The 144179-nt window shown below is 44.8% G+C and overlaps 1 protein-coding gene across 1 annotated transcript; it reads left to right on the forward strand.

Annotated features, from left to right (window-relative positions):
- Positions 1 to 32392: 32392 nt before the first annotated feature.
- Positions 32393 to 117880, forward strand: LOC126176669 (homeobox even-skipped homolog protein 2-like). Its single transcript, XM_049923828.1, has 4 exons — positions 32393 to 32412; positions 39107 to 39260; positions 110233 to 110598; positions 117641 to 117880. Exons 1-4 carry the CDS (start codon positions 32393 to 32395, stop codon positions 117878 to 117880), a joined length of 780 nt encoding a protein of 259 aa, XP_049779785.1.
- Positions 117881 to 144179: the final 26299 nt, after the last annotated feature.

Below are 144179 nucleotides of genomic sequence, written 5' to 3' on the forward strand. Positions count from 1 at the left end.
CGCGTCGGCCTCCCGAACACAATTTAGTCGGTCGTTAGGGCGACGGCCAAACTGCCAGCCAGAGAGACGGAATAAGAGAGGCGAGTGCCGCCGCGTGCCTGGGCGCAGCTGGGGGCCGTGGGGAGGCGGGAAAGGGCGAGGCGGTCCGGGCAAAGGGCGGCGCCGAGCCCGCTGCGCCCTTATTACCCTGTCAGCCGGCAGTGTGCGCCGCTTCCGTAAAGACGCGCGGCGGCCGACACCGCCAGCCAGCTCCTGCCAACCGTCACTTCCCCGGCGACGTTTCCGGTCACACCGGTAATTCTTCCACTAAATTTATTTTTGACTACTTTGTCATAAAAATGTGATTTACACCGATGAGCGAAAACATTATGACCACACGTTTAATAGCCTCTTGAACCATTCCTCAAACACAGTTCATCAACATCTACATCTACATACATACTCCGCAATCCACCATACGGTGTGTGGCGGAGGGTACTTCGTACCACAACTAGCATCTTCTCTCCCTGTTCCACTCCCAAACAGAACGAGGGAAAAATGACTGCCTATATGCCTCTGTACGAGCACTAATCTCTCTTATCTTTGTGGTCTTTCCAAGAAATATAAGTTGGCGGCAGTAAAATTGTACTGCAGTCAGCCTCAAATGCTGGTTCTCTAAATTTCCTAAGTAGCGATTCACGAAAAGAACGCCTCCTTTCCTCTAGAGACTCCCACCCGAGTTCCTGAAGCATTTCCGTAACACTCGCGTGATGATCAAACGTACCAGTAACAAATCTAGCAGCCCGCCTCTGAATTGCTTCTATGTCCTCCCTCAATCTGACCTGATAGGGATCCCAAATGCTCGAGCAGTACTCAAGAATAGCTCATATTAATGTTTTATAAGCGGTCTCCTTTACAGATGAACCACATCTTCCCAAAATTCTACCAATGAACCGAAGACGACTATCCGCCTTCCCCACGACTGCCATTACATGCTTGTCCCACTTCATATCGCTCTGCAATGTTACGCCCAAATATTTAATCGACGTGACTGTGTCAAGCGCTACACTACTAATGGAGTATTCAAACATTACAGGACTGTTTTCCCTATTCATCTGCATTTATTTACATTTATGTATATTTAGATTTAGCTGCCATTTTTTACACCAATCACAAATCCTGTCCAAGTCATCTTGTATCCTCCTACAGTCACTCAACGACGACACCTTCCCGTACACAACAGCATCATCAGCAAACAGCCGCACATTGCTATCCACCCTATCCAAAAGTTCATTTATGTAGATAGAAAACAACAGCGAACCTACCACACTTCCCTGGGGCACTCCAGATGATACCCTCACCTCCGATGAACACTCAACATCGGGGAGAAGGTACTGGGTTTTGTTACTTAAGAAGTCTTCGAGCCACTCACATATTTGGGAACCAATGCTCGTACCGTACTTAGGAGTCTGCAGTGGGGCACCGAGCCAACCGCTCCTTCAACCACTGTCCATAGGGACTCACGACCAGCTTCGCCGTTTAGGAGATTCTCGTTCCCAGCCGCAGTGCCACAGCACTCTCACTTTCGTCTTTCTTCGAATTACTCTCAGTCCATATTCTGTACTCACTAGACTGTTCATTCCATTCAGCAGATCATATAATTCTTCTTCACTTTTGCTCAGAATAGCAACATCATCAGTGAATCACCTCATTGATATCCTTTCGCCTTGAATTTTAATACCACGGCTGAACCTTCCTTTTATTCCCACCATTGCTTCTTCGATGTACTAGGGGCGAAAGACTACATCCCTGTCTTACACCCTTTTTAATCCTAGCGCTTTGTTCTTGGTCGTCCGCTCTATTTATTCCCTCTTGGCTTATGTACACATGTATTACCCGTCTCTCCCTGTAATTTACCCCTATTTTCCTCAGAATTTCGACCATCTTGCACCATTTTACATTGCCGAACTCTTTTTCCAGAGTCGATAGTTCCTATGAATGTGTCTAGATTTTTCTTTATTTTTGCTTCCATTATCAACTGCAACGTCAAAATGGCTTCTCTCGTGCCTTTACCTTTTCTAAATCCAAACTGGTCATCTTCTAACACATCCTCAATTTTCTTTACCATTCTTCTCTGTATTATGCTTGTCAGCAACTTGGATACATGAGCTGTTAAACTCACTGTGCGATAATTCTCGCACTTGTCAGCTCTTGCAGTCTTCGGAATCTTATGGATGATATTTGTCTGAAAGTCAGATGATATGTCGCCGGATTCATAAATCCTACACGCCTATGAGAACAGTCGTTTTGTTTCCACTCCCCCTAGTGGTTCTAGAAATTCTAATGTAATGTTATCTATCCTTTCTGCCTTATTTGATCTTAAGTCCTGTATCAGTCAATTTCCGCGTTTGTGGCTCGTATCTCCCCTATAGTAACAGTCCACTCGTCTCTCCTACGCTAACGTTCTTTCCTTACTGCGTCACGTGCCCGCAACAGCACCATGAGGCATTCAGCGTTGCGGTGGGCAGTGGTCACAATGATTGACTCATTAGTGTGTATGTTATTGCATGAGAGAGACGCGATGAACCGACAGCAAGACGGAATGCACCTCGAGGCGCGTTGACGGAAGTGTGCAGGTGGGGCAGGGACGAAAGGAAGGAATACCAAATGGGCAGACCGACACTCATGAGCGATTGTGACAAATGGCGGACACAGAGGGTGGTCACAACATAACATCCAGCCGGCCGGAGTGCCCAAACGGTTCTAGGCGCTATAGTCTGGAACCGCGAGACCGCTACGGTCGCAGGTTCGAATCCTGCCTCGGGCATGGATGTGTGTGCTGTCCTTAGGTTAGTTAGGTTTAAGTAGTTCTAAGTTCTAGGGGACTGATGACCTCAGATGTTAAGTCCCATAGTGCTCAGAGCCATGTTTTGAACCATAACACCCAACCACGCCAAATATTGTGTATTTAAACCGTGGAACTTAAAATGGTTTCCACTCGTCTCGGAATGGACAAATACATGTCCCATGTGCTTTTCAAAGGAATCCCACACCATTCTTCCCGCAAAAAAATGACACGTTCCTGTACTGATGGCCGACGTGGATAGCGATTACGCACACTTCTCTCCAACGTAGACAACAAAGGCTGAAAATTATTGGCCTCTTGTGACTTTGGTGCGATGGGAGATGTGCCAGTTCGTCCTCGCGCTCACAAAACCAGTTCTGGACGAGTGGAGCTGTGTCAGCACGGGCGCTGTCGTCTTGCAGCGCAGCATCACCATGGAGGAACAAAAGCCGTATCACTGGATAGACCTCATCAGGCAAAATGGTCAAATCATTCTTGGAAAGAATGCGACTTTGTCCAGCAACCGAGTGGGCCGTGGAGTACCCCACTATGGCTGCCCAAATCACGTCAGAGCCCCTCCATGTTCCACTCTTGAGACGAAACTCGGGCAGAAGTTGGAAACCTTGTGAAAAAGACTCATCCGGCCAAAAGACTTTATTTAATTACTCCATAATCGAAGTTTTATGGCTTCGGTGCCACGTTTCCTTGTTATCGGCATTTACATCATTGCTGACTTGATTTGGAATTCCAACGCGCCGTGCAATTCCCGGCGTGTGGAGCTCCTTTCCTGTCGCTCTGGTCACGACAGGACACACGAGTGCGACGTACAGTTCTGCAGTGACTTTTGTGGCTGACACCCTCTTATTTTTCGTCGCAGTTCTCTTCAGTGACTGTTTGCCACGAAAGCTCAACACCCGCTCTCGTCCGCGTTGAGATTTATCACTCGACGTTTTTTTCACTTTCCCTGTACTCGGTATAAATGTTGCATGCGGTGCCTCTCGAAGCACCGAACACTGTGGCTACCTTGATTACGGAAGCACCCACCATACGATTACCAATGATTTTCCCACAACAGAACTCACTTAGCTCCGACGTAACACACTCACAACAACGCAGAATACTGTTCTCATCAAAACTGACACCTGAAAAATACTTAGGACATCTGCACAGGTGCCGTTGGCAATTAAATACAACAGCGCAACCTGCAGGCTTCTCTAGCATCTGCACTTGTGCTGAAGCAAGCATTTCTCACGGGATTTTCATGTTTTCTCCCAACCGTTGTAGTAATGGCCCGTCGGAAAGGGTACCTCAGAATCGGTGGACTGGTACCAGGCCCCCACAACCGCACGAGTGGTCGACTGTGAAGAGCGGACAAATTGAATAGCCGGCCGGCGGCCATTAGAGAGGTAAACTGACGCGCGGATTTCGAATGTTTATACATCGCTTTTGGTTACAAAATGCCTTCCCTAGAGTTAGGTCCTCATTTAAATACGTTACTACAATATAGTTTTTAATTTATGAACAAACAGCAACTAGTCACTGTTTATGAATTTATGTACATACATGGAATCTGCCGTAGCTAAAAGTTATGCACTGGACCCCTAGCATTTTTCGTAGTTCATTTACGATAGATGTACGCAAAATGCATCAAAATACTCGAAGATTTGCCCACTATGTTAATAGATATTTTCTGACTCTACCTTGCTTTAGATTTTATGACGAAAAGTGCGTTATATATGGCGTAGTGCTTTGGCAACTCACGACCAAATTATCAAGTTTCAACCTAACCTAGACCATGAAAACACTACCGATCAGCCAGTTACAACAAAAAAGACTTCAGGCAGGCATCCAGTATCGCATTAGTCACAATATTTACTTTCGAAGATGTACACTTCAGTTTATAAGTGTGGTTTTTTCATATAATAAATAAAACTCAACAACTGTTCCATCGAGAGAAGTTGTGAAATCAGATTACAATTACACACATTCAGTTGCATTTTATAACGATAAAAAGCCTGCTAACTCAAATTTCGTGTTGCTTGCAACTCAACTTTTATAGTTAAAATAAAATGTGGTTCACAAAGAAAAATTTATCTTCTGCTGTAAATGGTCTGGAAAACGAAAGATGGATGGAACAGTATCATCTTTCAGCTTTGTGCGATTTACGTAATTTTTAAGGAAACAACTTCCTTCAAAATGATCGGAACATATAAAATGGTATTCTGTCGGTCGGAAATCTTGCCTCCTGACAGCGTGTAACCATTTTGGTGACAGCTGTGGTTTTGAGAAAGGAAACCTGCAAATATATGCACAGACATTATGCTAATACCGTGTTACAAAAACATTTACTAAGCAAGTGCACTGACATACAAAACAACTTAAAATATCCACATACCTGTGAAATGTAATATTCGTTCCTTTCTCGAATTTATTTTTACAATTAATCGCTGCACAACTCTTCACCATTGTACTTCTTTTGATTGGAATGTACAGACAGTAGAATTACGAGTAACAAATACTGTATGTACGCCCCAACAAATATACAACGTTGAACCAGGGTCTTCATAAACAACAGTACTACACAACACATCAGACTACAACCACTATAATGGCGTCCAGCCGAAGGTTCAAATTATCCCGCGACTGCAGCGCCATCAGTGAGTCTAGTTATTTTTTTACAAGGTCTTTGACTGGTACACTGTTCGCTTGCTACTGTCGTGGACATCTATTGAAGTGCCCGCATCTCGTGGTCGTGCGGTAGCGTTCTCCCTTCCCACGCCCGGGTTCCCGGGTTCGATTCCCGGCGGGGTCAGGGATTTTCTCTGCCTCGTGATGGCTGGGTGTTGTGTGCTGTCCTTAGGTTAGTTAGGTTTCGGTAGTTCTAAGTTCTAGGGGACTGATGACCATAGATGTTAAGTCCCATAGTGCTCAGAGTCATTTGAACCAACCATCTATTGAAGTACTTGAATAACCGTGAAATCGCAAACAGATAACATGTTGGGCGTCCACGTCTATGAAACAACCTGAAGTTCGGAGGCTTGTGCGCTCTATAAAACAGGATAGTTTGTGTGATGTGTGGCGTGCCTGATAACAGAGCACAGTGCTGGTGAAGACACAAGTCTTTCAGTGCACGCGGTTCAGCGGACTCACCCAACGACATCGTATATTACGACTGCAGTCGGGCACAGGGTCACCGAGGTTGGACAGTGGATCAATCTCAGTGTGTCACCTGCTCGAGCGAATCAGTTTTTTGTTACAAGACGTCGATTCTCCTACCGGGGTATAACGTGATGCTGGCGAAAGGATGCTATTAAAATGCATCGATTGATGCAGTATTACGCTGCAGGGACCATTAACCTGAACATTCACGATGCTTGTAGTAGTAATCCAACACTTCGTAAGGATTACTGTTTTTGTGACCAGGCGGAACTAGTTTCCTCTGGAAGAAAGCTCATCAAACCACAACACCTGTTATATTAGCTCACTTTATTACATAGATTAATAGGATATTTACTTAACTCTGATACACTTCTCTGCCTCACAAGTACTGGATAATTTACAGGTGTCATGGACTAGCAAAGCGTCACTTGATGCACTGATCAACAAACAGTTCTCTTGAGGTACGATGTTCAATATTAACATCACTAAACGTTCATGTGAAACTTTAACTACTCGTTGGCCCTAGACGACGATGTTGACTGCTGAAGCTGAGGTCTCGAAGCAAGGTGAGCTCTTCTATACTCGCAATACATTGCCCTCAATGTGAGGGCGCTGCTGTTGCCTAGGAGGAGATTTTCTCCTGGAGAGCCTCCCATACATCCTTGCGGACATCCTTGGCATCGACTAGCGTTGCCGACTTCTCGCACTCGTCAACTCTTGCAGTCTTCGGAATCTTAATGATGATATTTGTCTGAAAGTCAGATGATATGTCGCTGGATTCATAAATCCTACACACCACTGAGAACAGCCGTTTTGTTTCCACTCCCCCCAATGGTTTTAGAAATTCTAATGGAATGTTATCTATCCTTTCTGCCTTATTTGATCTTAAGTCCTCCAAAGCTCTCTTAAACTCTGTCTCTAATACTGGATCGCGTACCTCTTCTAAATCGACTCCTGTTTCTTCTTTTATCACGTCGTCAGACAAATCCTCCCCCTCGTAAAGGCCTTCAGTGCACTCTTTCCACCTATATGCTCTCTCCTCTGCATTTGACAGTGGAATTCCCGTCTCACTTTTAATGTTACCATCCTTGCTTTCAATTTCACGTAAGGTTATTTTGATCTTCCGGTATGCTGAGACAGTCCCACTGGTAATCATTTCTTTTCAGATTTCTTTACATTCTTCATGCAGCCATTTCGTCTTAGCTTCCATGCACCTATTTATTTCACTCCGCATAGATTTGTGTTTCTGTATTCCTTAATCTCCCTGAACATTTTTGTATTTCCTTCTTTCATCGACCAGCTGAAGTATTTCTTCTATTACCCATGGTCTCTTTGCAGTTACCTTCTTTGCGGCTATGTTTTCCTTTGAAACTACTGTGAGTCACCTTTTTAGAGTTGTTCATTCCTCTTCAACTGTACTGCCTACTGCCTTTTGCTGTATCTGTAGCGTCAGAGAACTTCAAGTATATCTTGTCATTCCTTCGTACTTCCGTATCCCACTTTTTTGCGTGTTGATTCTTCCTGACTAATGTCTTAACCTCAGCCCACTCTTCATCACTACTATATTTTGATTTGAGTCTACATCTGCTCCTGGGTACGCCTTACAATCCAGTATTTGATTTCCGAATCTCTGTCTGACCACGATGTATTACTAGCTGAAATTTATGACAGAACTCAATTAGTCTTTCTCCTCTCTCATTCATTTTCTCCTGTAACCTTTTCTTCTGCTCCTTCCCCTACAACTACGCTCCAGTCTCCCATGAATATTATATTTTCATCTCCCTTTAAGTATTGTATTACCCTTTCAATATGTCATATACTTTCTCTGTCTTTTTATCTTCAGCTTGCGACGGTGGACATGTATACCTGAACTACGGCACTACTGCTAACAACCAAAGATTATATTACTTGTATTCAGAATCTCTGTGGCGTAACATGTCGACCATGAAAGACATTCTGAGAGTAAGTATCCACTGTAGAAGTATGACTCATCCAATAAAAAGAGAACTGACATCACTCTCATCGAGCATCAAAAATGAGCTAGAAATTTTACATTCCCCGCCATTGTCAGCGATAAAGACCAGTGAGTGCCACGCTCTCTGATTATAATATCATTTCTTGATTAGAATGTTAGAGAGGCCAATTACGCAGTTCCTTTCACTATCAGAATGGATATTAGCAGTGAATCAAGTTTTTAATGCATGATAAATTTGCACTGGAGCGACTGAAGGACAAAAACTTTCTGAAGAATCTGTATGAAGTTGGAAAAGAGGAAGTGTGATTGCAAACGATTAAAATTGTTGACTTTCTGCAAGCGATTTATGAGCGCAGAGACACTGATCCTTTAGCTATATTTCTGACGGAATAATTTGGCTTTTACTGAATGAGCATGAGCAACGACTAGTCACTAAACTGGTTTCTTGCAAAAGCATAGTACTTCTAACTTCTTTGTATGTGGTTTCGGTGTAAGTAGACTTACTCTGCCCGCGGCTTTTGCGGTTCCCGTGATGAATGTTGGGAACCGAACGCGACGAATCATGAGTAGGATGTCAGCAGACAATAAAACTGCCCGTTTGTAATTTTTATGCTTCTCCAATGGAGTTAGCTGTTCACTCGCAGCAATTTAAGCTGGTTACAAGGTAAACGCAGCCTCAGAAATGACGACATGATTTGAGAAAAAAAGTAAAATTATTTGTGATAACCAAGGCTACAGGGACGAGAGAGTTTCATTGGTTCCGTACACCATCACCCGATCCGCTGCGGTCAACGACAACGAACTGCCAACAACAGAGGGCAACGGAAGAACCGCGTTCGTATTAAGTCCACGTCAGCCGCTTTTCTGCTTAATAAAGGATCGCGCCCTTATATATAGGGCTCTACAATCAGTTGTGACGGAAATTCGGCGATTTCGAGTAAATTGAAGATCTTGATTGCACCTGGATGTACTGTTTCGAATTTATTTGAACCTTTTAGAAAAGCTGTTTCAGTCCAATTTTACGGACAGTAACATCAGTAATTGTTTTTGTTCACAATGGCATAATGTTCAGGGATGGTGGGCAGCATCTTAGCCAGAAGTGCGAAGACGCATCGAATACACCGACGGAAAAGAGTTAACTAAACCAACAGCATCATGTGTATAGAGCAAGAACCGAAATACAATTTGAAAACTTTTCGCTCATATTTAACGAAACAATTTGGTTTAGACGCATTATCACTGCGAGGATACAGCTGTTATATTTACTTACAAGGGAACCTCCCCATCGCACCCCCTTCAGATTTAGTTATAAGTTGGCACAGTGGATAGGCCTTGAAAAACTGAACACAGATCAATCGAGAAAACAGAAAGACGTTGTGTGAAACTATGAAAAAAATAAGCAAAACATACAAACTGAGTAGTCCATGCGCAAGATAAGCAACATCAAGGATATTGTGAGCTCAGGAGCTCCGTGGTCCCGTGGTTAGCGTGAGCAGCTGCGGAATTAGAAGTCCTCGGATCAAGTCTTCCCTCGAGTGAGAAGTTTACTTTCTTTATTTTCACATAGCGATGATCTGTCCATTCGTTCATTGACGTCTCTGTTAATTGTAATAAGTTTAATGTCTGTGTTTTTCCACCGCACAGCAAAACCGTGCGATTAGTAGACGAAATGACGTGCCTCTCCAATGGGAACCGAAAACATTTGATCGCAAGGTCATAGGTCAACCAATTCCTCCGCAGGAAAACACGTCTGATATATTCTATACGACACTGGTGACGGCATGTGCGTCACATGACAGGAATATGTTGTCGACCCACCTAACTTGTTCACTTGGCAAATGGGTAAAAAGATTCTTCTACCTTGCCCGATTTAGGTTTTCTTGTGGATGTGATAATCACTCCCAAAAAAGTGATGAAAACATAACAGTTTGTCACATAAACTGAAAATAAAAAATTAAACTTTTCACTCGAGGGAAGACTTGAACCAAGGATCTCTCGTTCCGCAGCTGCTCACGATAACCACGGGACCACGGCGCTGCTGAGCTTCGGCTTTCCTTGATGTTGCCTATCTCCCACATGGACTACATAGTTTGTATATTTTGCTAATTTTTTTTCATAGTCCCACACAACTTCTTCCTGTTTTCTCGATTGATCTGTGTTCAGTTTACCAAAGCCTATCCACTGTGCGAACTTATAACTAAACCTGAAGGGGGTGCGATGGGGAGCTTCCCTTGTTAGTGTTTCAGTAGCGCACTACGCCAGACGCAGGCAGACATATATGACGTACATACATACACGGTCTTAGACACATCAAGTTTTAATGTATCTATGGAATAATCGGTAAAGTTTTGCCAGGAAGAAATTAAAATAGAGTGAACGCCACGTTCCGACTAAGATTTTTGGTGGCCAGGCTTTTGCAGCAACTGCAATTGCCGTCCTGAATGTTCCCTATGGACTGACAAGAACCGCCTCTCCATAAAGGGCTGAATGTCAAACAGCCCGGTCTGTAGGTCGGAGTACAGTATGCACTTAAAACGGTGACAATCTGGAATCGAAAAGAACTACCTGCGGTCTTGTTAGTGGCTGTACGTTAATTGCAAAAATTTTGTTAGCTGCAAAAAATTTTCTTCCTGAATAATAATGACTACGAATTTCTTATGTGAAAACTCTTAAATCTTTTTAAATGCAACAGTTTTTCTTAACATTCTACGTCTTAATTCTTCATATCTATATATTTCTTAACAAAGTCACCCTGTCGAAGAAGACATTTCTCCCAACGAGACATTTTGTTAATACCGTCACTGTAGAATGTCTGAGTTTGTGGACGGAGGTAAAACCTCACTCTTGGTGGCACCACTTCGTCATTGTCGAAGTGAAATCCTCGAAGGCGTTCTCTGAGTTTTGGAAACAGATGAAAATCAGGTGGGACCAAGCTGGGGTTAGCACGAACGTTTCCTCCACTACGAGCGTGAACAAACCCACAACTTACGTCACTGAGACAATCAATGCCGCACACGGCTCTCGTTGCTTTATGGATTTCAGTTGGAGGCACGTTTCCTGCGGTCAGAACGTCGAGTGCAGCACGCTGTTTCTCACGCATAGACATACAGAGGAGTCAAAAAAATGTATCCACTGTTTGAAAGTCCATAACTTGCAAACTGATTGACAGAGTTGTCTCATTTTTGGTGAAAGTGTAGCTTAACGTCCAACTTAAAGATATCACTGTAGGTGTTCGAAATGGTCACCATTAACATCCACACACAAGCGATGCCGCCGAACTGCAGCACGAACTACTGACTGCAACGTGTTCATTGGGATATTTGCACATGAATGTACCATGGATTCTCGAATTTCATCCAATGTGCGTGGCTTTTGTCGACAAACGACGTCCTTTAGTGTTCCCCACAGCTGAAAGTCCAGAGGAGTTAGCTCTGGGGAACGTGACGGATACTCAAGCCCTGACATAATCAGTATGGGCTGGTCACGTAGCTCGAATGGATGGGGGCAGGGCAGCGCGCGGGGTACTGTTAGGGCACTTAGAGGGAAAACGTCCTGTGGGGAGACCGAGGCGTAGACGGGAGGGCAATGTGAAGGCTCATTTGAAGAGCCTAGGTATTGAAGGTGAATGGAAGGAAATAGCCCAAGACAGGGACAGAATGCGAAAATACGTTGCTGCGGTAATGGACTCTCGAGTCCGGTATGACCAGTGTGTGTGTGTGTGTGTGTGTGAGAGAGAGAGAGAGAGAGAGAGAGAGAGAGAGAGAGAGAGAAAGAGAGAGAGAGAGAGGGAGAGAGAGTTTTGCCACAGAATGAAATTTCAATAGTGGCAGGATACAAATGAGAAAATAATATTAAAGGGAGACCAATAATGTGAAGATTAGAGAGAGGAATTATACAGCAACCTACGTTCTTAGAGAAGATATCAGCAATAACTGAAGTATTTCCAAGCACCCAGTGTGGTTGCCGTTGTCATGAAGTTTTCCCGTAACTAACTGAACCGCAGCGAACCCGTTTCACAATACGTCTTGCGGCCTGCGTTCTCCTGTATAGAGCGATGTAGCTGCGACGATAGTGAAATATTCTATCCAGTCACAATACACTGTGTTACGCTGTCTTTGTAAGCTCTCGAAGCGCCGCCGGTGGGCCGCAGTTAGCCAGCCGGTACCCCGGGCCCCTGGCCAACACACACGCTGTTGGTGTAGGTGACGCTGACAATGGTTCAGTCCTTCGCATACCGCTTAACAGGCTCCTAAATCATGCCGCTGATTTACATAAACATGAACCGTTCAATAGACCCTACACGCACCCACCATCACCAAACCTGATTTCCATACAAATGTCCCTAAAAAGTTGTTTCCGTTATCCAGGTAAAAGCACTCGTAAAGCTTTATTATAAGTGAAGCGTGTCGGATAATCACTGCTGCCTGGGGGAAAGAGAAGGGTAGCTCTTATTAGTAGAGCTGTAACGTTGCAGCTCTTGCAAACCGAACTGACTGGTAAATTTTGTAGATTGTTCAGACATCACCTCATACGAATTGAATAAATAAATGGCTTCATGAGTTTGCTGCCACAGTCGGCGTTTAACTCGGTAACAATTTTAATCAAATTTTCTTAATAATATACGTGCAGAGGTATTCCTGTTCAATCGACTATCATTTCTCTTGGGTTTCTGGATTATTCTATTTCTAAAATATCCCACTTCCGTATTCGGGAGTTGATGAAGAACTCTTCCACGCTAAGGCAAATTAATTTCACTTTTACCTAGTTCCAACAATCCTGGATTATCGCCGATTATAAACGTTTCACGTCGTGCGTTGTTGGCTTCTAAACGTTTGCGCTCGATACCAGTTGTTAGAAATTCTATTCCTGCGTTGGCTGTGAATCTATTATATAACAAAGATGTCTTTCCACTTGCAAAATCTGCGTTGAACCCTTGGGATTAGAACTAGACTTACGGTTTCGAAACGCTTTTTCCCATTGCGTTACACGCTGTACGATTAAATGGTTCAAATGGCTCTAAGCACTATGGGACTTAACATCTGAGGTCATCAGTCCCCTACACTTAGAGCTACTTAAACCTAATTAATCTAAGGACATCACACACATCCATGCCCGAGGCAGGATTCGAACCTGCGACCGTAGCAGCTGCGCGGTTCCGGACTGAAGCGCCTAGAACCGCTCTGTCACAGAGGCCGGCGCTGTATGATAAAACTGGTCCAAATTTTTATTGGTGTGATTAATGAACCGGATTATATTTTGGAACATTTACATTTCAATATCTGTCATGCAGCTTTGTTTCCAATTGATAACGAGATATCATGTTGATATTAATTACAGTTATCCATTTTAAAAGAGCCATCGCTTTCTTTACATTTTGTGCCAATGTGAACAATGTTATTTATAGATACAATCTTTAAAGTAATGGTTGGAGAAGTCTTCTGTTCACGATAAGAAATATTATCTCAGAAGTTTATGGAGTTCCTCGCATATAGGTGATGGATTGTCGTAACTGCAATAAATTTGAAGATGCTACGATGATAGCTAGGGTTAGTAAATGTTTCGCAACTACTTGTTATCAGTGTGATCAAAAAGTCAGAATAAATTTGAAAACTTAATAAACCACGGAATAAAGTAGATAGAGAGGTAAAAATTGACACACATGCTAGGAATGACGTGGGGTTTTATTAGAACAAAAAAAAACACCCCATATTGCTAGACCCGTGAAAGATCTCTTGCGCGCGACGCTCGGTGATGATCGTGTGCTCTGCCGCCACTTTCGTCATGCTTGGCCTCCCAGGTCCCCAGACCTCAGTCGATTAATGGATTTGGGGTTACCTGAAGTCGCAAGTGTATCGTGATCGACCGACATCCCTAGGGATGCTGAAAAACAACATCTGACGTCAATGCCTCACCATAACTCCGGACATGCTTTACAGTGCTGTTCACAACATTATTCCTCAACTACAGCTATTGTTGAGGAGTGATGGTGGACATATTGAGCATTTCCTTAAAGAACATCATTTTTGCTTTGTCTTACTTTGTTATGCTAATTATTGCTATTCTGATCAGATGAAGCGCCATCTGTCGGACAGTTTTTTAACTTTTGTATTTTTTTGTTCTAATAAAACCCCATGTCATTCCAAGCATGTGTGTCAATTTTTACCTCTGTATCTACATTATTCCGTGATTTATTCAGTTTTCAAATTTATACTGACTTTTTTATCACCCGGTAAATCACTTTCAGGTACGATTCAAATGGTAATTGTTATGTTGTCATTGTGGTATCATAGTGAAGTTTGATTTGTTGCAACTGCCTACGCTGAAAACTCGTATGCGAGCTTTTTAATCTCTACACAACTATGAAACCAATTTGAACCTGTTTACTGTAGTAAATCGCAGCTCTCCCTTTAAAATTTTTGTTCCCTTCACAAAATATCCCACTATTACCAAATTACGGTAACTTGATGCCTCATGAAGTCTCCTATCAACTGATCATTTCTTTCACGGATGTGCCACACGTTTCTTTGATCCCTAGAACGATTGAAAACTTCTTAGTTACCATCGCAACTAATTTTGAGCATTCATCTGCAACACCGCATTTCAAGTGCTTCTTTCCTCCTCTTGTCTGAACTGTTTGTCATGACGTTTCACTTCCATAAATGCTACAATCCGTACCAATACGATTATAATGACTTCCTAATCCCTTAATGTATATTAGGCGTAAAGAATTTTTCTTTTGCGAAGCACTTTCCTTGCTTTTGCAAATCTGCATTTTATATCTTTTCAATTTCGGCCATCGTCAGATATTTTGCTGCCCAGATAAGAAAATCTTTGTGCTACATTTAGTGCCTCATTTCCTAATCTAATTTTCTCAGAATCGTCTGACTTAACCCTGCTAGCTCCTATTATTCTTTGTTTCATGTTGATTGCACCTTATAGGCCATTTTCAAGACACTTTCCATTCCACTCAACTATGAGTAGAAAAATAGTGTACATTTCCGTAAGAAAAGATCTTGGAGGTTTATTATTAGAGCATCTAGATCTAAGATATATTTTGTTGCCCCATTATGATTTTCCAACAAGCGTGTGACATTCTTCAGTGAGCATAGCCAACCGTTCCGACTTACGGTGGTTTTGATACACCCATCGAGCGAACTAATTGGTACAGGTTCAAAAATGATTATTCGTTTTTGCGCTAAACTGAGTGAGATTGGTGCAGTGTCAGTATTCCACCTGAACGTGCAAATGAAGAGTGTATTTGAACTAAAAGACATTATTCCGATGGTAGAACGTGGTCCTTCAAGAGTTATACGTAGAATTTTTACACGTATCGGTGTTCCATTTACAAGAATATAGCTGACATTACGTATCCACCGTCAGGTGTGCCGTTGACACCACATTTTCTTCGAGGTGAAGATGAAGGGAGGAGACTGAAATTTTGTCGTTGGCCAGTTGCAAATCACTAATTATTTTCGTCGGCAGTATGTACTGATGAAGCCGTTTTCACACGTTACGGTGTCAATAGCACTCGTAAAGCACACATATTGTCCGACGGAAATCCACATGCGTTTGTGGAGACACATTTCAAGAACGTCTCTCTCTAACTGTGTGGTTTGTCGTCACAGACAATCAATTAATTGACCCTGTTATGTTAACGCTTCGTCTCACACGGCACCGTCGTCTAGGCATTCTTGAAAACTAGCTTCCAGCACTGTTGGAAGAGGGTCGCTTGGATGGGTATGTTCTACCAGGGTGGAGGAGCCCTGCGCATTCAGATAGTCAGCTGATACAACATCTGAGCCTGCTGCTCATGCTCCACCGTGCTGTCCTCAGACCTCATAAAAGAATGCCCAGACGGCCTCAGAAAGGCTACACATAGCGTTCTCAGAAGAATTACAATTCCCATTATAGTCAGAAGTGGTATTTATGAAAGTCAACTGTGAAAAAAAATGGGCACATGTTACACGGAATGTGTGTTTCGAATTACCATGTACTACTACCTCCTGAAGCGTTTATTATTTCTCTTGTAACGCCAAGTATAACACGAACAGAAGTCGTTCGATCAGTTTTTTCTAAGGTCCTCCCGATAAGGATAAACAGCTGCATTCTGCCTACCAAGAATTCTTAAATCGGACAGCAATTCTGACTAAATATTCCCCAGGGACGCATCTAATTTACCAGGTATCAGTTACATATCGATTCTTAAGCTTTTAGAAAGCTTAATGATTCTGCCGTCGCTTCATGTTAGAACAACCTCAGAATTACAAATTAAATCCACAAAACTATAGATGCTCCACGGTATTCATTTAATTTTTTAACCCCTTTTGGTTTAGTAGACCGTCATCAGACTTTTACTGACTGTCAACATCGAACGGAATACAGTATTCGTGAACAGCATAGAGTAAGATGTTACACATCGAAAGTGAGCAACAAACACAGAGTGAATGGCATCTTTGCAGTGCAGTGGTGACGTTGTTGTCTGTGTAAAAATTAAGAATGCAGAAACAGCGTAAAAGATACGACTGACAATTGTAACACGAAATATGCAAACTAAATTATACACTCCTGGAAATTGAAATAAGAACACCGTGAATTCATTGTCCCAGGAAGGGGAAACTTTATTGACACATTCCTGGGGTCAGATACATCACATGATCACACTGACAGAACCACAGGCACATAGACACAGGCAACAGAGCATACACAATGTCGGCACTAGTACAGTGTATATCCACCTTTCGCAGCAATGCAGGCTGCTATTCTCCCATGGAGACGATCGTAGAGATGCTGGATGTAGTCCTGTGGAACGGCTTGCCATGCCATTTCCACCTGGCGCCTCAGTTGGACCAGCGTTCGTGCTGGACGTGCAGACCGCGTGAGACGACGCTTCATCCAGTCCCAAACATGCTCAATGGGGGACAGATCCGGAGATCTTGCTGGCCAGGGTAGTTGACTTACACCTTCTAGAGCACGTTGGGTGGCACGGAATACATGCGGACGTGCATTGTCCTGTTGGAACAGCAAGTTCCCTTGCCGGTCTAGGAATGGTAGAACGATGGGTTCGATGACGGTTTGGATGTACCGTGCACTATTCAGTGTCCCCTCGACGATCACCAGTGGTGTACGGCCAGTGTAGGAGATCGCTCCCCACACCATGATGACGGGTGTTGGCCCTGTGTGCCTCGGTCGTATGCAGTCCTGATTGTGGCGCTCACCTGCACGGCGCCAAACACGCATACGACCATCATTGGCACCAAGGCAGAAGCGACTCTCATCGCTGAAGACGACACGTCTCCATTCGTCCCTCCATTCACGCCTGTCGCGACACCACTGGAGGCGGGCTGCACGATGTTGGGGCGTGAGCGGAAGACGGCCTAACGGTGTGCGGGACCGTAGCCCAGCTTCATGGAGACGGTTGCGAATGGTCCTCGCCGATACCCCAGGAGCAACAGTGTCCCTAATTTGCTGGGAAGTGGCGGTGCGGTCCCCTACGGCACTGCGTAAGATCCTACGGTCTTGGCGTGCATCCGTGCGTCGCTGCGGTCCGGTCCCAGGTCGACGGGCACGTGCACCTTCCGCCGACCACTGGCGACAACATCGATGTACTGTGGAGACCTCACGCCCCACGTGTTGAGCAATTCGGCGGTACGTCCACCCGGCCTCCCGCATGCCCACTATACGCCCTCGCTCAAAGTCCGTCAACTGCACATACGGTTCACGTCCACGCTGTCGCGGCATGCTACCAGTGTTAAAGACTGCGATGGAGCTCCGTATGCCACGGCAAACTGGCTGACACTGACGGCGGCGGTGCACAAATGCTGCGCAGCTAGCGCCATTCGACGGCCAACACCGCGGTTCCTGGTGTGTCCGCTGTGCCGTGCGTGTGATCATTGCTTGTACAGCCCTCTCGCAGTGTCCGGAGCAAGTATGGTGGGTCTGACACACCGGTGTCAATGTGTTCTTTTTTCCATTTCCAGGAGTGTATATTGGTGGTCTTAAGACTTTTCTTACTGCAAGAACATGGACAACGACAATAACGTAAATAAATATACAAGGAATGGGGGAACAGAATGCAGCAGACAATGTGAGGAGAACTGGAAAAATGTGAAGATTAGGGGAAGTTCAGAAGAGGGAACGTAGAGGGCTGTGTTTGGTCATTTAATGTTCAGTGAGTGCAATATTAAATAATCAAACACAGCTCAATAATTCCCCTTTCTAAACTTAATCCTCACATTTTTCCAATACCCATTCCATAAGTAATACCTGTTCAAGCAATTCTCCAGTAGTTTTATTTCACTGCCATTCGTAGTTTAATTTCAAATGTTGCGTAGGCTACTAGATAGTATTACCGTATCTACAGCCTTTTCCTCTCTCGAATGCAATATTTTTCTAAGTTTTTCGAAAGGCAGAAGACTCGCCGAATCTACGTACAGAAAACGTAGGATGTCATGTGTGAAGAACGCGAGTGTGTTTTGCTAAACTCGTTGTTGGTGCTGTGCAACATTAATCTTTTTGCTCGCTGTTGTTTACTACTTCCGGACTCTTTAGTTTACAGTAGAATGCTACTACGGGTACAGGTGAGTAATGAAAGGTGATAAGCGTGCATATTTGAGAAGAGTTACAAGGATGTCAACAGTTCTCTCTAGAAGTCGGTTAGGACTGTTGTCTGTTCAAGGAATCTGCGAGAAATTGTCGTTCCGAAAGAAGATAATATCACCAGTATGTTCTGACGAGTATCTAGTAAGAATTTAGAAGCATTCCGAGTGGGACTTGCTTCGGGCGCTTTCATCTGTTTTGTAACAACGGTAGTATTGATATATGCACCACTTGTCTGTTTTCAGAGTAGACGAAAGAAACGTGTGTTATTTTATTGCGGCAACTTTGCACGAATTTTCCCAATGGGTTTTTATGAAATTAGGATAGTAAGGCGTTGAAGATATTTGGCAGTAACAGGCAGCAGCGGTTGCTCCATTTCTGAGCAGTGTATTCCGGAGTTCAACGTTATTGCTCTTCCACAAAATGCTTAAGACCGCGCTCTGTTAGGGGATATTAGATTGTTTCCTGGAGAATTACTTCCGGAAGAGGCCTGAGCATTCGTTTTCTTTCTCTGCATTTCGTTACGCCGACTACTTCGCTATACCAGTAACAACCCCTCCACGTGAGTTCAATGGCTCACTTATAAAGGAAAGCAAGTAAGAAGCAAAAATTACATTCGTATTTTACGCTGTTTACGCTAAAGTCTACTGAAGTAACTCACGCACTATCTACGCTCTCTTTGCTTGCACTGGTAGTGTGACGTGTTTGCTCCTTGCTGTTAAACCGTAAAATTCATCGCAGCTGCTCATGTTGCACATGAAGTATAGCTTATAAGCACGCTAACTTATTCAGATCTGCAAAGTTCAGGATACATGTAACGCCATTAACCTGCATCGCTGACGATAACGTAGAAGCTACATCTTCGCAGGTGTGATGATGCTAGGACGGAAAGTAATGTCATCATCTTTCTTGCGAGGTCCACATAAGAGCAAACAGCTAGCACACACTGAAAAACCAAAACATTACGACCACTGCTCACCGCGAGGTTGAATACCTCCTGGTGGTGTTGGCGACAAGTGACAGGATCTTTTAAACGGTGAAGCTGGTCTGCGGTTTGAATACTACTGTCGTGAGCACCTTTGGAAAATGGTTGAAGGCTGTTGGAATAACGCACAGGTCGTATGGTACTGGATGTCCGCGACTCATCACGAAACGTAGTGGTCGGAGCATCCCCCACGTGTAATCCAGTATAAGCAGCGGTCTACGGCGGATCTGACGACAGAGTACAGTACTTGTGGAGGCACAAGTGTTTCGGAGCACAGCGTTCAAAGGCCATTGTTGAACATTGAGCTTAACATCACACGACTTCTGAGTGCTCCTGTCTTGAGGCAACGACATCTTCAGGGATGATTGCAGTGGGCACAGCATCACTGGGTCTGCAACGCGGGTCAATAGGAACGTGTCACCTGTCCAATAAATCGCGTTTCTTCTTACTCCAGGTCGATCAGTGGGTTCTTACACGCCGTTCTCCAGGCGAATTGCTGCTTTGAACTTGCACCGCGCTACAGATTCAGGCCGGTGAGTGCAGAATTATGCTGTGGGTACACTGAGTTGGACTTCCATGGGATCTGTGGTGGTAGTCGACGGCATCATGCCAGGCAGTGAATTACGTGAACATTATTGCAGACCACCTGCATCGCTTCACGCTTGAAGTCTCCCCCTGCGGCGCTGGCATCTTCCAGCAGGAAACTGTCCGTGTTGCTAGGTGAGATTGGTGCTACAGTGGTTTGACAGGCATTATAGTGAACTCACACTGGTGTCTTGGCTAGCAAATGTACTTGATCTGTACCTATTGGAACACTATGCCGTGATTAGCTGGAATGTAGTGAGCTGTCAGTAGACATCTGGTGCCACATCGTTCAGTAAACATATGACGCACTTATAGAACCCATGGCAAGCAGACTCGCTGCTGCACTGTGTTTGAAAAGTGGAAAAACACGCTATTAAACAGGTCATCATAATGCTTTGGCTCATTGCTGTATGTTGGATTTCCTGAAAACATAAGTGCAGACTGCGTTTCTCTTGGTAGCGGACCTCCTCAGCTTGTTCCAGATATCCCTGTCCCGTGTATTGGTTGGTTGGTTTGTGGGACTGAAGGGACCAGACTAGAAGGGCCATCGGTCCCTTTTTCCACGAACTTTAAACACCCACACAGAATAAAAACAAACAACGGAGATGACAAGGGACGACACAGGCCAAGAAAGGCACAGACAGATACCAGACAAAAGGAATTAAAATCACACAGAGTGTGACAGTGGTTGGCAGACGATGAAAGCAAAAAGGAAAAGCCAACCACCAAGTGACACACTAAAAACCACTATCTAAAACCTTAGACTAAAGGCCAGACTCAACACAAAAAAAGGATAAACACTTAGATCAAGCGATAAAAACCCCATGCACGAAAAAACTCAAAACTAAACCTGCCATTGTAATTTTATCCGACAAAAGTGCGTATCAGGCAGCGCAAACGCCTGCCTGAGCGGAGCTAAAAGCGGGCAGTCCAACAAGATGTGGACCACAGTCAAGCTGACCCGCAGCGACATAAAGGTGGCTCCTCGCGGCGCAATTAATAACTGTGCGTCATCCAGGTGTGTCCAATGCGCAGCCGGCAGACAACAACAGAGTCCTTGCGAGAGACCGGCAAGGAGGAGCGCCACGCACTGGTAGCCTCCTTGATGGCTCTAAGTTTGTTGGGTGAACGCAGCGTGCGCCATTCATCACCCCAGGTACCAAGTACATTCTGCCGCAAAACCGACCTGAGATCACCCTCCGAAACGCCAATGTCCAAGGCCGCTGCACCGACAGCCTGTTTGGCCAGCGTGTCAACACGTTCATTACCCGGGATGCCGACATGACCCGGGGTCCACAGAAAAACGACGGAGCGGCTACAACGGGCAAGAGTATGGAGGGACTCCCGGATAGCCATCAACAGACGAGAGCGAGGAAAACACTGGTCGATAGCCCGTAAACCGCTCAGGGATTCACTACAGATAACGAAGGACTCACCGGAGCAGGAGCGGATATGCTCTAGGACGCGAGAGATGGAGACCAGCTCTGTAGTGAAAACACTGCAGCCAGCCGGCAATGAGCGTTGTTCATAATGATCCCCCAGAGTAAGAGAATAACCGACGCAACCAGATCTTTTCCAGTGTCTTCAGCTCAGAAACATTTTCGTTACCGGAGGTAAAGAAAATGTTAAAAAGCAGACTTGGTTTTCCGATATGCATTCATAATGACTTGCAGCACTGTACTGTGAGGTAGTTTGTTGAGGAAGACAATGTCTTCTGCATACGAGCACATAGACCGGACTTCAAAGATACGGTCATACAGCCTCTCAGAACGTTTTACTTCCTTATGCCTTATGTTGCGAAAAATTGCTGCCAATTGCAAAATAACAGTTACATTTATAAACATAACACTACACTGAGGACTGACGTACACTGTCCACAACTTCGTCTTACTGTGACACAAGTAAAAGAGTAAAGATCCGCGCTACGGCCTTAGACGGGCCAGTCGAGTCCCACCGACCGCCGTGTCGTCCTCTGCCAGTGACGTCAGTGGATGCGGTACGGAGGGACACGTGCGCGGTCAGCACACCGTTCTGTCGGTCGTTTTCGGTTTTCTTGACGTGGAAGCGCTACTGATCGCTCTAGCAGCTTCTCAGTTGGCCTCAGGAGACTGATTGGACACCGTACTAGTCCTCCCTCCAGGGAAACGTCCGTGGCAGTACCGGCCGGGAATCGAAGCCGGGTCCTCCTCGTGGCATTAGTGATGTGAAAAATCTAACAGATGGTAGTATTATCTAAACACAATCAAATCTGCTTAACAACTCCTTCTTCTGCTCCACAGAAGAATTTCTGAATGTATACCGTTACTGTGTGTGTGTGTGTGTGTGTGTGAGAGAGAGAGAGAGAGAGAGAGAGAGAGAGAGGGAGAGGGAGAGACAGAGAGAAAAAGAGAGAGAGAGAGACAGAGACAGAGACAGAAAAGTCAATGACCTTTCGTGACCAGCATAACTGGCATAAAAAAGAGACTTTACCGAACAATTACGATTGGTGAAAGAATTTTTTTTTCTCATATTTGCTTCAAAACGTTCAAATGTGGGTGAATTCCTAAGGTACCAAACTGCTAAGGTCATCGGTCCCTACACTTAACACACTACGTAAACTAACTTATGATATGAACAGCGCACACACCCATGCCCGAGGGAGCACTCGAACCTCCGGCGGGAGGGGCCAATATTTGCTTCCCCAACATTATATTTCGTAGCGTTATACATTAATTTATTACAGTTAAAACAATAAATACAATAATGAAGTTGAGATTAATTAATTAATTAGCTATTTTGTGTTATATTTTTGAGATAAATAGTAAATACCATTTTATGTGATTTTCCGTTCTTTTTTTTTTTTTTTTTCCAAGTATAGACGCCAGCAAAGCTTCCCTTATTCCTATGCAGCCGAATTACACACGTGTCATTCTTTTCGAGCGGTGGAACCAAATTATGGATAGCACAAAGGAAAATTGTAACTCGAAAAATGGGAACAACCCTAATGTACACCATGTAATCAAAAGTATCCGGACACCTGCCAGTGTTAAGTCAGGCGTGGGCGAGTGCCGCGTCGCCAGTAGAGAAACAGTGACAGCACAGAGTGTCTGCCACGAGGGATCAGTGACGCAGAACGTGGACAAGTCACTGGAAGTCACCCGAGTAACACATCCTTCAGGAACATTTTAATCCTTCTAGTGCTGCCGAAGTCGACTGCTGCTAATGTGAGTGTGAAATGGAAACATGAAACAACAACGACAGCTAAACAAAGACCAGGTGAACAGGGACGTCCAGCGTTGGGGAAAGTGGCTGTCAGAAACAGCATGAAATCAGCGCAAGGAATCACTTGTGACTTCCAAAGAACTAGCTGCGGTCCACCTAGAACAGTTACTTTGCGCAGGAAGTTGAAGAAATGATGCAAGCTTGCTACTCTCTTTTAGAATATGGACTTTAATAAAAATGGCAAGGTATTGTTAATCAGAACACAGGGGAAAGTTGCGATCTAAATGACAATAGATTTATTCTTTCTTAACATCACAAGACAAAAATACTAAAGAAACGTTACACAACCAATTTCATTTCACAAACGCTTTCACTAATATGCGGTCTATGGTGGACAAAGTGATCAGCTGGGGATCGAAACACGACACTAACCAGAACACTAATCGCTCTATCTGACTTCACACACGTGAATCTGGTCTATGGCGCAAAAACTACACCACCATCAAGCATCTATACTATTCCATATATATATATATATATATATATATATATATATGGTTCGAAAGAACAGGGTGCTGAGAAATATAAATCGGAGCCCTACGCTATAGCAGCAAATACTTTACGCTTCTAACGGTCAGGGCGTCACACCACGATACGTTCAGTGACTGAAGTCATGGGTGGCCGCAATCTGTTATTAATGGTGCGCGCCCGAAGAATGCAAGTATGTGGTCTCGTGTTTGGTTAATTCAGAACGCAGGTACTTCCCCAAGGAGCCTCTGCCACCCCGGTGAATTCCAGTGTGCAGGTGAACCCATTTGCTGGTCTGCGAAACCAATCTGACTCCATGTAACGACTGTGTGTGACGGAACTTGTCAAATGTTTAAATGGCCAACTCAAGACGAATAAGTACACCCACGAATCACTCATTGTATGTGTGATGCTAGAAGCAGTACCTCTGACAGTTCAGAAAGTGACTGGCACAGACTCTAAGTGGCACACTAGCAAAGGACGAAAGTCTCACCGTTTAGGTATAGACCTGCTGTTCTTTACTAGCGAAGTGCCAGTACAAGAGTAATCTTCTCTTTCTGTCCGCTTTCCTCCTCAGCTCGGTAGCAAAAGCCTATTTACATCTTAGACTTCCCCCACTTCAGCACAAGCCAATCATGAGCTGGGACGTGGCATTCGAAGCTTGGAGAGCGTCCCTTGCTCTGCATACACCGATTTGACCAATCAGAGAGTTTAAAGTTAATTGGCAGAAAAGGAAAAAAGATTCAGCTTCGTTCCCTCTTTCCCACGCATTTACGCCGTGTCTTTTGCTAACAACATGACCCCTCCATAAAAAGTTTATTATCTCCCCTGCTGTGTCCATTCCGAAGTTTCCAAAGAACGGTTATAAACTCGCTAAAAGCCTCGTGCTTTCACAAATATGTTTTGTAACAGACTCTAGACATCTGGGCGCCAGAGACCTGTCCCACGGAAATTCGCAGAACGCTCACAGTTGTCTCGTCGGCTTCCTACCTAACAAAGGCACATCCTCTGCTTTACGAGGTGCATTCAAGTTCTAAGGCCTCCGATTTTTTTTCTCCGGACTGGAAAGACATATAAACATGCACATTGTTTTAAAATGAGGCCGTGTTCATTGTCAGTACGTCCCAGAGATGGCAGCACCGTACAGCAGATGGAATTTTACCGCCAGCGGCGAGAATGAAAACTGTTTTACATACTTAAAATGGCGACGTTATCCTTACTTGAACAGCGTGCAATCATTCGTTTTCTGAATTTGCATGATGTGAAACCAATTGAAATTCATCGACAGTTGAAGGAGACATGTGGTGCTGGAGTTATGGATGTGTCGAAAGTGCGTTCATGGGTGCGACAGTTTAATGAAGGCCAAACATCGTGTGACAACAAACCGAAACAACCTCGGGCTCGCACAAGCCGGTCTGACGACATGATCGAGAAAGTGGAGAGAATTGTTTTGGGGGATCGCCGAATGACTGTTGAACAGATCGCCTCCAGAGTTGGCATTTCTGTGGGTTCTGTGCACACAATCCTGCATGACGACCTGAAAATGGGAAAAGTGTCATCCAGGTGGGCGCCACGAATGCTGACGGACGACCACATGGCTGCCCATGTGGCATGTTTCCAAGCAATGTTGACGCGCAACGACAGCATGAATGAGACTTTCTTTTCGTCGGTTGTGACAATGGATGAGACGTGGATGCCATTTTTCAATCCAGAAACGAAGCGCCAGTCAGCTCAATGGAAGCACACAGATTCACCGCCACCAAAAAAATTTCGAGTAACCGCCAGTGCTGAAAAAATGATGGTGTCCATGTTCTGGGACAGCGAGAGTGAAATCCTCACCCACTGCGTTCCAAAGGGCACTACAGTAACAGGTGCATCCTACGAAAACGTTTTGAAGAACAAATTCCTCCCTGCACTGCAACAAAAACGTCCGGGAAGGGCTGCGCGTGTGCTGTTTCACCAAGACAACCCACCCGCACATCGAGCTAACGTTACGCAACAGTTTCTTCATGATAACAACTTTGAAGTGATTCCTCATGCTCCCTACTCACCTGACCTGGCTCCTAGTGACTTTTGGCTTTTTCCAACAATGAAAGACACTCTCCGTGACCGCACATTCACCAGCCGTGCTGCTATTGCCTCAGCGATTTTCCAGTGGTCAAAAGAGACTCCTAAAGAAGCCTTCGCCGCTGCCATGGAATCATGGCGTCAGCGTTGTGAAAAATGTGTACGTCTGCAGGGCGATTACGTCGAGAAGTAACGCCAGTTTCATCGATTTCGGGTGAGTAGTTAATTAGAAAAAAACTCGGAGGCCTTAGAACTTGAATGCAGATCGCATTGCTGGTCTACAACGCGATGGCCATTGCAGCGGCGACTTCTCGGCGCTAGTCAGTCTACCTGGATGCAAATGCCAACCGACCGGGGCCAAACAAGATGTTTGCACAATGAGACTGCGGAACTCGGCCACCCAGAAATGCATCTTCCTAGGTTCCATGGAAATGCATCTACCTAGGTTCCATAGAAAAAACGCGTTTTCCTCGGCCAACAGTCGCCGCGCTTTTACTGCAGTCGTTTAAATCGGCATCCTGTTTCTTTAAACGCAGGTGAATGGTTCAAATGGCTCTGAGCACTATGGGTCTTAACTGCTGTGGTGATGAGTCCCCTAGAACTGAGAACTACTTAAACCTATCTAACCTAAGGACATCACACACATCCATGCCCGAAGCAGGATTCGAATCTGCGACCGTAGCGGTCGCGCGGCTCCAGACTGTAGCGCCTAGAACCGCTTGGCCACTTCGGCCGGCAAACGCAGGTAAAGCTTACCGTTATTCCTTCCCTAGAGCATGCAAGCAAGAGCATTAACTACTGCCCACGATTTCATCATGATGTATGAAGTCAAATCGCAATAAAGATCATCTTCCCTAAGAACATGAAGTGGCATAACGCCGAATCAGAAGTAAGAGTGCCCTGGAATCTCTCAATGGAATGAGGTGGTTATTAGCTTTCCATAATCCACACTTATATTTAGTAAATGCTAAGCGATGTTTGAGGTTATGTGAAGAGCAATTCCACTGGACGGTGATTACTGGAAACGAGTGATTTGCAGTAATGAGTCACGTTATGCCTTGTGGAAAGGGAAGTGTTGGGTTTGGCGAATTCCTGAACGTTACCTGTCATCGTTTGTTGTGCTAAGAGCAAAGTACAGAGGAACTGGCATTACGGTATGGGAGTGTTCGCGGTTAGAGCGTGGTCCGCTTATTGCGCTTAAGAAAATGCTAAATACGGTAGGATATAAACACATTTTACAGTATTGTCTTTCGCATATGGCAGAGGAACAGTTTGTAGACAGCGACTACTTTTTTGTCAACATGACAACGCACCACGCCGTAAAGGAGCGTCTGTATGACAATGATTTGTCGACAATAACGTTCCTGAAATAGTCTGGCCTACCAAGTGAGCCTACCGGAACCCCAATTGAAAGTATTCTCGATGAATTGGAATGTCGATCTAGATCCAGACCGCAGCGTCCAACGTCACTACCTTCTCCGGTGTCGGCTATTCTGCAATTCCTTTACAGTCTTTCAGACATCTTACCAATAGTCTTGAAAGTCTCTTCGGGTTTGCTACCGGATCCTAAAATCAACTTGACTCGATATTTCGGCGATCCAACTGGTCGCCATCTTCAGGAAAATGCTTCTTTTCCTGATGAGTCCCGCTGAGAACTGACGCCAGGTTGCAAATCGACGTCCTGTATAGGCCACCGTTCAGTACACGGCGCATGCGCCGCCCATCACGGTTTCTGCCTTCCAAAACAGGGAGGTGGTGGCGCCGCCCTTAGTGAAACACTGCCGGCAACGATATATCGCAATCAAGGCCGCACCGAAGAACGTTCAGTTTTGATCCGAGATAATACAGGATTCCAGGTCTTGCTAAGAGGAAACGCATTGTCTCTGTTGATTAAATTATCAGCCAACCTAATTTCAGTCGCCTCTTTATAGACACTGGAACAGGGGCCCGGGGCCCGGAGCTCAGTCCTGTTCCGATTGCGCTTACGTGTCGTTACTTGCACGCAGCGTTGCTTGCTTCCAGATACTGCAACGTCTAGGCTGTTGATCAGGTTTACACTCAAGACTTGTCATTCTCTCATGTTGTCTTGTCGTTCAAAATGTTCAAATGTGTGTGAAATCTTATGGGACTTAACTGCTAAGGTCATCAGTCCCTAAGCTTACACACTACTTAACCTAAATTATCCTAAGGACAAACACACACACCGACGCTCGAGGGAGGACTCGAACCTCCGCCGGGACCAGCCGCACAGTCCATGACTGCAGCGCCCCAGACCGCTCGGCTAATCCCGGACGGCTCTTGTCGTTCATCTACCGCTGTTGCTGCCTTTCGTAGTTTTCGGCGACTCACCGTTGACGCCTTGGGCCTGTCGGCCACTGTCTCCTCGCTGTGTCCGGTTCCAGTTCTTCGATCCCCAGCGGCGTTCAGGCAGTTATAAAGACGAATAATGCACGCACCCCATATCAATGTTCACTAATACAGTGGCCAATATAAGCGTTGGAGTATAAACACATGGTATACTAATTCTATTATTTCTGTAGTTATGCAGAAATAGTGGGCTTAAAACAATAAAGTTTAGTCTTCCACTATCCATGTACCCTTACGAAAAGCGATCGAACCATATTTCCGCTAGCTGTGAGAACGATAATAGCTTGTTTATATCTGGACGTAAGTATCCGAACAGAAAACAGCTAATATTTCGGTATCATCTCCTTTCTACGAAGGTTGTCCAAGATCAAAGAAAGCTCATTAGGTTAGGATAAATGTCAAAGCCATGCTGGTGAATTCGTGCCACAGGGACACAGTGTTAATCGATCGTACTATTGGGACGCCTGCGAGAAAATGTCAGAAGAAAAGAGCATGAAATTTGGCGAGACACTTCCTGGCTCTTGCCTCACGATAACGCACCCCCATATTCATCCCTGTTGGTGCGCGACTATTGTAAAAAAACCGAAACCACTCTGCTGCCTCGTCCTCTGTACTCTCCAGACCTGGCTCCGGTGGGCATTTTTTTAATTTACAAAGCTTGAAACCCCGTTGAAAGGACGAAAATTTGCAACAGTAGGCGAGATAAAAGAAACTTCGCAGACGGCTCTTCGCACGATCCAGTAAGAGGCGTACCGAGACTGCTTCCGGAAGAGAGGACGGCGTTGGAAGCGGTGTACCAAATGTGGAGGAGGATATTTCGAAGGAGCACATGCACAATAAGTAAAAGGTATCATCATCATCATTTAAGACTGATTATGCCTTTCAGCGTTCAGTCTGGAGCATAGTCCCCCTTATAAAATTCCTCCATGATCCCCTATTCAGTGCTAACATTGGTGCCTCTTCTGATGTTAAGCCAATTACTTCAAAATCATTCTTAACCGAATCCAGGTACCTTCTCCTCGGTCTGCCCCGACTCCTCCTACCCTCTACTGCTGAATCCATGAGTCTCTTGGGTAACCTTGCTTCTCCCATGCGTGTAACATGACCCCACCATCGAAGCCTGCTCGCCCTGACTGCTACATCTATAGAATTCATTCCCAGTTTTTCTTTGATTTCCTCATTGTGGACACCCTCCTGTCATTGTTTCCATAACTTAGTCTTGGTACTGACTTCCTTCTTGCAGAAGAGAGTAGATCGTAACTGAGCGCTCACTGCATTAGCTTTGCTACACCTCGCTTCCAGTTCTTTCACTATGTTGCCATCCTGTGAGAATATGCATCCTAAGTACTTGAAACCGACCACTTGTTCTAACTTTGTTCCTCTTATTTGGCACTCAATCCGTTTATATCTCTTTCCCACTGACATTACTTTCGTTTTGGAGATGCTAATCTTCATACCATGGTCCTTACATTTCTGATCTAGCTCTGAAATATTACTTTGCAAACTTTCAATAGAATCTGCCATCATAACTAAGTCATCCGCATACGCGAGACTGCTTATTTTGTGTTCACCTATCTTAATCTCACCCAGCCAGTCTATTGTTTTCAACATATGATCCACAAAAAATATGAAAAACAGTGGAGACAGGTTGCAGCCTTGTCTTACCCCTAAAACTACTCTGAACCATGGACTCAATTTACCGTCAACTCTAACTGCTGCCTGACTATCCATGTAAAGAACTTTAATTGCTTGCAAAATTTTGCCTCCTATTCCATAATCACATAGAACAGACAATAGCTTCCTCCTAGGAACCCGGTCATATGCCTTTTCTAGATCTATAAAACATAGATACAATTCCCTCTTCTACTCGTAACACTTCTCCATTGTTTGCCGTAAGCTAAAGATCTGGTCCTGACAACCTCTAAGAGGCCTAAACCCGCACTGATTTTCATCCAATTTGTCCTCAACTAATACTCGCACTTTCCTTTCAACAATACCTGAGAAGATTTTACCCACAACGCTGATCAAAGAGCTACCTCTGTAGTTGTTACAATCTTTTCTGTGTCCATGTTTCAAAATTGGTGTGATTACTGCTTTCGTCCAGTCTGATGGAACCTGTCCCGACTCCCAGGCCATTTCAATTATCCTGTGTAGTCATTTAAGACCTGACATTCCACTGTATTTGATGAATTCCGACTTAATTTCATCCACCCCAGCCACTTTATTGCACTGCAATTTATTGACCATTTTCTCCACTTCCTCAAATGTGATCCTATTTCCATCATCTTTCCTGTCCCATTGTACATCGAAATCTGAAACATTACTGATCGTATTTTCACCTACATTGAGCAACTCTTCAAATTATTCCTTCCATCTGCCCAAGGCTTCAACAGGATTCACCAGCAGTTTTCCTGACCTGTCCAAAATACTTGTCGTTTCCTTCTTACCTCCATTTCGAAGACTGCTAATTACACTCCAGAATGGTTTTCCAGCAGCTTGACCCAAGGTCTCCAACCTGTTTCCAAAGTCTTCTTGGATGCTGTAATTATCTGTTTGCCTATGTTTCTTTCTTCAACATAACTTTCTCTGTCTACCTGAGTTCTAGTATGTAGCCATTTTTGGTATGCCTTCTTTTTCCTTTTGCAGGCTGCCTTGACTGTGTCATTCCACCAAGCTGTTTGCTTCATCCTACCTTTGCACACTACTGTTCCAAGACGTTCTTTGGCCACTTCTAGTACTGTGTCCCTGTACCTTGTCCATTCCTTTTCCAGCCGGCCGGTGTGGCCGTGCGGTTCTAGGCGCTACAGTCTGGAACCGAGCGAGCGCTACGGTCGCAGGTTCGAATCCTGCCTAAGGCATGGATGTGTGTGATGTCCTTAGGTTAGTTAGGTTTAATTAGTTCTAAGTTCTAGGCGACTGATGACCTCAGAAGTTAAGTCGCATAGTGCTCCGAGTCATTTGAACCATTTGAACCATTCCTTTTCCAGTGACTGCAATTGACTACATTCAGCTAACTGGTACCTTTCTGAGATCACTGTTATGTACTTGTGTCTGATTTCCTTATCCTGAAGTTTCTCCACTCTTATCCTCCTACACATGGACCTGACCTCCTGCACTTTCGGCCTCACACTACCAATTTCACTGCAGATTAAATAGTGATCAGTGTCATCAAAGAATCCCCTGAATACCCGTGTGTCCCTCACAGCCTTCCTGAATTCCTGATCTGTTATTATATAATCAATGAAAGACCTAGTTCCCCTGCCTTCCCAAGTATACCGGTGAATGTTCTTATGTTTAAAAAAGGAGTTTGTGATTACTAAGCCCATACTGGCACAGAAATCCAAGAGTTGTTTCCCGTTCCTGTTGGCCTCCATATCCTCTCCAAATTTACCCATAACCTTTTCATACCCTTCTGTTCGATTTCCAATCCTGGCGTTAAAATCACCCATGAGCAGAACACTGTCCTTGTCCTTTACTCTAACAACTACATCACTGAGTGCGTCATAAAAACTATCCATCTTATATTGATCTGTCCCTTCAAAATGCGAATATACTGACACAATCGTAATTTTCTTGCTAGACACTGTCAAAGCTATCCACATCAGTCGTTCGTTTACATACCTTATTGCAACTACGCTGGGTTCCATTTCTTTCCTGATGAAAAGCCCTACACCCCATTGTGCTATTCCTGCTTTGACTCCTGACAGGTAGACCTTGTATCCTCCCACTTCCTCTTCTTTCTCACCCCTTACCTGAATGTCACTAACAGCTAAAACGTCCAGCCCCATCTTACTTGCAGCCTCTGCCAGCTCTGTCTTCTTCCAAGAGTAGCCCCCCGTCTCGTTACCATTCTTTTGCCGAGTCGTATCTTAGGAGTCCCTGGTTTGTCAATTAGAGGTGAGACTGCGTCACCTCCAAAGGTCCGAGGCATTTTGCTCTGATTGTTGCCAGCATCATATTTAAAGTGCCAGGGAAGCAGGTTGCTAGCCTTACTTGCCCCGGGTCCCATTGAGTTTTACCCTTAACAGTTGAGGGACTAAGCGGTGGATTTGGTAGTCTTTGCCGTCTGAGCACAAAGGTGGCCACGACTCGGAATATGTCCGAGATGCCCAGCCTTATTCCAAAGTAACTGGTATCCCGACTGTCAGGACCACTTACTTGGCCACTCATACGCTGCCCGTGGTTCATGAACTAGGACATGATACCAGGAACCAACACCATGAACCACAAGTAAAAGGTAAGCGTAGAAAAATTTTGTGGAGAAAATTCCGGAATTCTTTGAACAAACCTTGTACTAGTTAATACATTCTAAACCCGTTTTGTGATTCACGCGGCTTGCCAGTGTGGCCGAGCGGTTCTAGGTGCTTCAGTCTGGAAACGCGCGACCACTACGGTCGCAGGTTCGAATCCTGCCTCGGTTATGCAAGTGTGTGATGTCCTTAGGTTAGTTAGGTTTAAGTAGTTCTGAGTTCTAGGGGACTGATGACCTGAGATGTTAAGTCCAATACTGCTCAGAGCCATTTGAACTATTTTGATTCACACGGTTGACGTATGGTTTCCTGCTAGTAATATGGGCGTTGTAATCGGCGCTCTTCAAAACCGGTTCAACTTTCCTTGTGTGAACCACAGTGGCAGAATGTTGCTCAAGATTTCCTTTAGTCTCTGAAGCCGCCACCATTGGATTATCGTTTGCCATTTTTATTTTTGCCTCCTGCCTCTAGTAGTAAGTTTAGAAGCAGCGCCACATCTGGGCTTATTCATGACACTATTAGCCTGTTTAAAGCGCTGAATGATGGAGAACGCCGTAATTTTGCTTTTGTTGGTTGCACAATGCACCGGCGATTACGGAGATGGATTTCTGTTCTTTCTACGGACTAATTACGTCTCTCATCTACCGTTGTCTCCTTATCTTTAGGCGCCATTTCACTTGTGAACGCTCACGAGTACACCACAGCTGCAAGCGACTTGCGAGGGACGTTACGAATACAACGGTTCTGTGGGGAGGTCGAAAAACATGCGTCCAAACATGTGTATCTCTACTCGGTCGGGTACTTACGAAAATTTATGTCGTCCTGTAAGTGGGATCACAGGATAAATATAGCATAGATTGTGTGACAGATTACGAAATTTTGAATATAGTTTCTGACGCACACAACGCTAATGTTAATACGTTTACAAATTCAACGCTACTGAACACATACTACGTTGTAGAATGAAGGCTTTCACGACCGGGTGACATGGCTGTTGATATACTTTCCGGGATGTGAGGTCGTGGTCCAAGAACTTTTCTGCTCCTTACGTTTCGTCCAGAACTGCGCTGGACTTCCTCAGAGGCGCTGCTCCGCTGAGTCTTGCCGACTGACTCAGTCGAAGTCCAGCGCAGTTCTGGACGAAACGTAAGGAGCAGAAACGTTCTTGGACCACGACCTCACATCCCGGAAAGTATATCAACAGCCACATACTACGTTATTTGTTACCCAGATAGTCTCAAATGTTGCGTTACTTGAATGCTTGTGTCGGTCTCTCTAGGCGTCCGGATACCCTCGATCAGCTAGTGCACATTCCTCCTCGCTCAGTCTTCTCCTCCAAGTGTGGCTCTTTTTACATCCGCTCTTCCTCTGTACGCACACCGTATCTGACAGGTAAAAGCTGCTACTATTTCTCCTTCATTCCATAATTTCTACACTGGTGTCCAAAACTAAAGAAACAAACGAGAATTTTATAAGCTTGCGTTTATTTCGTCACAAACAGTATAAACAGGTGATAGCAAAGTAGAAACAATGTAAAGAATACAGAGCGTATTCAACTGAAACATGTATAACAGTAGACGAAAGTGTTCTTCGTCTTCTCGAACATAACGGATTTGCACAAACATTCCGACAACTGGTTAATGTGCTCACTATGGAGTTTGACGGTCCCTGGCAGGAATACAGACCTGACACCGACGGAGTATGCTGCGAAACTCATGTTGAGGCAATAACGCCCATTCTTCCAATGGCGCCGCACGCAAGTCTTGGAGGGTGGTTGGTGGATGCTGACGTGATGCAACCCGTCTCCCAAGTGCATCCCAAACATGCTCTATGGGATTCAAATTGGGAGAGCCACCCCACGCCTGTATTACATTTCGTTTCCAAGAAAACGTCACCCACTCGTGGTGTATGAGTCCGAACATTATCGCCTATCAGTACGAAGTCTGAGTGCACAGCACCTCGCAACAACCTTACCTGAGGTCGCAAGACAGCAGTTAAACCTTTCCGATTCGCCCGCATAATTTCGTGAAGAGGTGTCCGTGTGGTTAACATAGTCGGCCTCTCCCCAAAATGTTCGGGTCCCGAAATCATGTTCTAGATTCCCTCCAGAAGCGAAACCGTCGAGACTCACTCTCCGTACCAAATCGGGACTCATCTGTGAAAAGAACATGTGGCCCACTGTTCGACTATCCAGCTGGCATATTGACGACTTTCCCTTTTGTGAAAACGCGTCAGAGGCACACATGCAACAGCTCTCGGACAATAGAGGGCATCCTTTCGAAGCCTTCTCTACACTGTTTATCTCGACACAGCACGTGCTGTGGATGCTGCTAGGTCAGACGGCAGCAGGCGTGCAGTGCTAATGCGTTACCGCCGCGCCCTTACAGCCAAATAACGGTCTTCTCTTTCTGATGTTAAACGTGGTCGGCCCTGTCGTGGACTTTCTGATACAGTTTCCATCTCTTTAAGTGCCGCCACATCCGCGAAACAACAGAACGATTCAGATTAAACCATCAGGTCATAGGAATTTTCGACTGATACGGCAAGAAAGGAAGAATGAATTGATTGTAGGTGTTAATAACGATCATCCTCCTTTACCTCCTCTGCATTACTGCAGATGACGTGGCACTGAGCACATTTGTTCTGTGCATGCAGTATGCGTGAGGCGCCTAGTGTTTCCACTGCACTGTGTGGAATACGAATGTTCTGTTACAGTTCACTAACCTGCTGTCTTCAAGTTGATGTCCCCAGCGCAGAAAACAGCTCGCAGGTCGTAGGTTCTGTATCTTGAGGCTGAAACTGACTTTTAGCGGCCGGCCGCGGTGGCCGAGCGGTTCTAGGCGCTTCAGTCCGGAACTGCGCGACTGCTACGGTCGCAGGTTCGAATCCTGCCTCGGACATGGGTGTGTGTAATGTCCTTAGGTTAGTTAGGTTTAAGTAGTTCTAAGTTCTAGGGGACTGATGACCTGAGATGTTAAGTCCCATAGTGCTCAGAGCCATTTGAACCATTTTGACTTTTAGCGAGATGCTGTTCTGAAACAATGTATCACTTCTTTGGGATGCCACTTGCGTATTTTAATATAGCCACACAAGAAGACTACGTGATCTTAATACAACACCTTCTAATACAGCAAAGTACATGATCAAACACAATGTTTACGAAAATGTATCTTTACACTATTTGCGGCACGTGACTGTGCCTCATGACTACCGGAGCGAATCTTTTAATACTGAATACTGGCAAACACATCCTGCCACAGACAACATGACTGTATATCTCGACTGCCTCATCCAGAGTGACGAACAGGAACTTAAATAAAAATTGGAAACACATCCTACAACAGACAACAAGTCTGTTCTTCTCGACTGCCTAATCCAGAGTGACGAACGGCCCGAAACACTTCGCGCGCCATACCAGAAAAGTCGTCACCCGAACGCTTCCGAAGTGCTTCGTCTGCAGTTTCGTCAGTCTTTTGTTTTTGATTTAAATTTTTTTAAATAATTCTAAAATGACTGATAGTCGGCTGTTGAAAAATATTTATATTAAAAAGTGAAGTCATTCCAATGAGTAGTTTAACTAATAATAATAACTATACTTAAAATTTTTGTCGCCCTTGCTCCGAACACAGCAGCCAATCACAGAGCAGTAGCATTATGCAGGCGGTCTTTCCCACGTGAATGGTACCGAATCTAACATCTGTCACAGGTACCTCACACCACATTTCGCCCTCTACACTCCTGGAAATTGAAATAAGAACACCGTGAATTCATTGTCCCAGGAAGGGGAAACTTTATTGACACATTCCTGGGGTCAGATACATCACATGATCACACTGACAGAACCACAGGCACATAGACATAGGCAACAGAGCATGCACAATGTCGGCACTAGTACAGTGTATATCCACCTTTCGCAGCAATGCAGGCTGCTATTCTCCCATGGAGACGATCGTAGAGATGCTGGATATAGTCCTGTGGAACGGCTTGCCATGCCATTTCCACCTGGCGCCTCAGTTGGACCAGCGTTCGTGCTGGACGTGCAGACCGCGTGAGACGACGCTTCATCCAGTCCCAAACATGCTCAATGGGAGACAGATCCGGAGATCTTGCTGGCCAGGGTAGTTGACTTACACCTTCTAGAGCACGTTGGGTGGCACGGGATACATGCAGACGTGCATTGTCCTGTTGGAACAGCAAGTTCCCTTGCCGGTCTAGGAATGGTAGAACGATGGGTTCGATGACGGTTTGGATGTACCGTGCACTATTCAGTGTCCCCTCGACGATCACCAGTGGTGTACGGCCAGTGTAGGAGATCGCTCCCCACACCATGATGCCGGGTGTTGGCCCTGTGTGCCTCGGTCGTATGCAGTCCTGATTGTGGCGCTCACCTGCACGGCGCCAAACACGCATACGACCATCATTGGCACCAAGGCAGAAGCAACTCTCATCGCTGAAGACGACACGTCTCCATTCGTCCCTCCATTCACGCCTGTCGCGACACCACTGGAGGCGGTTTGCACGATGTTGGGGCGTGAGCGGAAGACGGCCTAACGGGGTGCGGGACCGTAGCCCAGCTTCATGGAGACGGTTGCGAATGGTCCTCGCCGATACCCCAGGAGCAACAGTGTCCCTAATTTGCTGGGAAGTGGCGGTGCGGTCCCCTACGGCACTGCGTAGGATCCTACGGTCTTGGCGTGCATCCGTGCGTCGCTGCGGTCCGGTCCCAGGTCGACGGGCACGTGCACCTTCCGCCGACCACTGGCGACAACATCGATGTACTGTGGAGACCTCACGCCCCACGTGTTGAGCAATTCGGCGGTACGTCCACCCGGCCTCCCGCATGCCCATTATACGCCCTCGCTCAAAGTCCGTCAACAGCACATACGGTTCACGTCCACGCTGTCGCGGCATGCTACCAGTGTTAAAGACTGCGATGGAGCTCCGTATGGCACGGCAAACTGGCTGACGCTGACGGCGGCGGTGCACAAATGCTGCGCAGCTAGCGCCATTCGACGGCCAACACCGCGGTTCCTGGTGTGTCCGCTGTGCCGTGCGTGTGATCATTGCTTGTACAGCCCTCTCGCAGTGTCCGGAGCAAGTATGGTGGGTCTGACACACCGGTGTCAATGTGTTCTTTTTTCCATTTCCAGGAGTGTATATACTTCTTGCATCTCCACTACTCTGGAACAGCTTCTTGGAGCCTAATATGATGGCTGACTAAGCCACAAATATTACACTGTCCTGGTTCCATTCTTCCTGTGGCCGTCGACCACAGAGAGTCTGGTAGCCGTCTTCTCTGTGCCATACTGCACCGTCCGTGACTGTACACAGCGATTGTGGATGTGCGACCACCCGACAGACACCACTCCGTGTGACACGTGCCCTGACATCATCGTAGGCGTTGTTTTCCGTTGACCGAAATGCCGTCTATCATGCAGAACGCAATCGCACGGATATCTGTTGAGAGTTTGTATGATTATATCGTGATTCATACACAGGATGGGGAGATTATGGTTTGTTGCTTTTAGGGGGGTAGGACGTGAAAGGGGCCGTCTTGGAGCAGGAGAGACACCACAGGACATTTTAATTTCCACTGTCTACACTTTTACGAATAAATTCATAAAACTTTGTCACCATGACCAGGAAGGATTCAGGTTTCACAATCATAGCAGTGGAAGCTCAAAAACATAACAAAATAATATATTTTTTACGTGTGAAAGTTCATCATTTTTTCACTTCTATTGGCTGCGTTTGTTGTTATAGGTACACGTTTCTTCATAAGTAAGAGAGATTCTTCGAAGAATTTTGCACAGCATACAAACCATACTTACAGCTGTATGAAACTCTAGAAATTATTTAATTTATGAAAAAATGAATGTGCTGTTATATTTTAAACTTCATGTTTAGAAAAAACTCAAATTTTTTACTTAATTATCTCAATTTTTACCACAGTTTTTAATAGATTTGGAAAATTCTAGAGTTTCATACACCTGTAAGTATGGTTTGTATTCTGTGCAAAATTCGTAGAAGAATCTCCCTTACTTATGAAGAAAAGTGTATCTACAGCAACAAATGCAGCCAACGGTAAGTGAAAAAAAGATGAAATACAAATGTAAAAAAAAAATATTATTTTCTTATATTTTTGAACTTCCACCACTATAAGTGTAAATCCTGAATCCTTTCTGGTCATTCTGACAAAGTTTTATGTATTTATTTTTAAAAGTATAGACAGTGGAAATTAAAATGTCCTGTGGTGTCTCCTCTGCTCCAAGCCGTCCCGTTTGACGTCCTACCCCCCTTAAATTCGAACGACACTGTACATCCGTTCGCGCTTCAGGTGCCTGTGTGCTGTGCATCTTCCTCCATTTTGCGATTAGATGATAAAATGATTGCTTAAAAAACGTGTCGCTGTTTCTAAAATGTATCAACAGTAGTCACGCGTTCACACCTGAATGCGAGAAATGCAGTAGTTGTCGAGACCGTGTGCCCCGGCTGCGAGGTGAGAAACCGCCGGCGTGTTGGCTCGAGCCGTGCAATATGTAGGCAGCAGGCAGCACGGCACTGTGCAGACACGGCGCCAGCCGGCGGGCTAATTGCGGCCACTGTTGTCCGCCGCGGCGTGGCGCGGCGCAGCCCCTGCTGTTGGCTCAGCAGCGCCGCCCGCGGCTGTCGGCAGACACGCGGCCGGCTGCCTTTTCACTGCCCTCGCCCCAGAGCGCTCTGGTACTAGAGATGGGCAAAACTGTTCTTTTCAGAGATTGGATCAGAACTGTTCACTCCCTGAAATGAATTAGCTCTTTTTCATGACTCACCACTCATTTACAATAGAAAATAAATGGAAGGCACATTGCCCTTTAAACTTGGTTTATTCCAGTACTATACCTGTATTTTGATCTTATTTGATCCTATTTTGAAGTAACACAGATAATGAGTAAGAATTTTGTATTGTTTATTGAAATTTCCACGATATGACAAAGTTTTTGATTATTGATTTATTTTGCACTATCGTGGTTTTTTGGGTGATCAGAAAATGTTGTAACTTGAGATTTACATTAACAATATATTTGGCTATAATGTATTAAAATTTCATTAACCTCATACAAATACATCGCAAGCCATATATTTTTAAAGTGAACATTTCCTTCCGAAGACGCCTAAAATCGCAAAATCCGTACCAGAATAAGAAAAAAAAATATAAATTTGACTGTAAAACGAAAGTGCTGCATATAGCCTTACGCAGAATAAGACAAGGAAAATATTGGTGTATCACATTTTGCGATACGTTTATCAGTTCGCTCGTAATTAAAGCGTAAATTCGAGTGTCCATAATAAAAATCCTATAGTAAGAGGAGTCATCAGGAACCTAATCTAATTAGTTTAAACAAATAAAAATAAAATAAAAACAATTGATGTATACATAACATAATAATGTAATACACATAGCGGTATTACTACGAAGAACAATATCCAGTAGGGACGAACTCCGATGCAGAGGCGCTGAGTCGAGCAGGTCGAGCTGCGAGCTGTATTACTGCGTGAGCTGAGACCGCAGAGACCACAGTGACACCTGAGTCGCTTTGCTCAGCGCTCTGGCTAGAGTCGAGACAGAGGGGTGAGCGTTGAGCGGGCGAGTTCCGAGGGTGGGAGGAGCGGTGAACTCACCCGCTCCGAGACAAATCGTCCGTTCCCTTGCGAGCAGGTTGTTGCAAGTAGTTCCTATGTTATCCGCTAGGTGGCTCTCTGTCCTGTTGCTCGCATCAACTGCCCAGAGGGCAGGACGTGCGACTGAAACGATCGCCGACAGAGTGCGATGCGAAGTTAAGCTGCGCCAGACACTGCACGCGGCAGACAACGCACAGAGACGGCACGGCATATGTGAAACACAAAATCCAATGGGGCACTGCGCAATGCAGGCAGCCAAGGTAGAAGCAGGGCAGAGGCCGGCGCTGGCTGTGTTGTGTGGCGTGCACTGTGCTCTGACCAGCAGAGGCGCTGCTGATATGCTCCGTCTCTCTCTCTCTCTCTCTCTCTCTCTCTCTCTCTCTGCCGTGGGAAACGTTTGGAGCTACCATTCTTTTTTTCTGAATCACTGATTGTTCACTCCTTTGAAAGATTCAACTCTATGAATTAGTTCAAGGGCGGATCCCCCATCCCTATACGAAATCCTTCTGTCTTTCACCTTTATGCATTCAACGAGCGCTGTCTTCATCATTGTCTTGACCGTCTTTACTCCTGGTGTGTCGCCAATGGCTTCCGTTTTTCTGCCCTGATGACAGTCTGTATCAGCTTCTGGTGCTACAAAGAGTTTCTCCCACCGCCCTTACATCTCGGTCCCGTTGCTCTCCCATTCGTGGAGACAACAAAATGTTTAGGTCTTACATTTGACAGGAAACTTATCTGGTCTCCACGTGTGTCATATTTGGCTTCCCGTTGTACCTGTTCCCTAAATGTCCTCCGTGTTCTCAGCAGTACGTCGTGGGGAGCGGATCGAACCGTCCTACTTCGCCTATATCGGTCCATTGTCCACTGACAGCTGGATTATGGGAGCTTTGTATACTCTTCTGCACGGCCGTCCATCTTACGCCGCCTCAACTCTATACAACATCGGGGTTTACGTCTTGCGATCGGAGCGTTCTATACGAGTCCCGTCGAGAGTCTTCATGCTGAAGCCGGTGAATTGCCACTAACCTACCGGCGCGATATACTGCTTTGTCGGTATTCCTGTCGGCTATTGTCAATGCCCGACCACCCGTCTTATCGTTCCTTTTTTGACGACTGTCTCGACCGTCAATACGGGTTGTATGTATCTGCCCTGCTCCCCCTGGAGTTCGCTTTCGTCGCCTCCTTCAGCAACTTGATTTTCCACTCCCTGCAACCTTTAGAGTGGGCGAGAGCCAAACGCCAACTAGGCCCAGGCTCAGGTTCGAGTTCACCTTGACCTCAGCTCGCTCCCAAAGGAGGTTACCCCAGCTTCGGTATACCTCTCGTGGTTTGTCGAACTTCGTTCGAAATTCATTAATACGATCTTCATTTATACAGATGGCTCTAAGGCCAATGACGGTGTCGGGTGTTCTTTTATTGTCGGGGCACACAGTTTCAAATACCGGAGCCATGGCCATTGTTCGGTCTTCACAGCTGAGCCATTTGCCCTCTACCAGGCTGTTCTTTACATCCGCCGCCGCCGACATTCTGCTTATGTCATCTGCTCTGATTCCCTGAGCGCCATCCAGAGCCTCAGTGATCCGTATCCGGTTCACCCTTTCGTGCACCGGATCCAACGCTCTCTTCAGCAGCTGGCGGACGACGGTTCTCCGGTTACCTTTATGTGGGTTCCTGGCCATGTCGGTATCCCTGGGAACAAAGCTGCAGATGCCGCGGCCAAGGCTGCAGTCCTCCAGCTTCGGACACCTTCTTGTTGTGTGCCTTCATCTGATTTTAGCATGGTCATGTGTCAGCGCATTTTATCGCTGTGGCAATGCGATTGGTCGTTTTGGCTCGGTTACGGATTGCACACTGCCGGTTTAGCCAACGCCATCTGCTGACGGCTACGCCGGCGCCGTTCTGCCCATGTGGGCAATTGCTGACGGTACGCCACATTTTAACGTCCTGTCCGAATTTTAATACACTGCGCATTGATCTTCTCCTGCCATGTACTCTGGATGAAATTTTAGCGGACGACCCAGGAGCAGCTGCTCGCGTTCTTCGTTTTATTCACTTGACACACCTGTCTAAGGACATCTGATTATACTGTTTTCTTTTAATCCCTTGCCTGTTAATGTGCCTTTTATAGTGTTGTCCTTTTTAGTTGCTGTTTTAACATTGTGCCTCGCAGTACATTCATAATTTAGTCTGGACGCTAATGACCATTGTAGTTGTGCTCCCTAAAACAAAAAACAAAAAAAAAAACAAAAAATAAAAGAAAAACAAAAAAAAACCCAACGTGGCTCAATAGTCCACTTAGCTGACAAACGAGAAATGTAGACCTTAGTACATGGTGATTACAAATGATTCATCGCGTTTTGACGTCTTACGGCTTCAAATATAAAGGGTGACAGTTATTCAACTACATCAAATGAAATCATGACTTCTCCAATAGTTTGCGTTAGGACGTTGAAACCGCACGGGCACGGCGGGTATTGGTGTGCGCATGCGCACGCGGCTTGTTCTTGTCGGCCATTTGCACGTGAGAAGATCGCGGTACAGCGTTAGTGAAGCAATAACAGCCCAATTGCGCCTCAAAGGAAGTTTGCGACCGAGTTCAAGCTGAAGACAACCGGTCCAGGTGTGTTGACAATCAAGAATTTCATTCGCAAATTTGAGAGAACCGGGTAGTTTCGTGATGACAGTGTTGGCAATGTCGGTCGTCCAAAAAGAGTAAAACGCATGAAAACATCGAGAAGACAAGCGCTGTGTTTCAAATCAGCCCTAGGAAACCGATCGGACGAGCTGCACAAGAGGTGGGAATCAACCGGGAGACACTGCGACAAATTGTTGTTGAAGACCTGCGTCTCTTCCCATACAAAATTCAAACCCATCGGCCAATAAGCCCCAGGGACACGAAACAGCGGTTTTGTTCCGCCAACACTCTTGTCCACATAATTAACGAACAGGACTTTGATGTGAATATGGTTTGGTTCAAAAACGGTTCAAATGACTCTGAGCACTATGGGACTTAACTTCCGAGGTCATCAGTCCCCTAGAACTTAGAACTACTTAAACCTAACTAACCTAAGGACATCACACACACCCATGCCCGAGGCAGGATTCGAAACTGCGACCGTAGCGGTCGCGCGGTTCCAGACTGTAGCGCCTAGAACCGCTCGGCCACCCTGGCTGAATATGATTCATTCCTATTACCCAAATTGACCCTGATTTCGACAAGATGTGGTTCTTGCAAGACGGAACACGACTCCATCGAAGCAGAAGAGTGTTTTATGTCCTGGAGGAGCACTTTGTCGACTGGGGTACCCAGAGGCCACTAGCATGGGCCTCCATTGGCCGAGATATTCTCCTTATCTAAACACGTGCGTCTCCTTTTCGTTGGGCTACATTAAAGACAAGGTGTACAGCAATAACCCAGAAGCCAATGCTGAGCTGCTGGAACCAGCCATTCTGGAGGTCATCGACAGTATCGATGTTCCGAGACTTCGGCGGGTAATGCAGAATTTCGCTATTTGTCTTCGCCACATCATGGCCATTGATGGCAGGCATACCGAACATGTCAGAACCTAAATCCGAATTTGCATGTTGAATGAAGTGTGTGCACGCCGGAGTTTGTAACTAATTAGGTTTTTTCGTATAGTAGAATAATTGTTATCCTCTACCTAAGTCAATATTGTCGGATAAAAGTGATATAGAAAAGGATAATTGGCAAAGAATATCAAAGTGCTAAGCAGGTGTACTACAGTGTAAACCCTCTACACATGTAACGTATTGCATCTCACGAAAGCAAGACACAACTATACGTGTCACTAGTGCGACCGTTTACATTGTGTTATTGTGAGACATGAGAAAGTACACACAGACAGTGGAAAGCGCATCCGTACATTTGGGAGGGGGGGATATTTTAAGGAATGTATGAAATACAGAAACTGGAAGATGGGAAATAAGGCACAAAGAAGATCTGTATCGGAAGTTTAAAAAGCTGACCCTGGGAGAATGGCGGGAAGAAGAAAACTGTAGGACAAGTTTTCGTAGCGGAGGGTACTCTACCTAACTATTAGTACATCAACCCGCTGGAAGATGTCGAAGAGACCGTCCACCAAAAAGGCTGGAAAGACGAAACATGGATGAGCTTGGGAGAAGTAGATCCAATAGCCAGCACTGAGAATGCCCGTGATAGAAGTAAAAGGGCAAACACATACTTTGTGTTGTTACAATTTTGTTTAGTCACGATTCGTGGACTGCATGTGTTGATCATGTCGTTCTCTTGTGTTTGTGTTTTTGTATACTTACGTCTTCGACGATGGGCCTAAATGGCTGTTCGTGTTTAACGATAATAATAAAAAGATGAAGGTCGTTCAGTGCTCTTGTGTTTAATGATGATAATGAAATGATGAAGGTCCTTCAGTGCTCTGCGAGCTTCTTCTCGCAGTGTTGTATCTCCCAAGATTTGCTCCGAAGATCTCTCTACTTTTCGTATAGGTTCGATGCATCATTCCCAGAATGACACTGAAAGACAGTGCGTTGATAACGGCTCTAGCGTTCATGGACTAATGTCTCAGTTCGGCGACCACGAGAGTTTACAAGTTTACTGAAGTATGTGAGATCCAGCCATAAGCCACTTATCGACGGCTGTTGTTATCTTGGAAGACGGGAGTTTACTCAGTATACTCATCATGGAAATGTAGACTAGGTTACGTGAAATGTTGACATTAACATCCTCGAATGAGATTTTCACTCTGCAGCGGAGTGTGCGCTGATATGAAACTTCCTGGCAGATTAAAACTGTGCGCCCGACCGAGACTCGAACTCGGGACCTTTGACTTTCGCGGGCAAGTGCTCTACCATCTGCGCTACCGAAGCACGACTCACTCCCCGGTACTCACAGCTTTACTTCTGCCAGTATCTCGTCTCCTAGCTTCCAAAGTTTACAGAAGCTCTCCTGCGAACCTTGCAGAACTAGCACTCCTGAAAGAAAGGATATTGCGGAGACATGGCTTAGCCACAGCCTGGGGGAGGTTTCCAGAATGAGATTTTCACTCTGCAGCGGAGTGTGCGCTGATATGAAACTTCCTGGCAGATTAAAACTGTGTGCCCGGCCGAGACTCGAACTCGGGACCTTTGCCTTTCGCGGGCAAGTGCTTTACCATCAGAGCTACCGAAGCACGACTCACGCCCGGTACACACAGCTTTACGTGCTTCGCAATATCCTTTCTTTCAGGAGTGCTGGTTCTGCAAGGTTCGTAGGAGAGCTTCTGTAAAGTTTGGAAGGTAGGAGACGAGGTACTGGCAGAAGTAAAGCTGCGAGGACGAGGCGTGAGTCGTGCTTGGGTAGCTCAGTTGGTAGAGCACTTGCCCGCGAAAAGGCAAAGGTCCCGAGTTCGAGTCTCGGTCGGGCACACAGTTTTAATCTGCCAGGAAGTTTCATTAATATCCTCGTTCATCCTCAATAACTTGAATGAGTCAGTGACGTTACGAAAAACACTCCCGAAACGATAGAGATCTACCCACCACACAGCTGCGCGTCGTACGGAAAGAGACGGAGACGGACCGCTACTCGGCTGTGAGGCCGCTGTCAGGTACGGCTCACTCGACGTGTCGTCCGCGCCTTCAATTACGCACAGATTCGTGTGCCGCTGTCAGCGCCCACACTTCGTGAGGTACCCGTCTGCACTGCGTGCAGTTCAGTTCGCAATATCCGCCCAGTAACTTGTTGAAATAGACCTACATTCACGGATAGCAACAATTTTTGTCGAATTTGAAACCGTTTGTCGTTGACAAGGCGTGGTATACGGGTCCGGCCCGCAGCAGTTTGAATTTTTTGACGATCATCGCTCTTATGCCGAGTTAGCGGCTGCGTGAAGTACACAGTTCAACCAAAACATTGTGACCACGCGCTTAGTAGCTTGTTTGTCCTTCTTACGAACGATATACAGGGTGAGTCACCTAACATTACCGCTGGATATATTTCGTAAACCACATGAAATACTGACGAATCGATTCCACAGACCGAACATGAGGAGAGGGGCTAGTATAATTGGTTAATACAAACCATAAAAAATTGCACGGAAGTATGTTTTTTAACACAAATATACGTTTTTTTTAAATGGAACTCCGTTAGTTTTGTTAGCACATCTGAACATATAAAGAAATACGTAATCAGTGCCGTTTGTTGCATTGTAAAATGTTAATTACATCCGGAGATATTGTGACCTAAAGTTGACGCTTGAGTACCACTCCTCTGCTGTTCGATCGTGTGTATCGGAGAGCACCGGATTACGTAGGGATCCAAAGGGAACGGTGATGGACCTTAGGTACAGAAGAGACTGGAACAGCACATTACGTCCACATGCTAACACCTTTTTATTGGTCTTTTTCACTGACGCACATGTACATTACCATGAGGGGTGAAGTACACGTACACACGTGGTTTCCGTTTGCAATTACGGAGTGGAATAGTGTGTGTCTCGACATGTCAGGCCAATAGATGTTCAATTTGGTGGCCATCATTTGCTGCACACATTTGCAATCTCCGGCGTAATGAATGTCATACACGCAGCAGTACATCTGGTGTAATGTCGCCGCAGGCTGCCACAATAAGTTGTTTCATATCCTCTGGGGTTGTAGGCACATCCCGGTACACATTCTCCTTTAACGTACCCCACAGAAAGAAGTCCAGAGGTGTAAGATCAGGAGAACGGGCTGGGTAATTTATGCATCGTCCACGTTCTATGGTAATGTACATGTGCGTCAGTGAAATGACGACCAATGAAATGAAAGACCAATAAAAGGGTGTTAGCATGTGGAAGTAATGTGCTGTTCCAGTCTCTTCTGTACCTAAGGTCCATCACCGTTCCATTTGAATCCCTACGTAATTCGGTGCTCTCCGATACACACGATCGAACAGCAGAGGAGTGGTACTCAAGCGTTAACTTTAGGTTACAATATCTCCGGATGTAATTAACATTTTACAATGCAACAAACGGCACTAATTGCGCATTTGTTTATATGTTCAGATGTGCTAACAAAACTAACGGGGTTCCATTTAAAAAAACGTAGGTTTGTGTTAAAAAACATACTTCCGTGCATTTTTTTATAGTTTGTATTAACCAATTACACTAGCCCCTCTCCTCACGTTCGGTCTGTGGAATAGATTCGTCAGTGTTTAATGTGGTTTACGAAATACACTCCTGGAAATTGAAATAAGAACACCGTGAATTCATTGTCCCAGGAAGGGGAAACTGTATTGACACATTCCTGGGGTCAGATACATCACATGATCACACTGACAGAACCACAGGCACATAGACACAGGCAACAGAGCATGCACAATGTCGGCACTAGTACAGTGTATATCCACCTTTCGCAGCAATGCAGGCTGCTATTCTCCCATGGAGACGATCGTAGAGATGCTGAATGTAGTCCTGTGGAACGGCTTGCCATGCCATTTCCACCTGGCGCCTCAGTTGGACCAGCGTTCGTGCTGGACGTGCAGACCGCGTGAGACGACGCTTCATCCAGTCCCAAACATGCTCAATGGGGGACAGATCCGGAGATCTTGCTGGCCAGGGTACGTTGGTAGAGCACGTTGGGTGGCACGGGATACATGCGGACGTGCATTGTCCTGTTGGAACAGCAAGTTCCCTTGCCGGTCTAGGAATGGTAGAACGATGGGTTCGATGACGGTTTCGATGTACCGTGCACTATTCAGTGTCCCCTCGACGATAACCAGTGGTGTACGGCCAGTGTAGGAGATCGCTCCCCACACCATGATGCCGGGTGTTGGCCCTGTGTGCCTCGGTCGTATGCAGTCCTGATTGTGGCGCTCACCTGCACTTCGCCAAATACGCATACGACCATCATTGGCACCAAGGCAGAAGCGACTCTCATCGCTGAAGACGACACGTCTCCATTCGTCCCTCCATGCACGCCTGTCGCGACACCACTGGAGGCGGGCTGCACGATGTTGGGGCGTGAGCGGAAGACGGCCTAACGGTGTGCGGGACCGTAGCCCAGCTTCATGGAGACGGTTGCGAATGGTCCTCGCCGATACCCCAGGAGCAACAGTGTCCCTAATTTACTGGGAAGTGGCGGTGCGGTCCCCTACGGCACTGCGTAGGATCCTACGGTCTTGGCGTGCATCCGTGCGTCGCTGCGGTCCGGTCCCAGGTCGACGGGCACGTGCACCTTCCGCCGACCACTGGCGACAACATCGATGTACTGTGGAGACCTCACGCCCCACGTGTTGAGCAATTAGGCGGTACGTCCACCCGGCCTCCCGCATGCCCACTATACGCCCTCGCTCAAAGTCCGTCAACTGCACATACGGTTCACGTCCACGCTGTCGCGGCATGCTACCAGTGTTAAAGACTGCGATGGAGCTCCGTATGCCACGGCAAACTGGCTGACACTGACGGCGGCGGTGCACAAATGCTGCGCAGCTAGCGCCATTCGATGGCCAACACCGCGGTTCCTGGTGTGTCTGCTGTGCCGTGCGTGTGATCATTGCTTGTACAGCCCTCTCGCAGTGTCCGGAGCAAGTATGGTGGGTCTGACACACCGGTGTCAATGTGTTCTTTTTTCCATTTCCAGGAGTGTATATGCAGCGGTAATGTTAGGTGACTCACCCTGTATATCACTGATTCTTCATATGGAAGTATGTGACACTACATGTCTATCCACAGGTCATATAATTCGCATAAATAACGGGCTGCTGATATGCGTACGCGATGATGCGCCTGATAGCGACCCAGATTAGTTCCATACGAATTTAGTCGCCGAGACATCAACGCAAGCTCATTGTGATGCTCCTCAAACCACTGTAGCACGGTTCTGGCTCCGAGATACGTGTAATCGTACTGCGGAAAGACGACGTCGCTGTCGAGGAAGACATCAAGTATGAAGGGCTGCAGGTGGTTCGCAGCTGTCAGTGTGTCTTCGATTGTTACCACAGATACCATGAAAGCGCAGGAGAACGTCTCCCATAGTAGAATAGTACTGCCACCAGCCTGCGTCCGTGTCGAGCAGTACCTTACGAGCCGCCGTTCACCTACGTGGCGACGTTTCTGTTGCGTCGACATGTGAACACGTCTGCTGCGGAGCCGCTTCTTCAAGAGTGTAGGAGGAGCGGTGAACTCCAAAACACCTGTGCACGCACCAGCATTGTGCTCTTTCGGGAGAAATGCCACAGATCATCGTCTATCCAACTGTGCAGAGCAGACAAGCCTCCGAACTCCAACTTCTGTGACGAGTCTTGGACTTCCAACCATTTAGCGCCTGGTTTCGGTTTCACTGTCCTTTCATCCCTTTCCGTGGATGCTCACGACAATAGCACACGAACATTCGGTCACCTCCGCCGCTTTCGAGATTCCCGTTCACAGGCTCTTTGTAATAATAATCTGGGCTATGTCAGAGTCGCTTATCTTATTGAATATCTCCATTTGCAGCCCATTTCTTCGATAGGGTGATCCCCCGTCCGTCTCTGCTTGGCGTACATACTTTTGCTACAGCGTCACGTGCCCAGATCGCCATCAAGCCGCATCCATCGTCGCGGTAGGCAGTGGTCGTAAAATTTTGGCTGATGGGTGTACAGCGTTCCTGGTAGATAACGTCGGGCAGCCCCCCCCCCCCCCCCCAATCAGTGCACCAAGAAATACGGTAACTCCATCCACTGTGCAGTCATCAGCACGCCCAGACAAGACAGTTCCTTTCTGATATTCTGACAAGCCTCTACGTCGACCCATCCTACGGGGCAGATTCCATATAGCCGTCTGACACACACACACACACACACACACACACACACACACACACAAATATGCCAGTTGTTTATAACTGGAAAGTAAGCACAGGCAGAAAGTTAGCGGACAGTGCGATCAATGTGAAAACGATGGTGAAATTACTGCCAACAGGATGTCTTGTAATAGATATTCTATCCCTTTCTTCCTTACAAAACTTCACTGAAAATTTTAATAAGCGTCTTATGGCAATGCTATCCTTTTCCACAGCTATTTAATATTACTACAGGGAACTGGTGGCATACAACGTACGTCTACGCGAGGATAAACCACTATATCATTTATTCAGTCTTCAATCATTTGCTCCAGTACGTAATGACAATCCAGTTACAACTGTCTAAATGGTTCAAAAGGCTCTGAGCACTATGGGACTTAACATCTGAGGTCATCAGTCCCCTAGAACATAGAATACTTAAACCTAACTAACCTAAGGGCAGCACACAAATCCATGCCCGAAACAGGATTTGAACCTGCGATCGTTGCGGTCGTGCGGTTCCAGACTGAAGCGCCTAGAACCGTTCGGCCACACCGGGCGGCTACAAATGTCTCTTTCACTGACTTCAAATGATGCAGTGGTGTAATTACAGAACCTACATTTTCAGCAAACATTCGTAAGCAAACTGAAGTGTAAGATGCAGCTGGACCGCTGACAAATCAGCTGAATTTTGTGAACGTGTATGTTGCGCTTTCTGATCAAGTCCTCAGACTGAGGAGTTGTCTGCTGAAACTCCCCAAGATGGTCGATCTTGTGGAAGCCCCTTCACTTGTACGTAGTCACCGCACCTGAACGTGCTTGCTGTAATTACGCCTTGAAAACCGTCTACAAATTTTGCCTTACACACTTTCCGCACTAACCAAGGCGGAACTACGGTTCGTCTGGGGACATCCATTAATTCGACTTTTCTTTTTTTCCAGAATTTAGAATTAAAGAATTATTAATATACGGCTACGTAATCTACTGGTGCTGTGACGAACAAAGATAAGTAATATTGGGGAGCATTGGGAATGTTTTGTTCTGTGGTATATGGACTTTTAATGTTTTACCGGAATGTTCAAATGTGCAAATGTGTGCGAAATCTTATGGGACTTAACTGCTTAGGTCATCAGTCCCTAAGCTTACACACTACTTAACGTGAATGATCCTCAAGGACAAACACACACACCCATGCCCGAGGGAGGACTCGAACCTCCGCCGGGACTAGCCGTACAGTCCATGACTGCAGCGCCCAGACCGCTCGGCTAATCCCGCGCGGCTTTCCGGAATGTTAGCATACTATCTTCAACTACAATGTGATAAATATTTGCCCTCACACTTGTCGAAACACGCTTTTGCTTTGCGTCTAATAACGCTCATGTCGACGAGACTCAAAACTCAGACCTTCTTGCTTCTCTAGCATACTTGAGGCACGATGTACAAGGGGAGACGAGGTCGTTTCTGCAGCATATGTGCAACGTACGCGACACGAACACAGGTATACGGAGTGAATCCCCTAAAACTTTCACCGCAGATATTGCGGAAATGGAAAGTACTACTCATGTGTGAATGGATTGTTGTCAGGGGTTCGTACTGTTAGCCAATAAACAGATTGTAATACTAAATAGAAAGTGTTTATTTCCTGGAAACATCCTTTTTTAAAAAAATGGAACAATCTACATCTACATCTACATGGATACTCTACAAATCACATTAAGTGCCTGGCAGAGGGTTCATCGAACCACCTTCACAATTCTCTATTATTCCAATCTCGTTAGCGCGCGGAAAGAACGAACACCTACATCTTTCCGCACGAGCTCTGATTTCCTTATTTTATGACGGTGATCGTTTCTTCCTATGTAGGTCAGTGTCAACAAAATATTTTCGCATTCGGAGGAAGAAGTTGATGATTGGAATGTCGTGAAAAGGTTCCCCCGCAACGAAAAACACCTTTCTTTTAATGATGTCCACCCCAATTCCTGTATCATTTCAGTGACACTCTCTCCCCTGTTTCCCGATAATACAATCCTAGGTATTTAGTTGAATTTACGGCCTTTAGATTTGACTGATTTATCGTGTAACCGAAGTTTAACGGATTCCTTTTAGCACTGATGTCGGTGACCTCACACTTTTCGTTATTTAGGGTCAATTGCCAATTTTCGCACCATACAGATATCTTTTCTATATTGTTTTGCAGTTTGTTTTGATCTTCTGATGGCTTTATTAGTCGATAAACGACAGCGTCATCTGCAAACAACCTAAGACGGCTGCTCAGATTATCTGCCAAATCGTTTATATAGATAAGGAACAGCTATTGAATTGGCATTAACAGACTAAAAGAAGGGTAAATTAGAATGGCAGTGGTGTTTGTTGCTCGACTGTAGAGCGAGTCGCTTCCGAGATATCGTATTTTGAAAAGTTTCAACGCCGACACTTGTTTGTGCCATTCAACCTGCGTATGTGCTAGGTGCGATTTTGTTATGTTTGCTTACAGTGTTCTTATAGTGTTTCTTGAGTATATTGCGCCTTGTTAATCAGTTACTGTGTGACATTCCAAGCAGTAGGTCGCGAATGGACGATGGAATTTACCAGTGCAGAGAACGTCTACAAGCTCACTGTGTGTGGAGACTGTAGGAAGGATCCAGTCTCTTATTGTACGAAGTATGAGACAACATATCCAAGCAGACGTCAATCATCTCGGCAAATATCTATCAGCCTTTTCAAGTGGTTATGTGAAAGTCGTAGTGTAACACCTGGACAATCTAGCAGAAGGAAACAAGTGGCGATAGAGGACAGGGAAATTAATGTTCTTGCTACCGTTGCAGTTGATCCGCACGTTAGCTCCCGCGGAATCGCTCGAGGAAGTGGCATGAGTGAGGAAAGTGTAATTCGTGTTCTCCATCAACGTACGTTACATCGCTCTCGATCCAGAGCTGCATTGAAACGGTTATGAGAATCGTGGTAACTTCTCTACATTTTCATTAAGAGAGGATACTCCCTCTTGCATCATGTATCTTGTTTAGTGATCACGGCCAGGTAAACCGCCGAAATATGCGCTGTTGACAATAGCCGTTGGCTTCGTCAGGTGAGACGTCGGCGTCCAAGGAGTGTAAACCTGTGGTGTTGGATATTTAACCATCAGCTCATACGCCCATGTTTCACAGACAGAGCACTGAACACGCACAACTGTCGCAGCCTCCTAACAGATCCTCTTCCACGGATGCTGGAAGACGTTCCTGTGCAGAGCAGGAGGAACTTGTGGCACCAACATGATGGTTGTCTCGCCAGTAGTGCACGGGGTACTACAGAATATCATCACGAAGTGCTTACAAATCATTGGATTGGACACAGAGGACCTACCTCGGTCGGCCCATTCCCTCATTTGACGCCTGTAGATTTTTTCTGTGGGAAAAGCTGAAAGACGCTGTCTACAAGGACATACCGACTACACCTGATGTGCAACGACGTATTACTGTAACCTGCTCGGACGTATCCGCTGAAATACTAGCATGTGTGCACCAGTCGTTCCATCTCAGACTGGAAGCATGTATGGCCGCTGGCGGTGGCCATGGCCATTTTGAACACAAGCGGTAATGGCCAGTTGTCTTGTTATTGGTGAGAATCCACATAAGTAGTGTAAGCACTTGTGTTGTTCGTTACTGTGTGCTGTATCCAGCAACAAACACCACTGACATTCTAATTTACCCTACTTTCAGTCTTTTAGTGTCAGTAAGCCTTGTTCCATTTACAAGAGTGTACGTTTGCACAAAAAATACACTTGCTAAGTATTATTACAATCAGTTGAAATTTCCGGTGAAATATTGTGGTGATTCGACATGTACAAGCCGGCCGGAGTGACCGTGCGGTTCTAGGCGCTACAGTCTGGAACCGAGCGACCGCTACGGTCGCAGGTTCGAATCCTGCTTCGGGCATGGATGTGTGTGACGTCTTTAGGTTAGTTAGGTTTAAGTAGTCCTAATCTAGGGGACTGATGACCTCAGATGTTAAGTCGCATAGTGCTTAGAGCCATTTGAACCAATGAAGAATGTGTATGGGGCAGAATGTCTGTAGAAAACCAGCCACGGCAAGGGATGCTGCTGCTGTATGATAAAGCACGTCCCCATATCGCAAATGTCGTAACGCAAAAGTTACTCTTATGTTAGCTGAAGTGGGAGAGCCTCGTGCACCGGCCATATGGTCCTGATCTCTCTCCACGTGTCACGCCTTGGATCCCTTAAAGAAGGTCTCGAAGAGTCGTCGATTCCATTAGGATGAGGAATTGGGAGGAGGCAGCTACGGATTTCTTCGTGCAAAAGGACACGTGCTTCACCCGACGGGTATCTTCAGCCTTGTACGTCGATGGATGACTTCCTCAGTGCTCTCGACGATTCAGCCTGTCTGGCATACCGGTTCTCGAAACAGTTTGATCGTCCCTTATGTAATAAGGAAATTAGGCATGATTTCACAGAGTGAATAGCTCGTTTCGTCTTATGGTTTGAAAATAAATTATGAGATGACTGTAATCAACAGTAGCGGACAGAAAGATAAAACTCTTCACAACATGTGTGCAGTTGAAAGGAGTGTGTTTAATACGTCATGACAATTTTCGAGTAGCTTTGGCCATAAAAGTGAATGAAATTATTAATTTTATTAATTACTGAAAATCCATAGTATCGATATAACTACATTGTTTGCAAGTCTGTCCCTGAGAGCACAGATCTTGGTCAGAGAGGTTAGTCTTACTTTGTCAGAGTAGCAGTCAGTAAGCGTGCGTTAGTCTGCCTATGTACTTGCTTTGAGAAAGATGGAAACTGGCCAGCCGCCTAGTGAAGGCAGCATTATCTGAAAATGATTTTGTATTAATTTATTCTGAGAGAAACATTTGAGGAAATGAGATGATATGAATGCAAGAATGACGGAAGGAAAGTTTTCTAAGATGATCTAGGTTCCTTTTCTTTTTTTTTTTATATGTATTCGCAATTTTGTAGTTAAAACATCGGGTATGGTTAAAGTTTACTGTAGAAATTTTATAGCCAAGCAAATCGATTTGCCTTATAATTGAAATAAGTGTTAAGGAAAGCAATTGTACACAGGAAAATTATTACAAAGGAGTGTTGCTAACTTTTCAAGTTGTCAGAACTTTATGGGACGGTGTATTGTTATGGCCTAGTAAAGCATAGTTACACTTGGGGTCGTTGTTGTCATTTATCATTCAGTACGTTAGTTCCACATTTTTGAGTCTTTACCTTTATGAGTGGGTTCGTATTCGCACAGTTCGTATTCGCGCATTGCACATCACAGTATTTTAAATAAACTTTGATTCTGACAGTTTCCTTGTTATCTTAATAGTTACAGGTTGCAGAATAGACGAGTGTTCCGTGCACACGTTTATCTGTCAGCAGATTTCATGTTCGCTATAAGGTAAAGAGATTGTCTGATTGTATTTGTGAAAATATCATACCCGTTCAGAGGTTTCACATCAGTAAAACGTTTCAGAAAAGTGCTATCCTGTTACTTTTGAAGCATTATTTTAAAGTCAGATGCCTTAAATTTTATGTTCATTTGCTATGTAATGAGATTTACAGTTCTTTGCAAGGCTACATATAAAGATTAACAATATTCAGGGCCAAAAGGTTGAAATGGTCCTAGGCCCCAATCCCAATCAACCAAAGGACATTATGCCCGCGGCAGGACTCCAACCTGCGAATGCAACAAAACTAGAATCATCCAAACCCAACTAGACCGAAGCGTATAGAACCGCTTGGCCGACTCACATAATTCAGTATCAGAATAAGCTCTTTACATATTTATCAGCCACCAACCACATACAAATACGCGTTTAAAAGTTTGAGCATTATACTTTCACAGTGTGATCGCTTATACAGCGTGTGTAACACGCCAATGGGGGACAATGACACGAGCAAATAATTCTAATAAACACGGGTCTGGAAACCAACGGTTTCCCCAATAGGACGTATACACAGGCACAGTCACGCCAGTGTTATTATCCAGCTCTTCCTTATGCTGAAACGATGTATATGTGCTACATGCATGCTGGTGCACCGTCATACTATCATGTGGCAGTTCAGGCATACGTAGCACGAATTTTCGACAAAAGGTATATTTTTCGTCGGACGCCAGTACCATAGCGTCCCAGGTCCCACGACTTGGAACTCTTTTTTTTTGGGGGGGGGGGGGATGGGGGGCATTTTGGAAAGTTTTGGTGTATTCCAACCCTGTTGCTAGTGAAAGTGAACTCCAGGAGATATTTTCAGTGCATTCGGAACAGTACTTATTTTTCAAAATATATGAGTATCGATGAAGAGAGGCGCTGAAGCCTACCTTCACATGAACAGAAGCCACGTTGTAATACGTTTGTCCTCAAGTGAGTATCTGCAGCTTGGATCCTCGGGGACTCGTATCGGGGAAACCTCTGGCTGCGAATCTATTTTTATCAGGATTATTTGCTTGTTTTATTGTACTCCACCCGCCCATTCCCTTTGTACCTATAACAGTCAAACACTCTGCACTCGTTCCGTACGAGGGATGGCAGTTTTGTACGGACGCAGTGTTGATAAGCTGCTCGCTCGATGTATGGAGGCAAACAGTACACCACGACCGCCCATTTGCGTACATTATGTATGCCAACGACACTGATTTCCACGTCATAGCAGGTTTCAGCTTGGGAATTTCTTTATCGCGTAGCGCTCTACGACAAAGTAAAAAAAAAACAAAAAAAAAACAGCCGTATGAATGTAGGAACACCTGTCAAGTGTCTTCGATCCCACGCGAGCCTCGACCGTTTCACTGCATTGTGTGCCTGGCGAGGAATAAAACGGAATCGATCGACCGGACACCCAAACGCAACAGGCGCAGGGCGTGAACTGCTGTCTCGTCAGACGCACTTCCTGTCAGCAGAAGAAAAGCACGCAGTAGCCTGCAACAGAGCTGGCAGAGAGCAGAGCTGCAGAAAGTGCGGCCGGCAGGGAGTACCAGCTCCGGCACAAAACAAGAGATGCCAGCCAGTAGAAACGTACAGCAAAGCAGCGGTGAACTATACTTGAATCAGAGCTTTGAATACCGAGCATGTAATAATAATTAGTCTATGTAGTTGATCGTTACAATGAGGATATACGAGGGTCGTTCAACAAGTAATGCCCCACATCTTTTTTCCTCAGGACGTATTTATTGTTAATAGTCAGAATTTGGTGACAATATACATCAACATGTCTTGGCCATGTGCTATTTTTCTAAGTACTCTCTATCACGTTCTACGGCCGTACGCCAACACTGTGGAAGAGCATCTTTTCCCCGCCGGTAAAAGCTCTTGTCCTGTAGGCGTAGCCATGTTTTCACTGCATGACTGACACTCCCGTCCTCTTCAAAGTTTGTTCCTCGCAGAGAGTACTTAAGCGGACCAAAGAGATGGAAGTCTGAGGGTACCAGATCTGGACTGTCGGGTAGATGAGGCAATGATGTCCAACCCAACTCGGCGATTTGTTTACCGGTTCTCAGACTTGTGTGTGGGCATGCATTATCTTGCTGAAGCAAGATTTCTGCTGGATTCTTGTCCGATCGAACACGTCGGAAGCAGTTCTTGAGTTCCTTCAGAGTGACTGTGAGAGGACATCCCGAGCGTGGCTGATCATGGAGCTCTCTTTCTGCATTTCCTGAGGCTGAAACTTTCTCTACCCATCGCCCAACTGTACTCCGATCAACTGCAGCATCGCCATACACTGCACGCAAAAGTTTACGGATATTCATCACGGTTTCTTTTTCTGCACACAGGAATTCAATAACAGCAGTCTGCTTGTAACGTGAGTCGTGTGTAGACAACATTTAGACGCTGTACTACGGCTCTGCCATCTGCCACAATGATTCGAAACTTCACCGGCGCACAGAGCAAATACTAAATGTGAAGTACCAACAAGAACGTTTGTCTATGTATATTAACGGATTTTTTAAACAAATAGCTTATTTAACGAAGCTCGTATCAGTGGACGAGTGTCGGCTGCGTCTTTGTTGGCGCAGTCCATATAAACCGATTTGTGCCTTCCTAAAATGTAATGCTTCACTCCACAACAAACTGGAAATCAAATTCACTCATTTTGGTTAAACAGCCACAAGGAACCATTCCTCCAGACATTAGAGAATTGTTATAAAAACTCGGTACTCACAAAAATTCGTCTCGTTCGACTGAGACAGCACGCTGTTGAAGACACTTCACTTGTATTCTGCTACAAGAGGAACCTAATCATAGTCATGCCATCCAAATTTTGATTTTCCGCGACTTACCACTATTACGTGAAGCGATTACTGCTGATGTTTCTTTTGAACAGGCCAGGGAAGATTTACATGCCTTCATTAACTAACGGTGATTGTATCACGATACTGTATACGGTAACCCCGATGGCAGGGCGTCTCTCGTTTCCGTTCTCTCTACCTTTAGTTTTTACCTGTGACAACGGAAAACATTTTCAAAATAAATTTTAATTAGGCTCGTGTTTTTAAAATTCTGGTGCAAACCTTCAGAAACCTGAAACAATCGTGCGAAAGTGCTACCAGTTACCTTGTTGCTGAGTAAATGACTGTCGACAGTACAAGTAATTAATACCTTTGGTGTGGGCAAATGATCGTGGTAGACACCGTACTGTGGTTAAATTTGTGAAGTCTGTGAGCATATGGAATAGTAAGTAGAACAATGAAATTTCAACTATCACCTCAGAAATGGCAAGGCGCATAAATAAATTCAGAGAGATACTTCCCAAACTGTTGACCATTTCAAGTGAACCATAGCCGACAGCGCACGGAAGAACACAGGTGCTTCGGCTCGAACCATGCGGAAGTCTATATCACTGCAAAACAAAAAAATGTACACAGAAGATATTCAAAAGTCATACGAAAATGTCAATAAATGAGGAAGCTATTTATGAAGTTTACCTATGATTCGGAAGTGACATTTAGACAAAGCGAATTATGATCCAAGTGAATGAAGACTGCATATCACACAACACAGAGCATATTGAATCCTATGTTACTCGTAATAGCTCAGTACAGATGTCAATTCTTTGCTCTGAAATTATATGCCAATCTGCACTTTCCATTGCGTAACCTCGTAATTCGTTACCAGTGAATACAGAAAGCAAATGTCATTGGAAGTTTGCGCAAGCAAACCCAAGCAGAAACCGCCAGCCAACCTGTCCGTCTACATACGCCAGACTAAGCACAAATTAACAACAAGACTAGGCTCTTCGTTCCCGTTTGAACGCCGACCACAGCATCCTGTCCCACGTCGTGCTCATCCCTCATTGGTAGACTCACTGTTCACCAGAGAATGTCGCCCAAACTTCCCGTCCAGACTATCTTCATCTCAAGCATCGACTAGTGCACACAGAACAATTTCAACTAAAGTGCTCGCGTGTTAGTAGACGTGAAAAGTAGTAAAAGCTCAATGTTGACCTATCTGACAGCAACCTTCAAAGTAAACTAAAATCGTTCCAATCCCCTGTTCCAGGTCAAGATTTTTGAGAGGCTTTCCTTGGTTGTCAGATGAACTGGTGATACCCTACCGTTTATTTATTCGAAACTAGCAAGAAATGATTGCCGGAAGGACAGACTCAGCATACAATAAGGTCAAAACAACCTTCGGTGACATTTAAAGCAAGGGTGGTAACATTAAGAGTGCAACGCCAATTCCACTGTTAAATGACGAGGAGAGAGCGCATAGGTGGAAAGAATTCATTGAAAGCCCCCATGAGGGGGGGAAGATTTGTCTGATATGACAGAAGAAGGAGTCGAAATAGGGCATCCAGTATTGGAATCAGAATTTAAAAAAGCTTTAGGGGACTAAAGATCAAATAAGGCAGAAGGGATGGATAACATTCCATCCGAATTTCTAAAATCATTGGGACAAGTGGCAATAAAATGATTACTCACGTTAGTGTGTAGAATGTATGAGTCTGGCGACATACCATCTAACTTTCGGGAAAATATGATTCACAGAATTACGAAGACTGTGAGAGCTGATAAGTGCGATAAATATCGCACAATCAGCTTAACAGCTCATGCATCCAAATTCCTGACAAGAATAATATGCAGAAGAATGGAGAAGAAAATTGAGTATGTGCTAGATGACGATCAGTGTGGCTTTAGAAAAGGTAAAGGCACGAGAGAGGCAATTATGACGTTGCGGTTAGTAATGGAAGCAAGACTAAAGAAAAATCAAGACACGTTCATAGGATTTGTCGATCTGGGAAAAGCGTTCGACAATGTAAAATGGTGCAAGATGTTCGAAATTCTGAGAAAAATAGGGGTAAGCTATAGGAAGAGACGGGTCATATACAATATGGACAACAGCCAAGAGCAGGTCGCAGTGGCCGAGCGGTTCTAGGCGCTTCAGTCTGGAACCGCGTGACTGCTACGGTCGCAGGTTCGAATCCTGCCTCGGGCATGGATGCGTGTGGTCTCCTTAGGCTAGTTAGGTTTAAGTAGTTCTAAGTTCTAGGGGGCTGATGAACTCAGACGGTAAGTCTCATAGTGCTCAGAGCCATTTGAACCAATTGAACAGACAAGAGGGAATAATAAGAGTGGACGACCAAGAACGAAGTGGTCGTATTAAAAGAGGTGTAAGAGAAGGATGTAGACTTTCGCCCCTACTGTTTAATCTGTCCATCGAGTAAGCAATGATGGAAATAAAAGAAAGGTTCAGGAGTGGAATTAAAATTCAAAGTGAAAGGATCTCAATGATACGATTATCTGATGGCATTGCTATCCTGAGTGAAAGTGAAGAAGAATTACGTGATCTGTTGAATGGAATGAACTGTCTAATGAGTACAGAGTATGGACTGAGAGTAAATCGAAGAAAGACGAAGGTAATGAGAAGCAGTAGATATGAGAATAGCAAGAAAATTAATATCAGGTTCGATGGTCACGAAGTAAATGAAGTTAAGAAATTCTGTTACCTAGGCAGTAAAAAAACGAGTGACGGACGGAGCAAGGAGGACATCAATAGGAGACTAGCACTGGCAAAGACGGCATTCCTGTCCAAGAGAAGTCTACTTATATCAAACATAGGCCTTAAACTGAAGAAGAAATTTCTGAGTACAGCAATGTATGCTTGTGAAACATGGACCGTGGGGAAACCGGAACGGAAGAGAATCGAAGCATTTCAGATGTAGTGTCTTGAAAAGTAGGTGGACTGATAAGGTAAAGCATGAGGAGGTTCCGCAGAGAGTCGCAGAGGAAAGGAATATGTGGAAAACACTGATAAGGAGAAGGGACAGGACGATAGGATATCTGTTACGACATGAGGGAATGACTTCCATGTTACTAGAGGTTGCTGTTGAGGGCAAAAACTGTAGAGGAAGACAGGGATTGGAATACATCCAGCAAATAATTGAGAACGTAGGTTGCAAGTGCTGCTCTTGAGATGAAGAGGTTGGCCGCATCAAACCAGTCAGAAGACTGATGCCACCCCTCCCCCCAAAAAGAAAAAAAAAATGCAAAAGAAACTAGCAAACGCATCCATCCCACGACAAGGTCGGCCGATAATTGTCTGAAAAGAACCACAACTATTAAGTAACAAATTTCCCAGTGGAGTTCGTCGATGAACATGGCGGGACTGAAGAGAAAGTAAGTGCGAACAGGGTCGATGCACTAAAAAATGTATATAAAAGTGACCGAGGGTGTGGTGGGATGTGTACGATTCACTTGGAAAATCGTGAAACAGTGTAAGATTCTCAGCATATAAATTAGCTCTATTGAGAAGGAGTTCCATGGGTGGGTCATTCATCAGCACCTGTATACTCAGCATTCACCAACAAGTAACTGCAATTTTATCGGAGTAGGAATAAAGCGAAGCGTTTTTTCATTCAGAAGCACTCGACCTGCATACCTTCGTAGTTACATCTGAAGACCTCTGAACGGAGCAGGTGATACAGTGGGACGCCTTTCCGAATGGATAGTTTTCCATAGGAAAATAAACCTACGTCCCTACGATTAATAAAGAACTGGAGCTTTTATTGACTGTTAACTCGTTTTTTGCACTGCGCACTGACGAATTACAAGTTGTCTCGCCTAACGTGGCTCACTGGTACAGTGGTCGGAGATATGCAAGAAAATAGAAAACTATGATGCACCTGTACACTCACAAAACAAGTGTACATTGTAAACGTATATGTTGTTCTTGCTGACCTGATCTTCACTACGATGATTGGTCTCATGGTGCTCACCACACAACTTCATCCTGTACAAGTCTTTTCATCTCTCCATACCTTCTGCAACCTTTATCAATTTGGACGTGCTCACTGTAGCTTAAGCTTCAGCTCTTACCATTTTTACCCCCTACACATCCCTCATTATGCAAACTATCCACTCGATGATCACTCTGGATATGTCCCACAGTCAGCTTGTGCCACACCTCCACATCAGATTTCCGTGTAGTGGTGTTCGATAGTTACCAGATGATTTTTCGGTATTCTTGTGTGTCATCATATTCCCTCCTTATCTGAACTGTTTATTATCCTCGTTTCACTTCTGTGCAAGGCTACATGCCAGATAAATGTTTGCAGGGGAGACGTACTATCGTGTAATTTTAAATTAAATTTTCAAGTATTTATCCCCTTCGGAAACGATTTTGTTGTTAGTGCAAGTCCGAAACATATATAGCTCCTACAAAATAAGAACATGAGTGAAAGTTCTTCGCCCTAGCCACTTCAAAGAGTTCGCAGAATAATTATGATGCGGTGACACGTACGTCACACGAAATGGTATTGTTTGGCTAAATGTACTGGGTTATTACAAATGATTGAAGCGATTTCACAGGTCTACAATAACTTTATTATTTGAGATATTTTCACAATGCTTTGCACACACATACAAAAACTCAAAAAGTTTTTTTAGGCATTCACAAATGTTCGATATGTGCCCCTTTAGTGATTCGGCAGACATCAAGCCGATAATCAAGTTCCTCCCACACTCGGCGCAGCAAGTCCCCATCAATGAGTTCGAAAGCATCGTTGATGCGAGCTCGCAGTTCTGGCATGTATCTTGGTAGAGGAGGTTTAAACACTGATTATTTCACATAACCCCACAGAAACAAATCGCATGGGGTTAAGTCGGGAGAGCGTGGAGGCCATGACATGAATTGCTGATCATGATCTCCACCACGACCGATCCATCGGTTTTCCAATCTCCTGTTTAAGAAATGCCGAACATCATGATGGAAGTGCAGTGGAGCACCATCCTGTTGAAAGATGAAGTCGGCGCTGTCGGTCTCCAGTTGTGGCATGAGCCAATTTTCTAGCATGTCCAGATACACGTGTCCTGTAACGTTTTTTTCGCAGAAGAAAAAGGGGCCGTAAACTTTAAACCGTGAGATTGCACAAAACACGTTTACTTTTGGTGAAATGCGAATTTGCTGCACGAATGCGTGAGGATTCTCCACCGCCCAGATTCGCACATTGTGTCTGTTCACTTCACCATTAAGAAAAAATGTTGCTTCATCACTGAAAACAAGTTTTGCACTGAACGCATCCTCTTCCATGAGCTGTTGCAACCACGCCGAAAATTCAAAGCGTTTGACTTTGTCATCGGGTGTGAGGGCTTGTAGCAATTGTAAACGGTAAGGCTTCTGCTTTAGCCTTTTCCGTAAGATTTTCCAAACCGTCGTCTGTGGTACGTTTAGCTCCCTGCTTGCTTTGTTCGTCGACTTCCGCGGGCTACGCGTGAAACTTGCCCGCACGCGTTCAACCGTTCCTTCGCTCACTGCAGGCCGACCCGTTGATTTCCTCTTACAGAGGCATCCAGAAGCTTTTAACTGCGCATACCATCGCCGAATGGAGTTAGCAGTAGGTGGATCTTTGTTGAACTTCGTCCTGAAGTGTCGTTGCATTGTTATGACTGAGGCCGGCCGAAGTGGACGTGCGGTTAAAGGCGCTGCAGTCTGGAACCGCAAGACCGCTACGGTCGCAGGTTCGAATCCTGCCTCGGGCATGGATGTTTGTGATGTCCTTAGGTTAGTTAGGTTTAACTAGTTGTAAGTTCTAGGGGACTAATGACCTCAGCAGTTGAGTCCCATAGTGCTCAGAGCCATTTTTTGTTATGACTGAGTGATGTGAGTGCATTTCAAGCACGACATACGCTTTCTCGCCTCCTGTCGCCATTTTGTCTCACTGCGCTCTCGAGCGCTCTGGCGGCAGAAACCTGAAGTGCGGCTTCAGCCAAACAAAACTTTATGAGTTTTTCTACGTATCTGTAGTGTGTCGTGACCATATGTCAATGAATGGAGCTACAGTGAATTTATGAAATCGCTTCAATCATTTGTAATAGCCCTGTATATTTCAAGGGAGTGCTAGCAAAATCAGAGTTCTCTGGTCCATCTTTCTTATGTTCCAGCAATTTGCTGTCGTTAATTGGGCGATTTAAACGCTACTAGCCATTGTCTTGCAAACTAACATGATTTAGGTTGCCTCAAAACATATGTCACAGAAATCCTATCACAGACTCTGAATTAAACTTCATAAGAAATGAAAGATTATATGTTTGGTCGCAGAAAGTATAGCTATTATCTTTCTTTTTAAATATTGCAATCTTAGGAATGATGTAATAGATTTAGAGGCAAGTAAACTGTGATTACATTTCTGGACACAGTCGCACATCCACGTGCATTGGTGTTGGAAATTTGCCACATTATTTATTACACTTATACGAGCAGAGTCTGATCGGAAACATTAGTTTCGGTTCGGTTGACATGAGCTATTTACCAGGGGCGCTACATCGTAATTTGTGCCTAAGTGGCCTTCAGTCGTCCGGAAACAAACCTGTATTTCAGTATCCTGTGAAGCTGTCGAGAGAGCGCGGAAAGATCTGAACTTGCGAAAAGCAATTACTGCCGGTCACGAAACGTAATTTGCTATACAAGGTCGCAGCTCTTTCTAACTTTGGAAACCTTTAAAGATAAGTTCTACGCGAACTTGACCCGAGATATGTAACATTGCACAACGCATGAAATGTGCAATGAAATAAATCAAACTCGGTTAATTTGATGTCACTGAACCGAGATAATATTTGCGTATTTGCTCTTGTTTTCGAATGGAAGGTGTAATAACACGATTTTCCACAAAAATCAGTCCCCACGTGTAAGCTGTTGGCAGGACGCTGTAACTGTCACAGCACGGTATCACCACTGCTGCATCCTCTGGAAGTCTTCTTCCCGTGACAAATGACTCCGGTCCAGATGGTTTTCAATTCTTAGGAATTGTTTGCAATATGTGGCAGTGTCTGACAGTACTCTGGTCTTTCGTGAGAATTATGTTGAGCTACTCTCCAGTACATTCCTGCAAGTACAACACGGTGTCTTTAATAGTCCAGACAACTGCTATTACATTTTCTGTGAAGTGACATTTGCTTCGAGGAAGAGTCAAATTGTGCCGGGGTCCACCAACTACAGTGATGTACATTATTTCTGAGTGGACATCTTCTTTTACACTTGAAGCGCTATGCATTTTCCTGTTGCTATACCTACATTTTCCTCGCTCTTCCTTGATTTCTTCTCCCATTAAGTCTGTATGATTCTATGAGGAAACGTTTACCCACTCATCATCTTGAAGTGTTCATTCCAGTTTGTTCTATTATCATGAATTTTATTTAACAGTTTATTAACCTTCAATCCATTTGTAATGTCGTCATTCTTAATTCTGTCTAATCTGTTACATAATTTTAATGCTCTCAGAAACTTTATTTCTGCTGGCTATATTCAGCTTTTCTGATGATGTTTATATAAGACCCATGGAGCAGCCAGAGTTTCATTAAATTTCAATAGTACTTCAGTATTTTGCTTTTCAGTGGCCTGGTTGTATTCTCTTTTAATTTAGTCCCCTTGTTAAAAAACAATGTTCCCGTAAAGAAATGAATCCATGATTGCAGAGCTTAACGAACGCTCTGCAATTGGTTCTGTACCTCACGACAAAAGAATTTCTGTTCGTAAAGTTTCTGGAAAAGGGTGCTGTATTCTCTGAGGTATCCTCAGCTGAAGGCGGATACGGTAACGATTCAGTTCGAGAGACGCAGTCTTCTCACGCAGCACATCCTTCCTGATTCACAAAATCACGCAAGGATCTCACTGACCTCATCACGGATATGAAATTCCCCCTCCAGAAAAAAAATAAATAAAAAATGAGGCGGAACTTTTGGTATCTCATTTAAAAAAGTGTTCTGATCAGTGAACATTGTAAATGCTTTCACCAAGATACTTTACTGAAGGAGTAAAGTCACACAGGTGAATGCAATTAAGTGCTCATAGCCGGATGGTGACGAAGGTATTCAGCACAGTAACAGAGACAAGATATTTTTCTTTTTTGTCGTATTTTGTTGCAATTTACGTACAATAAACACCCTTGGCTGAGAAATGAAAAGAGGATCTAAGCTTCATAATCGGATTTTAAACTTCACAGAAAATTACAAAACTGTGTAATTAGGAAGAAGTTCTAGAAATTGACATTTGGTGAAAAAAAATCGGAAAAGGCATTTCATTTGAACACCCACTTCGATATTCGTTATGTATCACTTTTTAATGTTTATAGAACCTTACCTGAATTACTGTTTTGGGCTCACTCTAACTTGCGACTAGAGGTCGCACAGCAGTCCTGCCACTATTACGTGAATAAGTGAGAACATCTCTATCACTGCTTTTTGGCTGTTAATAACAAGAGTTCACCTATAGCTAAAATTTTATTTATTTTACGCGCTTTCGGCATACCCTGTCATCAGCTAAAAGAACCTAAAAACGAACTGTCGTTTGAGCTGATTTCCGCCTTAGCATTTTGAATAGCGCACCAATGTTCAGGTCGAAAATTTTTGACGCTGTGTTCTGAGCTAATTTCTTTTATCCGGTATCCAGACCGTGTACTGGACCTCAAATGCGTAAAAAATAAGCTTTTAACATGAAACGCTCTGTTAATAGTAGCGGCCAAAATCAGTGATAGAGAGATGTTCAAAGTTTTTTGGCAGTATGAAGGATGTATTTCAGTAACCGCTGGGCATGGGAATGGAATATCTACAAAATCACTTGTAACACTAGTAATGCTTTGAACGTCATTTCATCCGTGTGGACAAAAGCATGTAGCAAAATTTGTAGAGAAACACGAATTAACCAACTATTTTCCCGAACCAGTCTGAGACCAGTACGTCTATTATGATCCTCTTCTGCCTCTAACTAGTTCACTCCATTGATTAAATTAATGTTCCTCATCATTGTCTACAGCAATGCCCCATAACATATAATGCTTTCAATAACACACCTCTACAGTAGTTACTTTGTTTCTCTGGCAATATTGTCATTCCACAATACTGGATGTAGCTGTTTAGGTATGACTTTATATTTCTCTATTTTATTCCGTACGTCTTGGACATTCCATTCATTTGCTGTCGGTATGAAGCCCAGGATGTTATGCGACTTTCTGTTTTTAAGAAATCCCTACTGGCTTCTTCTGCCACACACTTACGCTCCTATTTTGTTTTACGAATTGTGAGAAATGATCTGACTATAGAAGTAGCTTAAATTTCGTTATAAATTGAAATATACGAGCAAGGAGACTGCTCTCACTCTTCATAGCCAATTTGGTCCACATTTGTTGTGTATGCAGGGCTTGGCCAGAAACGAAAGCGCCTCGAGTGGGAGCTCCGGATGGCCAAGCGTTTGGAGAAAACAGCATTTTCGTCACGGCTCGGACTAGACGCGAGCCATTTCTGCTAGCGTGTTTTCCACTCAGCGGTTTGCGTACTGGAAAGATTACAGGAGGTACATCCGAGGGTCGTGGGGTGGAGAACGAAGGCGGAAAGTGTATTATTTTCTGTTTTCAGTTTTTACGTTACTTAGAGTGCAAATAAACCGAAATAATGCTCAGTTTGTTGTATTTCTTAATATTTTCATAAAACTTATGAAAACGAAATGTACCGAAAAATCTGAGGTTGCAAATAAATTTCGAACAAAGCATTGTACTTAGAGCGACTGAACCGTGAATTTATTTTCGAGAATATACTTAAGAATTTATTTACTAGCGATTCATCAAGAACATTAACACATTTAATCACACTATGTGAGCGTGGAAGTAGTTGCCAGTGGGTAACTGATGAAAACAAATCAAATTTCTTTCCACAAATGGAAACTTTATTCCTAAAAGCCCTTTTTTTTAAAACAGATTTAAAATTATAATCAGAAAGTACCCTCTAAACATCAAGTTACAATTTATTCAGAGGCAGAAAGAACGAATTTTTTACTGTATGAGCTTTCGGGCAGGGAACCTTGCCGTTCCCTTTTGACACGCCGTAATCACGACCGCTCACAACAACCTCTGAAAGACTACACTGGTGCAAATCTGCAACACATCAGATTACTTTAAACTAAAAATTTTAACAACTCACACAAGCACATAAACTATGCACCCCGTAGGAGGGATGGAAATGGTACAAGACACTAACATTAAAAGATTGACTTGCCACCGAAGGTGCAACTTGATAAAAAAAAACTCTTACGGTGGAAAGATGACAACTTTATATACTAAAATGACCATTTAAATAAAAACCCATGAAATGCAGTGTTACATAAAATATACAAGTTTGGCCAAACATGCTCTACAGTACACATATACCGCCTCTCAAGATGATAGGCAAGATAAAAACATATTTCAGGAATTTGGTCGTTACACTTCAAGCAATAAATCCGTTAACACCGAATCCGCCAAACATGGCAGAGGCAGCTCCGAACGACAGACAGACACTAACTGCCTAACAAATACGGACGAGAGACACACGAGCAAGCTGGGGACGAGAGACTGACCAAGGAAACAAGTAGAATTTAACAAGTAAATGAAACAACATATCAGAAATCATTTAACTTCTAATAAACTGCGACTTCTGGCGAAGACCTGGCGCAGCACCACCCAAATCGCTCTCCCGAACCGTCCGCTGCCAGCCGCTTCAACGGACGAAGGAAGGCGCGCCGATCTCCCGTCTCACGGCGTCGCAGCTCGCACCGGCCAGACCGATGTCGTGGGTTGACTCCTGTTGCTCTCGTGTCCGCCGCGAAGCCACTACCCCTTTCTATACGGCGCGGCCCACTGGACTCACGTGGCGACCTCACATGTGCCGACGCTCAAGACGGACAAGTCATCTCGCGTCTCAGTGCGCGACCGACCAACCGATCGATCCAACCGCCAATGACCGTTGCCTGAGCAACTCGAGCAGACTGGCGGCCTAACGCGCAGAGTCGGATGCAGGAACTGAGCCCCCGACCGGGCGACCACTCGTTGAGTTCTCTCACTGCGCCACAAACTCGGACGAGAGACAGACCAGCCAGCTGGGGACTGACCCCAGACTGACTCCAGACTCACCTAGACTGACCCACTGGCGAGCTCATAGCGCCCCTTAAATGCACGTGAACAGGCAACCTTTCCCCTTTCCCACCAGAGGGAGACACCAAAGCTGCGACTGCCACAGCGGCGCCACCGCCAGAAACGGAGGGCGACTGCTTCACACTACGCGCTGCGGCGCGCTCTTCAAAACAGAAATTTTTTACCACGGCCCAGCGTCCACGAGGACTCTGCAAATAACATTTCAAAAAGCGATTGTGTGGAAGACTTTGTAATTGATTTAGACCTTGGAGACTAGTGCATCGAAATACATTCCGTTGTACATCACTAGCTATCCTAGCAAATATTTGGAAAAATTTTGCGTTGTGCGTGGTTGTCTACCAAATTGTGCGATCATATAGTACCTTTCATGAATCTAAACTACCCTTGTTTTTTTTATAGACAATTTAAAAAACCGTGTAAATGTAAAAATACGGCATTCGTAACTCGTGCAAGATGCCGAAAAAATTATTGATTCCAATGTTCTTACGATGAATGTCACCCCAAAATGCGGAAATAAAGTGTAAAGTAATATCCACAGAAATTTATTTACGATCGTATATTTTACTTTGCCTTTACTTTTGTTGCCTTTTATGTAAATATTAACAAATACAATATACTGAGCATTATTTCGGTTTACTTGCTGTGTAGGTAACGTGAAAATTGAAAACAAAAAGTTTTCTGCATAAGGATTCGTCCCCACACGACCAAAAGATTACAGAAAGATAATCTTTTCGCTGCCCCAACAGCTGCCTCGAAATTATGATAATATAAACGACTCGCACCTCGCGCGACCTACGCTATAAAAGCAATTTTCTTCTACACGCTTCACGATATGGAACTCCCACCTCTGTCGCAGGCCCTGCGTGTAGCACAAATGTAGACCAAATCGGCAATGCCGAATAGGCGCCGTTCCCTAGTAAGCAGTCTAGACGATTTTAGTCGCTACTTCCACAACGACTGTAATTTAAGAAATTTAATCTCCCTTATTAATGAAGTGTTGCAACAGGTCTACTTCTTCGCCTCGTTCCTTTAACATATTAATGTCGTACGGACACTGACGGGACGTGCGAACCAGGCAGGTGAACCCAGTTGAAAGTGAAGAGAAAAGACCGCTGGTACTGCCCGTTTGAGTTGCTGAAAGCGCACGTAAGAAGAGACCGGGAGAGTGGGAATGCTCTGCCTGTAGCAGCGTTTTATGGTGGCTCCACCCTCGAGAGCGCGCTGATGTTGTCCGTGAGGGCGGTGCTGTCGCACATGGGGCCATCATCTACGAGGTGCATTCTAGTTCTCCGAGTTTTTCTCTAATTAACTACTCACCCGAAATCGATGAAACTGGCGTTACTTCTCGACGTAATCGCCCAGCAGACGTACACATTTTTCACAACGCTGACGCCATGATTCCATGGCAGCGGCGAAGGCTTCTTTAGGACTCTCTTTTGACCACTGGAAAATCGCTGAGGCAATAGCAGCACGGCTGGTGAATGTGCGGCCACGGAGAGTCTCTTTCATTGTTGGAAAAAGCCAAAAGTCACTAGGAGCCAGGTCAGGTGAGTAGGGAGCATGAGGAATCACTTCAAAGTTGTTATCATGAAGAAACTGTTACGTAACGTTAGCTCGATGTGCGGGTGCGTTGTCTTGGTGAAACAGCACACGCGCAGACCTTCCCGGGCGTTTTTGTTGCAGTGCAGGAAGGAATTTGTTCTTCAAAATATTTTCGCAGGATGCACCTGTTACCGTAGTGCCCTTTGGAACGCAATGGGTAAGGATTACGCTCTCGCTGTCCCAGAACATGGACACCATCATTTTTTCAGCACTAGCGGTTACCCGAAATTTTTTTGGTGGCGGTGAATCTGTGTGCTTCCATTGAGCTGACTGGCGCTTTGTTTCTGGATTGAAAAATGGCACCCACGTCTCATCCATTGTCACAACCGACGAAAAGAACGTCCCATTCATGCTGTCGTTGCGCGTCAACATTGCTCGGCAACATGCCACACGGGCAGCCGTGTGGTCGTCCGTCAGCATTCGTGGCACCCACCTGGATGACACTTTTCGCATTTTCAGGTCGTCATGCAGGATTGTGTGCACAGAACCCACAGAAATGCCAACTCTGGAGGCGATCTGTTCAACAGTCATTCGGCGATCCCCCAAAACAATTCTTTCCACTTTCTCGATCATGTCGTCAGACCGGCCTGTGTGAGCCCGAGGTTGTTTCGGTTTGTTGTCACACGATGTTCTGCCTTCATGAAAATGTCGCACCCACGAACGCACTTTCGACACATCCATAACTCCATCACCACATGTCTCCTTCAACTGTTGATCCATTTCAATTGGTTTCACACCACGACAATTCAGAAAACGAATGATGGCACGCTGTCCAAGTAAGGAAAACGTCGCCATTTTAAGTATTTAAAACAGTTCTCATTCTCGCCGCTGGCGGTAAAATTCCATCTGCCGTACGGTGCTGTCATCTCTGGGACGTATTGACAATGAACGCGGCCTCATTTTAAAACAATGTGCATGTTTCTATCTCTTTCCAGTCCGGAGAAAAAAAATTGAGACCTTAGAGCTTGAATGCACCTCGTATTACAGGCCCTCAGGAGTGTAGAGCTAACCAACCAGTACAGACAGAACGTCCCCACTTGCCTGGTATGTTCTAATGCTTGCTTCCAGTTAATGAAACCTGCACTATTAAAGACCTTTTCTCTCCAGTTTCAAGTTGACTTTACCTCCCTCGGATCGCATTTCCGGACATCTGCCCAAATGAGGTACTCACTTCCCGCATCTTGCTTCCCGAAGACTTTAAACGGCTCGCGGCCACAAACGCTGTTAAAATCAATAAATATGACATATATCTGCTTGCTGTAACAATTACTAATTTGCGAGCTGTATGAGGCATATTGTATTGTCTACACCTGATATTCAAAATCGTCGTCTACCCGCTCTTCTGGTGTACCCTCACTGGATACAACACTCATTACAATTTTATGTATTTCCTTTCTTTACGTTTCGAAAATGTCTCTGAGTCCACGAGGTCCAGAGCACCACAGCCGTCGTCGGCCAGGTTGATGCCGTGTCCCTCGATTTCACCGTGTCGTTTAGTGAAGATAGTAGGAGCTTACTGAGTGTCGTACCAGAGGTGTGACTCCGTGCAGGACTTCCTTGCAGACAGTACTCAACACATCAGAGTTAACGGAACAAAGTCGCCAGGTGTAAGAGTAATCGTGTGAATAAATCTAGTTGATGAAGCCGGAAAATCTATGGTGCTGTTCGCACGGTGCGGTTGTCTATAAGAAGGGAGTTACGCAAGAAGAATCAGCGAATTGCAGGAAGGCCTGTAGAGGGCCGATAATTGCTGCACGGAGTGGAACTTGACTCTTAACCTAAATAAATGTAACGTATTGCGCACAGATAGGCGAAGGAGTCCACTACTGTGCAAGTACAGTGTTGGCGAGAAGAGCCTGGAAACAGTAACTACCAGCACCCTAAAATACCCAGCAATAAACGTGATGAACGACCATACATTGAATGACAACATGAAACAAATTGTAGGAAAACCAAGTGCCAGGCAGAGATTTACTGAAAGCATCTTAAGAAAATTTCACTGAGCCATCAAAAAGGTAACTTACAAATCACTTGTTCCAATTTTGGGAATTGCTTCATCAGAGTGACACCGTAGGAAGAGTGGATTAATAGATAAACAAGACTCGACCAAAAGCGGCTTGTCGTATCCCAGGATCGGAGATGGTCAACAAACTCCAGTGTCATGGATTACAAGAGAGGCGTTCCGCATAGCGGAAGGATTTATTTATTGTTCAGATTCCGAGGTAATATATGTCCGAAAGAATCAGGCAACATATTTCCTCAATCCACATAGCACTCGCGAAATGACTACGAAAGAAAATCTGAGAAATTCGAGGTAATACGAAGGTGTATCGATGATTATTCTTCCCATACTCTGTCCTCGAGTGGAATCCCGGGAGAAACAGATGGATCAAATATCACATCCATTCATACAGCTGTTAAAGTCGTATTCTCATCATTACTAGCTACTGAAGACCTGCACAAGAAATTCTGATTCAGCACATTTCATACAATCTGACACGTTGCTGACGGGACTCTGCGAACTCCAGACAGCCACACAGAAAGCTCTGCGGGCAGTTTGTGACGCGGCAACGGCAGCGCGCGCGCCATCTGGCGGAGGCCGTGCCACTCAGCGCGGGGAAGACCCGCGAACACCGCTCCCGGCGCGCCAAGTGTTTTAATATGGCTGCCGCCTGCAAGGAGCGATAATTAACTTACCTGTAATCGAGTTCCAGCCCAAAGGGCGGCACGCGCTTGTTTCCACCCTCCTCCCTTCCCCCCCCCCCCCCCCATCCAACCCCGCAGCCTCCCGAGACACTGTGCGGCCGAGCTCTGCTGGAGGAACATTCCACTCCACTCCTCCAGGGGACCGCCGTCTGGAGTCTTGACAGATTGCCGTCCAGCAGAGCGAGATTAATGACTGGGTAAACACGGAGCAGTTGACGCCGTAATGCGCAGCGCCTAATTCTCGGGCGCCAGCCGTTACAAATTGCCCGTCAACCTCCCGGCGGACAGTAATGGCGCTCAGGGACGGATTGTGAGTTACTCGGACCACTTTAGAGAAGGAAATGTATCGCAAGGTATCTACCGGCGTAGGCCGGTTTGTTTACATAGCGCGGCTGCCAGAAGGAAGGTCAGAGAGGAGAGAGACTTACGGGAGTCGGCCTACCGAGACGGCTGTGGACCACGTCCATTCACCGTCCATCCTTCCATCATTACGGAAAAAACTGTACTGAGTTCCTACGATAGTGTGTGCACAAATACACGCTGCAACTATTGAATCACATTCTTTAGTCACTTAGTTAGAAGTTCCGCGAATGATTATTTATCGAAATTAGGTGGAACGAGCAGCGTGCAGAGTATGGATGCGTGACTGGTTTCACAATATGCCTATCTGTTGGCCGTTTACTTGCTCCTAAATGGTACACGGGCCTGAATTTAGCATTAATGAATAAATTCTTCTCTAGAGTACAAAGAGATGTGCGGACAGATGATTTTAGATCATATTTAAAATTTTCTCTTCTATCAGTTACATATTTTATGTTATTGCGCAAACGGTCAAAAATTGTTGCTGATACCTGTTGTACTGCATTCTGCCTCACTGAGAGCTGTAATGAAGGTCATAGATATGAGCACAGATATTTTTTTTAAAAGTTGTGCTGTGTCATTTATGAAGAATTTCATTAACAAACATATATCAATACATCGTAAAGGTCAAGATGTACGTACGAGAGGACTGTGGCTGAAAGTCACACATCATTCTTACAACGGCGTTTGTGCACTCAGTACGCCAGTAAAATATTGTGTGAGATGTTATTGATTGGATGTATGCAAACTATATTTCGAGAGTCGCAAGACAATCAATTATATAAAGAGAAAAAGCAGCTAAACGTAGTTCTTTGAGCAGTTCAGGTTTCTTCCATCAAGTTTCCATCAATATATACACCGAAAATGTAGAACTCCCTCAATTGTTTACTGACTCTTCTTCACGTGGTACGTAACTTGTTGGTATGAATATCTGAGTCGTAGAGAAATCAATAAGATGTCTTTTTTTTCTAAAAATTGAGGAAGAGCCCATTTTTATAGAACAACTTAATAATTGTTTTAAAAGATCATTAAGGATTTCTCTGCTGATTTGCCTCTACTGTCAATTTTTATGACACTAGTATCATGTACGCCCATTACACTCGATGAATGTAAAGTAGAACGTCGTTCTCACGTGTAACGAATATGAGTGCATCCAAAATTGAAGCTCCGTTTGGCCAAGAAGCTGCGAACCTAGCCTACATAGTGAAACGTCCCCTTACAAAAAATTATCAATTACTGTGCTGGTTAACCCCTTACGTTATTTGATTTTCAAACAACTGACCAGAAATGAACGTACTCAGACATTTCGCTCTTCACTTATTCAAAATGGTTCAAATGGCTCTGAGCACTATGGGACTTAACATCTTTGGTTATCAGTCCCCTAGAACTTAGAACTACTTAAACCTAACTAACCTAATGACATCACACAAGACCCAGTCATCACGAGGCAGAGAAAATCCCTGACCCCGCTTCACTTATTCTGATTAACACTAAACTGACACACAATATTTTTAGAGCAACACAATCTGACTTTCAATAATCCCTACAAAAGAATGGCCCTGACTAACAATAACCTGTACCTTTCATGAATTGCTTACCTCACACACATCTTCCTTACTCGAACTACTGCAATACAGCGAGCGCCAATGCTGTCGGCTAAATAAAAGATTCTAACTACTGAAGGCACTAACTACTGATAGGTAGTGATAGATTTTGATAGATTTTGATAGAGAACAAGCAATGTATTTACCTTCATAATGTTCAAATGTCATCATATATATGTCAGTTCATGACATCCAGTATTACAAATTTACTCTTTCTGATGGACACACGTCCAGATCGTCCGCTCTCAAAATTCTGCCATCTCTCTCCCCACATCCACCACTGCTGGCGGCTCACCTCCAACTGTGCAACGCTACGCGCTGTTCTCATCCAACTGCCAGACACTACAATAGCAAATATTCCAAGAATGCAACCTGCTTTCTCAGATCGCTAGACAACAATTCAAGCAAATCGTATTGATGAGTTTCATTACAAAAGAGTGCAAGATAATACTTAACTTTGGGAATTACATAGATGTGTCGCAGCCAGACGCCGACATAAACAATAAGCAGGTTTCTTCAGTATGGACAATGCTATACAGGGTGTTACAAAAAGGTACGGCCAAAGTTTCAGGAAACATTCCTCCCACACAAATAAAGCAAACATGTTACGTGGACATGTGTCGGGAAAAGCTTAATTTCCATGTTAGAGCTCATTTTAGTTTCGTCAGTATATACTGTGCTTTCCCGATTCACCGCCAGTTGGCCCAATTGAAGGAAGGTAATGTTGACTTCGATGCTTGTGTTGACATGCGACTCATTGCTCTACAGTACTAGCATCAAGCACATCAGTACGTAGCATCAACAGGTTAGTGTTCATCACGAATGTTTTGCAAATGTGGTTTTGCAAATGCGGAGTTGGCAGATGCCCATTTGATGTATGGAATAGCACGGGGCAATAGCCGTGGCGCGGTACGTTTGTATCGAGACAGATTTCCAGAACGAAGGTGTCCCGACAGGAAGACGTTCGAAGCAATTAATCGGCGCCTTAGGGAGCACGGAACATTCCAGCCTATAACTCGCGACTGGGGAAGACCTAGAACGACGCGGACACCTGCAATGGACGAGGCAATTCTTCGTGCAGTTGACGATAACCCTAATGTCAGCGTCAGAGAAGTTGCTGCTGTACAAGGTAACGTTGACCACGTCACTGTATGGAGAGTGCTACGGGAGAACCAGTTGTTTCCGCACCATGTACAGCGTGTGCAGGCACTATCAGCAGCTGATTGGCCTCCACGGGTACACTTCTGCGAATGGTTCATCCAACAATGTGCCAATCCTCATTTCAGTGCAAATGTTCTCTTTACGGACGAGGCTTCATTCCAACGTGATCAAATTGTAAATTTTCACAATCAACATGTATGGGCTGACGAGAATCCGCACGCAATTGTGCAATCACGTCATCAACACAGATTTTCTGTGAACGTTTGGTCAGCCATTGTTGGTGATTTCTTGATTGGGCCCCATGTTCTTCCACCTACGCTCAATGGAGCACGTTATCATGATTTCATACGGGATACTCTACCTGTGCTGCTAGAACATGTGCCTTTACAAGTACGACACAACATGTGGTTCATGCACGATGGAGCTCGTGCACATTTCAGTCGAAGTGTTCGTACGCTTCTCAACAACAGATTTGGTGACCGATGGATTGGTAGAGGCGGACCAATTCCATGGCCTCCACGCTCTCCTGACCTCAACCCTCTTGACTTTCATTTATGGGGGCATTTGAAAGCTCTTGTCTACGCAATCCCGGTACCAAATGTAGAGACTCTTCGTGCTCGTATTGTGGACGGCTGTGATACAATACGCCATTCTTAAGGGCTGCATCAGCGCATCAGGGATTCCATGCGACGGAGTGTGGATGCATGTATCCTCGCTAACGGAGGACATTTTGAACATTTCCTGTAACAAAGTGTTTGAAGTCACGCTGGTACGTTCTGTTGCTCTGTGTTTCCATTCCATGATTAATGTGTTTTGAAGAGAAGTAATAAAATGAGCTCTAACATGGAAAGTATGCGTTTCCGCACACATGTCCACGTAACATATTTTCTTTCTTTGTGCGTGAGGAATGTTTCCTGAAAGTTTGGCCGCATCTTTTTGTAACACCCTGTATAGTACAAACGAAATGACTAGTCTTGAAACTGTTATTGAACTGCGGCGTGACCACTCGGGCGCGGTACTTACGTCGTGTCCTCACAGAGCCCGCTGCTGTCGCGTTGTCGTCCTGGAAAGGGATCGGTCCGCGTGCCATTACCTGACATCTTGCCACAGGCTCGCTGGCGATTGACTTTACGTCGTAACACTAACAACATAAGAGTACTCTTCATGATACGTATTTTAAGTTTTTCATATTTCCCAATATACCATGATATAAAATCAAGGCGCATACAAGCAGGTCTGTGTTCCGGTCATGACTGTTCTGCAATGCACGCGGTGTGTGTGTGTGTGTGTGTGTGTGTGTGTGTGTGTGTGCAATTCCCCCACCGTTCCCGCTCGGTTAGGATAGGGAGGGTGGAGGAAACGTGCGCTGAGACGAGACAGAGTGGCCCACATACTAAGGGGTCGGCCCATATGCCGACTTCCTGGCCGTCCCTGGTTTACAAAGTACAGATGCAAAATTGGTACCACAGACAACAGAATATGTAAAAATGATCGCCTGGTGATACACCGAACTGTGATGCCAAACATATTCGTTCTTGGTAAAATATTCCTTCTTTCAGAGATGCCAGTAGATCATACACTGAAGACCCAAAGAAACTGGTTCGGCTACCTAATATCGTGTGGTGCCCCCGCGAGCACGCCTAAGTATCGCAACACGTCGTGGCATGGACTCGATAAATGTCAGAAGTAATGCTGGGGGGAACTGACACCATGAATCCTGCAGGGCTATCCATAAATCCTCGAGTACGAATGGGTGAAGATCTCTTCTGTACAGCACGTTGCAACGCATCCCAGATATGCTCGATAATGTTCATGTCTGGGAAGTTTGATGGTCATTAGAAGTGTTTAAACTGCTGGAGAAACGCTGTAGCAATTATGGACGTGTTTGGTGTCGCATTGTCCTGCTGGAACTGCCCACGTCCGTCGACGTACAATCGACGTGAATGGATGCACATGATCAGGCAGCATGCTTACGTACGTGTCATCTGTCACAGTCGTATCTAGACGCATTAGGGGTCCCATATCACTCCAGTTGCACAGCCCCCATACCGTTACAAGGCCTCCGCCAGCTTGAACAGTCCTCTGCTGTCACGCAAGGTCCTTGGATTCATGAAGTTGTCTCCATAGCCGTTCTCGTCCATCCACGCGATACAGTTTGAAACGAGACTCGTCCGACGAGGCAACATGTTCCCAGTGATCAACAGTCCAATGTCGGGGTTCACAGGCCCAGGCGAGGAGTAAAGCTTTGTGTCGTGCAGTCATCGAGGGTACAAGACTGGGCCTTAGGCTCCGAATGCCCATATCGATGATGATTCATATTTTTACAAATGATTTATGACATCATGACCTCTCAGACTCCTTTCTATTCCACTCTTTGCAAAGACTTTAGTATCATTCAAGTTAAAAAACATTCAGGCCATATACTTGTCATTTCTTACCCTCAGTCATATTTTAGATTAAAGTTATTTCAATGGTTTCTAACTATACACTGTAATACATCACATTAAATCGTCATCCTGTTTTATTTACCAGTAATAGTCGAAGTAATTATAAATGTTACTAGATGGTGAATCAATGACTCATGCATGTTTCATTAGGGCAATGTTTTTCAAATTAATTTTTCCTTTGCACAGAGTTCAGTTAAATTACATTAAAGAGAGAAACGAACTGGTACGATTGCCTAATATCTTGTAGGGTACCCACGAGCAGGCAGAAGTGCCGCAACACGACGTGGCATGAACTCCACTAACATCTGAAGTAGTGCTGCAGGGAGTGGACGCCTTGAATCCTGCAGGACTGTCCAGAAATCTGTAACAGTACGAGGGGGGCGCAGATCTCTTCTGAACAGCACGTTACATCGCGTCCCAGATATGCTCAATAATGTTCATGTCTGGGGAGTTTGGCGGCCAGTGGAAGTCTTTAAACACAGAAGAGTGTTCCTGCAGCCACTCTGTAGTAATTCTGGACGTGTGGCGTGTCGCATTCTCCTCCTGGAACTACCCAAGCCCGTCGGAATGCACAATGGACATGAATTGATACAGATGATCAGACAGGATGCTTACGTACGTGTCACCTGTCAGAGTCGTATCTAGACGTATCAGGGGTCCCATATCACTCTAACTGCACACGCCCCCCACCATTACACAGTCTCCAGAAGCTTCAACAGTCCCCTGCTGACATCCAGGTTCCATGGATTCATGAAGTTGTCTCCATACCCGTTCACGTTGATCCGCTCCATACAATTTGAAACGAGACTCGTCCTACTATGCAACATTTTTCCAGTCATCACCAGTCCAATGTTGGTGTTGACGGGCCCAGGCAAGGTTTAAAGCTTTGTGTCGTGCAGTCCTCAAGGTTACACGAGTGGGCCTTCGACTCCATCGATGATGTTTCGCTGAACGGTTCGCACGCTGACACTTGTTGATGGCTCAGCATTGAAATCTGCAGCTATTTGAGGAAGAGTTGCACTTCTGTCTCGTTGAGCGATTCTCTTCAGTCGTCGTTGGTCCCGTTCCTGCAGGGTCCTTTTCCGGTCACAGCGATGTCGGAGATTTGATGTTCTACCAGGTTCCTGATATTCATGGTACACGCGTGAAATGGTCGTTCCCGAAAATCCCCATTTCATTGCTGCCTCGAAGGCCAAAATCACTTACATCATGGTAACCTCCCACTGTAGCAGCAGTAACCGATCTAACAACTGCGCCAGACACTTTTCTTATGTAAGTGCTGCAGACCGCAGCTTCCTATTCAGCCCGTTTACATGTCTCTGTATTTGAATACATATGTCTTTACCAGTTTCTTTGGTGCTTCAGTGTATGAGCCTATGCAACCAGCTCACCACTAGTAATATGTACCATAATTTTCCATGCAAAAGTTATTAGAAATAAAAAGCAAGAAAACACAATGTTATGTAGAATTTAAAAAAAAATTCTAGAAAAACTGCCACCTGGAACAAAAGGAACTATTGACGGAAGTATGTTGGGAAATGCATAAATAATTGTCGGATTTCCAGATGCGTCAAATGATTAAAACTGCATGTGCTTCCGACAAAGGAATACATGGGCACCGTCAACAGAGATTCGGAGAAGCGTATAACGATACGTTTTGGTTCACTGCTGGACTGGGATGTCTCATGCTTCATTCTTAATTGATTTGATATTATTATTAGACGAATTGTGTTGCCATTAGTTAATGAAGTATTTAAAGTTTTTAACGAATAAAGGCAATAATTACAGCGATTAAATCGTCTACATGAAACTTACCCTATAAAACGTGTGTCATTTTAGGTTTTTTATTATTTTTACGAAGAAACCGACATCCTACTTTTGTGTCCCAAAATGTGTAAGTTATGTCAAGGATTGAATAACTGAGGTCAATCAGGACTCGCAGACAGTATGCCATAATTAGCAACCTCTCTGTTACACTCAGTTTTTTGTAAAACAAGCGACGTTTTACGAAGAGAGGACTTCCTCTTCTGGCTGCTTACTCTGTTTTATGAGGCCGAGATATTAGGACGTACGTGTTGCCTTTTGCGCGTAATATCCGAGTTATTGAATGATAATAATAATAAATAATTATCTATCGCATTGCATCATTTAAGCATTGTAATCTCAAGAAGTCATAACTACAGATTTATTTTTACTTCACTCTGAATTAACATTCATTTGCACTTTTTACGTTAAAGTCCAAACACTGCATTCACGGTCAACGAGCGTTCAAACAATGATGATGTTCAATAACCAGCAGGGCCCAATATATCGGAAGATGATGCAAGATGGTATAGGTACTTAGTGGCCAGTAGAAAAGTTGTACTTCCACGTGTGTCATATTGTTATAAACATCGTTCGGTCACATTTGTGGCGTGTCTTTCCCGAGGTAAACCTTTATTCCCTCATTGCATAATTTCAGCAAGATTGAGATATTTCTCTCACTTTTATCTGGTTGAAACGAAAGATATGTTACATACTTTTATATTAACTCCTTCTTTTTACCACCGACTGTTTTGCGTGTTATATTTTCTGTAGTTTAGAGGGGTCCTCGGGTTGGGAGAGAGATCCGGAGCAATGGCTTGATGTGTGGCAGCTTCGCCTTTGCTTTCAGGAAAGGAAGGGTGTAGGATGAAGGGCAGCATCCGCTAGCGGCTGCCTCATTCCGCAGCTCGAGTGCTATTCTGGTCGGACATATGAGAGCTGCGTTCCGGAGGTTTTTCGCATAGTGTGCCTTCGCAGTATGGTGTCTAAGCCTACATTCGCAGAAGTCACATAATGTAGTGCACCGAGCACCTGCGCTCATTCAGGGAGTTAGAAGTTTTTGTCTCGGCGGGGTGCCTTCCGAGAACGCAGTGCGAGGGAGATGAGGCAGAGATCTCTGCGTGCTGTAAGAAGCAACGGACCTGTATTGTGGACTGGAATCTTCTATCTCTGTAACCCGATGGACCGACTTCTGGGCTATATCTTAAGCAGGGTGAACAGCCTTTTGTCAAAAAGTTCTAAGGGACTCCTTATTCGTTAGTCTTAGAAAAACAGCAGAGAAGGGGAAGTCAGGATGACAATGAGACTGACGTATTGGCTGAAGTTTGAAACTCAGCTGAGAAACAGGAGTGCAAATCAAAATTGTTCAAGAACTACGAATGTGAATGTGAAACGATTGGTTAACGCTGTAAAATTTTGCTAGGATGAAAGACTGTTGTCTCGTTAAGAAAAATTTTATTGGCCAGCATTTGCAGAGCTTTTTTCGCTAGCACTCGCGTAGAGAGAATAAGGAACTGTATGCTGGTTGAGTGCACTGCGGCTGGAGACACACAACAGTGCGCACTTGATACGGTGACGTAGGAGTAGAAGAGAGGACGGGATCTCCAGATGTAGAGGCGGCTGAGCTACCAGTTGGCAGGTGATGTGTTGCAGTCTGCACCTGATCACGACGCTCGCGACGTTCCACTGCTGAAGGCAGACTGTTGTGAAGAACTGTAGTTAGGGAGAGCGGGGTATCTGAATCGGTGAGTGTTTGTAAGCACGTTCATAGGATCGATCTAGTTCCGCCAGTCTTGTGCTTTTCTCGAGTAACTGCAGACTCATTCATGAATTGATCAGTGCTGTTATTTGCAAGTGTTAGTTTTCCATTCTACTGGCGGGTTCAATTAATCACTGTTTGTCCACTACACATATCGTCCCCTAACTCATTATGGTTCCATTCTCTTCACCTGAACTATCCAGTCTTTGCTGGAACATTCGAATGTTAGAGTAGCACTGTCCATATCAATGACTACAAGTTTCCTTATTTTCTGCAAATTTTGAGATGGAATAGATTCAGTAATAATTCTTGTTCGTGCATATATTAGCAGGGAACTTTACAATAAACCAGAATTTATGTAGACCATTCTTTCATTCCATAGTTAGATGACAACCCTGTTGGCTACCGTTTGCGCAGTACAAGATCCATGCCTCATGTTTGCTATGTGTCCTATTGGTCAGCTGCCACACGACATCAGTCGATGCGGAGCAATCTCACTATCAGTCAGTCCAACCAATGTGGATCATTCTGACATCCACACGGATACATCAAAATATCAACTGTACTCTCACAATATAGAAAAAAAATACAATGAAGCGTCAAGAAACGGATGTAGGCACGTGCATTCAAATACAGAGACATGTAAGCAGGCAGAATATGGCGCTGCGATTGCTAAAGCCTATATAACAAAACAAGTGTCTGGCGCAGTTGTTAGCTCGATTACCTCTGCTACAATGGCAGGTTATCACGATTTAAATGAGTTTGAACGTGGCGTTACAGTCGGCGCAGGAGCGATGGGACACAGCATCTCCGAGGTAGCGATGAAGTGGGGACTTTCCCGTACGACCATTTCACGGGTGTACCGTGAATATCAGGAATCGGGTGAAACATCATATCTCCGACATCGCTGCGGCCGGAGAAAGATCCTGCAAGAACTATTCCTCAAATAGCTGCAGATTTCAATGTTGGGCCATCAACAAGTGTCTGCGTGCGAAACGTTCAACGAAACATCATCGATGGAGTCGAAGGCCGACTCGTGTAACCTTTATGACTGCACGACACAAAGCTTTAAACCTTGCCTGGGCCCGTCAACACCAACATTGGACTGTTGATGACTGGAAACATGTTGCCTAGTAGGACGAGTATCGTTTCAAATTGGATGGAGCGGATCGACGTGAATCGCTATGGAGACAACCTCATGAATCCATGGAACCTGGAGGTCAGCAGGGGACTGTTCAAGCTGCTGGACTCTGTGTAATGGTGTGGGGCGTGTGCACTTGGAGTGATACGGGACCCCTGATACGTCTAGATACGACTCTGACAGGCGACACGTACGTGAGCATCGTGTATGATCATCTGCATCAATTCATGTCCATTGTGCATTCCGACGGACTCGGGCAGTTCCAGGAGGACAATGTGAGTTTAAACACTTTCCCTGGCCACCAAACTCCCCAGACATTAACATTATTGAGCATATCTGGGATGCGTTGCAACGTGCTCTTCAGAAGAGATCTCCTCCCCCTCGTATTACTACAGATTTTTGGACAGTTCTGCAGGATTCAACGTGTCAACTCCCTGCAGCACTATTTCAGATGTTAATCGAGTTCATACCACGTCGTGTTGGGGCAACCTTGTGTGAATGCTCTGAAAGCCTAATAATTTGCGTAACACAGCATCTTCTTCCTGTCGGTTAAATTTCGGGTCTGTAGCACGTCATCTTCGTGTAGTAGCAATTTTAATGGCCAGTAGTGTATATAGCCTGAATGTTTCACTTGAATGGTACTAAATTCTTTGCACAGACTTGAATATAAGGGAGTCTGTGAAGTCGTGATGTTATAAATCATTTGTAAAAATATGAACTCGCGGTACCTCATCGGTTGTTGCGTGATTATGCCGGAAGAATGTTTCAGTAAATCATGCTACACTACCAGGTCACATCACTGTGGCCACTTGTCCAGAGGCTCAGTAAGCCCATTTCGTAGTGCGGACCGCTGCAGACAGTGGCTGCTCGTGCAAAATTTTATCAGCGTGCTGCAGAGTGGTGCCCTATAGTGTTTTGCCTCACAAGGGTAGTAATCGTGACCAAATTGAATATACTGATTTTACATATACTGTTTAAACATATTTAAATTTTATAATTAATATTTTAACATTTAGAGGAATAAAATAAAATGAAAAAGAAAATTGGTGACGACAGTATGCGAACACAAGACAACAACGAACTACTCGTCACAAAAACAGCACGTCAAAAATTCCTCGTACCCTACACTTATTCACTGTGCTACACGCAATTTAAAAAAAAAAAAATTCAGCACCAGACACTGGTTTCTAGTTACTGAGGCTGCAAAACACTTTAGTATTATTTATGACTGTATTCGAAGAGAAATTGTATGCTTTTAGTGCGACATCTTAAGTGTGTTGTTGATGATTAGCACATGAAAACCGGCCACCACTGCCGGCAGGGACGTGGCCAGCTGCGCTAGGTTTGCCGGTTGCGGATCCATGGTGCGGACAGACCGATCCAATTGGTTCAACAGATTGTCGATGTGGCTTAAATCTGCGGAGTTCAGTGGTCAGAACACTATGGTAGCCGACCGTTGTGGTCGAGCGGTTCTAGGCCCTTCAGTCTGGAACCGCGTGACCGCTATTATCGCAGGTTCGAATCCTACCGCGGGCATGGATGTGTGTGATGTCCTTAAGTTAGCTAGTTTTAAGTAGTTCTAAGTTTTAGGGGACTTGACACTATGGTAAATTGATCCTGGTGCTCTTCGTACCACGGACGAACACTGCAGGCTGTGTGACATGTTGAACTGTCCTGCTCTAGAATGCTGACGAAATACAGATTGCATGTAGGAGTGGACATGTTTTCTGATGACAGATATACAGGGTGTATCAAAAAGAATCATCCGAATTCACACGTCTCTATTTCTGTAACTAATAAACATATACAATGCATTTTGTTTTTTGATGAAAGGGAAACTCAAAAAGTTTGTTATCGTACCTTTTCATAGGTGTTCAGTAAGCCCCTCTTGAGATGCACGTCATATGCCATTGTGGCATTCAATTCAGATTGTTCCCACACTGCAGCCCGCATCTCTCGAGTTGCAGCTTCCACGGCTGCTGTTATGCGATGTCTCAGTTCATTCATTGTTGTTGGTGACGGTGGCACATAAACAGAGTCTTTTATAAACGCCCACATGAAATGACCACATAGTGTCAGGTCCGGTGATCTAAGGAGCCAGTAATGTAAGGCTGAATCATTTGGTCAGGTGCGACCGTTCCGTCGTTCAGTAATCCTTTGATTCAAAAATTCTCACACTTCCAGATGCCAGTATTGCGGTGCCGCATCCTGATGGTAAATTAAGTCGTTTCAAACAGTCTCTAACTGTGGGAGGAGAATGTTCTCAAACATATCGAGAAATGTGCTTCCTGTAAAAGTGTTCTCGGCAAAGAAAAATGGACTACACACTGTTTCTCGTGAAACTGACAAACAACACAAAATATTGGAGAGTTCCTCTCATGCTGTACAGCCTCCGTAACCAATATTCTCACTTTATGACAGTTCACCTATCCATTTAAATTGGAACGTTGCCTCATCACTAAACACTAAGCATGGAAGAAAACTGTTATCCTCCATCTTGCCGAGAATGAAATTACTGAACTGCACACGTTGTTGTTTGTCACCTTCACGAACAGATTGCAGTAGCTGAATTTTGTATGTACGTATAAACGTCGATGCAGCACGTACCAGACGGACATCAGTGTCACGTTGAGCGGTCGAGGTGCACGGCTAACGGATTTCTGTGGACTCCCTGTGAAACTGTGGCGGATGCGTTCGACGTCTGTGCCAGACACTCGGGGACGGCCCGGCGATTTACCTTTACACAAACAACTTGGTTCTCGGAATTGTTCATGACATCGTCTAACGCTCTGTGTTGTAGCAGGGTCCACACCGTACTCATTACGAAAGTCACGCTGAACAGTTATTACTGACCCGCACTGTTCAAAACATAGAACACAGAACGCTTTCTGTTGTCCCGGGGAGAACCATCTAAAACTCGAGACCCTGCGATTTCCAACCGTATGTTGTTCACGCACATGTCTCAAATAACATAATAGTTACGATTTTTTTAAAAATCGGATGATTCTTTTTTATACACCATGTATTGTGCCTTCCAGAATGTCAACATCATCCAGAAAATGCCACAAAAACATTCCCGAGAGCATAACGCACCTTCCTAGTGGAAGGTTCAAATGGCTCTGAGCACTATGGGACTTAATATCTGAGGTCATCAGTCCCCTAGAACTTAGAACTACTTAAATCTAACCAAGCTAAGGACATCACACAAATCAATGCCCGAGGCAAGATTCGAACCTGCGATTGTAGCGATCGCGCGGTCCCAGACTGAAGCGCCTAGAACCGCTCGGCCACATCGGCCGCCCATAGTGGGTGGGTGATTGCTTTTAGGCGTTCCACGCCACACATACCATCTGTCCGATAGAGCATTAAACGTCTTTCATCTGAAATGGCCACCTGTCGCTAATCAATTTACCTACAGTTACGGTTGTTGTTGTTGTGGTCTTCAGTCCTAAGACTGGTTGGGTGCAGCTCTCCATGCTACTCTATCCTGTGCAAGCTTTTTCATCTCCCAGTACCTACTGCAACCTACATCCTTCTGAATCTGCTTAGTGTATTCACCTCTTGGTCTCCCCCTACGATTTTTACCCTCCACGCTGCCCTCCAATACTAAATTGGTGATCCCTTGATGCCTCAGAACATGTCCTGCCAACCGATCCCTTCTTCTGGTCAAGTTGTGCCACAAACCTCTCTTCTCCCCAATCCTATTCAATACTTCCTCATTAGTTATGTGATCTACCCATCTAATCTTCAGCATTCTTCTGTAGCACCACATTTCGAAAGCTTCTATTCTCTTCTTGTCCAAACTATTTACCGTCCATGTTTCACTTCCATACAAATACTTTCAGAAATGACTTCCTGACACTTAAATCTATAATCGATGTTAACAAATTTCTCTTCTTCAGAAATGCTTTCTTGACATTGCCAGTCTACATTTTATATCCTCTCTACTTCGACCATCATCAGTTATTTTGCTCCCCAAATAGCAAAACTCCTTTACTACTATGTGTCTAATTTCCTAATCTAATACCCCCAACATCACCCGACTTAATTCGGCTACATTCCATTATCCTCGTTTTGCTTTTGTTGATGTTCATCTTATATCCTCCCTTCAAGACACCATCCATTCCGTTCAACTGCTCTTCCAAGTCCTGTGCTGTCTCTGAAGGAATTACAATGTCATCGGCGAACCTCAAAGTTTTTATTTCTTCCCCATGGATTTTAATACCTAACCCGAATTTTTCTTTTGTTTCCTTTACTGCTTGCTCAATATACAGATTGAATAACATCGGGGACAGGCTACAACCCTGTCTCACTCCCTTCCCAACCACTGCTTCGCTTTCACGCCCCTCGACTCTTATAACTGCCATCTGGTTTCTGTACAAATTGTAAATAGCCTTTCGCTCCCTGTATTTTACCCCTGCCACCTTTAGAATTTGAAAGAGAGTATTCCAGTCAACATTGTAAACAGCTTTCTCTAAGTCTACAAATGCTAGAAACGTAGGTTTGCCTTTCCTTAATCTTTCTTCTAAGATAAGTCGTAAGGTCAGTATTGCCTCACGTGTTCCAGTATTTCTACGGAATCCAAACTGATCTTCCCCGAGGTCGGCTTCTACTAGTTTTTCCATTCGTCTTTTCCAGTTACGGTACTGGCATGCAAATTCCAGCCTTAGTCGCCGATGAACACTAGTCAGCACGCGTCCATGAACCAGGAGCCGGCTGCTGAGGCCACGTGGGCCAACGTTCGCTGGACTCTCGCTGAGGAGGCACTGTTCGTAGCCCCCTTGATTCATCTGCTCGATCAGTTGCCCAACAGTTGTGTGTCTGTTCACCCATGTACATCACTAGAGCCCTCGTTCACCCGTGTCACCTATATCCCTTGGTTACCTTGGCGCCCGTTTTTAATAGCACCATTTTGTCATGCATGTAATACTTTAACTACGGATACAGTTAACAAAATCATCGTTTTCGAAAATGATGCAATCCTTGGCCCGAAAGCAAATGATCGTGCCCTTTTGGCCGTCAGATAAATCGCTCCGTTTTCGCATTACCGCAACGACTGCAGCGTTTTGCACGTCCCCCCCCCCCCTCGTCCCCCCCCCCCCCCAAAAAACATACATTACATACCGCTAGTGCTGCCAACTGTTATCTGCATGTGGTCGACCTCGATCATAGCTGGTGGCCACATCATCATATAAATGGAATATTCCCTCAAAAACCCCCATCAAATAACCAGATTCAAAACACTGACTCGCTTCTCTTATTTCTCCTGTACACAACTTCGATATCTCTTCGTCAAAGTCCTAATCTCACCAAACCTTGTAAGTAGATGGACGGAACCCATGCTCTGCTACTAAGAGCTGCCGGCGCAAGTCTGCTCCCTTCAGCTCCATGGTAAGAAGGCTGTCCTCGACGCTCCCCAAGTCAGAATTCGGTGGCCAACGACGGAAAAGTGAGTTCCTCTCGCTTTCCGGACTAAGTCTCGCTTCTGCGTCTCCACGGCTTTCTGTGGGCCAGTGAGACGATTTCACAATCCGCTGCCAAATCGCACGGTCGTAAATACACCAACTACTTCCGACTGTGCAGTGTTAACCTGTGGCAAGACTCAGTTTTCCGTTAGTCGTTCTGATGTCCCCACTCTGCTCTCGAGTTGTCTCTCCAGCCAATCCACTGTTTCCACGTTTTCGATTTTCAACCAGAAAGGAGTGTAGTTCCAAAATTTGCAACACTTTTCGGGGCTGTCCCACGTGAAGTGCACTGTTCACAAGTAAGGTTTCCAGACCGTGGCCTAACCTGAGGCTCACTGTTCAAGAAAGTTACAAACAGACTTGCATGTAACTACCACCAGTGCAGAAGAGAGAGAGAGAGAGAGAGAGAGAGAGAGAGAGAGAGAAAGTAAGATATTAATTGACGTTCATCAGCTATCATCGATCGAAATGAAACAAAATGAATTAACTTTGAGTATGTCAATGAAACATGAGACGTCTCAATCCAACAATAGACTACCACGTTTCAAGATTCCAATTTTTCGTGTTTTTCTATTGTTCCATCGATCACAATCCGAAGATATTTTCAGCTCCGTGTTTGGATAACTTGATCAGTTGCATATTTAATAACTCTCAGTACCCCTCTTTGTTCGCTGATTCTATCTATATGATCAAGGATTAAGCCACAATCAGCCACAGTGTGTTTGGATAACATGATCAGTTGCATATTTAATAACTCTCAGTACCCCTCTTTGTTCGCTGATTCTATCTATATGATCAAGGAATTAAGCCACAATCAGTCACAACTGTCATTAACTAAGCCGAAGGAATATAAAAATATTGGTGACGTAAGACTTAACAGCTACTTTGTTGGTTCCTTTCTCCTGCACTCCCTACACGTGTTTCCGTCTAGGCCTCGCTTACTAATGTCCTTCCCTCTGAATCTATTCCTGCTTCTTTTTTCCTAAAAACTGTCTTCCATTTTAGTTAATCGAGAGCCTTTCATCAAGCAATGAAAAATAGGTACTACTGTACGTTGGTTTTCTTTATCAACATCCTCACAAATCGAACAGCTACGCTTCCTCTCATGAGTCTTGATTATTTATTTTGTTTTCCATTCATCCCACAATTGTGTGAACAATGACTCTGGCAGTTTGCGAATCAGTCCAGCAATGCCTATGCCTTATTCGCTGCAGCTGTCGTATTGGAATGAAGGCAGTATGTATCTCCAGACAGTCCTCTGCGCATTTCGCATGTGCATGCTAGTCTAATGGTTCAAATGGCTCTGAGCACTATGGGACTCAACTGCTGAGGTCATTAGTCCCCTAGAACTTAGAACTAGTTAAACCTAACTAACCTAAGGACATCACAAACATCCATGCCCGAGGCAGGATTCGAACCTGCGACCGTAGCGGTCTTGCGGTTCCAGACTGCAGCGCCTTTAACCGCACGGCCACTTCGGCCGGCGTGCTAGTCTCTTCGCACCATCTTCTCGTAAAAGCACCAACACCCCTCATGGTCTTTCTTTCCCTGAAGTCTGGAATTGCGAAATTAAACTTCTCCTTTTTCGTGAATTGTGCCAATTCCACCTTTTCATAGTTGCTTTCTTTAACCACATATACTCACCTGTATAATTTTAGCAGGCATATGGTTTTCTCATTTACTTACCAAGTAAGTATGTAATACCAAGCTTGTCTATGTCACGATTTTTTGTAAGAAAAACAAAAGGTGTTGAGGTAGCTGCACACAGTTCAAGTAGGAAAAAATCTGTTGTTCTTGTGGGATCAGTAGTGATGTTTCACAACAGGGATATAACGAAATATGTAAATTACAAAACAAAAACCCGCGACGTGAACATTTTTCGATGTTTTACAATTTAAATGGTAGTATGATTTGTAATCTGTGACCAGATGAGAGAAAACGCAGAGTTCGAGTGGACAACATGTCTTATTATAAAAGGCGGAACATGTCTGGAACTATAATAAATGTAAAATGCAATAAAAGAAGTCGTTTGAATTTATAAAAGGATCAGCTATGTATTAGTGCTACACACCGAATATACACTCCTGGAAATGGAAAAAAGAACACATTGACACCGGTGTGTCAGACCCACCATACTTGCTCCGGACACTGCGAGAGGGCTGTACAAGCAATGATCACACGCACGGCACAGCGGACACACCAGGAACCGCGGTGTTGGCCGTCGAATGGCGCTTGCTGCGCAGCATTTGTGCACCGCCGCCGTCAGTGTCAGCCAGTTTGCCGTGGCATACGGAGCTCCATCGCAGTCTTTAACACTGGTAGCATGCCGCGACAGCGTGGACGTGAACCGTATGTGCAGTTGACGGACTTTGAGCGAGGGCGTATAGTGGGCATGCGGGAGGCCGGGTGGACGTACCGCCGAATTGCTCAACACGTGGGGCGTGAAGTCTCCACAGTACATCGATGTTGTCGCCAGTGGTCGGCGGAAGGTGCACGTGCCCGTCGACCTGGGACCGGACCGCAGCGACGCACGGATGCACGCCGAGACCGTAGGATCCTACGCAGTGCCGTAGGGGACCGCACCGCCACTTCCCAGCAAATTAGGGACACTGTTGCTCCTGGGGTATCGGCGAGGACCATTCGCAACCGTCTCCATGAAGCTGGGCTACGGTCCCGCACACCGTTAGGCCGTCTTCCGCTCACGCCCCAACATCGTGCAGCCCGCCTCCAGTGGTGTCGCGACAGGCGTGAATGGAGGGACGAATGGAGACGTGTCGTCTTCAGCGATGAGAGTCGCTTCTGCCTTGGTGCCAATGATGGTCGTATGCGTGTTTGGCGCCGTGCAGGTGAACGCCACAATCAGGACTGCATACGACCGAGGCACACAGGGCCAACACCCGGCATCATGGTGTGGGGAGCGATCTCCTACACTGGCCGTACACCACTGGTGATCGTCGAGGCGACACTGGATAGTGCACGGTACATATAAACCGTCATCGAACCCATCGTTCTACCATTCCTAGACCGGCAAGGGAACTTGCTGTTCCAACAGGACAATGCACGTCCGCATGTATCCCGTGCCACCCAACGTGCTCTAGAAGGTGTAAGTCAACTACCCTGGCCAGCACGATCTCCGGATCTGTCCCCCGTTGAGCATGTTTGGGACTGGATGAAGCGTCGTCTCACGCGGTCTGCACGTCCAGCACGAACGCTGGTCCAACTGAGGCGCCAGGTGGAAATGGCATGGCAAGCCGTTCCACAGGACTACATCCAGCATCTCTACGATCGTCTCCATGGGAGAATAGCAGCCTGCATTGCTGCAAAAGGTGGATATACACTGTACTAGTGCCGACATTGTGCATGCTCTGTTGCCTGTGTCTATGTGCCTGTGGTTCTGTCAGTGTGATCATGTGATGTATCTGACCCCAGGAATGTGTCAATAAAGTTTCCCCTTCCTGGGACAATGAATTCACGGTGTTCTTATTTCAATTTCCAGGAGTGTATTTTTCGTACCTTGCTAGGCCCGCCCATGAACCATGGACCTTGCCGTTGGTGGGGAGGCTTGTGTGCCTCAGCGATACAGATAGCCGTAGCGTAGGTACAACCACAACGGAGGGTTATCTGTTGAGAGGCCAGACAAACGTGTGGTTCCTGAAGAGGGGCAGCAGCCTTTCCAGTAGTTGCAACGGCAACAGTCTGGATGATTGACTGATCTGCCTTGTAACAATAACCGAAACGGCCTTGCTGTGCTGGTACTGCGAACGGCTGAAAGCAAGGGGAAACTACGGCCGTAATTTTTCCCAAGGGCACGCAGGTTTACTGTATGATTAAATGATGATGGCGTCTTCTTGGGTAAAATATTCCGGAGGTAAAATAGTCCCCAATTCGGATCTCCGGGCGGGGACTACTCAGGAGGATGTCGTTATCAGGAGAAAGGAAACTGGCGTTCTACGGATCGGAGCGTGGAATGTCAGATCCCTTAATCGGGCAGGTAGGTTAGAAAATTTAAAAAGGGAAATGGATAGGTTAAATTTAGATATAGTGGGAATTCGGTGGCAGGAGGAACAAGACTTCTGGTCAGGTGACTACAGGGTTATAAACACAAAGTCAAATAGGGGTAATGCAGGAGTAGGTTTAATAATGAATATGAAAATGGGAATGCGAGTAAGCTACTACAAACAGCATAGTGAACGCATTATTGTGGCCAAGATAGATACAAAGCCCACGCTTATCACAGTAGTACAAGTTTATATGCCAACTAGCTCTGCAGATGACGAAGAAATTGAAGAAATGTATGATGAAATAAAAGAAATTATTCAGATAGTGAAGGGAGACGAAAATTTAATAGTCATGGGTGACTGGAATTCGAGTGTAGGAAAAGGGACAGAAGGAAACGTAGTAGGTGAATATGGATTGGGGCTAAGAAATGAAAGAGGAAGCCGCCTGGTAGAATTTTGCACAGAGCACAACTTAATCATAGCTAACACTTGGTTTAAGAATCATGATAGAGGGTTGTATACATGGAAGAACCCTGGAGATACTAAAAGGTATCAGATAGATTATATAATGGTAAGACAGAGATTTAGGAACCAGGTTTCAAATTGTAAGACATTTCCAGGGGCAGATGTGGACTCTGACCACAATCTATTGGTTATGACCTGTAGATTAAAACTGAAGAAACTGCAAAAAGGTGGGAATTTAAGGAGATGGGACCTGGATAAACTGACTAAACCAGAGGTTTTACAGAGTTTCAGGGAGATCATAAGGGAACAATTGACAGGAATGGGGGGAAGAAATACAGTAGAAGAAGAATGGGTAGCTTTGAGGGATGAAGTAGTGAAGGCAGCAGAGGATCAAGTAGGTAAAAAGACGAGGGCTAACAGAAATGCTTGGGTAACAGAAGAAATATTGACTTTAATTGATGAAAGGAGAAAATATAAAAATGCAGTAAATAAAGCAGGCAAAAAGGAATTCAAACGTCTCAAAAATAAGATCGACAGGAAGTGCAAAATGGCTAAGCAGGGATGGCTGGAGGACAAATGTAAGGATGTAGAGGCTTATCTCACTAGGGGTAAGATAGATACTGCCTACAGGAAAATTATATCTTTGGAGATAAGAGAACCACTTGTATGAACATCAAGAGCTCAGATGGAAACCCAGTTCTAAGCAAAGAAGGGAAAGCAGAAAGGTGGAAGGAGTATATAGAGGGTCTATACAAGGGCGATGTACTTGAGGACAATATTATGGAAATGGAAGAGGATGTAGATGAAGATGAAATGGGAGATACGATACTGCGTGAAGAGTTTGACAGAGCACTGAAAGACCTGAGTCGAAACAAGGCCCCTGGAGTAGACAACATTCCATTGGAACTACTGACGGTCTTGGGAGAGCCAGTCCTGACAAAACTCGACCATCTGGTGAGCAAGATGTATGAGACAGGCGAAATACCCTCAGATTTCAAGAAGAATATAATAATTCAAATCCCAAAGAAAGCAGGTGTTGACAGATGTGAAAATTACCGAACAATCAGTTTAATAAGCCACAGTTGCAAAATACTAACACGAATTCTTTACAGACGAATGGAAAAACTAGTAGAAGCCGACCTCGGGAAGATCAGTTTGGATTCCGTAGAAATACTGGAACACGTGAGGCAATACTGACCTTACGACTTATCTTAGAAGAAAGATTAAGGAAAGGCGAACCTACGTTTCTAGCATTTGTAGACTTGGAGAAAGCTTTTGACAATGTTGACTGGAATACTCTCTTTCAAATTCTAAAGGCGGCAGGGGTAAAATACAGGGAGCGAAAGCCTATTTAAAATTTGTACAGAAACGAGATGGCAGTTATAAGAGTCGAGGGACATGAAAGGGTAGCAGTGGTTGGGAAGGGAGTAAGACAGGGTTGTAGGCTCTCCCCAATGTTATTCAGTCTGTATATTGAGCAAGCAGTAAAGGAAACAAAAGAAAAATTCGGAGTAGGTATTAAAATCCATGGAGAAGAAATAAAAACTTTGAGGTTCGCCGATGACATTGTAATTCTGTCAGAGACGGCGTAGGACTTGGAAGAGCAGTTGAACGGAATGGATGGTGCCTTGAAGGGAGGATATAAGATGAACATCAACAAAAGCAAAACGAGTATAACGGAAAGTAGCCGAATTAAGTCGGGTGATGTTGGGGGTATTAGATTAGTAAATGAGACACTTATAGTAGTAAAGGAGGTTTGCTATTTGGGGAGCAAAATAACTGATGAGGGTCGAAGTAGAGAGGATATAAAATGTAGACTGGCAATGGCAAGAAAAGGGTTTATGAAGAAGAGAAATTTGTTAACATCGAGTATAGATTTAAGTGTCAGGAAGTCATTTCTGAAAGTATTTGTATGGAGTGTTGCCATGTATGGAAGTGAAACATGGACGGTAAATAGTTTGGACAAGAAGAGAATAGAAACTTTCGAAATGTGGTGCTACAGAAGAATGCTGAAGATTAGATGGGTAGATCATAACTAATGAGGAAGTATTGAACAGGATTGGGGGGAAGAGAAGTTTGTGCCACAACTTGACCAGAAGAAGGGATGGGTTGGTAAGACATGTTCTGAGGCATCAAGGGATCACCAATTTAGTATTGGAGGGCAGCGTGGAGGGTAAAAATCGTAGGGGGAGACCAAGAGATGAATACAGTAAGCAGATTCAGAAGGATGTAGGTTGCAGTAGGTACTGGGAGATGAAGAAGCTTGCACAGGATAGAGTAGCATGGAGAGCTGCATCAAACCAGTCTCAGGACTGAAGACCACAACAACAACAACCTTGCTAGGATTCCCTTGTATACCGGTGTTATTGTGTTTCTTCAGTTCTCTCTTCTTTTTCTTCGTCAGGTTCCTGTTTACCTTATATATTTCTTTTGTCTGCGTTTGTGTTTCCAGTTTCTTTGTCATATCGTTTGACACCATTACTGCCAAGTACTTAATACTTTATTAGCGAGTCAACATTTATTACGACTTCTCCCGACACCTCTTTTGTTGCCGTATATTCATCTTAGAGAACTCTAGTTCTTCACCCATTGTGAATCACTGCATTAGATGTTTCATTAACCTCCCTGTAAATCTCTTCAGATTTTCCGTCAGCGGGTAAGAAATAAGTGCGGCACGCAACACTCGTACGCACTAAAATGGGAACAAGCTGCGCTCATCGAGCGGTACTTCAAACGAGGAATCAGAAAAAACTCGTGGGTCAGCGTTGAAGCATTCGAGTCATAAGAAGCACGCCACAAAATTGGCACTCCATTGTTGAGTCAGGTCCCTTGATCACGACTATGTATCCAAGTTTTCACATTTTTCTCCGAGACCTGCTGCTCTGCGCCTTTTTTCTTTTTCTTGGGGTTGGATAAAAAAACATCACACTACGAGACATTTGAATTAGGAACGCCATTGTCGTGTGCTCCGGTTTTCTTTTTTTTGTAATCCTTGCTCGGGTGGGAGGAATCCTTTCACGTCGCCGTAATTAAGAGAACTCAAGATTAATTGTCGCTCTGCCATTTCCTCTGCCTTGTCCTCCCGTCGCAGGCGGCACACTTTGAACGCAGGAGAGGACAGGCGATGCACGTCAAAGAGAGCGAAGCGAGAGAAAGCGGACTTAACGAGGCAGGGGGCGGCGCGGCCGGCCCGGTAGCCCAGACGGGGGCGTGTCTCAGGTGGTGCGTCTGCTCAAAGCTGCCCCCAGCCAGGTTCACGTTTCACGGACGTATCTCGCACAGGTTTATTTCAGTCGTGTGACTGCAGTTGGTCGGCGGACTTGTTCAGTTCATTCTGTGCCACCAGCCGTTTAACAGTGGCTAGCACTCTGGACTCGCATTCCGGATGACGACGGTTCAAACCCGCGTCCGCCCATCCACACTTAGGTTTTCCGTGTTTTCCCCTAAATCGCTCCAGGCAAATGTGGAGATGGTTCCTTTGAAAGGACACGGCCAACTTCCTTCCCAACCTTGACACAATCCGAGCTTGTGCTCCGTGTGCTCTCGATGTCAACGGCACGTTCCTTCCTTCCAAACGGTTAACCTGGACCACCGTCAGCCATTTCTTGTTACAGGTTGCCTATCTATCGGCGTCCAAGCAACAAAAATTTGATTTTCGACATTTCATATAACGTATTTTTAACCGAATGTCCGCCTCCGTAGCGTAGCAGTAGCTTTACCGCCTACCACGCCGGGGGCCCAGGTTCGATTCCCGGCAGGGGACTGAGTGTTGTGTGTCCATAATCATCATTTTCATAATCATTGACTCGCAAGTCGTCGAAGTGGCGTCAACTAAAAAGGACTTGCAATATGGCGGACGGACTCCCCCCAATTGGGCCTCCCAGCCAACAACGCCATACGCTCATTTCATTTCATTAACCGAATTCCAAAATTTAAAATGTTGTTATAATCTACTCGTTAAGAGGTACAGCTTGTTTGTCTGCCATTACAATATATCACTAATTCTACGTACCAGGGATCCGACAGTTTGTTAATAGGTGTGTGTCGGTATTTGGCATTACATGTCTAAACACAAATCTCGTAACTGGCGCAAATAACGGACCGCTGATAGCGCCCGATAGCGACCCAGACCCTTTCAGTAGGATTTACATCAGGCGATTTTGGCACCTGAGACATCAAAGAGAGTTCGCTATAACGCTTCTAAAACCACTGCAACGCCATTCTGGATCCGAGGCGTGGACAGTTATAATGCTGAAAGATGAAATCGCCGTCGGGAAAGACATCAACCAGGAAGTGGTGCATGTGATTCGCAGCTGAGAGCGTGTCTTCGATTTCCACCATAGGCCCCATGCAAACACAGAAGAGTGTCTGACACCAGCCTGCGCCCGAGGCGCGCTGAACGTTTCGAGACGCCGTTCACCGAGATGACGGCGTCTGTGGGGACGACCATCGACCTAGTGTAACAAAAATGTCATTCACCTGAAAAGCCAAGACGTATCGACTGATCTACCGTCGAATCCCGGTGGTGCAATTCCCACTGCAATCGTAATTGGCGATCTCTTTGCGTCAACATGTGAACACGTAGGGGTGGTCTGCTCCGGAGCTCAATGTTCAGCAATGCACGATAACTGGTGTGCTCTGAAACACTTGTGACTGCACCAGCATTGTGCTCTTTCGGCGGATACGCCACAGATCGCCTTCCATTCTACTTTACAGAGCAGCAAGCCTCCGAACACCACGTTCTGTGAAGTGTCGTGCACGTGCAGCAACTTAGCGCCTGGTGGTAGTTTCACTGTCCTTCTACCTTTTCCTTTGGATACGGCAGTAGCACGTGAACATTCGACCAGCTCCGCAGTTTTAGAAACAATCTTTCACAGGATTTGCGTAACAATAATCTGTCCTTTTACAAAGTAACTTATTTCAGTTGATTTCACCTTTTGCAGTCCATGTCTTTGCTAGGGTGATCCCCCATACGTGTCAGCTTCTCTTACACACTTTTGTTACCGCGTCACGTGCCTGCAACGTCACCAGTGGCATACAAGTTCTCGGTGGGCTGTGGTCATAATGTTTTGGCTTATTACTGTACGCTCGTATGTAAAATGTTTACTTCAGTAAGACAAGTATTACAGGTCAAAAACTGTGTGTACGAGTACGTCTTGAAGCTGCGTAGATTACGACGCGCAAATTACCCAGAATATATTCGTCCAGTTTTTTCTAGAATAACAGCACTTACCACCTTCTAACACACCCTAGATACAATTTCAAACGTTCTGTAAACCTTTTCTCTGTCACATGTTTAAGGAAAGTAATCAGATGCTTGAAGCTGTTTTATATAACAGAGTTCGATTGTTTAAGGATTTGGGGGTGTACCGGTACTTTCCTGTTGTCTCCTTCAGGGTCAATCACTGTCTGCACGGATTTTCTCAAGCACGAAGATGCCGTAATCAGTTTAAAGTTGAAATGAACCACGCATATAGCACCGGTTACTAAATAACACGAATTTATTACGAATTTACTGTTCCGTATGAGGTATTGCATTCTTTCTTCTCACCTGGTTGTGGTAGCGTGATCTTTTGCGACTCAACTATATTCGAGTATTCCTTTGGCATTCGACAATACTTGATGCGTAACACTATCTCCAACACTTTTATTCAGCCATACTTTTAGTGCTGAAGATCGCTCAGTATTGACGAACAATCATATCACATCACCAAAAATGTTCATATTTCTTCGCCTAAGTTTACCCGTGTTTAAATTACAGACCGAACTATTTAAATATCAACATTTTAACTAAGACTTGTGGAGGCCCCAATACGACTACACTGCATTCTAACTACGATACCCCTCCACTGACTGTAAGTTTCGTACAGCTATAACTCTGAACTGAACTTGGTGTATCTTTGTGTCCATATTCGATGATTTCCTTCACAATGCGATCCCCATAATTATTAGAAAATTTTGTTTATTTTCGTTTTGTGTATGACTTATGCGTCTTTATGTGATTCCCGAGAAATCCCCTCAGTTCTGGGTCTCTACATGTTTAAGGTCTTGACATGTGAAAACATTAACGTCGTTCGCTGTTCAGAGGCTAAGACTACGGCACACGTGGCGAGCAGCGTCTACTTTTGTTGGCCGGCTTTTCGTCGTCGGCCAGCAGTTACCCCAGCCACAGCTGTTGTACAGGGTGTGTCCCCTAGGCTCAAATGGTTCAAATGGCTCTGAGCACTATGGGACTTAACTTCTGAGGTCATCAGTCCCCTAGAACTTAGTTTAAACCTAACTAACCTAAGGACATCACAGACATCCATGCCCAAGGCAAGACGCGACCCTGCGACCGTAGCGGTCGCGCGGTTCCAAACTGTAGCGCCTAGAACCGCTCGGCCACTCCGGCGGGCGTGTCCGTTAGGGATCGTCAGGTGCATTTCCTCTGGTGTTCCGGCTGATATTTGATTTCTGTTTCGCACAGTGTAGCTAGAGTCAGCCCAAACATATATTGTTCATCCCGTCTTCGATACGACCCCCATTGTCGACGGAACGCACCGGTTTGTTCCCCATCACAAACAAATTTATTTCTAAATCCGAATTTTACGCTCCCAGTCCACAGAGTGCTCCCAGGTTAGTGTAGTGCGATATTCGGTTCATCGGGAAGTGTTAACAGGAGAGTAAAACATGAAGAATGATCTGTACCCCAGCGGTGACTGAGCAACGCTTCTGCACGGAGGCAGCTATCTGCGTTGTGCTGCCGCCACTGTCGTGCTTTACTTTCAGTTATTGATAAACCGAATATCGCTCTATCGACAGGTCACGTGAAATTCTGATTTAGAAATTAAGCCGTTTGTATTGGGAACAAACGGACGTTTTCCGTCGACACTGGAGGTCGTATGGAAGTCTGGATGAGCGGTATTTCCATGGGCTGTCTCCAGCTACACATTTCGAAAACGATATCAAATATCAGCCGAAACACCAGAGGAACCGCGCCTGGCGACACCTAGGGGAGACTCCCTGTACATATGCGACTATACTATTTAATGGTACTTGAATTACGTAACAATTACGGCACCTCACCCGAACCTCTCGATACCAGCTATATTCTACTGTGTTTCTGTGAAGTAGTTAACATATTTCGGAGACAACATTCAGATTTGATTTCATTATTGTAGAGGTACTTTGATACATCGATATGTTTATGTTGCAATGATATTATTCTTATGTGTATTCTTTCTTTTGTCACTATGATCTTTGACGTACTTGTAACGCTGATTTTTGGGCGCGTATGCGCTTATTAGTTAGTTAGTTAGAGGATCGAACCTTGAGTCCGTCTTGTCACTGGTTTGATGCGGCCCGCCACGAATTCCTCCTCGTCTGTCCCAACTTTTTCATCTCAGTATAGCCCTTGCAACCTACGTGCTCAGTTATATGCTGGATTTATTCCAATCTCTGTCTTCCTCTTCAGTTTATGCTCTCTACGTCTCCCTCTAGTACTATGGAAGCAATTCCCTGATGATGCCCTATCATTCTGCCCCTTCACCTTGTCAGTGTTTTCCAGATATTCCTTTCATCGCTGATTCTACGGATAACCTCCTCATTCCTTACCTTATCGGTCCACCTAATTTTCAACAGTTGTCTCTAGCACCTCATCTGAAATGCTTCGATTACCTTCTGTTCCGGTTTTCAAACAATCCATGTTTCACTACCATAAAATTCTTTACTCCAAACGTACGTTCCCAGAAATTTCTGCCTCAAATTAAGGCCTATGTTTGATATAATACCACAGTTCTCTTGGCCAGGAATGTCCTTTCTGACTGTGCTAGTCTGCTTTTGATCTCGTCTTTGCTCCGTCCGTCATTAGTTATTTTGACGCCTAGGTAGTAGAGTTCCGTTACAGCATCTGCTTTGTGACCATCCATCGTGACGTTAAGTTACTCGCTACTCTCATTTCTTCCTCTTGTCAGAACTTTCGTCCGGTTTACGGCTTTTAAACAGTTCGTTTGCTTGTGTTGAAGATGACTTGAGTCCGTGCAAAAACTTTCAGCAAAAATGATCTGAAATAACATGTCGTAACAGATGGGACCGCCACAACGAAACATAACCAGCCTTCCCACGACCGCTTTGGTGATAAACGAATCACCGGGGTATCCGTAAATTTCCCATAAATTTTATTTCTAGTTCTTTGAAAATTCAGTTACTATTTAAACCATTAACTAAATCTCCGAGAGAAAAGAGCTTGATGATAATCGTTGTAAGGGGTGTGTCAGAACTCTCCATTACATTGAAAACAGTATAGCCAACTTAACCCATTTTTGCCTGAATTATTTTTTCTTCTGATTTCTACAAATTAGATATTTATGTGTTTACTGTCATCAAAGAAAAGCAATACAACAATCAAAAGAAAAAAAATAGTCAATAATTGAGACAAGAAAGGGTAACATGTATGTCACGCTAGGCAGAACATACATTTAGGCACAATATATGACAGAAAGTAAAATAATACACTGTATATGATTTACATCAATTTCATGAGACAGTTCTCACTTTCTGTGATATGACACAAAACATTCTATGCACAAACCAACATCACATTTGCAACACATTGTTCTTGAGGTTCCTTTGAAGTTTTCCGCTGCACAACGTCTTCTTGTTTTCGGTGGCACCATGGCTACCAGATGATTTGTTTCATCATATCTAATATTGAAACGTCCCCTTAGAAAAATTATAAATGACTGTGCTTAAACTGACACACAATATTTTTAGCGCAACGCAATCTGACTTTCAAAAATCCCTACAAAACAATGACCCTGACTAACATTAACCTATACGTTTCACAAATCACTTACCTCACAAAAATGTTCCTTACTCGAACTACTGCAATACAGCGAGCGCCACTACTGCCAGCTAGATAAAAGATTCAAACTACTGAAGGCACTAACTACTGATAGGCATAGTTAGCAAATGATTGATTTTGATAGAGAACAAACAATGTATTTACCTTAATAGTGTTCAAAAGTGATTATATATATATATATATATATATATATATATATATATATATATATATATATATATATATATATATATCAGTACATGATATCCAATATTACAAATTTACTCTTTCTGATGGACACACGTCCAGATCGTCCGCTCTCAAAAATCCGCCATCTCACTTCCCCACATCCACCACTGCTGGCGGCTCACCTCCAAATGCTCAACGCTACTAAAGGCGCTACAGTCTGGAACCGCACGACCGCTACCGTCGCAGGTTCGAATCCTGTCTCGGGCATGGATGTGTGTGATGTCCTTAGGTTAGTTAGGTTTAAGTAGTTCTAAGTTCTAGGGGACTTATGACCACAGCAGTTGAGTCCCATAGTGCTCAGAGCCATTTGAACCATTTTTGCTCAACGCTACGCGCTGTTAACATCCAGCTGCCCAACACTACAATGGCACACAACAACGCAAACTAGCCACAGACTGCACACAGCACAGCCAGTGATTTTCATACAGAGTGCTACGTGGCGTTACCAATAAGAAAACCTAAACAGCCTACTTACAGTGTCATGCAGCACTCTGCCTTGGTTTGAATTACCTGCAGGGCCTCCAGGACCTCTTGGTACTGCAGCATTGGAAGTCAGGTAACATTTCACACTGTAGCGCCGGAAGTGCAGCTGAGGCATATTTATACCAGTCTTTCTATGAAGAAGCCACCCATTATGTATAGAGATGCCTAGAAGCCATGTAAAAATTGGCCACCACCATTTCTTTCCTCTGACACTCACTCTATATAACGCTACAATTTCATACATTCAGTCAATTCCTCCCATTTTTTGTTGTAGTCTCCAATTACATTAGGTCGAGGTACAAGTATTCTTTTTTTCTTTTGTGTAGATTGTCGGGCAACGTTGCTGACTGTACTGATTCCATGGCTTGTGGAAGCAATTGTTACTGTAGAATTATATAGCCATGTGGCAACGATTGTTCCACTTTCCTTGTTGCTCTTGTAACCAAAATCTCCTCTCTTATTCCTTTTGGATATAGTGTTAGAAGGTATGAGATGACACTCTTTAGGCAGACGGTTTTCACGAATAGTCCCAGTTGAATCAAAACCTCATTGCTTGAGGTAATTCAACAATATTTGTGATGTAAACAGGTTGTCAAAATAAAATCTGTAGGGAAGATGTTTGTTCTTTGCAGGAAGAGAATCGATCATTTGAATCAAAGGAGCAGTACTTTTTCCAAATGCGTTCTCATATTTTTCATTCCTCTGAGGTTCAGCTCCTTGGTATATTTGAAAGTCCACTAGATAACCCATAGTTGTGTTTAGACACCATGCTTTGTACCCTAATCTAATGGGCTTACCTTTCAGAAATTGTTTACATCCATGTCTGCCAAAATACTTTATCATGCTCTCATCGTAAGACAAATCTTTCTCAGGCTGAAAGTGGAGAGCAAACTTTTGTCTTAGTGTATTTATTAATGGACGGATTTTCCACATTCTATCATTACCATCTATTTTTGTGTTGTCACACGAGTGAATAAATCTCATAATTGTTTCAAACCTGTCCCTTCTCATCGTGCTGTGGACCATTTCATTTCTCATGTACAATCAAGAATCCCAGTAATATCTTCTGCAAGGAAGAGGATTATAGCCAGAAAGAATTAGAAATCCTAGCAAACCTTTTATCTCTTCATATGTTGTTTTTGGATCCGAGCAGTTCTTGAACAAAGCTTACTTCGTCGATTGAGTGAGAAGAAATTCAATTACTTCGTCGTTCCAAAATAATTCGAAGCACTGAACTGGAGACAAGTTTCTGTATTTACTAAAATCACTCTCAGGAAATACAGAACTAACACTATGCAGAGAGTCTTTTTTCCAATCTCTGATTACAGTTTTTAAGATCTGTGACTTTTCCTGTTCATCTCGTTTATCATCAGGAGAGAGATTAATCTCAGGTTCACTACCTAACCTGTTTTTACTTGCTAAAACCACTTCTGCACCAGCCTGGAGTTGCCTTGGTCCAAAATTATCGACGTTTCCTCCCCATCTTCTTCCCCAGATTCCTCATCCGAATCCACATTAGCTTCAGGAGGTTCAATAAATATATGTGTTGCATCTTCTTCCTCCCCTTCAAGAACAGCCAGGATCTCATGGAGAGATAGACCTCTAAAGAGAACGAATCGTTATTTTCACTGTTTTGCCTAGCGTGACATATATGCAACACAAAATTAAAACTGTATTTGGAACCACATAAATTAGAATTGCATTTTGTAGATAACCATTAACATAAATTTCAGTACTTTTAACATTATAATCAACCATAATTTAAACAAATTGTATTATAATTTGTGATTAAAAATGATACTTACTGCTTATTCTAAGACATAATCTCACTCAAAATAGTCTTCCGTACTTGAAGCACCAGTCACTGACCACTTAATGCTTGCAACTGACTGAAACCTACCTAAACATGAATAAGAAAGCCTCCTTATCTGAAAGCCATACAACAATAGCCACTCCAAACGCAGGCATTGTTGCCTACCAGAGAAAACAATGACAGGCTGTTCCGTGACATATACACTCCTGGAAATGGAAAAAGAACACATTGACACCAGTGTGTCAGACCCACGATACTTGCTCCGGACACTGCGAGAGGGCTGTACAAGCAATGACCACACGCACGGCACAGCGGACACACCAGGAACCGCGGTGTTGGCCGTCGAATGGCGCTAGCTGCGCAGCATTTGTGCACCGCCGCCGTCAGTGTCAGCCAGTTTGCCGTGGCATACGGAGCACCATCGCAGTCTTTAACACTGGTAGCATGCCGCGACAGCGTGGACGTGAACCGTATGTGCAGTTGACGGACTTTGAGCGAGGGCGTATAGTGGGCATGCGGGAGGCCGGGTGGACGTACCGCCGAATTGCTCAACACGTGGGGCGTGAGGTCTCCACAGTACATCGATGTTGTCGCCAGTGGTCGGCGGAAGGTGCACGTGCCCGTCGACCTGGGACCGGACCGCAGCGACGCACGGATGCACGCCAAGACCGTAGGATCCTACGCAGTGCCGTAGGGGACCGCACCGCCACTTCCCAGCAAATTAGGGACACTGTTGCTCCTGGGGTATCGGCGAGGACCATTCGCAACCGTCTCCATGAAGCTGGGCTACGGTCCCGCACACCGTTAGGCCGTCTTCCGCTCACGCCCCAACATCGTGCAGCCCGCCTCCAGTGGTGTCGCGACAGGCGTGAATGGAGGGACGAATGGAGACGTGTCGTCTTCAGCGATGAGAGTCGCTTCTGCCTTGGTGCCAATGATGGTCGTATGCGTGTTTGGCGCCGTGCAGGTGAGCGCCACAATCAGGACTGCATACGACCGAGGCACACAGGGCCAACACCCGGCATCATGGTGTGGGGAGCGATCTCCTACACTGGCCGTACACCACTGGTGATCGTCGAGGGGACACTGAATAGTGCACGGTACATCCAAACCGTCATCGAACCCATCGTTCTACCATTCCTAGACCGGCAAGGGAACTTGCTGTTCCAACAGGACAATGCACGTCCGCATGTATCCCGTGCCACCCAACGTGCTCTAGAAGGTGTAAGTCAACTACCCTGGCCAGCAAGATCTCCGGATCTGTCCCCCATTGAGCATGTTTGGGACTGGATGAAGCGTCGTCTCACGCGGTCTGCACGTCCAGCACGAACGCTGGTCCAACTGAGGCGCCAGGTGGAAATGGCATGGCAAGCCGTTCCACAGGACTACATCCAGCATCTCTACGATCGTCTCCATGGGAGAATAGCAGCTTGCATTGCTGCGAAAGGTGGATATACACTGTACTAGTGCCGACATTGTGCATGCTCTGTTGCCTGTGTCTATGTGCCTGTGGTTCTGTCAGTGTGATCATGTGATGTATCTGACCCCAGGAATGTGTCAATAAAGTTTCCCCTTCCTGGGACAATGAATTCACGGTGTTCTTATTTCAATTTCCAGGAGTGTATGTTACGCTAGGCTGAAATGTGTTAACGCTATTCCTTGCATTCTGTAAGACTGGAAACAAATAAGCACTCAGATATCGATAGTAACAATCTGAGGGCGAAACATGGGAGCGCGATTTTAAGTATTGTTGTCAGAGTAATAACAATCTGAGAGCGAAACATGGGCCCACGATTCTAAGCAGTGTCGGTCAAGAGGTCGGAGACAGAAGACGCGTCACGCTGCCCTCACGTCGGTGGTGGCAGATCTTACCACACTCAAGGCCTGATTTCATTTGTATACCCAGGAGAGATTTAGATGGCTTAACTACACTTTAAGATGCAATTCAAGGTAAAATTCGCAAGCACAGCACTAAAGCAATTGCAGGGTTAGGCTCGTGATTGAAAGGCAGTCATCTAAAGAGGTGAGTGCACCACTTAGGGCCAAAACAGGAACACTTACAGACCAGAACGTACTCTAATCCAGTAAATTCCGTTGCATAAGCCTGATTCTGTATCACTTGTAAATTCCTCTTCAAAAACGCAGTCAGATAGCTTAGGTATTGATTGTTACAAGTTCATTTCTTCCTGTAGTTTTTCGTATTCAAATACGCGGTCAGATAGCTTATCCAAAAGTTAGTTTTAAGTTTTTCATGTAACGATCTGTTGACGGCTTAAATGACAGTGAAACTGACACTCCACTCATACAACAGGCACACAGTGTTATGCACGTTAGATTCCGATTACTGATAGCTCAGCCAGCCTGGGTGACCGAGCGGTTCTAGGCGCTACAGTCTGGAACCGCGCGACCACTACGGTCGCAGGTTCGAATCCTGCCTCGGGCATGGGTGTATGTGATGCCTTCAGGTTGGTTAGGTTTAAGTAGTTTTAAGTTCTAGGGGACTGGTGACCTCAGAAGTTAAGTCCCATAGTGCTCAGAGCCATTTGAACCATTTTTGAACTGATAGCTCAGGCTGCTTATCGAGTCCATTTTCACAGACGAACATTGGCAATATTAGTTATAGCTGCGTTACATATTAGTTGTAGCTATGTTACAGCTTTCCTAAGTTACTGAGGAACCAAAGTCTAGAAACAGCGAGGAGTTGACCGTTGACCGTTAGGAAATGTTGTTGTTGTGGTCTTCAGTCCTGAGACTGGTTTGATGCAGCTCTCCATGCTACTATATCCTGTGCAAGCTTCTTCATCTCCCAGGACCTACTGCAACCTACATCCTTCTGAATCTGCTTAGTGTATTGATCTCTTGGTCTCCCTCTACGATTTTTACTCTCCACGCTGCCCTCCAATGCTAAATTTGTGATCCCTCGATGCCTCAGAACATGTCCTACCAACCGATCCCTTCTTCTAGTCAAGTTGTGCCACAAACATCTCTTCTCCCCAATCCTATTCAATACCTCGTCATTAGTTACGTGATCTACCCACCTTATCTTCAGCATTCTTCTGTAGCACCACATTTCGAAAGCTTCTATTCTCTTCTTGTCCAAACTAGTTATCGTCCATGTCTCACTTCCATACATGGCTACACTCCATACAAATACTTTTAGAAACGACTTCCTGACACCTAAATCTATATTCGATGTTAACAAATTTCTCTTCTTGAGAAACGCTTTCCTTGCCATTGCCAGTCTACATTTTATATCCTCTCTACTTCGACCATCATCGGTTGTTTTACTCCCTAAATAGCAAAACTCCTTTACTACTTTAAGTGTCTCATTCCCTAATCTAATTCCCTCAGCATCACCAGACTTAATTCGACTACATTCCATTATCCTCGTTTTGCTTGTGTTGATGTTCATCTTATATCCTCCTTTCAAGACACTGTCCATTCCGTTCAACTGCTCTTCCAAGTCCTTTGCTGTCTCTGAGAGAATTACAATGTCATCGGCGAACCTCAAAGTTTTTATTTCTTCTCCATGAATTTTAATACCTACTCCGAATTTTTCTTTTGTTTCCTTTACTGCTTGCTCAATATACAGATTGAATAACATCGGGGAGAGGCTACAACCCTGTCTCACTCCTTTCCCAACCACTGCTTCCCTTTCATGCCCCTCGACTCTTATAACTGCCATCTCGTTTCTGTACAAATTGTAAATAGCCTTTCGCTCCCTGTATTTTACCCCTGCCACCTTCAGAATTTGAAAGAGAGTATTCCAGTCAACATTGTCAAAAGCTTTCTCTAAGTCTACAAATGCTAGAAACGTAGGTTTGCTTTTTCTTAATCTTTCTTCCAAGATAAGTCGTAAGGTCAGTATTGCCTCACGTGTTCCAACATTTCTACGGAATCCAAACTGATCTTCCCCAAGGTCGGCTCCTACCAGTTTTTCCATTCGTCTGTAAAGAATTCGCGTTAGTATTTTGCAGCTGTGACTTATTAAACTGATAGTTCGGTAATTTTCACATCTGTCAACACCTGCTTTCTTTGGGATTGGAATTATTATATTCTTCTTGAAGTCTGAGGGTATTTCGCCTGTCTCATACATCGTGCTCACCAGATGGTAGAGTTTTGTCATGACTGACTCTCCCAAGGCCATCAGTAGTTCTAATGGAATGTTGTCTACTCCCGGGGCCTTGTTTCGACTCAGGTCTTTCAGTGCTCTGTCAAACTCTTCACGCAGTATCTTATCTCCCATTTCATCTTCATCTACATCCTCTTCCAATTCCATAATATTGTCCTCAAGTACATCGCCCTTGTATAAACCTTCTATATACTCCTTCCACCTTTCTGCCATCCCTTCTTTGCTTAGAACTGGGTTGCCATCTGAGCTCTTGATATTCATACAAGTGGTTCTCTTCTCTCCAAAGGTCTCTTTAATTTTCCTGTAGGCAGTATCTATCTTACCCCTAGTGAGACAAGCCTCTACATCCTTACATTTGTCCTCTAGCCATCCCTGCTTAGCCATTTTGCACTTCCTGTCGATTTCATTTTTGAGACGTTTGTATTCCTTTTTGCCTGCTTCATTTACTGCATTTTTATATTTTCTCCTTTCATCAATTAAATTCAATATTTCTTCTGTTACCCAAGGATTTCTATCAGCCCGCGTCTTTTTACCTACTTGCTCGTCTGCTGCCTTCACCACTTCATCCCTCAGAGCTACCCATTCTTCTTCTACTGTATTTCTTTCCCCCATTCCTGTCAATTGTTCCCTAATGCTCTCCCTGAAACACTCTACAACCTCTGGTTCTTTCAGTTTATCCAGGTCCCATCTCCTTAAATTCCCACCTTTTTGCAGTTTCTTCAGTTTCAATCTGCAGTTCATAACCAATAGATTGTGGTCAGAATCTACATCTGCCCCAGGAAATGTCTTACAATTTGACCGTTAGGAACTATTCGAGTATAAATGGCCATTGCATCTCGTGCAGGTGAAGGGACGGAAAGAGAACCGCCTTTCTGACGGTCAGAACAGAGCGTGGGCTGTTAGCACCTCTCACCAGGCAGGCTTCGACCCCTGCTCTCCCAGCTACCTGGCAGTAGGTTTTTTTTCTTTTCTTTTCGTTTTCAAATCGAAAGTTCCAGAGAGTGTGGCGCCAGGGAAAGGTCTGGCCGTCGCCGTGTGCTGCCCGTTCAGCAGGGCTCTCTGGCTGCGGCCCGCCCCCCACGGCGGGCGCGTCTCGCTGCAGGCGTTCCCCGCCTCCCCGTTGCTGGCAGTTCAGCTGTTCAGCACCTTGCAAAGAACGCAGCGGTGCTGCTGGTGTGCAGATGCCACTCGGCTCTCTCGGCGAGCGGAAGTACGTCGCGCTACGAGCGCCAACCAAAGCCCCAGCCGCGTATTGAGGTCCACCGGAAGCTCTCCTCTTTGTCATTTTGGTCTCCTCTTTTGGTTCAGCACTCTTTCTCTGTGCCTTGATTGTAGTTTTGTGTACCTTGCTGCCGTTTCAGTCCACGTGCTCTACGCTGCTTTATCATTGCATACCGTCAGTGAAGGCTGCTGTCGATAAAAATATTGTGTTTTACTTAATTGCCGGCCGGAGTGGCCGAGCGGTTCTAGGCGCTACAGTCTGGAACCGTGCGACCGCTACGGTCGCAGGTTCGAATACTGCCTCGGGCATGGGTGTGTGTGATGTCCATAGGTTAGTTAGGTTTAAGTAGTCCTAAGTTCTACGGGACTGATGACCTCAGAAGTTAAATCCCACAGTGCTCAGAGCCATTTGAACCATTTTTTTACTTAATTTTAATTTGAGAATACCTCGTTATTTTTGTTACCCCTTATTTCTTTCTCATTGGAGTTGTGTTGCCCAGCCACCTCCCGCAGCATACAACAAAACAGTGATCCCTTACAAGCAGGAACGTTGCCAACACCTGATACCGCCATATAATAGGTACGAAATCACTTTAAAATCCCGGCGGTCCGTCGACATTTACCGCAACTGCAAACTGGAGCGAGCTCCTCTCATTTTCGTCGCCCGGGACGACGGCCGGGTGAGGTAGCCGCAACAGCAGAGAAGTGTCTCTCAATACTGCAACCTGCTTGGCATTTAGAAGACAGATTACCAAGGCGAAATGCGAGGGATACAATCTCTGAAAGAAAGAAATATTTTCGCGAAACAAAATTGTCACTTAAAATCTTTTACGGCTTTGCGCGCTGCCGAAGGATTCTGCAATGGGAGCGACCTTGAACGTGATTTTCAAGGTGATTTGGAGGTCAAAATGATTTTTTTAAATGGGAACACTAGTGTTTGATTTAACATTTTACGTATAAAATGACACAATATTCGAGGTCACGGCAAGGATCAATGAAGGTCAAACAAGAAAATATGATTTTAGTTCTGTTGTGGATTAACTCGAAGCGGAGGAGGGATACAGTAAATTGAGGTCACTTTGAGAACATGCTCAATGGTTAATTTCCAGGTGCACACTTAAAGGCACGGGAAGTCCTTAAATCAAGCACACCGAGGAGTGAGGGGTGAGAGGACACACTCAGCACCTTGTAAATCAGTATTATGTTTGTTCTGTCTTGAATTACGAAATAACATTTATACGTTGGGATGAATTTGTCGTATTTATTTTTGCCAATAAACATGTTAATTAAAACTTAAAGTTCAAATCTCTCTTCGCTCTTTCGAAATACGAAGTCACAATAGGGTTTTCATAAAAAAAAGCTCAATCTTCCAATGACGTTCGATAATTACCTTTAAGATCAACATGAGCCCTTACACCTCTTCCAGTTTGTATCTAATATTACGTTTTCCCGTATCCCACCTCTATTGCAAGTTAATCCCTACTAGAAATAAAAGCATATTTGATTATATTACCTTCATTGAACCACGCCATGACCTAGAATTATGTATCATTTTATTAAAAAAATTTGGCGCTCTTTTCTAATCTTAAATCAAATAATAGGGTTTATATATTAAAAAATCACTTTAACTTACATGTTAACTTGAAAACCGTGCTGAAGGTCACGACTGTTGGTGGCAATGCAAGACACTCTTTGTCTCCTACAACCTTTACCTAAAACATTGTGTTGTATCTTATCTCTAACCCGAGTTGTTCGCGATAATTGATTAAAATGATCCACGTTGTGTATTGGTAACCTCTCAGCGGAAAGCTATATTAGTGAATGGAGCACGCTTTTATATGAAGAAAGTCTTACATATTCAAACATACAGGTAAGGTAAACTTGATGGAGTTTATGAATATGGGGAAAGGTGGAAAATAATACATTCGCAAAGACCAATTGTATGACAAAAGCAGTATAATGGTTGAGTAAGCTAGGTACACAAAGTTAATATTTGCGAGTAAGCACAAACATCGAATTAAACCGTTAAAAATCACCTGTTAACATCATGGCACAAGATTCCTTAAAAACAAATTAACAGACTTCTGAAAAATCACCTTGCGAGTGAGGGCATCTGTAAGTCACTCCTATGTCAGAATCAGATAGCGATTGCAAAGCGTTCTCACGAGATCAAAAGTGAGAACAAAGGCCTAATATCTTTCACTTCAAGTCGGAATGCAGAATGCAACACGAAAAGGTAATGATTTACATTACGCGCTCGTGATTGCAAATAACACGAACACAGTCCAGCTGGCTGCGATTTCCTGATCGACTGTGAGACACACTGCTAAACCTGCAGGACAGGACAGCTAGTTTATGTTGCGGAAAGGGGCCAAAATAAGCGGCTGTCAGTTACACTCGAACATACAACCTTTTATTTGGTCAAACATTACAAGAGCCAAGAAAAATTTTAAAAACACAGCTTTAGTTTTGGAACTTAATTAGCAGCTCAATGCACCATACAATCTTATGCCTTAAGAGCAAGACCACTTTTATTTAAAAACGGCTGAAAGCCAATAACTTAAAGCTCAACCAAAATCAGAAATTTAAAAGGCAAAGCCTTATCTTAAAACAGTTCCTTAATTAGGCTGAAGGCCCAAAGAATCTGACACTTTAAGAGCAAGCAACGTAAGTTCAGAATCGGCTGAAGGCCCAACACTTAAGACTCAGTAACCTTAATTTTAAAAATGCCAATGGCTTTAAGTAAAACAGTTCTAAAATTAGGCAGAAGGCTCGAACCATCTGATGCCGTAAGGGCAAAACAGTGTTAATCTAAAAATCGGCTAGAAGCCATACAAGTATATACACCAAGAACAAACAAGAAAAGGCAGCACACCCAAGGGAGGACAGAAGTTCCGAGGGTTGGCCTGGAATTAAAACACTAATGTTCACTTATGTGAGGCAGGCAGTCGACCTGACCATTGTCTATCCGACGACAACCCAACCGACAGACAGTCAACGGATCCACCGACAAGATAACCTCCGCTTCACCCGACAACAGGGAATTCAATGCAACAACGTAGAAGGTACTGGCGCCCACAACCAGTAATACATTGAGCTGTCAAACTACACACTGTGCTGGACAGCGAGAATACTATGAGGAAAATACACTTCCTGAACTTACGTCAACGGCCAGGGAAGGTAACCGGAACGTTAACGGCCACAAGGCAGAAGATTCCGCTGGTGCACTTAAATTCAAATAACCAAGAACAGTTAAACCCCACCGGGGGGTGGCTAAAATTTGCCAACCTGAAAACTCACGTTGTTGCTCGCAGGAATATCCCAACAGCCGACAATGAACTCCAAACGACACAATGTGAACAGTCGTGACTTGCTGGTAAATTAAGTCAAAACTAAACTTTAATGTCCTGGATGGGTGAGCCACGAACCTTGTAGCAATAGGAACAGTACCGCACACTATGATACCGCATAGAGGCCGCCAGCAGGCCAGGCCAAACCACGCGCTGTGGAGATTTCCTCGCTACTCCACGCCAACCGACCAACTGCCAGGCCTGGAAACGGTGAAAGGACCAAATATACGTCGGCCGATGAGACGAACAACTGAACGACCAACCGACGGTCGTCCCGCTCCAATCTCCCTCCGTCGGACAGTTCGTGTGTGTCGTCGCCAGCGGTCGGCGAGAACTTTACTACTGCTGCGTCACGACTGCATTGCTGGTTCGTCCCGAACTCCCTGCCAGACACACCACGACCTGGAAATATTATCGGCCGCTCCAGAGATGGTACGACAGTGCACTTACCGATACGCGCTGCTGCTGCCACTCACGGGCAAGGAAGGAAGGAAGTTAGTGACGCCAGTAAATCGAATAAGAAAACGAGATGGCAGTACCGTAAGAGAAGATGATAAACAATAAGTGGGATAAACGCGAGCCGTGCTCGGCTGAGACTGCGCCCACATCAAATACACAAGACAGGCAGAAATGGAGCGGTTTGTGCTTAAAACTACATGAGGCGTCGAACCGAAAAATACGAGCTTAGCGGTACGATTGTCTGCACAGGTCTGAGTTTTGGCATCTCGGCAGGAGGTAGCTGCCCAGTCCTGCTGCAAAGACGCACCACTCCAGCAGACAGAGCTGGCTGGTGAAGCTAGTGACGCGTTGTCTCTGTGTCGGCAAGTGGGTGGCGACGTGGTGCAGCACTTGTGAAAGACGGTCGCGCTGTGGTAGACATCTTTCAACACGAGTTAGTACAAGCCTGTTCATGGACTTCTATCAAACTGTATCTAATTTATCAGGAACACATGTTTTCACAGGCAAAACATGTTTTCACAGGCTAGATTTCCACGCAAAATCGAATGTGCTGAAGGCTTTAGGGACGATGGCATCTCACAGTGAATCTCGGACCAGCCCTATTCAGTCATGTCGGGTTGAGGATCAAAGTTTTTCGGTGTAATAACCGATTCTGATCGGCCGTCCTGAGGTCTATCGCTGATGGAAGCACAATCACGACGGAAATCAGAAAAAGTTATCCAGTGGGTTCCTTGTCGTTACATTTACACTTTGTCACAACTTAGTTTCTTTAAACCAACACTGAAAATAAGCTTCTCAGAGAGCTACCGTTGTTTAGACAATAACGAATAGCAAATTTCAAAACAACAGTAGTGTCAAAACACGGTATCGTCATCTGCTGGTCCTTCTTAAAATTCTGGAAAGCGATGCATGCAGTACGGTGAGTGTCACTTGAGAGTAGAAGATTTGCTGTTGTCTTGTGGTAGAAAGACAACTTCGTTAAATGATGACACACCGAAGACCTATTTGTTTTTGTTATAACTCACAGACTGGACGGTAGAAACATAGAAGAACATCGTTAGTTTCAGACGAGCTTCCTTAGCTCCCCGTCTGAAAACATAATTATCCGAAAAGGTGCTCATGCGAAATACAGTAAAATACTTTTATCACTGAGTGACAATCCCGAATAAAACCTCCGAAATAAGATAGTTTGGTAGTCGTTAGTCTTTCGACTGGATGATGTGGCCCGCCACGACTTAGCCGTCTGTTGCATTCTCTTCATCTCAGTTTATTGCATGCGCCCTGGACTACCATACAAGCTGTTCCTTCATGTCTTAACACGTGTCCTGTCATCCTGCCCCCTTCTTCACGTCAAGGGTTTCCTCATGTTCCTCCTCTGGCCGACGTAGCAGAGAAGTTCCTCATTTCTTATTCTGTCTATCCAACTAATTTTCTACGTCGTTCCGCATACAATTCTGTGCTCCAAAGATACAGTCGGAGAAATTTCTTGCTGGAATTATGGCCGCTGTTGACTACCAGTGAACTTCTTGTTATGCTTCCAAGGCAGCAGAATTCACACTTCAACCTCATAATGGCCCCAATTATAATGTTAAATTTATTGGTAATCTCGTTTCTGTTTTTTTTTCTCGTTTCTACGGTTTACTGCTAATCCACGGTGTGTGACGATTACATTTTACATTCTACTCTATTAAACCTGCAGTTATTTGTCACATTTACTTTCGACAACGTTTCTCACAAGCGCCTTCTAACTAAACTGCGTGCCTATTAAATATCGCCTCACTTGTGCGTCTGGATTCGTGATTGGCTGTCAGAAAGGTCATAGTTCGCAGTATCAGACGGAAAGTCATCGAGTAAAACAGAAGTAATATCCGGGGTTCCCAAAGGAAGTGTTATAGGCCCTCTATTGTTCCTGATCTATATTAACGACATAGGAGACAAGATGAGTAGCTCTATTTAGACGGTTTACAAATGATGCTGTCATTTACCGTCTTTTAAACTCATCACATGACCAAAATGAAATGGAAAATGATTTGGATAAGATATCTGTATGGTGCGAAAAGTGGCAATTGACACTGAATAGCAGGCCTCGGTGGCCTAGCGGTTCTAGGCACTTCAGTCCGGTACCGCGTAACAGCTACAGTCGCGGGTTCGAATCCTGCCTCGGCCGGCATGGATGTGTGTGATGTCCTTACGTTAGTTAGGTTTAAGTAGTTCAATTTCTATGGGAGTGATGACCTCAGATGTTAAGTCCCACAGTGCTCAGAGCCATTAGAACCATTTTTTGACACTGAATGAAAAAAAGTGTGAAGTTATTCATATGCCTACTAAAAGAAATCCCCTAATTTTCGATTACACGATAAGTCACACAAATCTGAAGGCTGTAAATTCAAAAAAATACTTAAGCATTACATTTACAAATAACGTGAATTGGAACGATCACCTAGATAATGTTGTGGGTAGAGCAAACCAATGACTGCGATTCTCATTGGCAGAACACTTAGAAGGTGCAACAGGTCTACTAAAGAGACTGCTTACACCACGCTTGTCCGCCGTGTTCTGGAGTATTGCCGTGCGGTGTGGTATCCGCATCAGGTGGGACTGACGGATGACACGGAAAAAGTTCAAAGAAGGGCAGCTCGTTTTGTATTATCGCGAAGTAGCGGAGATAGTACCACAGACATGGTACGTGCAATAGAGTGGCAATTATAAAAAAAGAATAATTTTCCGTTGCGGCGGTATCTTCTCACGAAATTTCGATCACAAGTTTTCTTCTCCGATTGCGAAAACATTCTGTTGGCATCCACTTGCATAGGGAGAACTGATGATCACGTTGAAATAAGAGAAATCAGGACTCGCACAGACAAATTTAAGTGCTCTCTTTTCCCGCGCGCCGTTCGAGAGTGGAACGGTAGAGAGACAACTTGGTGTTTTGATGAACTCTCTGCCAGGCTCTTTTTTATGAATAGCACAGTAATCACGTAGATGTAGAAATAGATGTCACTGGGATAGCGGTTTCAGCGGAGAATCTTAGCATTTGAGCCCCTGACCGCGCATTTTAATTCACCTCCCGAACCTCCTGAATAAATGTAAAGAGACGTCGGCGCGAGGCTCGTCCTCGCTCGATAGACTGCCTAGTGACTGTTACCTCCTGATTCCCCCCCCCCTCCCTATCTTCGCCTCCTCCGCACGTGACGGGCCTAATTAAACAGCGCTGGTACGCAGTTTGCCTCTGTCGAACGCCGACACGACCCCGGGGCTGTTACGGCGCGGCCGCTATCGCGGTACGAGGAAAGCCTCTTTGCAGTCTCCGCCGCAGCCTGGGTGGACGTGTCGGGATGCAGCGGGGGTGACGGGGGCGGTGGGGGCGGCGGGGGCGGCGGCGGTGGCGACGCATTATTCCCGGGCTCTGCGCGGCCAGCCATCCTGCGGCTGGGCTACAAGGCGACGCTGCGGGCTAATTAGGCGGGCTGGGGCGGCTGGGGCGCAGCGAGCGACGCGGCGTCGCTGAGCGGACGGCGCCGGCAGCGGACAGCCGCCCCCGGAATGCGTCCGGCGCCGCCTCCCCTCCCCCCCCCCCCAGTCGGAGCGCGAACACTCGGTCCCTCCGGCCGCAGCTGCGCGCGTCTCAGACCGCGTCAGCCGTACACCCACTGGTCCCTTCTCGTTCTACTTCTGTCTGCGCAAGACGTATCAATCCCGATTTTCATTTGTTTTATCGTTTTCAGGCAAAGCTCATTATTACCAACCAGAACAGCTGCCGAATAGCTGCTATGTCCACCTTTGGCATGAATAACAGCGGCTACGCGTCATGGCATGGAAGTAGTGAGGCCTTGGTAGGTAGTGGAGGGAGCTGGCACCACATCTGCACACACCAGTCACCTACTTCCCTGAGATACTACTGATAACAAGCAGATCCGAACTTTTCGACTCTGTAAGCGCAGAACAGGGAATCAGTGATCATAAGACGGTTGCAGCATCCCTGTTACATGGAAGTAAATATGAATATAAAAAATGGGAGGAAGGTTTACCTGTTTAGCAAGAGTAATAGGAGGCAGATTTCAGACTACTTAACAGATCAAAACGAAAATTTCTGTTCCGACACTGACAATGTTGAGTGTTCATGGAAAAGGTTCGAGGCAGTCGTAAAATGCGTTTTAGACAGGTACGTGCCGAGTAAAACTGTGAGGGACTGGAAAAAACCCACCGTGGTTCAACAACAAAGTTAGGAAACTACTGCGAAAGCAAAGAGAGCTTCACTGCAAGTTTAAACGCAGCCAAAATCTCACAAAACAACAGAAGCTAAACGATGTCAAAGTTAGCGTAAGGAGGGCTATGCGTGAAGCGTTCAGTGAATTCGAAAGTAAAATTCTATGTACCGACTTGACAGAAAACCCTAGGAAGTTCTGGTCTTACGTTAAATCGGTAAGTGGATCGAAACAGCATATCCAGACGCTCTGGTACGATGATGGCACTGAAACAAAAGATGAAACGCGTAAAGCTGAAATACTAAACACCTTTTTCCAAAGCTGTTTCACAGAGGAACACCGCACTGCAGTTCCTTCTCTCAATCCTCGCACGAACGAAAAAATGGCTGACATCGAAATAAGTGTCCAAGGAATAGAAAGCAACTGAAATCACTCAACAGAGGGAAGTCCACTGGACCTGACTGGATATCGGTTCGATTCTACACAGAATGCGCGAAAGAACTCGCCCCCCTTCTAACAGCCGTGTACCGCATGTCTCTAGAGGAACGGAAGGTTCCAAATGATTGGAAAACAGCACAGGTAGTCCCAGTTTTCAAGAAGGGTCGTCGAGCAGATGCGCAAAACTATAGGCCTATGTCTCTGACATCGATCTGTTGTAGAATTTTAGAACATGTTTTTTGTTCGAGTATTATGTCATTTCTGGAAACCCAGAATCTACTCTGTAGGATTCAACATGGATTCCGGAAACAGCGATCGCGTGAGACCCAACTCGCTTAATTTGTTCATGAGACCCAGAAAATATTACATACAGGCTCCCAGGTAGATGCCATTTTCCTTGACTTCCGGAAGGCGTTCGATATAGTTCCGCACTGTCGCGTCATAAAGTAAGAGCCTACGGAATATCAGACCAGCTGTGTGGCTGGATTGAAGAGTTTTTAGCAAACAGAACACAGCATGTTGTTCTCAATGTAGAGACGTCTACAGACGTTAAAGTAACCTCTGGCGTGCCACAGGGGAGTGTTATGGGACCATTGCTTTTCACAATATATATAAATGACCTAGTAGATAGTGTCGGAAGTTCCATGCGGCTTTTCGCGGATGATGCTGTAGTATACGGAGAAGTTGTAGCATTAGAAAATTGCAGTGAAATGCAGGAAGATCTACAGCGGATAGGCACTTGGTGCAGGGAGTGCCAACTGACCCTTAACATAGACAAATGTAATGTATTGCGAATACGTAGAAAGAAGGATCCTTTATTGTATGATTATATGATAGCGGAACAGACACTGGTAGCAGTTACTTCTGTAAAATGTCTGGGAGTATGCGTACGGAACGATTTGAAGTGGAATGATCATCTAAAATTAATTGTTGGTAAGGCGGGTACCAGGTTGAGATTCATTGGGAGAGTCCTTAGAAAATGTAGTCCATCAACAAAGGAGGTGGCTTACAAAACACTCGTTCGACCTGTACTTGAGTATTGCTCATGAGTGTGGGATCCATACCAGGTCGGGTTGACAGAGGAGATAGAGAAGATCCAAAGAAGAGCGGCGCGTTTCGTCACAAGCTTATTTGGTAACCGTGATAGCGCTACGGAGATGTTTAGCAAACTCAAGTGGCAGACTCTGCAAGAGAGGCGCTCTGCATCGCGGTGTAGCTTACTGTCCAGGTTTCGAGAGGGTGCGTTTCTGGATGAGGTATCGAATATATTACTTCCCCCTACTTATACCTCGCGGGGAGATCACGAATGTAAAATTAGAGAGATTCGAGCGCGCACGCAGGCTTTCCGGCAGTCGTTCTTCCCGCGAACCATACGCGACTGGAACCGGAAAGGGAGGTAATGACAGTGGCACGTGAAGTGCCCTCCGCCACACACCGTTGGGTGGCTTGCGGAGTATAAATGTAGATGTAGATGTAGATTCCGGAGAGACGGGCAATGAGCTCTGAGGCGAAGTTCAATCAAATCTCACATGTGTTCGATCGGCTTCAGGTCTGGCAAACTGGGGAACCACAACAGAAACTGCAACTCGCCACTCTGTTCCTCGAACTACTCCATCCGCATTATCTTACTGAAAAATGCCACTGCCATCGAGAAACATGATCGTCATGAAGGGGTGTACGTGGTCTGCGCCCAATGTACGATACCCCTTGGTGCCGTGCACAAGCTGCACTGGACCCAGGGAGGCACACGTTCCCCAGAGCACAATGGTGCCACCGCGAGCTTGTCTCCTTCTCGCAGAACAGGTGAGAAGGAACTGTTCAGCTGGCACAAACGAGAGATTCGCGCCCTCCATCGACATGATGTAAAAGTATTCGGGATTCATCAGACCATGTAATCCTCTGCCGCCGGCCGCGGTGGTCTCGCGGTTCTAGGCGCTCAGTCCGGAACCGCGCGACTGCTACGGTTGCAGGTTCGAATCCTGCCTCGGGCATGGATGGGTGTGATGTCCTTAGGTTAGTTAGGTTTAAGTAGTTCTAAGTTCTAGAGGACTGATGACCACAGATGTTAAGTCCAATAGTGCTCAGAGCCATTTAATCCTCTGCCTCTGCGGCATCGTCCAGAGAAGATGGTGTGCGCCCACTCCAATCGCAATTGCCGACGTCGTGGTCTTTACATTCTTACAAGTATTAGGTGCACTGTGTAAGACACACTTGTACTCTGCGCAGCGTTAAGGTCTGTAGTTAATTCCGCCACAGTTCGCCACTAGTCTTGTTTTAACAGTTTGTCCAGCTTACGATTCCGGCAACAGCAACGAGGGGAGGCCGTCGAACCCCACGAAGTCTGGACGTTGGTTCACTTTCGTTTCTCCACTCGTTGAAGACACTCACGACGGCACTCCTCGAACACTCGAAAAGTCGTGCAAATTCCGAAATGCTCGTGCCGAGCCTCCGGGCCGTCACTGTCTGCCCTCGGTCAAACTCAGATGCATGGCGCACCTTCAGTCTCGAAGCGCGCGACCGCTAAGGTCGCAGGTTCGAATCCTGCCTCGGGCATGGATGTGTGTGATGTCCTTAGGTTAGTTAGGTTTAAGTAGTTCTTAGTTCTAGGGGACTGATGACCTCAGATGTTAAGTCCAATACTGCTCAGAGCCATTTGAATTTGAATGGCGCGCCTTTCCCCATTCTACAAACGGACAGCGCACTCGGTGATACTACGTGTATCTCGCGGTAGGTGTGTCCGAGTAGCAGTCGGTTCTCGCCGTATCGAAATTGGATTGGTGGCCATAATGTTCTGGTATTTCACGTATTAATACAAACAGGACATTGGTATGAGTTTATTACAAAATGTGAGCTTTTTTCTTTTTTACCAAATGTCCGATTAGTCTTTCTACCAGAAACACAGTCAAAATCCAATAAGCGTTCTCGCAGTTGCGTGACGCAGTGTCTCTAGTATGCAGATTGATCGCGTCAAGTCGCACTTGCTAGTTCTGAGCGAACAGTGGACAGTGCCTCTGACAATAGTCTCCCACTGAGTGTGGAGTACGCGTTGTCATTCGACATCTTCGCGCCGAGGGTTTGCATTTGGTTTCGTGCAGCCCACACAACGTTACTGTCTCGTGTGGCTGCGTAGTGCGGCACTGGCGCAGGAACTTGTGAAGCAGGACTTACAGAGGTTCAAAATGGTTCAAATGGCTCTGAGCACTATGCGACTTAACTTCTAAGGTCATCAGTCCCCTATAACTTAGAACTACTTAAACCAAACTAACCTAAGGACATCACACACATCCATGCCCGAGGCAAGATTCGAACCTGCGACCGTAGCGGTCGCGCGGTTCCAGACTGTAGCGCCTAGAACAGCTAGGCCATCCCGGCCGAGCTACAGAGGTTCATCACGCAGGCTGCCGTGGGAACGGAGGGAGTGTCAACCGGTGACCCTCCTCATTGAGTCGAGCGGGCGTTTCGAGATAATCGTTCACGAAGGGCCAACTTAGAATAAGCAAACAGCAACGTTGTCGTCAGGCACGGCCCTTCTCCATGACAACGCTCTGCCGCGCACTGCAGCCTCGACGAAAAACGCTTGAAGCGTTTTCTGTACGAAGTGTTGCATCAGCCACCATACGCCCCTGACACTGCTAGCTCAGATTTCCATCTCTTTGCTCACATGTTCCGCTTGCTATGCGAACAGCATTTTGACGTTGACACTGAGCTTCAGGACAGTGTAGACAACTGACGCAGAGCCTGTAATGATCAAGGTATAGGACGGCAGGTAAAACGCTACAACATGTGACTAATTCGGAGCGGCGCCTCTATAGACAAGTAGCTGGAAAGAGTAGCTAAGTTCTGCAAATGAAACAGTTCCAATTTTCAACCTCATTTCCATTTCGCAACGGATCGGATCTTGAAAATAAAAATAGCCCCCTTAAAAAATAATAGAGCGAGACAATTTCTATACAATTTACATTAATCTGACTGCAGTATTACAATAAAAGCCACAAAATTTTAATAAAATACCAATTATAGACATGGAATTAAAAAAAGATGTTCCGTATTTTGAGACCAAAACAAGACAAAAATTCCCAGTGAACATCGGCTGTAAAATAGCGTACGTTACGAACTATGAACACTTGTCCGTGTTTGCTGCTGTGAAACACATGTCTTCTATGGCAAGCTCTTTGTTATTAAGGAATGACAGACAGAGTTCGGTACATAAACGAGGATACATTCCTCTTTTACAGCCCATGGACCTGAACATGTGTTAGAATTGTTCCTGTAAACCGAATTCACAGTTCCGGTAATTTCAGTGCATATATTAGACCTAATCGAACCAGTTTGTTTTAGGATAACCTTGTGAAAGGCTTTTTATATCGTGCTTTACCTTTGTTCTTATCAGCATAATGGAAGCCTATTATTCTATTAAGGGAATAACAGAACTAACGTTTGTGCTCCATTTACGCAGAACTGTGAATAGTAACTGTATCAGCGGATCTTTACTGCATGCTCTATCCGTAGACAATAACAAAGGTTCAAATGGTTCAAATGGCTCTGAGCACTATGGGACTCAACTGCTGAGGTCATTAGTCCCCTAGAACTTAGAACTAGTTAAACCTAACTAACCTAAGGACATCACAAACATCCATGCCTGAGGCAGGATTCGAACCTGCGACCGTAGCGGTCTTGCGGTTCCAGACTGCAGCGCCTTTAACCGCACGGCCACTTCGGCCGGCACAATAACAAAAGAATATGTTCCATTCGTTACCAAATACTGTAACTTCTTCGTATTAGCAAAGAGCATACACTACAAGAGATGTGTTTCACAGCAGTAAAGATGAACAAGTGGGCATAGCTCTGACAGTATTTATTTTAGAGCCCATGCTTCTCTGACACTGAGACATTTTTGGGGGTAATTGATACATTTTCTCTAATGGAAGCACAGTTTCGCCCACCTCTATCTCATTAAATTATCCACCATGTTGACGAACCCCCGCGCTCAAAGTCACTGACCATTCGAGACGCCACCAGGGTTCAATATCATTCATAACATCATAGCAGAAGTGCCCTCACCGTGCGATGAAGTTAGGTCCTCTAGATCCGAACCCGCGTGTGCCGGTAAATGAGTGGAGGGGCGAGTGAGTGCCTTTCGACATTAGTCATTGTGTTCACCGTTCGCCGTTTTCTGTTTGCAGTTTGCCATTGATTGTTCCTCATCTGGCGTTTGCCATTCGTCGACACCTCAGGCCCGGCTTCAGACATACAGATCCTGACTTGATCAGTGGTGAGGGAATTTTTGCTATGATGTCATTAATGTCCTCGAACCTTGCTGATGTCATGTGAAGGCAATGACATTGAAAGAGATAGCTTGAAGATGCCACATAATTTAAAAAATTAAATATAGAAGTAAGCAAACTTTTGCTTATGGTGGAAGGATGCTTGCTATGTTAATTAGATGTATGCAAATTGGCCTTGTTTGTATGACGTGATTAAATTGTTGCCCTCCAAAAATAATGCTCGAGGAATTTGTTATCTCTGAAATTCAACAAAAATCACAGTTATGGGACAGTCTGGGGAGAACGGTCTCGTCTCATTCAACAACAGAAAATGGATCAGCTTGCTCCAAAAATATAACAACTTTTCCTAAAAATGAGAGGAATACAAGTATCACAAATTGCATAATATGCATGTGGTATCTCATCACAGAACACAGTATACATTTCCAAGCAATTGGCAGCTTTCGCCATCTACGTCGCTTGATGGATAATCCTGGGACACGAAATTTTGAGAGAGACATCTCAGTTAATTCTGAAAATTCACTGCAATTCTCTCTAAGTATCTGCAACAACTGTAAGGTATCAGCAAATTATCCACGTGTTCTGTGCTGTATTCTAGTTCAACATAGATTCAACACCAAACATTTTGAAATTTTTTAAGTCTTTTAAGTCTTTCACAACTGTGTTAATACAGCCCATCTTTTTATCAAAATGTTTTCACGTATCTAATGTCTGCAGATAACTACAGCAGGCCTTTCTTCAGCCAGAACACAAGCATAGTGTCAGTCTTTAATGCTGTTGCGTCAAAAACTGTTGCGTTCACAGACGACTGAAAACTCCCGTCAGTGAAGATCTTACCTGTTCTTTTCCATGCAAGATCAACATCCGAAATATGCTTAGTATTACGATTACGGAATGAGAAGCGAGATTCGAGTTTTTGACGTGAGAACAATTTGTTTATTTTCTTCTAAAAGTGGATTTTAAGCAGCACTGCCCATGTGAGTTTTACAGAACGGCATGCGTGTCATGTTACGCTGATTGGACTTCAGCGAGACGAGTCTTGCTGGGACAAGCAAAATGCTCAGTCGCTGAGTTAAACTCTTCCCTATTTCTGCCTGTATATCTTATGCCAATTTACAACAATTTAGAAGCGGGAAATAATTAATTTGGGAGTCCTTTCTAAATTTGCAGGTACACAAATGTTTCCATATGTAAGTTTGTTTATACGAGGGGCGTTTAATAAGTAGTACAACGCATTTTTTTCTGAAAGCATGTTAGTTATAATCAGGTTTCCAATACACCATATTAGTCCCCATTCTTTTAGCTACAAACCCTTATCTTTCTACACAATTTGTTCAATGTAAATGCCTTGTGCTGCCTTACTGGAAGGATCAACGTTGGACACACTGTCTTGCCACATCATCCACGTATTGCTTCTCGTGGAGTGCATCCTTCATTGGACCAAACGGGTGGAAGTCAGAAGCTGCGAGATCTGGGCTGTATGATGGATGTGGAAGAATAGTCCAATGATGTTTCGTAGCATCTTTCGGGGGTGCAGAATTACGTGAGGACTTGCGTCGTAATGCAGATGTCTGACTGTGCTACGTCCATCACCTCGAATGGGAGTATCCTCACGTTCCAAAATTGCAGGAGTTTGAGCTGTGTGCGGCCGAGTGATCGGATAGGTTTGCGCGAACTTGCTATAGGGATGACAGACGCCACTCCCAACGACTGACCATGCTTTTGTTCACTATCAGATCTCCGTAGACGTCCTGCAAGCGCTTATGAATATCTGTGATGCTCTGGTTTTTCGTCACAACTCAACTACAGCTCTCTGTTTGGAACGCTCCTCCACCACAGGCGCCATTTTGAGGGCTATGTATAGCTCCGACACCTTTTGGAACTTCGTGAAACTACAGCGGGCGAAGCGTGAGTTTTCCACTATGTTCGACAACAGATTCGACATTTTTTCAACCGAAATTGGCCGAGAAAAAAAAAAGTGTTGCATCACTTGTTGAGCGCCCTTCTTACAAATACTTCTGAACATGGCATAAAAAATCAGTGCTTTCCCATACTTTTGAGCACTCTGTCAAATACTTTGAAATACTGCAATTTATACACTTTATAATGTTTTGTATATACCGGGTGATCAAAAAGTCAGTACAAATTTGAAAATTTAATAAACCACGGAATAATGTAGATAGAGAGGTAAAAATTGCACACATGCTTGGAATGACATGGGGTTTTATTAGAACAAAAAAAAAGAAGTTCACAAAATGTCCGACAGATGGCGCTGGACAACAAAATGTCAGTGACTGCGCATGACAATCGTGTATAAAAGGAGCTGTAATGAGAGAGAGAATCAGATGCGCCAACAGTCACAGCATGTTGACGTTATCTGATGGAAAGGCGCTTTTAGTGAAGCTGTATTATGAGAATGGGCAATGTGCTAATTCAGCATTACGACCCTATCGCCATAGGAAGGGGATTCGATCGGGTAAAGGACGGTTGACAAATGCAGGTGTGGCGAGAATTATTTCGAAGTTCGAAGTCACGGGTTGTTTAGACGAACGACCACGTAGTGGCCGACCGAGCACAAGGCGTAATGCTGCTGAGAGAGTTCAGGAAGCAATGGAGATTGTAGCGGGTTCGTCTATGCACAGGGAAGTCAGCGCTCGTGCAGTCGCACGTCGCACCGGCATTCCATACGCTACTGTTTGGTTGGCACTGAAGCGTACCTTCCGATGCTATCCGTACAAAATTCATCGGCATCATGAACTGTTACCTGGCGATTTTGTGAAGCGGAGGGATATGCGGTGTGGGCGTTTCAAAAGATGGCGGAAAATGACGATTGGTTGAGTAACGTGTTGTGGACCTACGAAGCTCATTTTCGCTCCGAGGGTCTGTCAACGCCCACAACTGCAGAATTTGGGCTGCCGCAAATCCTAGAACTGTCGTGGAAACTCCATTGCACGACGAGAAAGTCACGGTATTGGTTGGATTTACCACATCTACCGTTATCGGGCCTTCTTTCTCCGAGGAAATACGTTTTGTAACTTCTACCGTGACGGGTGAGAGGTACGCCGATATGTTACAGAATCGCATCATCCCCAGCCTGGCTGATAAACACCTGCTGGAACATACGATGTTTATGCAGGATGGCGCTCCACCCCGTATTGCTAGACGCGTGAAAGATCTCTTGCACGCGTCGTTTGGTGATGATCGTGTGTTCCGCCGCCACTTTCGTCATGCTTGGCCTCCCAGGTCCCCAGACCTCAGTCCGTGGGGTTATTGGCTTTGAGGTTGCCTGAAGTCGCAAGTGTATCGTGATCGACCGATATCTCTAGGGATGCTGAAAGACAACATCCGACGCCAATGCCTCACCATAACTTCGGACATGCTTTACAGTGCTGTTCACAACATTATTCCTCAAATAGAGCTATTGTTGAGGAATGGTGGTGGACATATTGAGCATTTCCTGTAAAGAACACCATCTTTGCTTTGTCTTACTTTGTTATGCTAATTATTGCTATTCTGATAAGATGAAGCGCCATCTGTCTAACATTTTTTGAACTTTTGTATTTTTTTTGGTTCTAATAAAACCCCATGTCATTCCAAGCATGTGTGTCAATTTGTACCTCTCTGTCTATATTATTCCGTGATTTATTCTGTTTTCAAATTTATACTGACTTTTTGATCACACGGTACATGCCTCAAATGAGAATTTGGATACTTTTGAGCACCCTGTTAGTACTTTGAACTATAGAAAATTTGCATCTTTTACGTTACTTTTGGTTGAAAATGGCGCAGAAGATCATTCGTGTACTTCTCAGCACTCCGCGAAGTAGTACTTTTCGGCTAAATACTTTCGACTACGCGTCAGAAAGAGCATCCAGGTACCTTTGTGCACCGTGTAGAGTACTCGTTTTTGGGAAAATATGTCGCGGAAAAGAGTATTCGGATGCTTTTGAGCATTCTCGATAATACTTTTAAATAATGGCAACTTACACCGCTCACGTAAATTTTTGTATTCGCCAGAGGGGAAAAGGAGCATTAGGGTAGCTTTGAAAACCCTTTAAAGCGCTTTGAAATACTGTAATTTTTACGTAATTTTTGGATAAACATTGTGCAAAAAAAAGTGTTCACATACCTTTGAGCCCTCAATAAAGTATTTTACAATGCTGCAAGTTACACTCTTTACGTATTTCTTTGGATGAATATGGCACAAAGAAGAGCTGTGGGTAGCTTTCAGCACTCTATAAAAATATTTGTGTCTGTGTATGCAATGTATGCAGTGAAGAGGAAAATATCTTACGTCATTTTACGTTACTATGTTTGAAAATGAGGCAGTTCGAGGAGAATCAAGCGTAAATTCTTTTTTCAGAAGTGTATACCTTATGCCTTTGTATGCAAATATCTTTAACGCCTACTCTTGCGAAGGTCACAGAAATAATGCGTATCTGTCAACTTGGCGCCATTTTTATGGCTCATTTTAACACTAAGCATTTTACGTTTTTGAATTTCTGCCTGCACCATCTTGAATTTTTTAAATGTCCCTTTGTTTTTAATTTTTAATCACCATGTTTAGTTTTTAAATTTCCTGCGAGCGCCATCTTGACGACGTCACGCCACTGCCAGGACGACTAGCGGCTAAAATTTGAACTGCGTTTACGACCTACACAGATATTCAACTTGTATGCAGTGTCACAGGTTTCAAACACTTAAAATAAAAAGGCAGAGAGAAATACTTGGATATGAGGTTCAGCAGAAGCGGCAGCATCTGAGCAGAGTAGCTGTGAGGTAATGAATCGGCTGTTGTATGCTTTACAGACACACACTCAAGGCGCCTACTCAGATTCCATTACTACTTTGACGTAGCTTCAAGGTGGGTGGATGAATGGCGAATTGAGCCTCAACACTGACCAATCAATTTTCAAGCTTTTGCTGCAGCAGCATCACAATCAGTGATGAAACACGTCACCAAATAGTTAAGAATGCCTCGACTGGATTTTAATGGAAATTTGTTGTAGGGTCTTATGGGACCAAACTGCTGAGATCGTCGGTCCCTAGACTGACACAGTACTTAATCTAACCTAAACTAACTTACGCTAGGGACAACACAGAAATACCCATGCCCGAGGGAGGACTCGAACCTCCGACGAGGGGAGGCGCGCGAACCGTGACAAGACGCCTCAGACCGCATGGCTGCGTTTTATCTCACAAGTGCTGACGAAGCCAAGTTCATTAGCGAGTGACATTTTAGTTACATCTGCGCCTACCTGTATCTCAGCAAACCACTTAACGGATTATGGCGGAGACTACATCAGTCACTGCCTTCATTTTCCTTTTTAGTGTTACATCCGAGAATAAGAGGCTAGAGGAATAACTGACGGCAAGTATCAGAGTGAAACCGAAATTCAGAAATTTCTAGTGCCGTGGTCACTTCCAGAGACTGAAACGTCCCCTTAGAAAAATCAGTGAACTACTGTGTTGATAAACCCCTTACGTTACTTGAATTTCAAACAGTTGAGCAAAACTGAACGTACTCAGACATTTCTCTCTTTACTTATTCTGATCATCACTAAACTGACACACAATATTTTTAGCGCAACGCAATCTGACTTTCAATAATCCCTACAAAATAATGGCTCTGACTAACAATAACCTATACCTTTCATGAATCACTTACCTCACAAAAATCTTCATTACTCGACCTACTGCAATACAGCGAGCGCCAATACTTTCAGCTTAATAAAAGATTGTAACTACTGAAGTGACTAACTACTGATAGGCATAGTTAGCAAATGAAAGATTTTTATAAAGAACAAACAATGTATTTACCTTAATAGTGTTCAAAACTCATAATATATATATCAGCTCATGACATCCAGTCTTAGAAATTTACTGTCTCTGATGGACACACGTCCAGATCATCCGCTCTCAAAACTCCGCCATGTCTCTCCCCACATCCACCATTGCAGGCGGATCACCTCCAACTGTGCAGCGCTAGAATACTACAACAACGCAAACCAGCCACAGACTGCACACAGCACAGCCAGTGATTTTCATACAGAGCGCTACGTGACGTTACCAATATAAAAACCTATACAGCCTACTTACAAGACGTACCCTGCCCGATGAAGAATATCTGGACACCCGTATGTGATTCGGAATTGGCCACTAGGTATCAGAGAAGCAGTAACAGCAAAATTCGTCAGGAGAGCTGAGTGACTTCGGACTTGGACTAGTGACTGGAGTAACAGATACATGAAGGACATTTTAACCGTTCTAAAGTCCATGGTCGACTTTTGGTGATAAGAGTGTGACGTGGTAACAGCTAAACCAAGACCAGGCAAACAGCATTTACTGTCGGATTGGTACCGTCGAGTACTGCGGATGGTGGTTGTAAAATATTGCACCAAATCAGCGAAAAGAACGACAGGTGAGTTCCAGAGTCCTAGCTGCATTCCAGGCAGCACGATGACTGTGCGTTGGGAGCTGAGAAGAATGAGCTACCACGAAAGGGCAGCTCCTCATGAGCCACACAGTTACGTAATTAGTGCTTAACGGCACTTGAGGTGGTAGAGAGGGCGGAGCCGCTGGAGAGTGGGTGGCGGGAAGCGCGTGGTCTGGAGTGACAAATCACGCCGTGTCCTGTAGCAGTCCCACTGAAGTGTTTGAGTTTGGCAAATGCCTGGAGAAATTTTCCTGACACCATTTGTAGTGCCAGCACTGAACTACGGGGGAGGCCTTGTTACGGTACGGGGTGATTTTCGTCACTGGGGTGTAGTCCGTAGTCCCCGTATTGCGCTGAAGAAGACGCTAAATGCGGAAGAGAATGACCACGTTTTGCAGCATATTTTTATTGTGTACAGTTGAGGAACAGTTCAGAAACGATGATTCTTTGTACCAGCGATCCTTGTCATCAAACAGAATCTGTGAGGCGACGGATTGCGGACAATAATGTTCCAGAAATGGACTGGCCTAGCCAGAGCCCCGACCTTAACACTTAATGGAACACCTCTGCGATCGGTTGGAACGTCGACTTCACTTCAGATTTCAGCGTCGAACATCACATAATTTTATATATCGATTGCATTTTCTGTGTAAAGTTGGTATAAAAATAAAAATATAATTGTATTAAGTTATATAAGGAATAATGCATTCGAGTAGCAATGAATTACATTCTATTTCTACTAAAAATTTGCAGACATAAGTGTATTCCTCCTGGGAAGCTAAACTTCATGTATTCCTTGTATCATATGCTCAGTCAGTATTTAAGCTGTATAATACCAGATGAATGTATCTAGGGTATCACACAGAATATACCACAACTACCAACAATAGGAAGAATAAACAGCTACTGAATATTACGTGGTGTCCTGACTTGCACCACCTCCTGTAATATATCAATACACAAACACAATAAACATACATAAGCACAAACCATTTCAGATGAGAATAGCTCGACGTTCTACCGAGACCTTCTCACCCGAAATAGGTAGAAGTAGTCCATTATCAACCGACATGCTACTTAGACTGAATCACACATCCAAATACAGTACATCATTTCCCTCTACATATTTAAACTTATTTTCACCACACTCATTGTATTACATTTTCCTTGAATTTTCTTTGACATGTCCATTACATAAATTATATTCTCATCAACTAGGCAGAAAAAATTATATAGAACCATTTTAACAATGGTTAAGCTATAACCTTAGAGAAATTTTATTTATTATGTTCTTTACATTATTTAAAAAAGGTTTAACTATATACGAATAAGATTGTAATAATGAGAAGTCTTTGCTGTTAGATTTAGAAGAATCCGACCCACAATAAATTTCAAGGCGATGGGTTAGTCTGTACTGTTAATGAAATAAATAAATAAATAAGTAATCACAACTTTTCCGGGCTTCGTCTCGCGGGAAAGGATGGCCTACTGGCATTCCTCCGCAGTCAATGAAACATCCCATCGACGTGTCCACAGCAGATTTCAAGCCATCGTACAGGTGGAGGATGGACTCACATTAATGTACAATAACAGATGCCCGGGTGTCTTTGGTCATATAGTAGCAGGAAGTGATATGCTATCAACTGTTCCTGGAATGTACGACCCCGCAACATTGGGATCCAGCGCCGTTCTTGTAACGTGCGCTGCTGCAAGTTTGACAAACGTCTCCGTAACGCTAGCGTGCCTCCTAAAATAACTCTCTTTCTTCCCTCTATCCGCCTAGCTGATGATAGGCCCAGTGTGAAGAGCAGTAGCCTAGTAACGGTCGAACTGGCGACTTTTTAAGCTACCGGCTTTGTGAGTGTGACTGCCACACCTCCAGTCGTCCAATAAATCTCTGTCTGGCGTCTGCCTTTCCTATAAGTAATTTCATTTTTCAGTGAAACAATGTTATGGTTTTACAGCAGTTTATTCGCAGTGCATTACTTTTTATATTGAGGGCCACTATCAGTCACTGCACCTCACATTTACCTTTTGTACGTCTTTCTTCTTTCTGACTTCGTTCTGCGATTTATAAGAAAAGTTTAATTCATTTTAAATGCAATTAAATTTCTCTTAAGGTCTTCATGATGCTCAATATTTGTTACTTTTGTGGTCTAACGTATATTATTGCAAGAAATAAGCAAGTGTTTGGTCGGAGTTTTAAGTACATAGATAGAAATTTAACAGAACACAGGTTTTCATATTTGTGTTTCTTTGTTACACTTAATGCTACTGGAGAGAGTAATCGCACTGTAAGTTTAATTACTGTCCTTGCATTCAAGTGTGAGAAAGAGCACCAGGTGAAGTTCTCTCCTGCGAAATGTTGAATGCATATGTTTTAGCTAATTATTTGTTCAAACTTGATTTGAGAATATTGATTCACTGAGAAAGAAAGAAGAGGTACTATTCATTCTTAGGGGTTGATTTCTGAACCCTCCGTTTTCTTGCCCCTCAGACCCTGTAGATTGGCTATTCATATTTGCAAAAATAATTTTATGCAAAGAGTATCGTCCATCTGTTTAACAGACTCTAACTGTGTTGTTCTTTTGCAGGCAGAAGAGGTACGTCCCCATATCGACAGAAAGGCTCCGCTGCCCACTGTCAAGTGTGTGGCGGAGAAATGTCCCAGCAGTGGTATGTGGCTGCACTGCTGTTCTACTACTGAGCTATGCACTCCTCTTATAGCACATAACATTGACGTAATATCACTATACTTTTGCCTTTCTCGTGTATTTACATCATTCGTTTACAACGGTTTATGTGGAGAACGTTACATTTCATGTTGAGGGTCATCCTCGTATTGGATGTACGACTTATTTATGATATCCAGCTGAGAGAGAAATAATCACAATCATATGGCTATGGGATTTACCATTTATTCAATGACTACAGGATTTCACAAATATCCTAATTAGCATAGGAGGATGCTGCAAAATAATCGCGATAACTTTCAAGTAGTATATACCTAAAAAACTATCGAATTTTGAAATACTTTTTCTCCCATTTCCACATTCTAAAATTAATAGAATATTTTATTTCTAGTTCCAAAATTTACTTTAAATGTTCTCTTTAGTTTGATAGCTAATAGCTCAAACAATCACTTTTCCCTATCATTAAGCAAATTATTTGTTGATGATATTTTTCTGAAAATCTAATAGGTTGACCGTAAAAATTATTTTCCCTACGAACTCCACAGCTGAAATTTTCGTTTTTGGCGATATTCGGGTGACATAATTGCGTGGTGATGCATATGCTCTGCTAGGAGACAACGAAAGGTAGAAATTGTAATAATGGAATTTGAAAATAAATTTATGTCAACAGTGAAAAGGGACACTGACGTTCTTTAAAAAAAGTTTTACATGAGTGTGAATCTCACTCAAGCAATCGTTTTATTTGTTGGTTATACACGTTATAAGGAAGTACCTTCCTTCGAGCTCCATGAGTAAATGCGCTACAAAATTACATCAGCTACATCACCGATAGTGCAGAAGCAATTAGAGGACACTTTCAAAATCTCATACGTATTTCTAAGTTGAGAATTTTGCATAATGTCATGCAGTGACATTTCAAAAACGTGTTCTGTGATACATATTTATAGAGAATTTAGTTCTTGTTCCCTGTGACTATTCCACTCTGAAGGATTGTAGAAGTACGTTTAATGCACATTGTAAACACACAAAAAAATTTTACACCTAGCTCACATTCGTCGCTTTGCTTTAAAAAAAATTCTTTATTCAACAAATAATATTAATACATCATAACCCACCACCTTACACATTAGTGGTTCTTAATTATCTACAATACAATCGTTTTCTTAGCGGAATTTAATACTATTGCTATGTGTTAGATTTCCTACTTTTCTACTTACTACAGGAGATAAGTTACTCTATGGGCAAGTGTATTCTGTCTACTGATATACTATTCTAACTGTCCTACCAAGCTAACTCCTGAAGCGTTACAAAAGTGCCAGTAGGTCTATAAACCTACTTGTTCTTGGCCGTGCCCACCGAGCTAACCCCTGTGGGTGTGCCCCTGGCACTGGGCTAGCCTTAACTGGAAGTCGCTGCAGGGTCTGTTAGTGATTTGCAAAAACTACATCCTACTTAAAACTTCCTGACTACTATCAGTCATCATTAGTGCGCTTTGAGTCAATTCTGGGTTTGTTTCGCACCTTCCCCATGTTCCAGGAAGTGGCGGACTCCGATCGTCACGGCGGTCGTCCAGTCCACGACGCCCCAGCGGAACGGGATGGCGGCGAGGAATGTCATTTTCTTTCCTACGATTCGTTGATTCTCCCTACGGTATTCTTGCAGGACTTTTGCTGATACGTCGCTGGCAAGACTATCAATGATTCTGAATGTGGTTGGATCTCTGATTAGATGATAGGTGTCTGTATTTGGTAATTGTCTGAGTTCGATGGCTATGTCGTTGAAAAGGGTAGACTCGTAGATCACGTGGTCCGGAGTGCCTACTTCAGCACCACAGTCACACGAGGGGGTAGCCCTCTTCCCAAACCGGCAAAGATATGCCGGGTACACTCCAAGCCCCGTAAGGAAGTGCAGAAACCATTTACTTGGTTTGAAATGTGTGAGTTGGAACCGTTCCTTAATTTTAGGTAGCAGCTGGTAAGTGCTTCGTCCCGTGTCTTCACTACCCCAAAATTCTTGCCACATCTTTCCCCCTTCTTTTGACGAATATGTTCAGTCTTTTCCTCTCTCTTGACCCAATACCAAGTTGCTTGTCCCCTGATTTTTATGTCTAAGGGACGCAGCCCCATGAGTGTCAGCAATGCCCTCCATCCCCCCCCCCACTCCCTGGGAGATGGTTGGTAAGCTTCAATCGAACGCAGAAGCCTGTTGCGCTGCACCCTCCTCGCAGCCATACAGGAGCCTGTGTGCCCAGACTGCAGACCCGTAACCCACGATGGAGGTGAAAATGGTGTTATGATATAGTTTGATCAGGTCTGCAGGTAAGAAGAATCTTCTACTCCCGATCATAATGAGGTTGTTCAATGCTTCTAAGAACCTTGAGTCACCGTTTCGATGTGTTGTGAAAAACTCCATTTTACGTCTATGATGACTCCCAAGTATCGGGCCTCGCAACACCGAATAACTGATGAGCCCTCGATTCGTACCATTGGATTCCTGGCCAATTGGACTTTTAATAATAAGTATGCCGATTTGTTGGGTGCTATTTCCATTTGCGTTGTTTGCACCATTAGACTCTATATCTTCGCGGCTACCGCCGCCAACCAACAAAAGGAGGTCGTTCTTGTAGGCTATCGCCTCTAGCACATCGCACTGCTCTCCAGGCTGTCCAGGAGAGGCTCCATGTTTATGTCCCAAAACAGCGGCCCGAGGACCGGGCCCTGTGGACATCCCTACATAATCTTTTTGCCAACTCACCCTCCCTTCCCAAAGAATAGCTCCTAAGACAGCTACACTCCTGGAAATGGAAAAAAGAACACATTGACACCGGTGTGTCAGACCCACCATACTTGCTCCGGACACTGCGAGAGGGCTGTACAAGCAATGATCACACGCACGGCACAGCGGACACACCAGGAACCGCGGTGTTGGCCGTCGAATGGCACTAGCTGCGCAGCATTTGTGCACCGCCGCCGTCAGTGTCAGCCAGTTTGCCGTGGCATACGGAGCTCCATAGCAGTCTTTAACACTGGTAGCATGCCGCGACAGCGTCGACGTGAACCGTATGTGCAGTTGACGGACTTTGAGCGAGGGCGTATAGTGGGCATGCGGGAGGCCGGGTGGACGTACCGCCGAATTGCTCAACACGTGGGGCGTGAGGTCTCCACAGTACATCGATGTTGTCGCCACTGGTCGGCGGAAGGTGCACGTGCCCGTCGACCTGGGACCGGACCGCAGCGACGCACGGATGCACGCCAAGACCGTAGGATCCTACGCAGTGCCGTAGGGGACCGCACCGCCACTTCCCAGCAAATTAGGGACACTGTTGCTCCTGGGGTATCGGCGAGGACCATTCGCAACCGTCTCCATGAAGCTGGGCTACAGTCCCGCACACCGTTAGGCCGTCTTCCGCTCACGCCCCAACATCGTGCAGCCCGCCTCCAGTGGTGTCGCGACAGGCGTGAATGGAGGGACGATTGGAGACGTGTCGTCTTCAGCGATGAGAGTCGCTTCTGCCTTGGTGCCAATGATGGTCGTATGCGTGTTTGGCGCCGTGCAGGTGAGCGCCACAATCAGGACTGCATACGACCGAGGCACACAGGGCCAACACCCGGCATCATGGTGTGGGGAGCGATCTCCTACACTGGCCGTACACCACTGGTGATCGTCGAGGGGACACTGAATAGTGCACGGTACATCCAAACCGTCATCGAACCCATCGTTCTACCAGTCCTAGACCGGCAAGGGAACTTGCTGTTCCAACAGGACAATGCACGTCCGCATGTATCCCGTGCCACCCAACGTGCTCTAGAAGGTGTAAGTCAACTACCCTGGCCAGCAAGATCTCCGGATCTGTCCCCCATTGAGCATGTTTGGGACTGGATGAAGCGTCATCTCACGCGGTCTGCACGTCCAGCAGGAACGCTGGTCCAACTGAGGCGCCAGGTGGAAATGGCATGGCAAGCCGTTCCACAGGACTACATCCAGCATCTCTACGATCGTCTCCATGGGAGAATAGCAGCCTGCATTGCTGCGAAAGGTGGATATACACTGTACTAGTGCCGACATTGTGCATGCTCTGTTGCCTGTGTCTATGTGCCTGTGGTTCTGTCAGTGTGATCATGTGATGTATCTGACCCCAGGAATGTGTCAATAAAGTTTCCTCTTCCTGGGACAATGAATTCACGGTGTTCTTATTTCAATTTCCAGGAGTGTATATAGCGCCGCTGGACACTTTCTCCCGCAAGCAAGAGAGGAGCGAAGGCCACGACAGGTTGTCAAATGCGCCACTGACGTCAACTATGATGCCAGTTGTGTACATATGTGGGGACGACCCACACAGACTTCGGCCGCCCGGTCAATTGCGTCAGACACAGATTGCCCAGACCGAAAGCCGAATTCCCTGTCAGTCATCCCACACAGCACAGTGCGCTGTCAGTCTGTCAGTCAGTAACCGCTCTAGCAATTTGTCCAGCAGGTCCAACAGACAAATTCGTCTGCCGGATTTTACTTTTTTTAGGTCTTTGTCCTTCCCTTTCTTGACTACATTGGCCTGTTTCCAGATGGAGGGAAACATCCTGAGGCGCAATGCCTCGTTGGATATTCTTGTCAGAGGTATTACTAGTTGAGAAGCGAGGTACTACACCACTTCCGCTACAATACCGTCTGGTCCTGGGGCCTTGCCCCTCTTCCTCAGAGAACGGATGCACCACAGCGCTATTCACATATTCTCCCTGAACTGCCTGCCTAATTAGGCGTTGCTCTTCTGTATACTCTTCTACATTGTTGTCAGGGAGCAGAGATCGTGGCAGGAGCTCAGCAGTTTCCTGCCAGGATCCCGTCATCCGGTTCCCATCCCTGACTGTGGAGAGCACCATTGGCGACCGGATTTTCTCTCGTAGTGCTATGGTCAGGACAGCCGGCTCCTCCAGGCGGGACAACTGCATGGAATTTTCGAGAGCTGGATAAATTCTCACAGGATCAACCTCCAATCGTCTGACTAGTGGTTGACCTGGGACTGTGTTAGCATTTGTGCTGCTAACTGCGCTTTGTTCAGTAACAGAGTTTTCTTGTACAAACACCGGTCGGGCCACTACAACATGACGCCTATCTTGTGTTGCTCGATTTTCTGGCAATCTGTGTCCCTGAAATGGGGAGAGGGAGCAGCCACTTGCATGCGGATTTTGTTTCTGGCATCCTGTCTGCCGTTGTGCACTCAGCCATTATGAGTCCTTGATATCAATCTCTGCTCCAGCATCCTATAGGTGGGACAACTTCTTCTCGTATCATTGCACGTCTTTTTACCCCTCTTAATTCAAGGGATACAAATTCCTGGTCTCGTACAGTTTCTCTTTATGTGATCTTCTGCTCCCCACCTGGAGCAAGCCGGCTTCCGATCACAGTACTCATGTATGTGATCTAAGTCTCCACAGTTGTGACAGCGAGGTACCACCAAGTAGTCCTGCACATTTGTGGCGTGGAAATCAACGTAGATCATGCCCATAGTCGTGAACTTTTTCCACTTTTTACCGGATACTTCGGCTTCATAATGAACTACATCTCTTTCTCTGGATCCGGTTTTAAAACTTAATTTGAATTCATTTTTGAACTCTTCGGTACTCATGTCGTCAAAATTTTGGGATCTTATGGTGTCGCATAGCTCATAGTTGACTAAGGTAAAGCGGATATTGTGCATGATAGCAAATGGGTTCTTCTTTTTGAGAGGTTCATATTTGACGGCTTTACATAATTTTTGATTGTTCAACATTTTATTTTTATCCTCCTTTGGTTTTTTTTTTATTTTTTTAAAATCTTCATTCAATAACATCTATAATATTTATACAAACTAACACACCACCTTAGTGATTAGTTGGTCCTAATGTTAATACAATATTATGTGTTATCAGCAGCTATTTATTTATTACAGTGCTACAATATTTATGAGCTACAGACGGTGTGACACAGTACATGTTAATAGGCAGAATACAATTATTAATCTATACGCTACTACCTAGTTGTTAATTTTCCTACCTACTTGTTAATTCCTTACTGCCTGCAGCGTTACAGGTGTGTCAGCCTAGATATAAACCTACTACTTTAGGCCCTGCTCATTGAGCTAATCCCGATGAGCGTGCCCCTGACACTGGGCAGGCCAAAATTGCTTGTCGCTGCAGGTTCCTAACTTAGTATCTACTTCTAATGCTACTAACTAACGTATTAACCAACGTCAAATCCGGTGCTATCTTAGTCAAGAATAGGTGTACCCCGGTCCCCCTAGTCCTGCACGTGGCGGATTCCAACTGAACGTCGGCCTGTCCACGCGCAGGCGGTACAGGATTAGGGTACTAGGACGCGTTCAGTGATTGCCTCTAGTCGCGAAAGTCCCTCAGGTATGCAGTCAGAACTTCTCGTGATACCTCATTTGCCGGCCGCGGTGGCCGTGCGGTTCTAGGCGCTCCAGTCCCGAGCCGCGCTGTTGCTACGGTCGCAGGTTCGAATCCTGCCTCGGGCATGGGTGTATGTGATGTCCTTAGGTTAGTAAGGTTTAAGTAGTTCTAAGTTCTAGGGGACTTATGACCTAAGATGTTGAGTCCCATAGTGCTCAGAGACATTTGAACCATTTGATACCTTATTTGCCAAGTTGTTCAGTGTTTCAAAAGCATCTTCGTTTCTTAATAGGTCGTATGTGTTCTTGTTTGGAAGTTGTTGTGTTAATGTCGCTGCTACATCATCGAAAAGGGGGCACTCGTAAACCATTTCTTAGATACCTGGTTAATAATGACAAAAGTGAATGGATTGTGAGGGTAGTTGAATATAGGGCACTGCGTCTCCAGGCGCGATCAGAGATTGTGTCTTGTGTGGACTGTCCAGCCTTGGAAGGGCTTATTCCAAGCGAAGGCCGTCACCTTCCGTCCGTCAAGAAGGGCTGGGAAGTTGCCCGCCGAATTGGTGCACACTAAGGATTGACATATCTAGCTGACATCTCCTTGGGACACTCTGAGATCGGGGTGTCGAAATGAAGTAAAAATTTATTTAGCAAATTACTTTTTACTTAGAACAGGTATACATGGATCTTGTTGCGGCAGAAGTAGTTGATATATCATGTTTTACAGAAGATTTCACCATTTCCAGCAATTCTCTTTCTCCGTTTCATGTATTTATAAAACTCCATGCAAGTCACCTTGTAATTAAACGGGCTCTGCAAGAGTGATTCCACAGTTCCTGGCAGCAGTCAATTTCTTCCATCAGTCCACTTTGCCAACATCAGAGAAAATACTCATTCCACATTGGCCTATGCCGTAAGAGGAAACGTCTTGCAATTATTTTATGCATTCTGAGACGGAGTGCGGTCCGCGAATATTTTCAGCAATCGCTGTAGATTTGGTCCTGTCTGTAGCCAGCTTTGTGGTGACTTTGGAGTCAGGATACATTGCGACATTCAGTTTTACGGTGTAGTCAAGAGAACTGAAGGATTCATGACACTTGCCAACTTTATAAGCTGTTGTTTCGTTCTGCAGCAGCAACGAGCATTTCTTCCTCTGCCTGACCTCTGTGAGTTACTGAGATAAAACAGCTACAAATCTCGCAGAACGCCCCTTGATCCGAACCTACTTACTGGGCAAAAGTCATCTCTTTAGTGTAATCATCCGAAAAGTGACACTTTTTCTTGCCATAGTTAGGCATTTTCGTAAGCTATGATAAATTTATTCAGGCGATAAACAGTCAAGTTTTTTCCGAATGCTGGTGCTAGATGTAGAAGGTGCTTGCATCATCGGTACAAGATACTCGACATGCACCGCCATGTTTGAGACGACCTTCTCAACATAACTAACTGGGGCTGCATTTACATATTTCGTTAGCAGATGGCGTTACTTCAGTACTTGAGCCAACTCGAGAGAAAACATTTAATTTTTCTGTGCTTACACCATAAGTTCGTCTCATGAAAAACGCCTTACAAATAATTGCACTATGTCGTTCGACGTATTTTCCCTCCATTTGCTGCATATTTGATTAGTTTTCCGCCTAATCTATGCTAGCCCGCTGAACATCTTTTATTTGATATTCTAGTTATGGCAATCTCTTGGCGAAATGCTCAATAGCGTTTCATGGCTTGTGAAAAATTCTTTCGAATGTGTGGGTTGTTGACTCTCTTCTTCATAAGGGGCTATGTAATTTCCTTTGCACAGCTCCCCGAAGAAAATTCTCCTTTTATTAAATCTGCCTTCCTGGTAGTTGCCATGTTCTGTGAAAGTAAACACACAGTATTTATGGATGCTACGCCCACTAAATTTAGCTCCACGTCTTGACTCTCTCTTTCATGCCGTTGTACATTACTTTTGGTCGCGAGAATCAGCTTTGGATTTAGTTTTATCATTGAACCAAAGTATATCTGGCTCTGATTAAGTTTTATCATTGAACCAAAGTATATCTGATTTATTTTTGCGTTCTTCATGTACTGTGGAATTTTTGTGCACAAAACTGAGCAGCATGGCATTTTTTGTTCTTTTTCGGTACATAACCTACAGTTGTCAATCAATTTAAAACAATATGAAGATGATAAAACTTCTCATTTCTTATTCTTTTGTTTCAAATCCCCATGCTGCAACCTTTTCCTGAAACATATGATGCTACAAAAAAAAAAAAAAAGGCCCTGAGCACTATGCGACTAAACTTCTAAGGTCATCAGTCGCCTAGAACTTAGAACTAATTAAACCTAACTAACCTAAGGACATCACACACATCCATGCCCGAGGCAGGATTCGAACCTGCGACCGTAGCGGTCGCGCGGTTCCAGACTGTAGCGCCTTTAACCGCTTGGCCACCACGGCCGGCTATGATGCTACAGCGCTTGAGTTATTCCGAATTACGTTGCAAAGTGTCTTCGGACGTCCATGCATAACCGATGGAACAGGCACTGGGGTGACTGGTGCCGTTATGAAATACGTTAAATGTAGTCCCACTTGCGAATATGATCAACCGTCAGCTGCAGAATGGAATGACAACGAGAATTTGTGCGGTACCGGTACACGAACCCGGATTTCCCGCTTATCGCGGGCAGCCGCCTTACCGTTTGGCTATTCGAGCACAACTCACTGCCTGAAGCAAATTTTCATATGTCGTCAGCCATGTGTCTACAGCCTGAACTCGTACGTCCATTATGTACACTACTGGCCGTTAAAATTGCTACACCACGAAGATGACGTGCTACAGACGCGAAATTTAACCGACAGGAGGAAGATGCTGTGATATGCAAACGATTAGCTTTTCAAAGGATTCACACAAGGTTGGCGCCGGTGGAGACACCTACAACGTGCTTACGTGAGGAAAGCTTCCAACCGATTTCTCACACACAAACGGCAGTTGACAGCCGTTGCCTGGTGAAACGTTGTTGTGATGCCTCGTGTAAGGAGGAGAAATGCGTACCATCACGTTTCCGACTTTGATAAAGGTCGGATTGTAGCCTATCGCGATTGCGGTTTATCGTATCACGACATTGCTGCTCGAGTTGGTCGAGATACAATGACTGTCAGTAGAATATGGAATCGGTGGGTTCAGGAGGATAATACGGAACGCCGCGATGGATTCCAAGGGCCTCGTATCACTAGCAGTCTAGATGACAGGCATCTTATCCGCATGGCTGTAATGGATCGTGCAGCCACGTCTCGATCCCTGAGGCAACAGATGCGGACGTTTGCAAGAAAACAACCATCTGCACGAACAGTTCGATGATGTTTGCAGTAGCATGGACTACCAGCTCGGTTACCCTTGACGCTGCATCACAGACAGGAGCGCCTGCGATGGTGTACTCAACGACGAACCTGGGTGTACGAATGGCAAAATGCCATTTTTTCGGATGAACCCAGGTTCTGTTTACAGCATCATGATGGTCACATCCGTGTTTGGCGACATCGCGGTGAACGCACACTGGAAGCGTGTATTCGTCATCGCCATACTGGCGTACCACCTGGCGTGATGGTATGGGGTGCCATTGGTTACACGTCTCGGTCACCTCTTGTTCGCATTAACGGCACTTTGAACAGTGGATGTTACATTTCAGATGTGTTACGACCCGTGGCTCTACCCTTCATTCGATCCCTGCGAAACCCTACATTTCAGCAGGATAATGCACGACCGCATGTTGCAGGTCCTGTACGGGCCTTTCTGGATACAGAAAATGTTCGACTGCTGCCCTGGCCAGCACATTCTCCAGATCTCTCACCAATTGAAAACGTCTGGTCAATGGTGGCCGAGCAACTCGCTCGTCACAATACGCCAGTCACTACTCTTGATGAACTGTGGTATCGTGTTGAAGCTGCATGGGCTGCTGTACCTGTACACGCCATCCAAGCTCTGTTTGACTCAATGCCCAGGCGTATCATGGCCAGAGGTGGTTGTTCTGGGTACTGATTTCTCAGGATCCATGCACTCAAATTGCGTGAAAATATAATCACATGTCAGTTTTAGTATAATATATTTGTCCAATGAATAACCGGTTAATCATCTGCATTTCTTCTTGGCGTAGCAATTTTAATGGCCAGTAGTGTATATTCCCCTATATGGAGGACACTTTACTTGAAAGTCACTTGCCCGGTGTCTGTTGATAACTGCGACATTGCAGTGTCTGCATGCATGTCAGAAGGAACTTCGCATCGTCATTCGGAATAACACAGGCACTGCAGTAACTAATGTATCCGCCGACACCGGGCA

The sequence above is a fragment of the Schistocerca cancellata genome, chromosome 3 (assembly GCF_023864275.1).
Source record: "Schistocerca cancellata isolate TAMUIC-IGC-003103 chromosome 3, iqSchCanc2.1, whole genome shotgun sequence".
Classification (NCBI taxonomy): domain Eukaryota; kingdom Metazoa; phylum Arthropoda; class Insecta; order Orthoptera; family Acrididae; genus Schistocerca; species Schistocerca cancellata.

Bases quoted from the DNA above. Each gene is read 5' to 3' on its own strand.
- LOC126176669 (XM_049923828.1), top strand. From the start codon at position 32,393: ATGCCCAGCCTTATTCCAAA. The intron at 32,413-39,106 runs GTAACTGGTATC...GGCACTGTGCAG, and splicing joins ATGCCCAGCCTTATTCCAAA to ACACGGCGCCAGCCGGCGGG. The intron at 110,599-117,640 runs GTACGTCGCGCT...GCTGGTACGCAG, and splicing joins GGCTCTCTCGGCGAGCGGAA to TTTGCCTCTGTCGAACGCCG.